General features: G+C 44.9%; 1 protein-coding gene, 1 long non-coding RNA gene and 2 other non-coding genes across 14 annotated transcripts in view; 3 read left to right on the top strand and 1 right to left on the bottom strand.

Annotated features, from left to right (window-relative positions):
- The first annotated feature begins 16,954 nt into the window (after positions 1-16,954).
- Positions 16,955-17,027, top strand: TRNAT-UGU. The gene has a single exon. It is a non-coding gene; the product is annotated as a tRNA-Thr (tRNA).
- A 3,411-nt stretch (positions 17,028-20,438) lies between these two features.
- Positions 20,439-20,511, top strand: TRNAT-UGU. The gene has a single exon. It is a non-coding gene; the product is annotated as a tRNA-Thr (tRNA).
- Positions 20,512-22,546: 2,035 nt separating this feature from the next.
- SLC43A3 (solute carrier family 43 member 3) lies at positions 22,547-64,841 on the bottom strand. 11 transcript variants are annotated; one of them, XM_044298381.1, is made up of 15 exons: positions 64,051-64,244; positions 63,662-63,701; positions 62,851-62,958; positions 61,212-61,379; positions 53,362-53,491; positions 53,158-53,204; positions 51,183-51,259; positions 49,242-49,334; positions 45,866-46,005; positions 30,707-30,828; positions 27,959-28,108; positions 27,269-27,370; positions 24,738-24,921; positions 24,439-24,562; positions 22,547-24,355 (listed from the first exon to the last, which is right to left on the bottom strand). In XM_044298381.1, exons 3-15 carry the CDS (start codon positions 62,852-62,854, stop codon positions 24,236-24,238), a joined length of 1,461 nt encoding a protein of 486 aa, XP_044154316.1. In that variant the 5' UTR covers positions 62,855-62,958; positions 63,662-63,701; positions 64,051-64,244; the 3' UTR covers positions 22,547-24,235. The 11 variants fall into 11 exon arrangements, with proteins under 11 accessions (XP_044154316.1, XP_044154314.1, XP_044154312.1 ...); XM_044298379.1 differs by having other exon boundaries at positions 61,212-61,382; XM_044298377.1 differs by lacking the exons at positions 62,851-62,958; positions 64,051-64,244 and adding an exon at positions 64,753-64,841.
- Positions 64,842-140,057: 75,216 nt separating this feature from the next.
- Positions 140,058-144,179, top strand: part of LOC122941210 — an 11,358-nt gene continuing 7,236 nt past the window's right edge. The window contains exon 1 of the long non-coding RNA XR_006390426.1: positions 140,058-140,528. This is a non-coding gene — a long non-coding RNA (uncharacterized LOC122941210). The remainder of the gene's footprint in view (positions 140,529-144,179) is intronic.

Below are 144,179 nucleotides of genomic sequence, written 5' to 3' on the forward strand. Positions count from 1 at the left end.
ATCAGGAGTGTGCAAACATTTCCAGTTTGCCGCCCTTCCCTTCGGAATCTCGTCTGCCCCCCTGATCTTCACTAAGGTGGTAGTATCGGTAGTGGCAGCATTGAGACTCCAAGGTCTGACCATTGTCCCTTACCTGGACGACTGGCTTCTTCTAGCCCCTTCAGTCCCTCTACTTTCCCACCATCTTCATGTCGCAATTTCTTTTCTGCTCTGCCTAGGCTGGATTGTCAACTGGCAGAAGTCGAACGTGAGCCCTTCGACTTCTATCCATTATCTGGGATTCATAATCGACTCTCTGGAGATGTCCCTCCAGTTGACACCAGAAAGAAGAATGCGGATTCAGGACCTAGCAAGGTTCCTTTACGTACCACGACGAGTCTCCATACGGACCCTCATGAAGATGGTGGGGCTCATGTCAGCGGCTGCGGATGCAATCTCTTGGGCTTTATGGCACCTCCAACCCCTTCAATCGGAGGTCTTAAACAAATGGAACGGCAGCCCCAAGGGGCTAGATTCCCTGTGCTCCCTATCCAACTGTCACGGCCATGGCCATGACCGTGACTCCTGAACCGCATGCGGTTGTCAGCGGTTTAGTTTGGTTTTCAATCACAGGTGAGGGCAGTGGTATTTGCCTCACCTGTGGTTGCCGCTGGCAACGTTATGTATGTGGCAGCTTTCTATGCTGTGCATGCGGTTGCACCTAGCACCTTTCTGTTAGGTGTGTGTGTATGTGTGCACTGTGTTTTATGTATTGTGTGCACTTCCCTTTTATGTGTGTTTCCCTTCTCTGGTGCTGGAAGGGTTAACTCCCTTCCCAGTGTGTGTGTGTTACTGGGTGTGTCCGACTGTGGGGTGTGGCTTCTTGGCCTATATAGCCTCACTGTTAGTTCAGGTCTGAGGGTTGCTTCAGTCATGCTTGGCTGGAGCAGCCTCCTGTCTATTCTACCTGCCAGTGAGAGCCACCCCTGTGGTCATAAAGAGAATGTCACTTTATGTTTTATGTCATGTTGTATGTGATGTCCATGTGATGTACTGTTGGGACCTTTGTTCGTTTGGTTTGTGCAGCTAATGGTTCTGGATTCTGTGTGTGCTCAGGGATCCAGTCAGCAAGGCTGTGGCAGGTTGGTGGAACTCCTTAGTTCACCTGCCATTTCCATTAGTCTGTTTCGGTTCTCCTTTTTCCCAGTAGCTTGGCCATTGAGACTCCTGCTCCTCCGTACCTTGGAGGAGTAGGTCGTCTTACCCAGCTCCTAGCTCAGGGATCTGCGGAGGGTAAGTCAGGGCTCCGAGGTTCCTGCGCATGGGTCCTCCTACCTTAAAGGTCGGCCCATGCAGGTAGGAGTTAGGGTCAGGTTAGGGATGCTTGAGGAGGTGACCTGCTCCCTATCCTGTTCTCCTGGCCGAGCAGCCACAACATCATCGGGCATCGCACGGCTGAGGGTTTTCCCCATCCTCAGCCGTGACACCAACCAAACCCGAAATTCCCTCAGATGGTGGTTCCATCTACCAGAAGGGAAGTCTATGACCCAACCAGCTTGGCTCATATTGACCACGGACGTGTCCCTTGTAGGCTGGGGCGCTCATCTAGACGGGTCCCCAGTTCGGGGATCCTGGTCTCCTCAGGAGCGGCATCTTTCTTCAAACCTCCGCGAGATGCGTGCTATCCGGCTAGCCCTCCTTCACTTCGCCCCTCTGATTCGGGGCAAAGCAGTGAAAGTCCAGTCAGACAACATGACTGCCGTGCTTTATATAAACAAGCAGGGAGGCACAAGATCCTTACCTCTTCTTTCCGAGATCGGGGTAATTCTACGGTGGGCAGAGCTGAACTTATCCCATCTATCCGCCACTCACATCAGAGGCTCCCTCAATGTCATCGCGGACCGCCTAAGTCGCGGCCTACCGACCATGGAATGGTCACTACATCCGGAGATCTTCAAACAATTAGTCCTCAGATGGGGGACGCCAGAGGTAGATCTCATGGCAACCAAGTTCAACGCCAAGGTACAGAGGTTCTGTTCCCTATACAGGGAGGACAACCCCCTGGCGATAGATGCTCTGACAATACCGTGGAGGTTCAGGCTGGCGTACATCTTCCCTCCTTTTTCCATGATTCCGAGGGTATTGATGAAAATCCATCAGGATCAGGCCTCGGTAATAGCCATCATACCATTTTGGCCCAGGAGATCCTGGTTTACCCAGCTCATTCAGATGAGTCGGGGACAATATTGGAGACTCCACCCAGAGCAGACCCTGGTGTCGTGGGACACTCATCTCTGCCCAGATCTGCACAGATTCAACCTGACAGCCTGGAGGTTGACCAGTCCCTTCCCAGAGTGGAAGGGCTCTCTGAGTCGGTCCTGAGAACATTATCGCATTCCAGAGCAGAGTCTACCAGAAAGGATTATGAGGATCTTCACCTCTTGGTGTAGCTCTAACCAGGTGGCGTTTGCAGATCCGCCCCTCGCAGCGATCTTACAGTTCCTTCAGGATGGGATAGACAGAGGTCTCTCCCCTTCTACCCTGAAGGTCCAAGTGTTTGCCATCTCGGCCTGTCTTAACAGACCATATTCTCGGGATTCTCTTCAATGGGATTTGTCAGTTGTTCTTAGGGGGCTAGCATCCCCCCCCTTTGAATCCTTGAAGGAGGCAAGTTTTAAATTCTTAACACTTAAGATGGCCTTTCTTCTGGCCATAACCTCGGCCAAAAGAGTTTCGGAGCTACAAGCTTTCTCCGCGTCATACTCATATACCATGTTCCTACAAGATAGGGTCATTCTAAAATTTCTACCTTTTTTTAGACCTAAGGTTTCTACCTTTCAAAATATTAATCAGGTAGTCTCTCTACCTGTATTACTCTCTGCCTCCTCCTCTGATGTTCCAGTCCGACATCCACTGGATATATCTAGATGCCTTCAGATCTATGTGGATAGATCCAAAGAATTCAGGTTGGATGAAAATCTCTTTATCCTGTTTGCCGGTAAGTCAAAAGGCCGTAAAGCGTCTAAAACGACTATTAGTCGCTGGGTTAAGGAAGCCATTAGGGAAGCCTTTATTTCCCAAGCCTTAGAGCCTCCGGAGTTTGTGAGGGCCCATTCTACAAGGGCCGTAGCTACCTCTGTTGCGGAGAGAAATCTTCTCCCCCTAGAGTTGATCTGTAAGGCAGCTTCCTGGAGCTCTGAATCTACCTTCATCTCCTATTATAGGATCGATGCTAGGATATCAGAGTTCTCGGCCTTTGGGCAGACAGTCCTTACTTCTGCCGAGCATGACGACCCTCCCTAGGGGAGGTAGGACGTAAGGGAATCGTTAATTTCTAACGATAATTTGTTTTCCCTTAGTCCTAACAGCAGCACACAAATTTCCCGCCCTAAAGTATTTTTTTCTTGTGATATACACGGTGGGTTGGGGGATGAACCCCTCCCTTTAAGGGAGCTGGAGTTCTTTTTTTGGTTTAGTCTTTTGGACTCATTAAAAATTCCGCCGGTCCTACCAGTCCACGGGGGCAGTTAACCCCATCTGTGCTGCTGTTAGGACTAAGGGAAAACAAATTATCGTTAGAAATTAACGATTTTATTCAGAATAGAACATAAATCACGGAACAAAAGTTTAAACTGAGAAAATGTACCATTTTAAGGGAAAAATATCTTGAATCAGAATTTCATGGTGTCAACAAATCCCCAAAAAGTTGGGACAAGGCCATTTTCACCACTGTGTGGCATCTCCCCTTCTTCTTACAACACTCAACAGACGTCTGGGGACCGAGGAGACCAGTTTCTCAAGTTTAGAAATAGGAATGCTCTCCCATTCTTGTCTAATACAGGCCTCTAACTGTTCAATCGTCTTGGGCCTTCTTTGTTGCACCTTCCTCTTTATGATGCGCCAAATGTTCTCTATAGGTGAAAGATCTGGACTGCAGACTGGCCATTTCAGTACCCGGATCCTTCTCCTACGCAGCCATGATGTTGTGATTGATGCAGAATGTGGTCTGGCATTATCTTGTTGAAAAATGCAGGGTCTTCCCTGAAAGAGATGACGTCTGGATGGGGCATATATTGTTCTAGAACCTGAATATATTTTTCTGCATTGATGGTGCCTTTCCAGACATGCAAGCTCCCCATGCCACACGCACTCATGCAACCCCATACCATCAGAGATGCAGGCTTCTGAACTGAGCGTTGATAACAACTTGGGTTGTCCTTGTCCTCTTTGGTCCGGATGACATGGCATCCCAGATTTCCAAAAAGAACTTTGAATCGTGACTCGTCTGACCACAGAACAGTCTTCCATTTTGCCACACTCCATTTTAAATGATCCCTGGCCCAGTGAAAATGCCTGAGCTTGTGGATCTTGCTTAGAAATGGCTTCTTCTTTGCACTGTAGAGTTTCAGCTGGCAACGGCGGATGGCACGGTGGATTGTGTTCACTGACAATGGTTTCTGGAAGTATTCCTGAGCCCATTCTGTGATTTCCTTTACAGTAGCATTCCTGTTTGTGGCGCAGTGTCGTTTAAGGGCCCGGAGATCACGGGCATCCAGTATGGTTTTACGGCCTTGACAGAGATTGTTCCAGATTCTCAGAATCTTCGGATGATGTTATGCACAGTTGATGATGATAGATACAAAGTCTTTGCATTTTTTCGCTGGGTAACATCTTTCTGATATTGCTCCACTATCTTTCTGCGCAACATTGTGGGAATTGGTGATCCTCTACCCATCTTGGCTTCTGAGAGACACTGCCACTCTGAGAAGCTCTTTTTATACCCAATCATGTTGCCAATTGACCTAATTAGTGTTAATTGGTCTTCCAGCAATTCGTTAAGCTCAAATTTACTTTTTCCAGCCTCTTATTGCTACTTGTCCCAACTTTTTGGGGATTTGTTGACACCTTGAAAATTTGAATCAACGTATTTTTCCTTTAAAATGATACATTTACTCGGATTAAACATTTGATCTGTCATCTACGTTCTATTACAAATAAAATATTGACATTTGCCATCTCCACATTATTGCATTCAGTTTTTATTCACAATTTGTTTAGTGTCCCAACTTTTTGGGAATCCGGTTTGTATGTGTAATGTTCTCTCTTACAGCAGCAAAGTCTCTGTCAGCTATAAAAGTGCACAATACCTTGCTTACTGAATCCTATGCACAGCCTTGTGGATTCTGGACCTTCTGATTTCCTCCTCTCTGGAGGACTTTTGATGGTAAAACTGCTTCCTTAGCTGTAGAAGTCTCAGAGATGAAGGTTCTCTCCGTTCTGGCCTAGGTTTGAGGAGAATACACATATAGGTCCTCACTTTTCCTCAAACAGAACAAGACTTCCCACTGACTAACCAGTGGGTAGACCCAGGTCCATCTCCTGGCAACCTAAGAGGATGAGTCTCGGTGGTTTAAGGGATTGGACAGTGATTTATATTGATGACCCATCCTCAGGATAGGTCATCAATATCTGATAATAACTTCAATTCACCAATAAAAGAATAAATTAAAGAGGACGGAGCTCAAATTGTTCACATCTGCATTGGAGGCCTTGATTAGGGCCTCCGTCGCATGTTCCACCAAAAAGAGCAGAAACTGAAACTGACTCCTTTATAGTCAATATGGCCTGGTCATCTCCATTCATTTCAGTTATATGATGAGACCAGCACTTCTGTTATTTTGTTGTTCTGCTCCTCGAGTGGAAACTGATGTTGCTGATTCTGTTCCAATCCACATCTTGCCTGAAATGTCATGACCTTCATTTGTAAACTCTTATCACTCCAGGAAATAATTACTGTTGTATGATACTTGCTTGTACGGTTTCCAAAATGACTCCACTTCTCTAACATCACTTGTTGTTCTGACTCAATAACCAGACTGCACGTGTGAAGCTTCTGAGACAGTCACTGTCAGTATGTCTCTGCTGGACCAGTCCCTACATCTTGAAACCTTGTCAGACACTGGAGAGGTAGGTGTGGAGATTCCAGAGGAGAGTTATTCTCAAGCTGAAATTTTGTAGATATGCACAAAACATTAGGTGAAAAGACGATTCTTTGCCAGAACTCAACTTGAGATGTCTGAACACAAGAATGGCTACCAGGAACAGGAAGAAGGGGGGTCCACACATCAGAGCCAGGGACATAAGTGCTTACACGAAGAGGACATCGGGGAACAACAATGCATTTCAGACTCATTGCAAAGGTAAAAGAAGAGCGTTCTGCTCAAAGTGACAACTGTACAATACAAATAAACTTCAATAATAGCAATAAGAAGAAAACAATAAAAACCAGGAGTTGTGGGACATGGCAGTAGTGCTTTGCAACTATTGGCTGAAGCTTTACCACCCAGGCTCGCCACTCTGCCCATCGCTGGATTCACTCTGTACATAATACTGAGATCTGCAATCAAAAGGATTACTCTATACCAGTGATGCTCAACCTGCAGCCCTGCAGTTGTTGCAAAACTACAACTCCCAGCATGCCCTAATAGCTGTAGACTGAACAAGCATGCTGGGAGTTGTAGTGTTGCAACAGCTGAGGGCTGCAGGTTGGGCATTCCTGCTGTATACCATCATACAGGACCCACATTACATGAGCACTCATTTAGTGCTCAATTTATAGTGCAGTTCAGTGCTCAGTTAATACCGCCGTTTTGTGGTTAATGCTGCTTTTTATTGCTCATTTACAGGGTTATTCCAGGATTTAATATTGAAGGCCTATCAAAATAGGCCATCAATACCTGATCGGTGGGTGTCCAACTCCCAGCACCCCCGACGATCAGCCGTACCTCGTAGCTCTGGCGCTGGAAGAACACAGTTCTTTCCATTGTGTAGTGCACAGCGCTGTTCAATTTGTTTCAATTGGAGCAGCACTGCATAACCAGCTTCATCCACGTCATGATGGATGGAGCGATGTAGTTCTGATGCCGACTTCCTTCACCTGAGCTACCTGGTAACAGCTGGCCGTGGGGGTGTGGGATGTCTGACCCCTCAATGATCAGATATTGATGGCCTATTGTAAGGATAGGCTATTAATATTGAAATCCGGGAATACCTCTTTTATATTTCTGCTTAAAGCTCAGTTAATACTGCCACCCATAACTCAATATTGTTTATTTAGTACTGCAGTTCAGTGCTTTTTTTTATAGCATTTATTAATGCTGTTCAGGGCTTAATTCAGACATCAATTCAGAGCTTCACTTCTCTTAAAGGGGTGTTCCAACTAATCAAAAATAATTGGCCGCAAGGTCAGAGGGTTAGTATCTAATCAGCTGTTTGAGAAGGCACCAGCACTCGCAGTAGTGCCACTGTCTTCTCGCAGCTTTGCTTAGGCCATGTGATGTCACGTTCATCAGTAACATGGCCTAGGCACAGCGCTGCCCTGTTAAAGTGAGTGGAGCTGAGCTGCGATACCAAGCACTGCCGCTATCAAATGTACGGCACTGTGCGGTGCTTGCCATGGTGCTGCTGCAAGCATCAGTGCCTTCTCAAACAACTGATTGGCAGGGGTCCCTTTGAATGCATTGCTCTCTATTCAGAATGCATGGGGATAAAACTGGTCAGTTCTTTTTTGGTATAGAGCCCCTGTGACGGAACTCAGAGCCTGAAAAGAAAAACGCAAGTGTGAAAGTACCCTTACTCTGCTCTAATCTAGACACACCCCACTATCTAGACACACCCCATATACCAGGGGTGGCCAACCCGCGTCTCGCGAGCCGCGTGCGACTCCTCGCACCTTCACTTGCCGCTCTCAGAGGAGCGCGCTCTCCTCTACATATGGAGCGGGCCAGAGATGTCGCAGGTTTCGAAATATTAGCAGCACAGGGGAGAAGGAAGAAGAAAGCAGTCCCCCCTTCTCCCGTGCTGCTGCCATCAATGAGAATGCAGAGGGGAAGAGGAGGGGAGGGGCTGTGGCCGCTGCCACCAATGAGAATGCAGAGGGGAAGAGGAGGGGAGGGGCTGTGGCCGCTGCCACCAATGAGAATGCAGATGAGAAGAGGAGGGGAGGGGCTGTGGCCACTGCGCCACCAATGAAGGGACTAGGATGATTTCCACAGAAAATCACAAGAAAAAGAACATAAGTGCTTACATGAAGAGGACATCGGGGAACAACAATGCATTTCAGACTCATTGCAAAGGTAAAAGAAGAGCATTCTGCTCAAAGACTAAAAGAGGACAGCAATTTATCAGCGTATCATACTCAAGAGTGCAGTGCAGGATCATGTACTGAAAGATGAGCCATAAAATGATACCACCTAGTGGTGAACATATATTAAAGGCCAGTGACAGGTGCAGGGCCTTACGCCTCGTTCACGTTTCAATGTTTTTACTGATGTTCGCTGTCCGTTAGGTAACTCCCTCATATATTCAAATACAGGAGGCGGGTGCTGGCTGCAGAATCATATAGCCCGCACCCGACCTCTATGAGAGGTAGCTGAGATCCGCGGCAGCTAACCCCTTAGGTGTCGCATCTGAGGGGTTAACTGCCAGGGATCGCAGCGCCGTCATAGAGGCCAGGTGTCGGCTATGTGATTCTGCAGCCAGCACCCGCCTCCTGTATCTGTTTTAAAGGTTGTCATTGGTGGTGCAGTGCACCCTCCCCCCCCCCCCCCCCCCCGATACGTGCAGGCCTGCGCTCTGACCTGACGCTGTGCACGTCAGGTCACTGTGGAGAGGGCGCCAAAGTCTTCAGAGCAGCTGCAACAGAGGTAGGATAAGCCCGCTCTTACACAGTTTTATTTTATTAAAGTACTGATCATGGGGGTCTTATCTGACATAGGGGTAGTATGAGCTCAGATAAGACCCCCAAATCCTCATCAGACCCACAAAATTAGCCTCCCCAGTGCTCACATAAGACCCCCAAAAACCAGACACCCCATTCTCACATCTCCCCTGTGTCAAATCACCCCTCCCCCCCCCCCCCACACACATGATCTCAAAATGGGGTGGGGGAGTCATCTGAGCATGGGGCGTCTTCTGAGCATGGGGCGGTCATTTGATAATAAAGCGTCATCTGAGCATGGGGCGGTCATCTGAGCAAGGGGCGTCATCTGAGCATGGGGCGGTCATCTGATAATAGGGCGTTATCTGAGCATGGGGCGTCATCTGAGCATGGGGCGGTCATCTGATAATAGGGCGTTATCTGAGCATGGGGCGGTGATCTGAGCATGGGGCGTCATCTGAGCATGGGGCGGTCATCTGATAATAAGGCGTCATCTGAGCATGGGGCGGTGATCTGTGCATAAGGCGGTCATCTGAGCATGGGATGTCATCTGAGCATGGGGCTGTCATCTGAGCATGGGCGGTCATCTGAGCATGGGGTGGTCATCTGAGAAATCTTGAAACACATTGTGAAAAACAAAGATTTCCAGAAGTCTCACTAAAGCTGTCTACATTACAGGTAGGAAAGGTGGTTTAAATGCACTTTTAAACAGGACCTTTCACCTTGAAAAACATTGTGAACGAAGTATGCTGCCATGAAGAACGGCGCCCGGGGATCTCACTGCACTTACTATTATCCCCGGGCGCCGCTCCGTTCTCCCGTTATGCCCTCCGGTATGTTCACTCTCTATGTTATAGTAGGCGGAGACTGCCCTTGTCCTTTGGGCGTCTCCTTCTCCTAGGCTGCAGCGCTGGCCAATTGCAACGCACAGCTCACAGCCTGGGAGGTTTTTTTCTCCCAGACTGAGCTGTGCACTGCGATTGGCCAACGCTACAGCCTAGGAGGAGGAGACGCCCAGCAGAACAAGGGCAGACACTGCCTACTATAACTTACAGAGGGAAGATACCGGAGGGCATAACGGGAGAACGGAGCGGCGCCCGGGGATAATAGTAAGTGCAGTGAGATCCCTGGGCGCCGCTCTCCATGGCAGCATACTTCGTTCACAATGTTTTTCAAGGTGAAAGGTCCTCTTTAAATGTTTGATAACTCAATTGCAGTAATACTGTCATGTGCACGCATATTTGTGTAAATGGATAGCTTGTGGCTCCTGGCAGTCATACGATTTTTTTTTATGGCTCTTTGTGTCTGTAAGGTTGGCTATCCCTGATATATACTATATGGTGCCAGCACCACCTAGGGGCGGATGGATGTAATGACATTGCCAGCCAGAAAATAAAGAATACCATACATTACAATTACAGATGTTTGAAGCGTCCCCTTTACACACATATGTGGGACGCTGCATAAGTAGCACTACTCACCAAATAGGGTTATGCAACAGCAGGTGCAATTCTGAGAAGCACATGAAGAGCAAAGCAGATGGTAACCGCAGCAAGCCCACCAGAGGTTTCAGTAGATAAATCCCCCCAAAAAATAGGCTTCAGGACCCCAGAATGCCAAACAAACATTTTATTGTATAAAAGCGTTTTTGGAAGCGTATCGCCCCCTTCTTCTGATACAGGGAAAGTGTAGCACTAGAAGAAATGTATATATATTTGGGTTATATACACTATAACATATACAATGTAATTATAGTAAATGGGGATCTGGAGGTTCCCGGCATTATCCAGCTATGCCTGTTAGGGTAAACTCCTGTAAGCTGTGTATCGGGTGGTAAGCTGTGTACCCCAGGATACAGTGAAGTCAGGAATGAGTATAGCAACCCCAACACCAGCTTTTGCCAAAACAGAAGTTTACTTAAATGTGGCAATAAACACAACCACAAATGCTGGGAACATACAATAAATTTACATACACCCAGCCCGAAGGCTGAGACCCTTGTGCTGCACAGCACAACGCCCTCCGATAGATGCAGTAGAAAAGTGCAGTAATTTACCTACTGGCGGGCACGACTAAACTGCCACACCTTACCTGTTATTACCCTAAAAAAAAAAAAAAATGAACCACTGTATGGGTGTGTGGTACAGGCTAGCCTGCGGTTTAGCACAACAGCTTACAATCTTACAAAGTTCTACAGCGTTCCCCCTCCCATAACTGGTCCTGTAGCACATGCCTGAGTATTCCTTGTGAGCAAAACGCCAGGCTGGCTTGAGTTTGTGGGAATTTTATCAGCTCTCCAATGTGGAATGTCACTTTAAATTATGTAGAGAATTATATAATGTTATCTGGTGTGCAAGTAATGGACCTCAGCCGCGGTCCCCTTAAGGGAGTAGGTTCGATCTCCTAAGCAAGTTACAAACAGAAAGTGCGGGAACCGCGCTCTACCAAACAGTTAATGTCAGTTCTTGAACCTTGCAACCATAGAGGACCGAACGTCCACTCCAGCTCGCAGAGGCGTTATTCGCAGAAAATTAATGTTCATACGAAAAGGTGTATAAACCGCCTCCTACTGGTCCACAGATCTCATGAAGGTTCACCAACCATGGAATCCAAAACACCGGACACGAATACCTTCAAGAAGGAATAGAACAGATGGTGCAATACCCTCAGGATCTTTCAAGGTAAGAGGTTTATTGTACTTACAATTATCACATTACAAACTTGCACATAGAAATGCCCGACCCGGGTTTCGCTATTCGCTTCTTCAGGGGCTGCGGTGCACTCACCGCTGCAAACACAAGTAAAATGTCTTCTACCCCGGAACTGAAACGGACTTCCGTTCTCAGATTACTTATCACCTACAGGTGTCCGATATCAAAACGTATATCAAATGTGCAATATAAATAAACATATAAAATCACATAAAATAGTCAATACATACAGTGTAAATACATATATATACATAAAATTTTGCATATAAAATTATTATATAAAATATATAAAAAGATGTAATAGTATCAAACAGATCAAGCCATACAGACTGCTTTTATATCCCACTCTATGTTTAATCCCTGTGGGTGCAGAGTGTCCATCTCATATATCCATTGCGCCTCTTTTTTGTTAATTTGCGTGGCGGGATTACCTCCACGCCAATGGCATTTTACTAGTTCAATACCGCAAAATTTTAAACCAATGGGATCTTTCTGGTGGACTCTTTTAAAGGGTTTCTACCACTTGAATATCACATATTTGGTGTTCAGACACTAGCGATTCGCTAGTGTCTGTTCTTGCCTACAAGCTAATTATCACATTAATCCGGGCTGCCGATACCTCAAAAAAAGCACTTATATCTTTATGCAAATGAGCCTCTAGGTGCTATGCAGGCGTTTTTCTAAGCACCTAGAGGCTCCGTCTACCTTGCATTTTGCCGCCCTGCGCCTCGCTCCAGCACGCCCATCTCTCACTGTAATCGATCCTCCCCCTGCTTCAGCCTTCCGAAATCCCGCGCCTGCGCCGTCCGTCGCGGCATTCGGAGGCATTCGGCGCAGGCGCAGTCAATGTCTGACCGCTCCCTGCTCAGACATTTCAACTGCGCCTGCGCCGATGACGTCACAGAGCTCCGTGGGACAGACGAAGCCCAGCAGCAAGCGGTCAGACATTGACTGCGCCTGCGCCGAATGCCTCCGAATGCCGCGACGGACGGCGCAGGCGCGGGATTTCGGAAGGCTGAAGCAGGGGGAGGATCGATTACAGTGAGAGATGGGCGTGCTGGAGCGAGGCGCAGGGCGGCAAAATGCAAGGTAGACGGAGCCTCTAGGTGCTTAGAAAAACGCCTGCATAGCACCTAGAGGCTCATTTGCATAAAGATATAAGTGCTTTTTTTGAGGTATCGGCAGCCCGGATTAATGTGATAATTAGCTTGTAGGCAAGAACAGACACTAGCGAATCGCTAGTGTCTGAACACCAAATATGTGATATTCAAGTGGTAGAAACCCTTTAAAATGGGCTGAAACACTATGCGTTTCCAGCCCCTTTCTGATATTTCTAATGTGTTCTGCCACCCGAACTTTAAGCTTCCTTAGTGTTCTACCTATATATTGGAGCCCACAAGGGCACTCCAACATATAGATAACTCCCATAGTTTCACAGGAGATGTTTCCCTTTATCCTTGAAGTAGTAGTTTTGGAGGTGGATACAATTTCTTTTATTTTAGATTTTTTCTTTTCTTCCCTAGAGCGGTTTTTGCAACAAGGGCAAAAACCACACCAGGTAAAGGCATTGGAGGAATTCGTTGTGGTGGGATCATTTTTCACAAAGCTGTGTACAATGCGATTCCTAACAGTAGGGGCTCTTTTAAAAATAAACGGGGGTATTTTTGGGATAAGGTCTCCAATAATCCGATCATTTTTTAGAACATTCCAGTTCTGATGGATAATTTTTCTAATCTGGGGGCACATAGTGGAATAGGACGTGGAGAAGGCAAATTGGTACTTATCCCTTATCTGGTTTGGATCCATATTTTTATTCCTTATTTTAGGGTTATCTGATTTTACTTCTTCTCTCTGTTTGTATAATGTTTCCTTTTCATATCCCTTTTCTATGAACCGATCTATAATGATGTTACTTTGATTCTCATAATCTTCTATGTTGGTGCAATTCCTTCTGATACGTTGTAGCTGTCCTTTCGGTACATTGCACAACCAGGGCTTATGATGACAGCTACTCCTTTCTATGTATCCATTCCGATCTGTGGGCTTAAAATAAGTTTTGGTTATGATTCTTCCTTGTTCTAACATAAATTATGTAGTCCTTGCAATGAACAGTAGTAACACTTGTGGCCTGACACAAACAGAGACCCTAACTAACTAACTGCAGGCCTGGTCTCAGTCTCTAGGCGCCAACACTGTAATGAGGTGCGTGCACGATCTTACCGACCCGGGTCTGCTCTGCATCCGCTGGTAACTCTAAACAGAACAAATGCCTGTCCAATAAGCATGCAGTACCGCAGTGTATGTAGCTTTGCTCATCAGCGTTCCTGGAAGCAATCCTCGTTCCTTTGGACAGGATCAGGGTCTTGAACATGATCAGCTTCACTTAGCTGCAGCTCTGGTCACTGAGGGATGCGCTCACACCTGGATGTCTCAGCCTCTAAGGGTACTTTCACACTAGCGTTAGAAGAATCCGGAAATCCATATGCAAACAGACAACATTTGCTGCCGGATACGGATCCGTCTCACAAATGCATTGAAATGCATTAGGTTAAAACTGATGCGTTTTTTCCCAGTATTTAGCACCTATGACAGAACTCAATACTGGAGAACTTTAACGCTAGTGTGAAAGTACCCTTAGATGGCTGCTTCCTTTTCTTCTCCAGGCTCTGAAACTCCACCTCTCATGAATATGGAAATATATGCAGCCTGTTAGCTGTGTTTTGGAAACAACAGCATCTTGTGGCCAAACAGCAGAATGTCAGCCCAGATCATTTATTTAATCACACAAACAGTGTTAAAACAATGAGAACTGTTTCCCTATCTAACACTCCGGCAGGCTGCCGTTACAGCCCGTCTGGTTTCTACCTCTGATCTGAACGTACCGTCAACCTTTTCACAAACACAAATAGTGATTTTAAAGGGATGTACAGTACTGATCAGTTTTCTCTGTTGGCCTCTTTTGGTATGTCATATGGCAACCAATGGAGCATGCCATGTGTACTGAGAAATGCAGGATCGGTACAGAGTAAGGTTATGCCTTATATCATTCACAGCTTGAGAATCACCAGCTTAGTGATCCTATCTAGTGTTGGGCGAGCAATAAATGTGCAGGTAAGTACTGCCATTTACTGTAATGCCGTAGCCATGGTAAAAGATCATGTGACGGACCATGTGATGACCGGAGTGATGTCACCACAGGTCCTTTTCCTGCACACAGCAAAAAAAAGACAGAAGTGAAGCCGAGCTGCGCGATCAAGTGGGTTAAGGTGAGTTTAATTATTTGTTTTTTTTTAACCCCTCCAGCGCTATTGTACTACGCATTCTGTATTCGGAATGCTATTATTTTCCCTTATAACCATGTTATTAGGGAAAATAATAATGATCGGGTCTCCTAGCAACCGTGCGTGAAAATCGCAACGCATCTGCACTTGCTTGCGGATGCTTGCGATTTTCACGCAACCCCATTCATTTCTATGGGGCCTGCGTTATGTGAAAAATGCACAAAGAGGAGCATGCTGTGATTTTCACGCAACGCACAAGTGATGCGTGAAAATTACCGCTCGTGTGCACAGCCCCATAGAAATGAATGGGTCAGGATTCAGTGCGGGTGCAATGCATTTAACTCACGCATCGCATCCGCGTGGAACACTCGCTGTGTGAAAGGGGCCTTAGTGTCTCAAGAGGTTGATGAGGATGAGACACAGTTGTCAATAACTGAGGTTGTTAGGTCAACAAGTCAGGAGGATAACCAGAGTCAGAAAGTGGAAGAGGAGGTGGTGGACGATAAAGTCACTGACCCAACTTAGGAAGGTTGCAAGCCGAGCGAGGATGGCAGTACAGAGGGGGAGGGATCAGGGAGCACCACAACAGGCTGGAAGAGGCAGTGGGGTGGCAAAAGGGAGAAGGCAGGCCACACCAAACAGGCCCGGAACTGTTCCCCGAAGCACTCCCTTGCGGCAAATTACTTGCCAAGGGGTAGGTGCTCCGCAGTCTGGCGCTTTTTTAAGTAAAGTGCAGACAATAAAAGAATTGTCATTTGCAACATGTGCCATATCAAAATGAGCAGGGGTGTGAACACTAGCAACCTCACCACCACCAGCATGATCCGCCACATGGCATAAAAGCACCATAATAGGTGGGCCGAACGCCTGGGTCCACAATCGGTGTCTGCGGGTCACACCACTGCCTCCTCTTCCCCTGTGTTACGTGCTGGCCAATCCCCTGTCCAAAACGCAGGCCCAGATGCCTCCCAACATGCACCTGGATCTTCACAAGCACCATCAGCTAGCACATCCACTTTTGTGTCCCAGGGCAGTGTGCAGATGTCTATACACCAGGCCTTTGAACGAAAGCGCAAATACCCAGCCACCCACCCACAGGCCATAGCACTAAATGCGCACCTTTCCAAATTGCTGGCCCTGGAAATGTTGTCATTTAGGCTTGTGGACACTGAAGCTTTCCGCAGCCTGATGGCGGTGGCCGTCCCACATTACTCTGTCCCCAGTCGCCAATATTTTTCACGTTGTGCAGTCCTAGCCTTACACCAGCATGTGTCCAGTAACATCACCGGTGCCCTGACCACCGCAGTTATTGGGAAGGTCCACTTAATGACTGACACATGGACAAGTGCTTTTGGCCAAGGACGCTAAATTTATCTGACGGCACACTGGGTGAACATTGTGGAGGCCAGGAGCGAGTTGTACCCTGTGATGGCACAGGTGCTACCGACGCCAAGGATTGCGGGCTCTACTTCCATCAGGGTTTCCGCCACAACCTCCTCCTCCACTTCCACCTCTGAATTATCATCTTACAGCACCAGTCAGACATCGGTCAGTAGCTGGAAGCAGTGTAGCACTGCAGTGGGGAAGCGGCAACAGGCCAATCTAAGGGTACTTTTACACTAGCGTTTTTCTTTTCCGGTGTTGAGTTCCGTCACAGGACCTTAATACTGGAAAAAAACTGATCAGTTTTATCCTAATGCATTCTGAATGGAGTGCATTCCGTTCAGTATGCATCAGGATGCATCAGTTCAGTCCCTCTTACATTGCCAATAGCAAACATGTACATTGATGAAGGGGCATTCCCACCATCACAAGTAAAGACATCACTGTAGGATTTGTCATCACTTTCTGGTCTCAGGACCTCCATAGCACACCCTAAACAGCAATGTCCCCGTCTACCTGCTATACAGGGAATTGCAGCACTGCTCCATTCACCATGTGTATGGTGTATTGCTATGCTACTGTATAACTATGACACACATGCCACATAATTGGGATGTCCCTTTAATAATTCTCACACACTCATACTGTCCACGTCTTGCTTCTCATCAGCTTTTTTCACTACAAGTCCTGTTTCGCGTCCTGCTCATGACTCATTGTTTGTCCTGGAATCAGGTATATTACAGCACAACTGCTGTCCAATCGGCGCTGCCTTAGAGTAGACACATGAGCAGCTGTCATTTTCACTGTGTAAGTTGGGCGGAGTTGTTCATGCTCTCCGAGCACAGACTACAGTTCATTAGTAAGCAAGTTAGTATGTGGGAGGCTCCATAGCTCAGTGGTTAGAGCACTGGTCTTGTAAACCAGGGGTCGCGAGTTCAATTCTCGCTGGGGCCTTGATTACATTTTGTATTGAAATGGTATTACACTGCTGTATCAATTACTAAAAGTAATCAATTATATAACAGATAAAATTGCAGTAAAAGCCCCTTTACGTGAGCTGGCAATTATTGGAGACAAACTTTTTGTTCCTGATAATTGCCGGCTCATCAGAGGAGATTAGCCCTGCATCGACATTCAACAAGAATCTCTGTAATTGCTACTTCAATCGCTCGTCCCCGTAGAGCAGGGATGCTCAACCTGCGGCCCTCCAGCTGTTGTAAAACTACAACTCCCACCATGCCCTTCTGTAGGCTGATAGCTGTGGGATGTCCAGGAATGATGGGAGTTGTAGTTTTGCAACAGCTGGAGGGCCGCAGGTTGAGCATGCCTGCCGTAGAGAATCATTGCTTTTAGGCAACTGATCGACGCCATCTTTGCACATGGCAGTTATCAGAAACTGCTTGCACCAGGGGCGGACATACCGCATGTGCAGCCGGTTCGGTTGCACAGGGGCCCAGAGCAGGAGGGGGCCCCTTCTTACCGTCTGCAGGGGGAGGTAAGCAACTCCCAGGGCCGTCTTTAAAGCGGGGCAAAGGCAGCTGCCCCGGGCCCAGTTGCTCCTGGGGGGCCCAAGCAGGGGCGTACAGGCCTGGCGGGGGGAGGGGGCCCGCTACACTCCCATGTAATGGGAGCGCTCTGACCGGGCCCAGCATGAAGTACAGTTAGAATGCCAGGCCCAGTCAGAGCGCTTTTCAAACAGGTGACGCAAAGGCAAAGGGGGAGGGGGGCACACTCACCCGCCCGGCAGCTCTTGTCACTGTCGGGCTGTTAGTTTCTATAGTGAAGCAGGGAGACCTCTCTGCTCCCTGCTTCACTGATATTCGGAGCTCAGGCGCTCCCCCTGCTGGCCGCACATTGCGCTGCTGGCTGTGGGAGGAGCGCTGAATGCCCGGGAATCTGCCTCCAGCACAGCCAGCAGCACGATGTGAGTGTGGGAGCCTGTCAGTAGGGAAGAAGGTAAGTATTAAGTCCCCCCCCCCATAAAGCTGCAAAAAGGGGCAACCACTAAAGTGAGGGGGCAAAAAAGAGCCACTGTGAGGGGCACATATCTGGGTAAAACAACTACTGTGAGGGGCCCAGATATATAGGCATAACTACTATGAGGGGCACTTATCTGGCATAACTGTTATAAGGCAGCTCATATCTGGTATAACTATGGGCACATATCTGGCATAACCACTGTGAGGGGCACATATATGGCATAACTGTTATAAGGCAGCTCATATCTGGCATAACTATGGGCACTGGGCACATATCTGGCATGACCACTGTGAGGGGCACATCTGGCAAAACTGCTGTAAGGGGGCTCATATCTGGCATAACTAGGGGCACATATCTGGCATAACTGCTGTGAGGGAGGCACATATCTGGCCATAACGACTGAGGGGGCACATATCTGGGCATAACGACTGAGGAGGCACACATCTGGCTATAACCACTGTGAGGGAGGCACATATCTGGCCAGAACTACTGTGAGGGGCACATATCTGGCATAATGACTGTGAGGGGGCACATATCTGGCATAACTACTGTGAGGGAGGCACATATCTAGCATAACGACTGTGAGGGAGGCACATATCTGGGCATAACGACTGTGAGGGAGGCACATATCTGGGCATAACGACTGTGAGGGAGGCACATATCTGGGCATAACGACTGTGAGGGAGGCACATATCTGGGCATAACTACTGTGAGGGGGCACATATCTGGGTATAACTGTTGTGACAGCTTAATTACTGTGAGGGGCCACAATGTGGGCATTAGTACTGTATGGTAGCACTAGATTACCCCCCCCTGCTGGCGATTTCACAGGGGCAGTCACCATCCCTTCCTTATGTGATTATTCTTTTTCTCTATCACCACAGGGACCTTGTTCTGGATCCAGCGGACATCACGCCGACGCCAGCGACACCCTTGATGAGGTAGGACCAGATTTTATTAGGACTCGGTGAGTGTAGCCATTCATTGGGCTTAGAGCTCTTTCATACGAGCGGATCCTGTGCGGGTAATCCACTGCGTGAAAGAGTGCCAAGCCCCGCATCGGACAGCAGAGACATGGAGCATTAACATGATTGATAATGCTCTTTGCCTCTCTGTGACCTTTTTACTATGTTTTGTATTGCTATAAGTAATCTTAGGACGGAATGGGTTATGTTGAGAACTTAGCTTGGAGGGGAGGGGGCCCAGGCACATTCTTTGCACAGGGGCCCTCTGCTGTCTGTGTCCGCCCCTGGCTTGCACCATGTACAAGCAATCTAATAAAACAAAACTGCAGTCTGCATTTCCTAAAACATTCCCTTCTACCCACAAATATTTCTGCTACTATGCGCCCTATTGTTTTATATACAGTTTATCATGCGCACAGGTCTAGCACTATTTTTGTACTGTCTGTGCGTCTCCATTCTACTATCCTGCACCTAAATACGGCTTCCAATGAGACTCCGTAGTTCAGTGGTCCGCTCGCGGGTCGTGTATACTAAGCAGCTGGCTGTTTGCCTTCACATGCATCAGATTTTGTGGCAGAAAATTCTGCAACTGAAAATCTGTTCCATAATGGGGCTTGTAGAAATCCAGATGAATGGGACTGATTTTCAGTAGCAGAATTTTCTGCCACAAAATCTGACGCGTGTGAAGGGACTCTTACTGGCGCTTTGTTTGTCTTTTAAATTTAATTTGTATTACACAGCATACACATGAGACAAGACTTCCCTCTTTAGGTACATAATTCAGGACCTTCAGATGACTACAGCATATATACCGATCAACTATAATATTACCCCCTTCCTGATATGGCGGTTTTCCGTTCTTGCTTTTTTGCTTCTCACTCCCTGACTTCCCAGAGCCATAACTTTTTACATTTTCTGTTCACATAGCCATATGAGGACTTGATTTTTGTAATGGCACTATTTACTATCGCATACAATGTACTGGGAAGCTGGAAAAAAATTCCAAATTGGGAAAATTGGAAAAAAAAGCAATTCCACCAAAGTTTTCTGGGTAAAACTGATTTGTGCCCTTCATTCTACAGATCAGTACGATTACAACGATACCACATTTATATTGTTTTTCTTGTGTTTTAATACGTTTTATTGATACCATTTTGGAGTGTGTATGACTTTTTGATCAGTTTTTATTCCGTTTTTGGGAGGTAAAAAGGCAAGAAACGGCAAATTAGCCATTTGGTTTTGTTTATTCAGTTATAATGTTCACCGTACAGGATAAATATTTTTATATTACGACACAGCAATGCCTATGATTTTAGATTTTATTGATTGGTGGGGGTCTGACACCCAGCACCCTCACCAATCAGCTGAACAGTAGACATATGAGCAGCTGCCAGTTCATCAGTAAGCATGCTAACATAGAGGCTCCATAGCTCAGTGGTTAGAGCACTGGTCTTGTAAACCAGGGGTCGCGAGTTCAATTCTCGCTGGGGCCTTGACTATATTTTGAATTGTATTATAATGGTATTACACTGCTGTATCAATGACTAAAAATAATCCATGATATAACAGATAAAATCACAGTAGAACCCCCTTTACTAACAAAAAAAAAAAAAAAAAAGAGAAAGACTCCAGTCAGAGAAACATAAGCTGTGAGTGGCCGGATTAAATGTAAATGTTTACTCGGTCACTAACTGTCTGATCAGTGCTGTAGTCGCTTGTATGGTCTACAGCAGGCATCCTCAAACTGCAGCCCTCCGGCTGTTCTAAAACTACAACTCCCACAGTGCCCTGCTGTAGGCTGTTCGGGCATGCTGGGAGTTGCAGTTTTGCAACAGCTGGAGGGCCACAGTTTGAGGATGCCTGGTCTACAGTGTGCTGATGTGTGGTAGCATTCTCTTTTGTGAAACTACAACTCCCAGCATACCTTTAGACCTGTTCAGGCCGTACTGGATTCTGTAGTGTCACACTTCACATACTTATATAGCAAGGACTAACCTGACTATAAAAATGATATATGGATTCAGTTGTTTTAGAGCTGGTGCTATATATATATATAAATATATATATAGTGTTCAAGAAAAATGGCGGCACTGGTCCAGATAAACACACGGTTTGGGTGCACGTCTCAAGGGGAATAGGCTTCTTACCCCAAGTTTTTCCGGATTGATATATATATATATATATGTGTGTGTACCATAATTGGTTCTGGTGCTGTACTTATGTAATCAGCTTGGGTCTGGTACTATATGTATGTATCATGCTTGATTCTGGTGCTGTATTTACGTACTGCGCTTGGTCCTGTTAATATATTTATGCAATGAACTTGGTTCTTTTGCTGTATTTATGTAATGGACTTTATGGTTTTTGGTGCTGTATTCATGTAACATGTTTGGTTCTGGTGCTGTATTTATGTAATCAGCATGGTTCTGGTGCTATATTTATATACCATGCTTGGTTCTGGTGCTATATTTATATACCATGCTTGGTTCTGGTGCTATATTTATATACCATGCTTGGTTCTGGTGCTATATTTATATACCATGCTTGGTTCTGGTGCTATATTTATATACCATGCTTGGTTCTGGTGCTGTATTTATGTACTTTGCTTGGTCCTCCTAATATATGTATGTAATGAACTTGGTTTTGTTGCCGTATTTATGTACCGGGGTTCTGGTCCTCTCAGCTATTTTTGGAAGTCCCATAATGGGGAATAGAGGGTTGGCCACCAGGGATGCACCTTGCCTTTCTGCTGCCTGGGGTGAAAACTGAACCCCCCCCCCCCCCCCCCCATGCCAATTTCTTAACCTAACCCCTTTGCCACAATGAAAGCGCTCATTGCCCATGACCCTTCCACTGCCCCCCACTTGCCCCTACCTGGTGGTGCCTGAGACGATCGCCTCACCTGGCCTTATTGGTGGTGCACCCCTGTCGGCCACGCAAGTGCGGCTTGCTCTCCATTCACTTCGGGGCCTTGTTCTTGAAATACGTGGGAGCAGCTCTTACAGGTGGGACTTGCACCATCAGACATTTATGGAATGTCTTATTGATATGCCATAAATGTGCCAGATGGGATAAACCCTTAACCCCATAAAATAAAGTTACATTTTAAAATGTATGTTACTAATTGTGCTGCTACTACGTGTATTTAATACCCTACAATGGTTGCACAGGGTAACTAAGACAGGAAAAGCTTTTGTTTGTCTTCCACAATCTGAACATCATAACATTTTTACTTCTTTTCTGACATGGAACCACTTATGTTTTTTATGTGACAACCTGTACTTCGTATAGGCACCATTTTGTGGTATGCATATGTTATTATTAAGATTTTGCCATGTTTTTTTATTTATTGTTTAGGTTGTTCACCAATCATTTTGATAGTGCTATAAATGTATTGTCCCAAAGATACCTAGATTATTTGGTGTCTTCACAGCTAGAGCCCCAAAATGGCTACCCCCACAATCAAGCAACATATAGAGTGAAAAAATATACCATCAGGAGACAAAAACAGATTAGAAATAAAGGATATGCTTCACTATAAAGTTTTAATTAGTTAAAAAAAATACAGGTAATACATTCCCTTTAAGGTCCCTATCTGCTTTTCATCACGTGAGGCCTACTAGGCATATGGTCATGTTTTTCTATACACGGCTGCCAAATTCTACATGACTATTCACAAATGACTATGTACTAATAAAACGGCTATCTTTCTTTGTTCATGCTGAATACTTACACTAAAGGCAGGAAAGGAAGCCTTGTTGAAATGTTTAGATTAGAAGAGCTAATAGTCATGTCTCTTGAAGTCAGGGTTGGGATGGAGGGAGGAGATGCAAACTAGGCAACTGCTTCGGACCCCTATCCCACCGCCATTTCTTTCAAGTGAATAACATAAAACTACAAAAACCAGAACAGGACATAAAATCTGTATGAATGGAGCATGAGGAACAGTCTTTGTGAGAGAGGAGGAGCATGGGGGAAAGTCTGTGAATGAGGATGGCATGGGGAGTAATTTATGTGAGAGGGACATGGGGATCAGGAAGTATGTAGAGCAGTCTGTGAGAGAGGAGACCATAGAAGCATAGATAGCAGTATGGGGAACAGTCTTTGTGAGAGGGAGAGTCATGGGGAAGAGTTTGTGTGTGAGGGGCGACCATGGGAAGCAGTGTGTGAGAGAGGGGTGTGGAGAGTAGTCTTTGTGAGAAAGGGGAGCAGTCTAACAGAGGCTGACAGGAGGAGCAATCTATGTGGGGGGTTATGGGGAGCAGTCTGTGCGAAAGAGTGGACATGGAGAGCAATGTATGAGTGATGGGGACAGAGAAAGTAGTCTGTAAAAGAAGGGGCATGGGTAACAGTCTGTGAGAGAGATAGAGGAAAGAAGAGCAGACTGTGTAGCAGACGGGCCATTGGTAGCAGTCTATGTGAAAGGAGGGGGAGTGACAGCCGTCTGTATACCATTAGTTGTAACTTTTACTGGGTGTGGGCACTATTACTGTGAGGTACAAAAGGTGGCACCACTACTTTGTGGAGCATAAAGTGGGTATACTTTTACTGTGTAGTGCACTATTACTGATCGAGACATAACTAATGTCTGTGGCACAATATGGGCACTATCTGTTTGGGACTATTATTTTGGGGGGAACCTACTATCTGGCACTATTGTTTTCATGGGTGTAGTCTGTATGGCACTATTTATTGGGGGGGGGGGGGGGTAACTATAGTTTTGACATTATATCTAATGTACAGTATTGGGGTCAATTATGCCACACAGCAAGTACGGTAATAGGGATATATGGGAAAGTGATTGGCACAGAATTGAAGGTTAGGGAGGGCGCTGGAAGGAGTCTTTGTGGTGACCTGGTCCAGAGGAAAAAGTGAGCATAAGAAAACAACTTCAATCATTGAAGGCATATTATTGGTGTCTGTATAGTGTATATAATATTGGATAAATATATATGAATATAAACATTATTTCTTTGGGGGGGGGGGGGTGACTTGGAGCTTGCAGCAACCCTGTATGTGCTAGAGATGAGTTTTTGAGACCTCTTCATACTGCCTTTTGAATTTACTGTATAACCATGTTCTTGGTATACTATTGCAGCATTTGGGCACTGGGGTTCACACTTTGTCCTTAAGATATTTCAATTTATACTTTCAAAGATTTCTGTTTTCTTGCAATCCAAGTAAAAACCAAAAAGGTGATGGATTCTCTAAAACTGATTAAAGCCATGACTGTGCTTCTGCCTTGTCTTTCAAATGTTTCTTTTGTCTCCAAACCCGAAAAACATTAATTGGGTGTCCAACGGTTAAAAGCATCAGGATCAATAGAGAAATATTAACCTAAAAACATAAAAATACAATCATGAGTGACAAATTACAGATTTGTAGCGAGTTCATCTTCATCTATGAAACTGTTAACATACATAGAAAGCGTCTCCGTGCAGGTACGTCCCAATAATATAAATTGCTGGATATTGTAGGAGAGATACCACTGCAGAAAGAGTCATTACCAGTCCATACAGCTTTCCAAAGTGTGCAGGTGGGAACCTACAAGACAAAAATGTTGGAAAGTTTACCCAATAAAACTGCAGCAAAAATAGACCATTAATCCATGAGCCATATTTAACACTGATGACTTCTCATGTGGCAACCCCATAGGCACCATGGTCTTCCCTTATAGTCTAATAGTACTGTGAATTTTTTTCCCCAAAAGGTTACTTACGCTATAGACAGAAAGGCAGCATTTCCTCCATACAAGAAGGACCGATTAAGTACTTGGAAGATAAAAGTTGGATACAACGCAGGAAGCTCGGAAATTGAGGCGCAGAGTGAAAAGAGGATGCACTGAATTGTGGTCAGTAACAAAGACAGGACTGAAGAGCGGAGGTCATCAAGCGGCTCTGTAACTGAGAATATATAATGCGGAAATTGTTATCAAAGCTGCCGTGAATAAGGATGAGGGGTAGGTAGAGTAGACAATTACCTCTGCCCCCATTGGGAAGAAATGGAGCAATTTGTGGATTAAACAACAACAACACATTGCCTTTACATTTCTTTGTACAACCAAATGGATGATGCATGTAAGCACTTGCTAATGCTGTAGGTGCCAAGGCCTAATGTGTACATCCCTTAAAGGGGTTATCCCACTGTTACATAGCATATTCATTGTGTAGTTTATAGAAAATAAACACTCTTTGCAATTTGCATGCTGTTAAAAAATGAAAAGAAAAAAGAAAATTCAGTGCAGAATTATGACATCTTCTTACATAGTAGCTACATGTGGTGTTCAGAGTGTATAGCAATGTGCACGTCCACCTGAGCCAGGTCCCTTTCCTCAAAGCCAGATCAGATGCAGGACAGAAGCTAATCGATTGTATGATTAAAGGGCTTGTTAACAATTTTGATACTGATGGCCTATCTTCAGGACAGGTAATCAATATCAGATAGGTGGGAGTCTGACTCCCACCACCCCGGCCAATCAGCTGTATGGAGAGGTTGCAGTGCTCAGGGGAGCACTTTGGCCTCGTCCTAGGCCAGTGACAGCACATTTATTGGTCACATGGCCTTGGGCAGCTCAGTCCCGATCTGCGAAACCAAGCACAGTCGCTGTACAATGTGCTTGGTAAGTAAAGGGAAGGATGCAACGCTCACTAAAGTGGCCTCTTCAAATGGCTGATCTGTGGGGTGACCCACCTGAGGATAGGTCATCAATATCTAAAAAAGTTGGGACGCTGTATATAAAGGTAAATAAATGCTAATAAAAAAAGATGCAATGTTTTGCAATTCTCATAGACCCTTTTTTAAATCACAATAGAACACAGAACACCTCAGATGTTGAAAGTGAGATTTTTTACAACTTCATGAAAAAGTTACCATATTTTTTTAACTATAAGACACATTTTCAAAAGCGTGGGGAAAATGGCAGTGCATATTATGGTGCAAATGCTATTGACCATTTGCATTATGGAAGCGGTCATTAGTATGCAGGAGGCTCAGGGAGTGGTGAGTGAATCACTGTGCTGGGTGTACTCACTGCTCCCTGTTCTTCTTCCAGGTGCCGCAATGCACGTGTCCTCACTGGGTACAGCGTCAGTATGTAGTGCAAGTTGGGGCGCACTATAACCTGATGCTGTGCAATGTCAGGCCACAGTGCAGCGCTAGGCCGGCAGAAGACCAGGGAATGTTGAGTGTTGGCGCAGTTCGGAGCAGGAGAGGTAAATTCATTTATTTATTTTTGTCTGATGGCATTTGGGGTCTGATCTGATGCCTGGGGAGAAATGGGAGTATGATCCGTGGTCTAAGGAGGAAAGGGGGTTCTGATCTGAGGTTGAATTTGGGTATTATGGGGTCTGATACAGAGGTTGAGGTTGATCTGAGAAGGGTTGTGGTCTTAGGTCTGAGCAGGAATAGGGAGTCTGGTGGGGGTCTGATCTGAGGTCTGGAATGGGGGTCTGATTACAGAGGTCTCATGGAACTTGGGGGTCAGATCTGAGGTCTGATAGAGCTTGGTCGTCTGACCTACGGTCTAAGAAAAATGGGGTTGTGATTTGAGGTCTAAGAAGGAATGGGGATAAGATCTGAGTAAAAATATTTTTTTTTTCCTCCTCTATATACCAGATGCATCCAGTGCATCTTATGGAGCACAAAAAACTGTAACTCATTCAGAGTTCGACAGCAGCAATGCATTAAAAAAATTGGGACAGGGCCATGTCTACCATTGTGTAGCATTTGATGCTATTATGTACTGTAGATGATGGGATATTTAAAGTCCTTGCAATTTTACACATTTTTTATAATTTTTTTACAATTTTTAGATGCAGTTTCTTGTAGATTGGTGAACCTCTGCCTATCTTTGCTTCTGAGAAACTCTCTAAGCCACTCTTTTTATACCCAGTTATGTGACTTAGTAGCAGTAGTTGCCTCTCCACCTGTTTTTTTTTATTAGCTCCATTTACTTTTCCAGCCCTTTGTAGCCCCTGTTCAAACTTTGTTTGAGATTCATTGCTGCTTTCAGATGCTGAATATTTTTTAATATCTAGCTAGCATCTTGGCTCAGGGCAGAATCTGTATGAGGCTCCCCACCTACCTTGTGCTCTATAATAAGATGTCTTCGTATGTGGCCAAAGCACCTTGGGGCCCGCTCAGGCATCAGGGCCTGGTTGGCATCACAGCCACTTTAGTTAACCCCTGTATCTATCTTTCTAATGGATGTGTTAATAATCAGAATATGAAAACACATTTTAGAGTCATTACCTTTGTGTTTCTTTTTGTGCCTGTCCATAATGAGTCCATTCCAAGGAGCACAGAAAACCCCAAAAAACTGGGATATAGCAAAAACATTTGTATATTTACTCACTGAAAAAAATGTATAAATAAAATGATTATGTCATATTTTGCACGTCACATATCTCTCACATAATATGGTTCATGTCATTTCGAATGTCCATAAATTCCACAAAACTGTCCAGGGGCCTGGACATAACATAAGTGTACATAAAAACTAGGGATGAGCAAATTTAATATTTTGAAATTCGTTTTTCGGTTCGGGTTGTGGTATAATGCGAATTGTGTTATGAATTCCACGCAATTCCATGACGGAATGCATAATGGATTGCCTTTAGAGCCATTCCGTTATTCATTCCGTCATAATAGAAGTTTATGGCCTGTATAACAGATCCGTCCGGTTTCCGTTATGTAGGAAAGGACTCCAGCATAACGGAAACGGGACAGATCCGTTATGCAGGCATAGACTTCTATTATGATGGAATGAATAACGAAATGCCTCTAAATGCAATCCATTATGCATTCCGTCATGGAATTGCGTTATGGTCTGTGGTAACGGAATCCATAACGCAATTCACATCATGCCACAACCCGAACCGAAAACGAGATTCAAAATATGAAATTCGCTCATCCTTAATAATAATAATTTATAATACAAACCTAGGTGGGGGTCTCCTCCACTTAAGCGGGTGATAGTGGGGTTCAGAGTTGCAATGAATAAATAGTGTCTAAGTTGCATAAGAGAAAGCCAAATCAGGTGCCACCCAAAAAGTGATGATAGGACACAATTCCGAAATGAGACCTCAATGTCTGTAGAAAGAAAACATGATGGCTCAGATTACTGTTTCATAAAATATACATTATGTAGCTATTTCAGTTTGTTGTCTATTATATGGATTATTTTCTATTGAGAATCCAAGATTATGCTTTCTGTCACCCATGTGCCACCAAAAAGCGCCCACTAGGATGAGGTCTATTACAAGCTCCCGACTCAGAATTCTTAGAGATTTATACTAACGGGAGTGGCAGGAATTGGTAGAGGTGAATGTCTTATATTGTTTTTTATGCCACTCTGAGCCTTAAAACAATCTAGCAGGGACCAAGTATGCAAAATACAGTATCTCTCCTAAAGAAGACAGTAAAGTGTTCATCTAGTGAAAGCTATAGATCGCTACCATGTAAGTCAATTTCCAACACTACCAAACATCTTCAGAGGTGGACTTGGAATTTAAATTGGCCCTGAAAAAAAGAACCTTAAAGTGGCCCTAATGTTGTATGAGGGTCCAAACTGACAGGAGGCAGGGCCATTACCATTATCTTAGTGCAGCACAAAATACCTCACTAGCAAAACCAAATACTACAGTGCAGCACAAAATACTGCTGCCCATGCTGCAGTATTTAACTGTAACACCGCCCTGAGAATACAGTTGAATTCCGATGGGGACCTGCGGCCGCCAGCCAAGTACACAAGTACCAGATACTCCTAGCATTATTTAATGCTGAGAGCATCAGATTGTTATGTACCCGGCCAGCAGCCATAAGGTGGGCACAGATGGCCCTCCTGGCACTGGCCCACCAGGAAATTTCCCTCTAAGGGTCTATGGCTAGCCCACCCTTGCATGTATCCATTTCTGCAAGAAGGATCACTACTTTTCTGGAGGCAGTATATGGAGCATCCCAAACAGTTCTGAGCACAGAGCCTTCAAACAGTGCTCTCTGGTGTCTCTGGTCTAGCTGATAACCCTAGTTCTGTTTCAAGTCATAGTAGTGACATGTATGTGGAGCTACAGAGACTAGGGGTGATATAATCGACTTCGGATGAAACATCCAAAGTCGATTCGCATAAAACTTTGTTTGAATACTGTACGGAGCAAGCACTCCGTACAGTATTGGAATGTATTGGCTCCGATGAGCCGAAGTTATTACTTTGCCAAGTCTCACAAGACTTTGCATAATAACTTCAGAAATTGATTTATACTGTAAAAAAACATTTCGTGAACTCAGCAAAAAAAGGTCCAGGGCTGTGCTTATCCGATATCACTTGTAATGGAGGCACGGATTGCGCTGGGAACCAGGAGCACAATAGTAGAACTAAAAACGAACGAAGGGTCCAGCTTCCAAAAAGCACATGTACATTAAAAATCCAACATAGCAACTAGGTCTATGCGTTTCAGATCCCCTAGTACTGATCCTTATTCATGAGTCATGAGTAAGGATCAGTATCAGGGGATCTGAAATGCATAGACCTGGTTGCCTATGTTGGATTTTTAATGTACATGTGCTTTTTGGAATAAAGAACGTCACTTTTTGGAAGCTGGACCCTGCGTTCATTTTTATTTCCCGAACTCAGGTTCGGTTCCAAGTGGTACATTGGAACCGAAACCGAGTTCGGAAAATGTATTTTTTTACAGTATAAATCAAAGTTATTATGCGAAGTCTCGCGAAACTTCGGCTCATCAGAGCCAATACAGTCTAATACTGTACGAAGCACTCGCTTTGTACAGTATTGAAATGAAGTTTTAAGCGAATCGATTTCAGATGTTTCATCCGAAGTCGATTCGCTCATCCCTATTGTCTACCTTCTTGAGGAGAGATGTTCCACATGTCATTAGATCAAATGGACTCCACATTTAAACATTCAAATCTGTTAAAAAAATCTTTAGTTTCTTTAGGCTCCCCTCCCCACATTGGAGCTATTTATGCACATTTTGATAGTTGTTCATTCTTTAACTATAGAACTATAGTAATTTTGGGTGTTGTATGGACTTTATTAACTTTTTCTAATTATGCAATAATTTAAAGGAAATGCTGTCACCAAAAATGTTATCTTCCAGTTATAACCAGATAGTAACACATTTCCTTCATTCTAATCTCTTTTAATTTTCTAATTACAGATTTATTCTATTTCCTGAATGTGGTTATGGGGGCGAGCATCTTGCCTGAACTCTTCTTAACAGCAGCCCCATGGGCCATAGACACAGTGGTCTGGAGGGGACCTCATTGACTTCTATGGGAGAGTTTTCTAGACATGCTCTGTGACCTGTGCAGAGGTCATTGTACAAGGAAAGAATAGATACACTTTGACAATTGCCTATTGTGAATGGAGGATCCTGTCTTATGTATACACAGAGGTGATATCATTACAGGCAGGATTAGAATGACATAAGCAGATAACTGCATAAAAGTGATCTGTACAGATCAAGAAGTGGCGCCTATTATTAGGCTTAGTGGCCAGCCCTACCGAATCTGTTAGGAACTGATGCACTTTTATCTTGATCTGTAAAAAGTGATCTATCATAAATCTGTCAGACATGTAAGCATTGATACCACTGCAAATAGAACCTGCAGCACTACTGTGTTATAGCATTTGTATGGTTACTGATTGGTTGGTAGATTGACGACTCTTACCGTGTTTTTCGACACGCTTTATGGAAGTGTTTGTTGTTTTCTGCCCTTTTTCTCCATCAATTGGTCTAGATGAATGATTTGGTGACATGGATATTTTCTGACTGAGCTCTTCACAGCCCAAACTGACAACAATAAACGACACTTCTTCAGAGGACAAGCATTATAAACATTATACCTGTATATTTGCCTGTTATATGTTTCAGCCAAGGTACTACATCTGGCTAATAGCACATACTTATCAACATTTAAATTCCAAAATTCAGGACATTTAAACTACGTCCTAGGAACATGTGGAAAACCGCTATTTGGTGGAATTTGCTTAAAGGGGTTTTCTGGGATTTTAATATGGATGACCTATCATCAATGGGTGATCAATTTCAGATCGGCGGATGTCCGCCGATCAGCTGCTTGAAGAGAAGGCCTCGCTCTGTGTGAGCGCTGCCTTCCTTTCATTGTTTACCTGTTGCAGTGGTGAGCAGGTGTAATTACAAGCCGTCCCATTCACTTTTATGAAACAGCTTTTTCCTATTAGTTTGAATACTAGAGAGCTGTCCCATTGAAATTAATTGGAGGGCTTGTAATTACACCTGCTTACCAACGGGGAGCAGGTAACAATGAAGCTGCCCTTTCTTTAAACAGCTGATTTGTGGGGGTGTCAGACTCGCCTCAATCTGATATTGATGACCTATTCTAAGGATAGGTCATCAATATATATATTTTTATATATATATATATCTTTATTAGAAAAGAGCATATACAACCGTTTTCATTTTCATAAAAAATTGCAATATACAATTATTATTATTTTAAGTTCCCCATATCCACCTATTTCTCAACCCTCCCTTGCGATGCGTCTAAAAAAAAAACTATCCTCCCAACACAGACAGCAAATGGGAAAGAAAAATAAATAAAAGAAAGAACAAAAAAAAAAGAGGTTAATAGAAGTTGTGGAAGTGGAAGCATAAAGTTGGGGACGAGAAGGATTAAAACCTCCAGGCCTCCCACATCTTAGTCCACTTCTCCTGACTATTTATTTGCCTATGTAAGACTTTCTCATAATTTTTAACCCTATTAACCAAATTTATCAAAATATTCAAATTTGGAACATCTTGTGCGAACCAAAGTCAAGTACCAAAAACAATATTCTTTTCAAGAAAATCTTCTTATTTTTAGGGTAGTTTATCTTAGAGAGATAATTTAATATATAACATTCAACCATAAATGGAATCTGGAGTCTCATTTTATGCGTATTCTTTTAATTCTGGACAGGACCAGAGCATATGTAGGTAATCAGCCCCAAAAAGGCCACACCGTTGACACTTAGAACTATCTCTTAGCCCACATTTATTAAGCCATAAGGGCGTAACATATAATCTATGCAAAATATTAAATTCTATCACTATGTGATTAAAGTTGTGAGATATTAAACTCAAATTCGCAAATATATTTCTCTATCCCTTAAATTGAATCCTTGGGCAATCAACTCCCTATACCCTTTATCCCGGTGATTGTGTTTTAATAAATAGTGCCTTAAGTAATAATGTATACAAATGTGCAATCTTAACCCTCTGACCTGAATTCCCTAAGAGAGCATTTAAAAACATAGAAATATATATCTCCAGAAGTGATTTATTCTTTACACTAGAAAATGCTGAACGTAATTGAAAATATCTAAACCAAGACAAACCAACCATAGTCTCCCTTTGTGCTAGCACCGAGAACGGAAGTATCTCTCCATTCTTCACCACTTCTGCAACATATAGAATATAATTTTTTTGCCAATACGGGTCCCCGGCTATTTTATCTAAGGCCTGTAGTTGAAAATTATACAAGAGGGGAGTACACTGAAGAGATCCTTTTATTCTCAGCCATCTTCTGATAATGTCCCATAAGCAGGGGCGTAGCGTGGGGGGCCGTTGCCCCAGGCGCAAAATTGCAGGGGGCGCCAGGCGGCAAACACTTCAATGAGGGTCATGGGAGCCTATGGCTCCTGTCCCCTCCGTTCTTCCTCATAGGTTTCAGGCTAGTGGCCTGAAGCCTATGAGGCAGTAGAGCGAGCGTAGTGTCAAGAATGTAGTTGATCCTGGGAGGTATGATGTTAAGGGAAGAGGCGGAGTCTCGTCATCCAGGGGGCATGGCCTAACTATGTGCGGGAGATTCTACAGAGCAGGAGCAGAGTGTGAAGGTAAGTATGTGGAGGAGAATAGTGACTGTTATTTTTACTTGGGGGGGGGGGGCTTTTTGCAGGGGCTGAAGGGAGAAGGAATCCTCTTTGTATTGGAGACTGTACTGTTAGTGGGGTCTGAAGAGAAGGTGGGGGGGGGGGGTTATTTACATTGGACTGTATGCTGGAGAGGCTGAAGGCAGGGGGGTGATATTATTTTACATGGGACTGCTGGAGGGGCTAAGGCAGGGAAGTGATGTGTCTTACATGGGACTGTATGCTGGAGGGGCTGAAGGCAGAGGGGGGTTGTATCTTACATGGGACTGTATGCTGGAGGGGCTGAAGGCAGGGGGAGTGATGTATTTTACATAGGACTGTATGCTGGAGGGGCTGAAGGCAGGGGGGGTGATGCATTTTAGGCTACTTTGCCCAGACGGATCCACTCATATAATGCAGACGATGGATCCGTTCAGAACGGATCCGTCTGCATTATATTGCATTATATTGTAGAAGAAATTATAAGTGTGAAAGTAGCTTCAGACGGATCCGTCCAGACTTTACATTGTAAGTCAATAGGGGACAGATCCGTTTGAAAATTGAGCCATATAGTGTCAAATTCAAACGGATCCGTCCCCATTGACTTACATTGTAAGTCTGGACGGATCCGTTTGCCTCCGCACGGCCAGGCGGACAGCGTTCGGGTGTCCGCCTGCTGAGCGGAGCGGAGGACAGACGGTGCCAGACTGATGCATTCTGAGCGGATCCGCATCCACTCAGAATGCATTAGGGCTGTACGGATGCGTTCGGGGCCGCTTGTGAGAGCCTTCAAACGGAACTCACAAGCGGAGCCCCGAACGCAAGTGTGAAAGTAGCCTAACATGGGACTGTGCAAGAAGGGCTGGAAGGCAGGGGTGTGATGTGTCTTACATGGGACTGTATGCTGGAGGGGCTGAAGGCAGATGGCAAAGAGAGGGCGTGTGATATTATTTACATAGGACTGTATGTTGGAGGGGCTGAAGGCGGGGAGTGATGTATTTTACATGAGACTGTATGCTGGAGGGGCTGAAGGCAGGAGAGTGATGTGTCTTACATGGGACTGTATGCTGGAGGGGCTGAAGGCAGGGGGAAGGTTGTATCTTACCTGGGACTGTATGCTGAAGGGGGCGCATAATTATTACTATAATACTACAGAGGGGGGCAATTATAATATTAATAATATTAATACAGAGGAGGAAATAATAATAATATAGAGGGGCCAGTATATATTATAATTATACAGAGGGCATTATAGTTATGGGCACTACGGGGGAGGGGAGGTCTATTATCTGAGGATGATAGTAAAGTGAGAAATCCCAAACATTTTCTGTGAAACTCTACATAGACGAGATGCGGCTGAAAGAAGGTGTCATGACGGTCCTATCTCCGAATGAAGATGCTGAGGAAAGTCTACATCACAGGAGAGGTCACTGAATGTAACAGGTATGGTGCGGTCTTCTCCTGTATTTTTCATAGCAATGTATGTTATGTCCATACAAATATCTGTTTGGGGGGATGGATAAAGAATTTGGGCCACACTGCCAACGCCTGGCCCCAGACTTCAGGTCACACTGTGTGTGTTCTGAATTCTGGGGCCTCACACCCATCTACTACATTATCTGTACTCAGAGTTATCCCTGTGTTATCTGTGGTGTTACATAGGACTGCAGATGACATCTACTGCATTATTTGTAAAAAGGGGTGTGGTCACAGGTTGGGGGCGCAATACTTGGCTTTCCACGGGTGCTGGCAACCTACGCTACGCCACTGCCCATGAGTTAAATAATAGCTTTTTCACCTCTCTGTACTCCTGTTGCATATTAATGAATTTCCCCAACTAATAATGTAAATATGTTATTATATAGAGATCTCCTCACCAAAGTGGTACACAATGCACTTTACTTCCATTCACGGTATAGCCATAGTTGCCCAGCTATAAAATAGCCCTTGAAGTAGGGAAGATTCAAACCTCCCTGATCCAACGGCTTGTATAAATATTCCAATTTAAGCCTCACCCACTTTATTCCCCAAAACAAGTCATTAATGATTCTCTCAAGGTGAGTTCCTAAGGATATAGAAAAGCGTGGGCAAAATCACAATCGGCTCTGGATAAAGGAAGTCGGAGCCATACCCAAATTTTTTACCTCAATTTAGTTAATAATAGAATCAAATTAAGCTGTTAATAATCTTCAACCTTAGGGGATATGGTCATGCCCATATATTGAAAAGAGACCTTGCCAAAAGAATTAACTATTTGGATGAGTCTTGGAAGAGTTGTGTTAGTGTGAACTATAAAAAATAAGACATCATCCACGTATAAAGAAATGCAGTTCTCCACCCCTATTGCTCCAAACCCTTCAATCTTAGAATCCTGCCTGACAGCGATGGCTATCAAATAACAATGGGGAGAGGACAGCCTTGGCACGTACTCCTATTCAAAGCAAAGCTCGTTGTCAAACTCCCATTAATGTTCAGTCTTGCCAAAGGGGATCTATACAAAATTTTGATCATATCTATAAATCTATCTCCAAACGCCATCCTACCCAAAACCTTCCAGAGGAATCTCCACTCCACCCTGTCAAAAGCCTTGGAGGCATCCAAGGACAGGATGGAGCGGGAGACCTCCCCGGGAGACTGAATATTCGTAAACAGGTGATGAAGATTATAATGAATACCCTTATTTGGAATAAACCCATTCTAGTCTGGGTGTATGATTGAAGAAATAGCCTTGGAGAGTCTTGTAGTCAGAATCCTTGAAAGAAGCTTTACATTGGTATTCAGCAAGGATATAGGTCTATATGACCCCAAATCCAAAGAGCCCTTAACTTTTTTCAATATTAATACTATTACAGCTTCTGTCATTGATTCCGGTGGAGTCCCATCTTTTAATGAGTCAATGAATACCCTCAGTAGACTAGGTAGAATAGCCTCCCTGTACCTACGATAGAATTTATATGGAAGTCCATCTGACCCAGGGGAGGAATTACCAGAACAAGCTATAATTGCAGCCTCTACTTCTTGTAGGGAAAAGTCTACCTCAAGCGATTCTCTTTGAATATCTGCGAGAACTGGAAAAGAAATGGCGTCCAGAAAGGAATCCATTATTTCATCCGTAATATTGGTATCTGCTCTATTTAGGTCTGAAAAATGGTTCAAAATGATCCCCTTTATAGACTCTTGATCATTAACTATTCTACCATCTATTAGACGGATATTACCTATCTGTTTTTTTTTTATTTTGATTGGATATCACCCTCGACAAGAGTTTTCCTGGGCGACCTGATTCAGTAAAATATTTTTGAACCTTAAAAAATAGTCTCTGCTGGGCCTTGTCAAGCAGAAAGTCAGAATATGCTTGCGTTGCATTCTGCATGGCTTTTCTGTTTTCTTCATTCTTGTTCCTGGAAAACGCATTCATAGCTAATGTCGCTGCTTCTTTTAAAGCCTTCTCCTTAATACTGTACCCTGTCCTTAGATTAGAAATGTTACTAACAAAAATCCCCATCATAAAGACTTTGAATGCATCCCATACTACTTGGGTCTTAACTGAATTATAATTAATCTCCCCAAAACACAAAATTTCCTGTATTAATTCATGATTATCCATTACCGACATCCAGTAAGGATTTAATCTGAATGGGGGTCTACCCATATCTTTATCATCAGCCATGCATAGCTCAAGGGAGAGAGGTACATGGTTCGAGAGAAACTTGGCCTCATATTTCATCCGTTTTACATGAGTCATATATTTTTCATTTAATAAGCCAGATCTATCCTGGACATAGATTTTCCAGATTTGCTTAGGCAAGAATAGACTCTTCTTCCTCGCCCTAAAGATCCCTAAACGTCCCCAAAGCCGGATTACTGACAAAACTGGGCTAAGGGTGACCCCTGGGGAAAGGTATGGCAGTCCCCTCCCATAGAGATCCTATCTACAGTGGGATTAATGACAATTAAAGTCCCCAACAACTAAGGAGAGACATTCAGGCCATTGCTCCATAAAAGTAAGCAGAGAGTTAAGTACGTTTAGGGAGAAAGGAGGCGAAATATAAACAAAGGGCAAAATACATAGTTTTCCAGCAAGTTCACCATATAGAAAAACCAATCACCCTATGAATAAGAACTGTTACTCCTCTTGAATAGCTAGTAAAAGTAGAATAATAGGTCTGGGCAGCCCATCCTCTGATGACACGCCAGGAAGTCTTCTCGGTAAGATGGGTCTCCACCAAACAGACAATGGCTGGAAGATGTCTCTGTAACAAATCAAAAACCTCTTGTCTCTTTAGTTTATCACCCAGACATTCCAAGTTGAGATTCTAACTGACATTAAATCAACCGAAGATTCCCAAACCGTGGGAGCTTTCAGTAGCCCCAACCCCTCTTTCCTTAACCTATGAGATGCATCGCAAGCCCCCCCCTATACTCTCTTTTCCCCCCCCCCACCCTCCTCAAAAAACAAATTTACCCCCCAATCCACTTGATCCACCACATTCTGCAACAGATCTCTCAACTAAGACCGCCCCTCCCCCTCTCACTACCACCTATCCCAACGACTGCTATCAATCAGAAAAGGAAAATATAACCAATCACATATTATTTTGATCAAGCTAGTTCAAAGCAACGTCTGAAGAATCAAAAAAATGGAATACCATCATTAAAAATGATCCGAAGTTTAGCTGGATAAACAAATGAATACTTAATATCCTTTTCCTGTAAACGTTTTTTAACCGCAGTAAAAATACGCCTCTTTTCTTTAGTCTCCTTGGAAAAATCCAGAAAAAAAGCCAATCTGTTCCCATTGTATGGAATAAGAGAGCACTCCCTTGCCCTTCTCAATAACATATCTATGTCTTGCGAGACCAATATCTTCACCAGGAGTGTCCGTTCCTGCCTTCCAGGAACTGGTTTACCTTGTGTGCCCTTTCCACCAAAAACAATCAATGGAGAAAAATGCTCTTTTCCAAACTTCTCCAAGATCAACATTTGTATCATTTGAGCCGGATTTTTTTCCTCAACACCCTCAGGTACCCCCAGAATTCTCACATTGCATCTCCTTGACCTATCCTTCAGATCTACAACTTTTTTTGGAGCAGGTTAAAGTCTTTCTTCAGTGCGGAAATTTCAGTATGTATTCTGTATGGCGCCCACTGACTTTTCTATAATATTAACTCTATCACGAATCTTTGATACATCATCCCTAATCAGGGCTACATCAGACTGGATTGACCGAGCTGCTTTGACATGTCCTGTATTAATTCCCAATTTTTTTAACTGCCAGCAATATTTATTTTATAGATCAAGAAGATTCAACATTGGATAACTCTCCTTCCTCCCCCCTCTGCGTCCCCTCAACTTGGGAGAATTCATTCAATGTTTACAGAATTGTTATTTCTTTTAAGATTAATATCCTTAGACCCTTTTTGTCCTGCTCTGGTATTGATCTTTGGAGAAGTCAAAAACGGATCAATTTTTACTAATTCCAAAGGTCTGTTGGCTAACTTTACCCCCTGAAAATTCCGCTGAGCGCCTATTTTGCTTCGTGCCCATTTTTTTTCCCTTGCTCTTCCTTCCTTCTTTTTTCTGTCTTTTTTATTTTCTTCTTCCCTTACGTCCTCAACAGCAGCACAGATGGGGTTAACTGCCCCTGTGGACTGGTAGGACCGGCGGAATTTTAATGAGCCCAAGAACCAATAAACGATCTTCAGCTCCCTGAAAGGGAGGAGATCACCCCCCAGCCCACCGTGTTTTTTTCTGTCCTCTGGACAGGTGGACTGGCGTGTCGCTCCCTCTCTGGGAGCTGAAGATTGCTTAAGGGTTCCTTTTTCCCTCCTTAAAGCTTAGCTCGCTTTCTATAGATCTCAGTGCCTTTATTTTAGGCCTGATCATGGCGATTTCGGTCTGGGGTACCGTTGGGGAGGGGGGCGTCCCCTCCCCTCTTCTTTCATCATCTGTAGACGGTGCTCCGTTCCTCCGTTACCGCATGTGTGCGGCGCTATGGGCGCCGCCATTTCCCGGAAGTGACGCGCCTTAGGTGCGCTACGTCACTTCCGGTTTTCCGAAGCGATGCGGTGATGTATAAAACTCACCTTTTCTTAAACTGGCTCCCTAGAATGACATCCTGGACTTAGGATTAGTCTGGGGAGACAATTTTTCGTTTAGGTAGAGCCAGTATAGGCTCTGGTTTTTCTGAGTGCTTGCTTTGGCAGCACATATACAAAAAAAAAAAAAAAAAAAGGGAGTGGTACTGATCTCGTTTCAGGAACCCGCCCATTGGGCGGGGTTTCCTCCTTTTAAGCGCCCAGAGCCCATCAGTCAGTGCTCTGGTTGCGTTGCTTTCACAAGTTAGCTCCAGAGCTCTCCTGTGCTTTGTGATATTCCTGCAGTATTGCTTTGCTTGGGTTTTGTACTTCCTCTTCTTTCAGCTCTATTTCTTCTAGTGCTGGTGGGCCCCCTTAAGGTCTGGTTTTCTCCACCTCCTGATGTTGTAGGTGTTATGACCTGTTTTGTTTCTTCCATTACAGACTATGGCTTCCCCTAAGGAGGATCAGCGGAAGGCTGGGGCCAAGAGGAAGCATTTGGCATGTTACGAATGTAACACACCCCTAGTTGACAGCTGTCCTTACTCCAGATGTGAGAGTTGTCGCACGGCATCCACGGAACCCACGATGCAGGAGATGTTCCAATGGACCAAGACATACGTGGATGATTCCATCAAGGGAGTAGTTCAGCTACTTAATGAGAGGCTACCAGGTCCCTCTCAGACTCCCATGGAGGTGGTCGCACCGGTCGAAAGACCTACCCCCTGTTCAGTGGGGTCTTCTTCTTCTGAGGAAGAAGAATCTACTTCTTGCTTTTTTCCTCCAGAAAAGACGCAGAAGTTACTCAAGTCCATCAGGTCGGGGGACCAGGATGTTGACATGGGGGAGTCCTCCGATCCCGCCGGTCGGACACAGCGTGTCTTTAGAGCGGATGAGACCCTCCTCTCTGTGATGCGCACAGAGTGGAAGAAGCCTGAGAAGGGTCCAGTGCTTACCAGAAAATTCAGACTCATGTACCCGATGGCTAAACCCTTGGTGGAATCGTGGGGTTCCGTTCCCAAGGTGGACATGGCTATAGCCAAGTTGTCCCGGCGCACTCTAGTCCCTGCAGACGATGGGTCTAGCCTGCAGGACCCCCTAGACCGGAGGGCAGAGTGCACCCTTAGGAGGGGTTACGCGGCGGCCGCCGCCTCCGCATCTACTTCCATTGCGGCCACTGAGGTAGCCACCTATCTACGCTCTAGGCTTAATCAAATCCAGACGGATGTGGACCAGAGCGTATCAAGAGACGACATCCTGGCAGCCTTCAAGTCAGCCAACCTGGCTATGGACTTTTTAGTTGATTCCTCCCAGATGCAGCTAAAGCTGGCCGCCAAAACTATGGCCCTAGTTTCAGCTGCCCGCAGACCACTCTGGCTGAAACCGTGGATTGCGGATAACGCATCCAAGTTTAACCTTTGTGGGCTCCCCTTCGAACCAGATAGGTTATTCGGGTCCGAATTGGACAAAATAATGGAGGGGCTCTCCGATAAAAAAGGGAAGAGCCTCCCCCAGCAGCCCTTTCGGGGACGCCCCAGACAGGAAAAGAAGGGCGGAGGTCGTTCTGGGCAGCAGTCTAGGCGCAGAGATTGGGGGGGGCCATCTCGTAAATATCCGAGACGCTCCCGCAAACCCACCAGGGAGGCAAAACCCTCCTGACTATGGGCCTCCTCGAGGCTCTTGGATAAGCCCTGCTGCCCCTGCAGTGTCTCCTCTAGATTTTCCCGTACCCCTCCCCCAGATTCCCGTGGGGGGCCGTCTTACCCATTTCAAAGACTCTTGGAGCCGGTTGATTGCAGACCCCTGGGTCCAGGACATAGTTTCCGCCGGGTACCGGGTAGATCTTATCTCTCTCCCCCCAGAGAGATTCATCGCCACACGAAGCTTCGGGTCTGCCAAACAGGTGGTCCTAGAATCTTACATTCAGGACTATATTTCCAAGGGAGCCCTGGAGGAGGTACCGGCAGGGGAGAGGGGCCTAGGGATTTATTCACCAGTGTTCCTGGTTCCCAAGAAGACAGGAGATCTCCGGATGATCATCGATTTGAGATTCCTCAATCGATTTATAAGGAAAACAAGGTTTCGCATGGAAACCATAAGGTCAGTCAGCCATATCCTCAATTCTGGGGACGTCATGGCTACTCTGGACCTCAAGGATGCGTACCTTCACATTCCGATCCATTCCGCTTCCCGGAAACTCCTCAGGGTCGCGGTCCAGATCTCAGGGGTTTGCAGGCACTTTCAGTTCGCCGTGCTTCCCTTCGGAATCTCTTCTGCCCCCCTCATCTTCACCAAGGTGGTGGTTTCGGTGGTGGCAGCTTTGAGACTCCAAGGACTGACTATTATTCCTTATCTGGACGATTGGCTTTTCATAGCCTCTTCAGTTCCGATCCTTACCCACCATCTTCAGGTCGCAGTCTCCTTTCTCTTCCGCCTAGGCTGGATTATCAACTGGCAGAAGTCGAATGTGAGCCCATCGACTTCAATCCATTACTTAGGATTCGTGGTCGACTCTGTGGAGATGTCCCTCCGGTTGACTCCAGAAAGGAGAGCGCGGATTCAGGACCTGGCAAAGGTCCTTTATGTCCCTCGTCGAGTCTCTATCCGGACTCTCATGAAGATGCTGGGGCTCATGTCAGCGGCTGCGGATGCGGTCCCTTGGGCGTTATGGCACCTCCGTCCTCTTCAGTCGGAGGTCTTACACCTATGGAACGGCAGCCCTGCGGGGCTAGATTCCCTGTGCTCCCTGTCCGGTCAAACCCGAAATTCCCTCAGATGGTGGTTTCAGCTACCAGCAGGGAAGTCTATGACCCAACCAGCTTGGGTCATATTGACTACAGACGCGTCCCTTGTAGGCTGGGGCGCTCACCTGGACGGATCCCCAATTCAGGGATCTTGGTCTCCTCTGGAGCGGCATCTTTCCTCCAATCTTCGCGAGATGCGAGCTATCCGGCTAGCCCTCCTTCACTTTGCGCCTCAGATCCGGGGCAAAGCAGTGAAAGTCCAGTCAGACAATATGACTGCTGTCCTCTATATAAACAAACAGGGAGGCACAAGATCATTGCCCCTTCTGTCAGAGATCGGGGTAATTCTTCGGTGGGCAGAGCTGAACCTTTCCCATCTATCTGCCGTTCATATTCAAGGCTCCCTCAATATGATAGCGGACCGCTTAAGTCGAGGATTACCGACCATGGAGTGGTCTCTGCATCCGGAGATCTTCAGGCAGCTAGTTCACCGATGGGGTATGCCAGAAGTGGATCTCATGGCAACCAGGTTCAACGCCAAGGTGATGAGGTTCTGTTCCCTCTACAGGGAAGACAACCCCCTGGCGATAGATGCTCTGTCAATACCGTGGAGGTTCAGGCTGGCTTACATCTTCCCTCCCTTTTCCATGATACCGAGGGTATTGATGAAAATCCGTCAGGATCAGGCCTCGGTAATAGCCATCATACCGTTTTGGCCCAGAAGATCCTGGTTTACCCAGCTCATTCAGATGAGTCGGGGACAATACTGGAGACTCCCCCCGGAGCAGACCCTGGTGTCGTGGGACACTCACCTCTGCCCAGATCTGCACAGGTTCAACCTGACAGCCTGGAGGTTGATCAGTCCCTTCCCAACATAGAAGGGCTTTCCGAGTCGGTCCTGAGAACTTTGTCGCATTCCCGAGCAGAGTCTACAAAGAAGGCCTACTCCAGGATCATGAGAATCTTCGAGGCATGGTGTGATTCCAGACAGGTGGCGTCTGCAGATCCGCCCCTTCCTGCGATACTTCAATTTCTTCAGGATGGATTAGATAGAGGCCTATCTCCAGCTACCTTGAAGGTACAGGTTTATGCCATCTCGGCCTGTCTCAACAGGCCACATTCTCGGGACCCACTCATCAAACGCTTCCTGAAGGGAGCTGAAAGACTAAAGCCTACTATACTGAAACCTATCCCCCAGTGGGATCTTTCAGTAGTGCTCAGGGGGCTAGCATCTCCCCCCTTCGAGCCCTTGGAGGAGGTAAATTTTAAATTTCTGACTTTAAAGATGGTCTTTCTTCTGGCTATAGCTTCAGCCAAAAGAGTTTCTGAATTGCAGGCTTTTTCCGCAAATCACCCGTACATTATTTTTCTACAGGATAGGGTACTCCTGAAGTTTTTACCTTACTTCAGGCCTAAGGTGCCTACTTTCCAGAACATCAATCAGGTAATATCTTTACCAGTTTTGTTTACAGCCTCCTCCTCTGATACTCCAGCTAGAGACCCGCTGGATATTTCAAGATGCCTCCAGATCTATGTGGATAGATCTAGTGAGTTCAGGAAAGATGAGAATCTTCTTATCCTGTTTGCCGGTAAGTCTAAAGGCCGTAAAGCGTCTAAAGCCACCATTAGTCGCTGGATCAAGGAGGCCATTTTGGAAGCTTTCGTCTCCCAATCCTTAGATCCTCCCGAGTTTGTGAGGGCCCATTCTACTAGGGCGGTCTCCACCTCGGTTGCGGAGAGAAGACTCCTCCCCTTAGAGTTGATCTGTAAGGCGGCCTCCTGGAGCTCTGAGTCAACCTTCATCTCCCATTATAGGATAGATGCTAGGATGGCAGAGTTTTCGGCTTTTGGGCAGACTGTTCTTAGTTCTGCCAGGCATGAGGACCCTCCCTAGGGGATTCTTCTTGCTATCTCCCCATCTGTGCTGCTGTTGAGGACGTAAGGGAATCGTTAATTTCTAACGATAATTTGTTTTCCCTTAGTCCTAACAGCAGCACAGATGGGGTTAACTGCCCCTGTGGACTGGTAGGACCGGCGGAATTTTAATGAGCCCAAGAACCAATAAACGATCTTCAGCTCCCTGAAAGGGAGGAGATCACCCCCCAGCCCACCGTGTTTTTAACAAGAATAATGTATTTAGGGTGGGATATTTGTGTGCTGCTGTTAGGACTAAGGGAAAACAAATTATCGTTAGAAATTAACGATTTCTCTTCCCTTTTCAAATTCACTTTCTCTTTTTCCCCCTAAATAAGTTACTCATATGTAGTCTGTTATAGAGGATGTTACTTATACATGAATTTTTTTTTTTAAATCTGTTAAGGGAGATGCCTTTTGCACCCCACAAAAAAACAGGACAGGACAAAAAAACAAAAAAAGAAAGAAAAACCAAGAAAGGACAAGTCCAAGAAGGAAAGATCTTACTGGTCTGGATACAGCAGCTCAGGAGGACGGGGCCAGAGAGCAGGGGAGAGAAGCAAGCAGGTAGCAGAAACCACCATAAGACACGCGGGGTTATAGGAACAAGAGCTGTTGCACAGACCACAATAAAATCTTCATATAAGGGAGGCAGCGGGGAGAGAAGAGACCTGACCACAATCGCAGGCAGCCAAACAGCCATCTGAATCCACTGGGCAAACCGGCAGCCTCCACAGCAATCCGCCACAACCAGACAGGACAGACAGCAGAGGGGGTCTTCAGATCAATCCAGTGCCTGGGAGTAGCTCCAAACGCCGGGCACATGATGGGCGGGAGATGCAGTGGAGCGCGGCAGGAGGAGAGGAGGAGGGCGTGACACACCCTGTCTACGTCATCACATACGCCCGAGGAGCTAGGTCATCAGTATTAAAATCCCAGAAAACCCCTTTAAACTCTGCCCCTCTTTTGGTCCAGTTCCTGATATTGTCCCAGTAAAGATGGTATTGTTGGGATGTATGTTATTGCAGTGTTTGCACAGTACAAATGTCTAACTCTTTCCCAGTCAATTATACAATTTGGAGACATTTGCTTTGTCTTTACATAGAACATTTTTCAAAGACTCCTCTTTAAGACTACAATCCTATATTGTATGTGGAAGGTTTTAGGCCTTGTTGACATTTCTGTGTCCGTTTCACATTTTTTCATAATTCAACGGACACTGCTCCTATCGTGTGGTCAGTAAAAATATGACCAAACATGGATGCCATCCTTGTTTTGTCATTGACCCAACATGGCCTGTATTACGGACCCAAGTAGCACATCTCCCCTGGTGTGAACAAACAGATTAAAATCAATGGGTATATGTGCAGTCAGTGAAAAACAGAAATGTGAAGAGGCCTTATGTAGGAGCGTTAGAAAAACATCCAATTCCAGTTCGGCTCAGCACATATAACACCGCTGTACAGAGTCCCCACAACTTAATAGTATGCGGCAGTAAGCACTTTTTGTGTGACTGTATGGTGCCTCTATATGGACCATAGCGCAGAGATAATTATCCCCTAGTGGCAAATTTTCTAAGGGAAAAAATCTGCGTAATATAACGCCTAGTTGAACATGGCAAGGCCTACAGGAATACAACATGACCCCAAAGACTTCTATGGGAGCCATACGACTTGTATAGAGCTGTAATAGAATAATGAGGGAATAACAAGTGTGAACAAAGGCTAGTATAAACATGTTCTAAAGGGAATCTATCGCCAACAACCTCTCCATCCTGCTGTCTGCATTGACACATAGCTGTGGTTTACTTGATTAAAAAGACGTTTTTCTTTTTGTTGATCTGAGGCTCTGTTCCCAAATTATGATACTTTTTCTTAATATGCAAATTAGGCCTTTGGTGCAATGAAGGAGTCACCATTGCTCTTGTTGCACCCACACTCTGCTCCTCTCTGTGGCAAGCACCTCCCAGGCAATGGCAAAGAAGCAACAGAGAGGCTGGTCATAGAGAGGAGCATAGCTTGGGTGTAACAAGAGCAATAGCGATGCTCTCGTTACACCAAAGGCTGAATTTGCATATTAAGAAAAAGTATCATAACTCGGGAACGGAGCCTACAGCTATTTGTCTAAGCAAACAGTTTTATAGGGAGGTCACTGCTGACAGATTCCCTTTAAACCTCTAAAATATTTATCCAAAAGCCTATAAAAACTATAATGATGTGCATACCCATATCTGTAGCCTTCTGGTACAGGGAAAGGGATATGATTCTTCGGCATCAAGAAAATTGTCCTTAAAACGTGGCAAATACTGCAGCTTGATATGAAGAGAAACACATTCTGGAGTGAAATTCCATTTTCATAGAGGACCTAGGATAAACAGTTTAGATATATACATCAGCCATAGCCATTACCAAATACCCCTTGGCCCGACAATGGACATTTGCCATAATTTACAATATTTTCTATATGTTTATTAGGCCACTCCCCGATAATAGTAGCATCATGTCCGCTTTCGTGTGGGCGCCCAGCCTCCTCAATGTACATTTGGGTGTCTGGTGATACAGTGCCAGATACCATTGAAATTCATGGAGAGCTGCTCTTCAAGAAAAAGTAGCTTTTCAATGTAGATCCTAGGAGATTTGCCACTTCTTCCTGGAGTCCAGAAGGTCTCCCCTTTTTCTGGTAGCCTCCAAGTATGATATGGACATCTTTAGAAACACACAACTGCATACTTCTAATATACATGCTAACAGTTGGCTTCACATACATGCTAATTAGAATTTCTAGTTGTGCACCATTTTCACCACAAAGCATCCAAAAAAAGAAAAAATGAAGCAACCCTACAAATAATTTCTATAACCTACTGTTTAACGTATACAGCTCCTATGCAAATCTATATGTTTCTATATTAACAGACTACATACTAACCTTGTGTATACGGACTATGCAGTCATAGGCCTCCTGCACACAAACGTGTGCGCCCTGTGGTCGCGCTTTGCGGGCCGCAAAATGCGGGCCGCAATGCACGAACACCGCCCGTGGGGCAGCCGCATCATGGATGTGGACCCATTCACTTTAATGGGTCCGCGATCCGGCCATTCCGCAAAAAGATAGGCCATGGTCTATCTTTTTGTGGAACAGAAGTACGGGACGAAACCCCACGGAAGCACTCCTTAGTGCTCCCGTAGGGTTCCGTTCCGTACTTCCGTTCCGCACCACTCCACATCTCCAGATTTGCGGACTCATTAAAGTAAATGGGTCTGCATCAATGATGCGGAATGGCCACGGAACGGTGCCCGTGTATTGCGGATCTGCAAATGCGGTCCGCACTACGGCAATGGGAAGCATGCATTCGTGTGCAGGAGGCCATAGGGAGAGATTTATCAAGACTGGAGTTTTCTATGCCAGACTTTCAGGACCGGGCTAGTTTTTTTTTAGTTTTTTTTTTGTCTCCCAGCCTTCCCAGAACCATAACTTTTTTGATTTTCTATTCACATAACGGTAAGAGTGCTTGTTTTTTGTCCTGCAAGTTGTACTTTTATTGGCACCATTTAATGTTGCATACAATGTAGTGGGAATCAGATTTTTTTTTCAAATGGAGTGGAATTATAGAAAAAAAAAATTCTGCACAGTTTTATGTGTTTTGTTTTTACAGCATTTGCTATGCGGTAACACTGACCTACTCCCTTCATTCTCTGGGTTGGTATAATTACAACGACACCACGTTTATATAGTGTGTCTTGCGTTTTAATACTGAAAAAACAACTTTTAGAAATAACAAATTTTTTCTTTGCACCGCCATATTAAAACATAATTTTTTTCTTTTTATGTGTACAGAGCTGTGTACAGAGGGCTCATTTTTTGCATACCATTTTATGGATACCATTTTGGAGTGTTTGACTTTATGATGATTGGGGGAGGTGGTGACAAAAAAAGTGGCAAATCTTTACGCCATTCACCATATGGGATAAATTTTTTAAATATTTTAATAGAACAGGAATTTTCGCACATGGTGATGCCTATGATGTTTATTTTTTAAAATTGTTTATTTATTTTAATTTTGGGGAAAGGGGAGTGATTGAATTTTTTATATTTTAAACTTTTTAATAGTTTCTCCATAGGAACCTATCTGCGGCAGCCTCAGATCATTCAGGAGGACCGAGGCTGCTGCATACATATCCAGACACCTCCCCTACATCCCATGCTGGGTCCCAAGTTTTTGAGCTCCCAGATGCTGTGGTCATAATTGACCACAGCATCTGAGGGGTTAAATGTGTGCATCTGAGGGGTTTAAAACTTGAAAGACAGCGGGCGCCATATTTATATACTTCCGAAAATGTTTGCGTCGGTCGGTCAGAAAGGAGTTAAGAGGCAGATCTTAAAAAATGAGGTGCATCTCTGGACCCGCTGGTCTAAATTATATTAAATTCATTAGGGAGCAGATGCTCTGTCCCGCCTAAGAATTTACAAATTATGGCGCAAATACGGCATATGTCATGATTATGGCATGTGTCATAATAATTTGCAACATTTTAACAGCATAAGGCCTCATGCACACAACCGTCATTGTGGTCCGCATCCGAGCCGCAGTTTTTGCGGCTAGGGTGTGGACCTATTCACTTTAATGGGGCCGCAAAAGATGCGGACTGCACTCCGTGTCCTGTCCGCATCCGTTGCTCCGTTCCGTGTCCCCGCAAAAAAAATTTTTTGCGGATAAGAATAGGCATTTCTACAATGGGCCGCCCGTTCCACAAATTGCGGAAGGCACACGGGCGGCTTCCGTTTTTTTTGCGGGCCGCAAAAAACGGAACGGTCGTGTGCATGAAGCCTAATATTGCCGTTAGAACATTGATAAATCTCCCCCATATTCCCTTCCACTGAGGAAGCACTGTGTACGGTTATTTTTGTGTGCAAGATATGGGGATACTATGTGTGCAGTATATAGTGATATTATTTGTGTATGCAGTTTATAGCAACCTTATTTGTGTGTACAGTATAGAGGCATTGTTCATTGGTACAGAATGGAAGCACTTATTTCTACACACATAAGCATGTTCTTTATGTGCACCGTATAGTGGGATTATTCATGTCTACAATAAGGCAGCATTATCTATGTACACATCAAGGTAGGGAACTTTGTCTGTCAAGTGTATGTGAATTTATAGTATTTATATGTGCATGCGTACACAATCATCACACGTACTACAACCATAATCAGATACCCCTTATTTTGGCAAAAAAAATGCATCTGCTTGTTTCCCGAGGTTCTGACCACCCTGTATCCCAGCATCGGTGGCTGTGCTTGCACACTATAGGAAAAAGCGCTGGCGTATGCGCTCTCCCTCTGTCCCAGTCACCAGAGAGGCCTTTTCCTATAGTGCAAGCATGGCCACCGCTAATGGATTGCAGGGTGGTCGTAACCATGGAAGCGAGCAGTGTATAATGTGATGGAAAAATGAATGAAGCCAGCAAAGGAGGCAATATGGACAATCACAATACATTAGTAAGTGCCTTGTAGTTATCTACATGATAAATGCCATTTGCTGAAGTGAGAACCCCTTTAAGAAATGCTACAAATAATTTTTGATTGATAGATCTTTTACCTTCACAACTAGAAAGATAACAGAAGAAGAGTCAAAAGCTCCATTGTATAGCGTTATTATGGTAGAACGATGAGGTCCAAACAAATTTCCCACCTTTGCAAAAAAAAGAAAGTTTTATTATTATTTACTGCACTCTTACATGACTAAAGCTACCTTGTACAATGTACAAAATGATCTTCAAATTTGCAGTTGCTGTTGGTTTGTAAATCCATATATAGATCCAGATATAGGCTAATAGTAGCTTGCCTTTTTCTATGACACAGCAAATACAGCCTTCATAACCTGTAGTCTGCTCATGAGCTGCCTGTATTCTGCAGATGGGCTGACAGCAAGTCCCTGGAATTTAATCTTCCTGATTCTGCCTCGCTCAGGTATTTGAATGTGCTTGCCCATGAATGGAGTAAATCTGTTAACAATTGTATACTAAGGAATTGTACTTTAAATTTCCTAATGTTCAAGCGTAGGTTAACAAAAATGTATGTGGAGGATTGCAAACCAGAGAGTTACCCGGGGTCTATATTTCCTGGAAGGCCGCAGAAGATAAGACCAACCAGTATTATTTAAAGAGGACCTTTCACCAGAATTAAACTTCTAAAGTAACTATACAGGCATGTAGAGCGGCGCCCAGGGACCCCCCTGCACTTACTGTTATACCTGGGCGCCGCTCCGTTCTCTGGTAATTGCCTCCGGTATCTTTACAGTTAGGCTCCACCCAGGGGAACCTGCCCTGGGCTCATTCTCCCATGCTGCAGCGCTGGCCAATCACAGTGCTCAGCTCATAGCGCTGCAGCATGGCAGGGGAGAAGGAGGCGCCGGCAGGTTCCCCTGGGTGGAGCCTAACTGTAAAGATACCGGAGGCAATTACCGGAGAACGGAGCGGCGCCCAGGTATAACAGTAAGTGCAGGGGGGTCCCTGGGCGCCGCTCTACATGCCTGTATAGTTAGTTTAGAAGTTTAATTCTGGTGAAAGGTCCTCTTTAATGGTGTATGGTGGTGTTACACTACTTTCACACCTGTGTTAGGTGCGGATCCGTCTGTTATCTGCACAGACGGATCCGCACCTATAATGCAAACGCTTGTATCCGTTCAGAACGGATCTGTTTGCATTACCATGAACAAAAAAAAAAAAGTTTTATTTTTTTGGGTTCATGATAATGCAAACGGATCAGTTTTGACTTACACTGAAAGTCAATGGGAGGCGGATCAGTTTTCAATTGCACCATATTGTGTCAGTGAAAACGGATCTGTCCCCATTGATTTACATTGTAAGTCAGGACGGATCCGTTTGGCTCCGCATCGTCAGGCGGACATCAAAACGCTGCAAGCAGTGTTTTGGTGTCTGCCTCCAGGGCAGAATGGAGGCTGAACGGAGCCAAACTGATGCATTCTGAACGGATCCTCATCTATTCAGAATGCATTGGGGCTGAACTGATCCGTTTGGGGCCGCTTGTGAGAGCCCTGAAACAGATCTCACAGGCGGACCCAGAAACGGCAGTGTGAAAGTAGCCTTATTTGAGAACTCAATTGCAGTATTACGTGAGTATTATTTGGATACTGCATATCATTTGGACATTACAGTGAAACTTATACAAAATACTACCTCGTAGAGAAGACCACCCTCTTATGCAGACCAGATTTTCTATTACATATTTTAAGTTCCTCTATATAATACATATTCTAGCCATCTTCAAAAAGACCACCATCCTCCACTTTTCGATGCAAATTTGGGTGGTCGTCTCAAAGAGGTTTCACTGTGTATGTTGGTTTTTGTGGGCCATACACATAGCAGTATGATTTGAGCTGAAAATACCTGAAAACCTGTCTACCACTGTACTTTACTGCCTGCTCTGGTTCCTACAATCTATCAAAGTGGCCCTAATTGTAAAATAATATTGTACACTTTTTACCAATGATTAATTATCAATATATATTTAAACTGACCTGCATATTAGTCAGAATTAAGAAAATTCCACCACTTGCCAGCAAAGAAAGAGCAGGGAATATGAGCACAGCCGTATCTGGTAAAATAAATACATTAATAGGTTGTATATGGATGAAATCTCAAAAGAATTGCAGCTGAAAATCCCATGTTCAAAATGCGACTTTGCAAGCCTTAAGCTTCATGCAGACGTCCGTGGAACACGGTCTGTGAGATACCAGACTGGTACCCTCCTGAGTGCAGGAGCGCATGGCGTCATTGGTTGCTACGACTCTGTGCTCTTCGTGCCGCCGCCGCTGTACAGTAATACACTCATATGATCTATACGAGTGTATTGCTGTACAGCAGCGGCGGCACAAATCACACGGCGTCATAGCAACCAATGATGCCGTGCGCTCCTGCACTCAGGAGGATACCAGTCCGGTATCTCACAAGACGTCTGCATGAGGCTTCAAAGTAGATATTCGTCCCTGGAGACTTACTCTGCAGACCCCCTCCCCCCGGAATGGCAAGACCCACAGTGAGAATCATACTTACCTGATCCACCCCAGTGGGTTTCTGCTCCATTGCTCCCTTAGGATGCTGCAGGTCTTGGGTTTCCCCCAGGGGTGCACCACTAATGAGGCCAGGTGAGGCCTCAGGCAGTACCAGGTAGGAGCAAGAGGGGGTGCAGCGGAAGGGCCATGGGCAATGAGCGCTTTCATTGTGGCAAAGAGGTTAGGTTAAGAAATTGGCATGGGGGGGGGGGCGCCGTTTCAGTTCTTGCCTCAGGCAGCAGAAAGGCTAGGTGCGCCTCTGGTTTCTCCACATCAACATTCAACTTGACATGACTCATTTGCATTGTCACATTTACATACAGCAGTCACCTGCATCGATCATTCCCGTACACATTTATTGTTTCTAGGTAGCAGATCCCTGTTTACACAATAAGATCTGCTGCTCAGAAGCAATAATTAGCGATGCATTCACCCAAAGAACAAACATTTGCTCGTTCATTGGGTTATTGGTGCAGAACCTTTACACAGGGAAATCATCGGGAAGGAGCGTTCCAAGGAATGCTTCTTCCCAATAATTGCCCTGATCGATGGTCCGTGTAAAGGGGCGGTAGATTACAACTTTTACCTCTCGCTTAACAGCAACATCTCATTTGCTTTTACAGGAATCTGCTGCTTGAAATTAAGTGCTGATGGAGTTGCCCATACAGTATACATTTTTTTTAAAGTGACAGAATGTCTTAAAAAAAAATTAAAGTAGTAATACTTTCCTATCCCATGCTACTCTCTTTCCGATGCTTCCTGGGTGCCTCACTGGTCTCCTTTACCTATGATCACTCACATGTCGAGAGGGACCTGTAAATGGAGACCGGCGGGGCCCTGTGAGAACAGGAGCACTGGGGATCAGTGAGGTGAGTGTCTACTTTTGTAAGACATTCTGAAACATTTTTGAAAAATGTACATTGAGAGTTTAAACATTTATTTACATCAAATTTGATCTCCCATGTTCACGCCTTGACTGCATTCAACTTTTGCAATAACTGGTTCAGGCACAACAACAACAGCCAGGTTTACTGTTCCTTTAATGGACTGTGTGACTAGATCTTGTTTTTCATTGTGGTAAAGAGATCATATTTATCACACTTTCAATTTTAGCAAATGGGGAAATGAGAGCAAATTTGTCTACTTTGGGAGAGAGCACAATAACACATCATAAGCACATGACAATGAATAAACCATCAGACCTAGCTATGGGGGTGAGAAATATCAGTGGCATCCAGGCCCTTAAGCTTGAGAGGTTTCAGAGGCACTACTACTACTACTATCACATAAGAAGACTCCAATATATAAATGGCACATCATTGTTGGCGCTGTCACAGATTTTACCCATGAGCTTTAAATTACACCTTTGACAACAGAGCTGTGCTTCAGTCTTCCAACACGGTAAACATGTTCTACCTGTAAGGACTTTACCATGACCTACCTGCTGTAGAGAGTGCAATAAGGAGGGTTGCTGTTGTAAATAGACAACTAGAGAAGAAAAAAAAAGACCACACATTAAAGAAATTTTATAATGAAATAGATTGGCATGTATGGGGGACCATCTCTTCCCAAAAGGAGGACCCACTGGTGCTCAGCTGCTCACATCCTCTGCAGTGGCCACTATAACTGTAGAATTTTCACTTACATAGCAATAAACCTTGTCACTGCCGTTCCGAAGCGATCAAAAATATAACCACCAGGAAAGGTCATGGCACTGTTCATGAAAGCTGCCACTGTAAATATTAGCGAAAAATGCTCATCCTGAGACGGGCACCCTATAAAAAAAATAATTGGTCTTTAGTTTTTATATATGACTGTGACACCATCAATACATATGTATAAAATACTGCTGCTTTTAGGTTTGCACTAGATAATACCTCTGTAATTCTAGCAAACCTTGTTTGTTATTGGGGTGCAATTGCTGTGTTGCAGGGTGCATTTATAGGAAATATGCGTACGTCATATTAACCGTTCTGCAGTGCATTTAAATAGTTCTACAGTTTCTTTTGGGGTGATTAAGTGTAAAAAAAAAAAAAGGATGTCTTATTTGCTGTTCTGCAGTGCAGTTACTTTGTACCACAGCCATTTTTGGGGTGTATAAGTGTAAAAAAAAGTACATCTTATTTGCCGTTCTTCGGTGCAGTTACTTTGTACTACAACCTTTTTGGGGGTGTATAACTGTAAAATAAAGTATGTCTTATTTGCTGTTCTGTGGTCAAGTTACATTGTTCTTCAGCTTTTTTGGGGTGTATTAATTTCCTTTTAATTTAATTATTTTATCTAACAGTATGTCAAACAGACAAGTGACAGGCCCTTCAAAGGGAACGGGCAGTGGCCAAAATGTTTTTGTAGCGGGCAGCAGAAGAAGGGGAGGTGGCAGTAGGAATCGCAGCAAGGGGCCTGAGCTCCTAGTGTCATCTAGCAGTCGTGTCTTGACCAGCAACCCAGCGGTGCTTGGATGGTTGACTCGGTCTTCTACTTTGTCGCAATTGACATCAAACACCCCCAGCCAAAAGTCGGTGGGTTCTTCAGACACAGCACTTAGTTGGCATGGCTCGTGATAAGGCACTGTGCCCTCACCTGTCTTCATCCTGCCTTTGTCCTTTTCTGTTCCCTCTGCTAGAGAAGTATTATATGCCGTAGGCTCCACTCCACTTTTTAGCGAGGATGAGCTACTAGAGGACAGTCAGCAGCTACTGCCCAGCCAAGATGTGGAGGAGAGATCCGCCGCTTCTTCCGGTAGGAGGGCAAGTAGTGATGATGAGAGTCGCATGGGAGCTGACGTTGCTAGCTGTCAGGCTCCTGGCCCTGAAACCATTAAGGGGAACATCAATGATGTGCAGACAGTAGCGGATGATGAAGAAACTGATCGCACTTGGGACCCAGGTGAAGATAGGGCTTCATCATCATCAGGAGAAGAGTGTGGCAGCATGCGCGAGAGGCAACGGCTAAGCCAGCAAGGTGGTAGTGTGGCGAGGAGTCAGCAGGGTGGCAGCAGTGGGAGGTCGGGAGCCAAACTTGACCAGTGTAGACAGCCCACTTTGCAGGAGACTACCTCGCCGGGAAGTAGCGGTGCAGGGGTTCACGAAGGCAGCGGTAGCAGGCAGTCAGTGAAGAGTATTGGGGGGCCAATGCCGTACTCAACAGTGTGGCAATTTTTTGTTAGGCCCGCCGGAGGAGGTGAACATGGCCATTTGCCGAATTTGTGGGGAGAAGGTGAAGAGTGGGCAGGGTGCCAATATGGGCACCACCTCCCTGCATCAATACATGCAGCATCACCATAAAGTGGCCTGGGAGAACCGTGGCTCCGATGTGTGCACTCATCCAATGGTGCAGAAGCTGAACGTGCTCCTGGCCAAGTTGCTGGTGCTGCAGTCCCTCCCTTTACAAATTGGGGCACTTTTCAGAGAACTGATGGATTGTGCCGAGCCAAGGTAGAGAGTCACAAGCCGTCATTTTTTTGCAAAAAAGGTAGTACCAGCCCTGCACACATATGTAGAACAGAAGGTGGGACAGTTCTTGAGCCTGTCAGTATCTGCCAAAGTGCACAGCAGTGCCGACATGGGGAGCTGTAACTACGGTCAAGGACAATATATGTCCTTTTCGGCCCACTGGGCAAATGTGGTTTCTGCCCAGCCACACCAGCAACTTGGCCAGGTAACGCTGCTTCCGCCTCCACTTTCTCACTCCGTTGGTTCTGCGACAATGTCCACCTCTGCCTCATCCTCCTCCACCATGTCCTCAGCGTCTACTACAGGGACAATTCACATTGCTCCACTAGCATACCACATGAGTAGGGGACTCATCTGCACCTCATTTGCCTGGGTGAAAGGAGTCACACAGGAGAGGAACTGCTCCTCGTTCTTCATCAAGAAATCAAATCCTGGCTTTCTCTTCGACAACTGTGGTGACCGACAACGGGAAGAACATGGTGTCGTGCTGCGTCAAGAAGGGCTGAACCATGCGCCCTGCATGGTGTACGTGTTCAATCTGGTTGTAAGGCATTTCCTGAAGTCTTCCGCTCATCTGAAAGACATTCTGAAAATGGCCAGGAAGCTTTGCATGCACTTCAGCTACTTGTACATCGCAAAGCACACCCTTCTTGAGCTGCAGCTGCAGAATGGCATCCCCCAACATAGGCTAATATGCTGCGTTTCCATCCGCTGGAATTCCACCCTTCATATGTTGGACCGATTTTCCACCCTCCATATGTTGGGCCAATTATATTAACACTGAAAGGCCATAAACGATTTCTTGATGATACAGGTAGACAGGTAACTTCGATGTTAGCCAGTGGCAGCTCTTGCGTGACATCTGCCGTTTGCTCGGGCCCTTTGAGGAGGACACTTTATTTGTCAGTCGCCAGGACTAAGGGATGAACAACGTCATTCTACTGATTCATGTCCTGGAACAGAAACTGCTAGATCAGATTAACTAGGATGTAGTCAGAAGAGAGCAAATCTGAGGTAGTCAGATCAAGTTAGTGGGAGGAAAGATAGAGTGAAGACTTCGCAACTCAGATTAGTGAGTGTAGCCAACTTCGCTAGAAGGTGTTTACTCAGATGTTAGGCGCAGAACAGCGTTTTCCTTCTGTAGCTGTACTATAGACTTGAATCCCTGACCAGTAGGAGAAGAGTTTGCCTCCCTGGAAAAGAAACAAGCATTCCCAGAAATTCATCGGTGATAAGAGCCATTATTGAGGGCCACAGACACCTTTGCATGGTGGAGGTTTATAGCTTCAGGCAGCCACACCACCCTTTTGAGGGACAGTTGAGTTTTCCTGTCTATACAAATTTTGCTTGTAGGGAAAGTCAAGTAATAGGATCCAAGGCATCTAAAGGAACCAGGTATACCTAACCCACTGCTCCGAAACCAACCCAGCACCTGACAAGCCTTAAACAGTGGATTTGCAGTATCGTCTCTGTAACATCTAAAGACTGCATAATTGTACCACAGCAACTGAAAAGTTACCAAAGTAAAAGTTGTGAGTTGCATCTTACCACTGTCTACCTCATTATTACTACCTATGGTTGTACCACCATTAATGGTACTGGCATCACAACAAAAATCATCAAAGGACTCAGCCGCAACAAGCACCCTAAGCACCCTTAACATCAAGGGAACCTCAACCACCATGTTGGCTGATGCTTCCTATCACAGAGCGTGCCCCGGAGGATTTCGTGTTGACCACCTTAATACTGTGCTGCCAGCCCAGAGAGGCTATCTGCTAACCGTGAGTAAACTGATGACCTGTGTGTTATACCATTTGACCCCTCATCGGTCTACCGTGAACCTAACGTGTACCCCCTGCAACTGGCTGGCTGCACCTGCGACCCCACATCAAAGATCCCCTGGACTACTAGGCAGCCAAACTTTATTTGTGGCCGCAACTGGCTGAGTTTGCCAAGGACAAGCTTTCCTACCCGGCCAGCAGTGTGGCATCAGAGCAGGTGTTTAGTGTAGTGGTGGGCATAGTTACCCCAAGGAGAACTTGCCTGTCCACGAGCCTGGCCAAAATGTGGAGAAACTGACCTTTGAGAAGATGAATCAGACGTGGATCAGCCAGGATTTTCAAACCCCAGTGCCTGATGCATCAGACTAAATCATCCATGATGCCACACCTACACTTTGACAAAAGAGGCCTGTTTCTTCTGGCTACCTTCTTCAGCTACTTTTCTGATGCTGCCACCCGCCTGATGCCACACCTGATTCCAGGTGCCCCTACTGCCAGCTACTATCCTCAGCTGGTACTGGCATTGGCCCCCACCTCCCCACTCTGTCACTGTGTCACTCTGTGGTCTCCTCATGCTGCTGCCACATCAACACTATGTCTCTGGGCCACTCTGTGGTATCCTCATGCTGCTGCCACCTCAACACTATGTCACCGGGCCACTTTGTGGTCTCCTTATGCTGCTGCCACCTCAACACTATGTCACTGGGCCACTCTGCGGTCTCCTCATGCTGCTGCCACCTCCCCACTCTGTCACTGGGCCACTCTGTGGTCTCCTCATGCTGCTGCCACATCACTACTCTGTGGTCTCCTCATGCTGCTGCCACATCACTACGCTGTGGTTTCCTCATGCTGCTGCCACTTCACCACTCTGTGGTCTTCTCATGCTGCTGCCACATCACTACTCTGTGGTCTCCTCATGCTGCTGCTACCTCAACACTATGTCACTGGGCCACTCTGTGGTCTCCTCATGCTGCTGCTACCTCAACACTATGTCACTGGGCCACTCTGTGGTCTCCTCATGCTACTGCCACTTCACCACTCTGTGGTCTCCTCATGCTGCTGCCACATCATTACTCTGTGGTCTCCTCATGCTGCTGCCACCTCAACAATATGTCATTGGGCCACTCTGTGGTTTCCTCATGCTGCTGCCACCTCAACACAATGGATCCTGTCTATGTAGCAGGCGTGTATGACATGGTCCTTATTTTGCATCAGAATTGGCTTATGATTTGGTAGCCAAAAGCAGGAGTGGGTATAAAACACAGAAGACATGCAAATATTCCATTCACGTGTCATCTTTATTTTGGATCTATTATTTTGGCTTTAGCAATACTGATGGATTACTGACCAAATGCTGACCAAGTGAAGGCGGATGCTCAAAAGACAGGATCCGTTTTTTGGGGGGTTATTGTTCTGAGAGATCAAAGGAAGGGCAAAATTATCAGTGAGGTCAACACAAACTTACTGCTGACACCCTCTCCACTCTGTCAGGGGGGCTCTACTTGTATAAGCGTGTAATAGAACAGGTTCTGTAGACATCTATGTGGAATCAGCTGACTACGGTGTAAAAAGAGTGCGCTTCTTTTGGACGCTAACATCAACCTGTAAGGCTGAGTTCACACTTGAGGTATTTGGTCAGTGTTGGCCCTGTAACTGCCCAAATAAGTGAAGTGCGCACTGATTCTAAGAGAGACGCCTGTCATCTGCATGTCATACTGACTCACAGTATTGTTTAACTACCACAGCAGACTCCCTATGAGTGTTACTGCAAGGCACAGTGTTCTACACCACTATACAGGCTTTTTGCAGCCAGGAAATAGCTGTTTTTAATGTGATTCGCCACAAATATATTAGGATCAAATTGAGAAAATGCTTAGAGAAGGCTCACCTCCTAGGCAAAAATGGAGTGGGTGCACCTGCAGGAAGATTACACCCAATCTTCAAGGGAATTTAGTGAATAGAAAGTGTAGCAGGGCACACCTACACTTGAGGTCACACAGGAGAGTATAGTAGATAGTTATATATTTTATTTTGTTTATGTCAAATCTAATACAAGAAAATATACCTATAAAATTATTAAACAATATGCTATATAGACTTAAATTCCTCTAAAAAATGGGTATCGCTAAAAAATGTAACAACACATGTGTGATCCTATGGGAAGGATATCCTGATGGTCAAGTTCCTTACTACTGATAGTGTCCAATACACTTGGTATATTCAGGTTTGTATTATCGAGAGTCATAGATTGAATGCCGTATAGTCAGAGTGCCAATCACTCCAGTTTCTTTTACCGTTAGTTGACAATGCAACAGATCGCTCTGCCTGTGTATACACTCGTTCGGCACTTTTGTTACTTACAGTTCTGTAGGTTTGTGCCGACTGTGCTGGAATTTCACGTGGCGTCCCACGTGTGATGCGTTATTCAGGCTGCGGTATATCCTCCAGGAGATAAAATCAGGGATCCACGGTAATCCACGGTGATCAGTTGTGGAAGTGCAGTCTCAGTAATTTTGTAGACTTCAGTTCCTGCACGGGTACTCAATCACGCAGGCAGGTCAGATGTTGCTGCGGCTGATGAGTTTTAAAAATTTTTCAATTTTTTCTACCAAGTTGTGATTACCAATCCCGTTACTCCTGGTCGACTTGAAGCGCTTCAGTACGTCCTTAGTCTCATGGAATTGTCCTACCAGACGCGTTTCGGAGTTAGCTTGACTCCTTCCTCAGTGGTTACATTTTTTAGCGATACCCATTTTTAGAGGAATTTAAGTCTATATAGCATATTGTTTAATAATTTTATAGGTATATTTTCTTGTATTAGATTTGACATAAACAAAATAAAATATATAACTATCTACTATACTCTCCTGTGTGACCTCTATATTAGGATCAAATCTAATCTTTTGGGAAAATTTGGTGAACCAACCGAATTTAATTTTTGAGAAATTCGCTCATCTCTAATTATAGTCTATATATAAATCCTGAAGCAATACTGATGACAATACTAATGGTATATGATCAGGAAACTGTGCGTAATCCAGCGCTATCACAGGAGAAATGAAGCATGGGAAAAAGCACCAGCTTATGCACACTCCTGCAGTCCTGCCCACCAGAGAGGCCAGAGCTTTTTCCTATAGTGTGCAAGCACGACCATAACCCCTTAATACGAGCATTGTATAATGCAATAGAAAAATGAATCAAGCCAGCAAAGGAGACAATATGGACAACCCAATACATTGATAAGTGGCTTGTATTAACTTTGTCTACATGAAAAATGCAATTTGCTGATGTGAGACAACCACTTTAATGGAGTATTTGAAAATGGGTTGTTTAAATAAGAAAATCCCTTAAAAGGGGTTATCGGGGATTTTGATATTGATGGCCTATACTCAGAATAGGTCATCAATATCAAATTGGTGGGTGTCCTTCTCCCAAGACCCAGCCAATCAGCTGTTTGAAGATGCCCTGAATGGACTACATTTCTTTAAATGATCACTATCTTTTAACACAACTTTGCATGAATAAAACGTAGAGATGAATACAGGAAATTATGTAATATATCTTATCAGAAACAATTTCTTTTACTCCCACCCCCTTCACTCTTAAACTAATATGCTACATAGAGAGATAGATGTATGAACTCACTAAAGGATCACATAGGATGCCCATAAGAAGTCTATGGAGAGGGGAGGGGGAGGAGGAATTAAAGTGGGGAAGAGGAGTGAGCTTAAAGTTCATCTTAACACAGAGAATGTTAAGCTGGCTATACACATGAGATAAAGGTCAAACACTTGTTTGGTTAATAGCTATCTCTCCCGAATATCTGATACATATGTCTGCCTAGCTCGGCCAAGAATGTATATGTTGTGAATGGGAAGAGGGGAGTAAGCCACTGTCAGATACCTCTGGCAAAGGCTTACCTTCCTGAATACAAAAGGATCAAGCAGTTGAAATTCAACATGCCTGATCCTTATCTTCCCAGGCATCACCCGGAGAAAAGGCGGGGGGGAAGGTTGTCAAGTCTGAAGGATGCCATACAAATTAGATGATTTTTGGCTAAATCCGCCAAAATGGGTGGGTTTTTTAGAGATATATTTTTAATGTGTAGCCAACTTTAATTTAGGAGGCACAGTGTATAGGAGTGATAAAAGTTTCTTAAATTCAACTGATTTCTGCAAAGTTTCGTGAAAAGATTGTGACCATGTAATACAATTCTAAATCACATTTTGTCAGACAAAATGTTGACATTATGATATACTTACCACCTGTAGCATTGGTAGACTGGTTTTTTGTGTCTGGACACAGGTCATTAAAGTAATTCTCCTTCTTTAGCACAAACACAAGGGATGCCCACCCAAAGGTGACCCCCGCAAAGCAAATGCATTCTATGAGTCCTGTGATTAGAGTCAGCACATACTGGAAACGCATCTCTGCTGGAAGAAAGAAAAATTGTCAAACATGAAGAAAACTAATGTACAGCAAATACTTATCAAATCACTAAAACTGTAAATATATTTAATCTGAATGTCTAGCACTAAATATATGTGAAATGCTGTGCTAATTAATTTCCCAATATACAGTATTTTATTGGTGCAGTTTTTCTCATACAGAGCTCTAAATGCCAGAATTGATATATTTAACAGATAAAATTCTGCCTACAGCCACCACTAGAGGGAGCACACAGTCTTATTCTTTACTGTCAATCCCTTGAACACAATAATGAAATAGTGTACTGTTAGTTCCTAAACTCCATCTAGTGGTGGCAACAGTTAGCAATCATTTTATCTTTAAATACTTGATGTTTGCAGAACTCTGTATGTTATAAAGATATATCGTGAAATTAATCAATGCAAAATTCTGGATCTAAAAATTACATGCTGATCAAAGGTGGAGATTCACTTTAAGGTCTTCTCTAAGAACAACATAGCAATCTAAAATATCAGATCATGCGTCGTACCCACACATTCTAACATAGAGTAGATCAACATATGGTCCTTAATTGTTATTTTGAAGATAGTGCTTGCAGGGTAAGGCTAATTTCACACTTGCGGTAGCCTTTTACTGCCGGATCCATGCTACCACTAGTCCACTGTGCCACCGAAAGTCCTGTCCCGCCCCATTCAGTCTAATGGGAGCGGGCTGGAGGTCCAGACACAGCACGGCAAACATGCCAAGAGCTGGCCGGACAAAAACTACAACATTCTGTGGTTTTTGTCTGGCCACCTCTCGGCTTGTTTGCCGTACTGCAGCTGGACCTTAAGCTCGCCCCCTTCATAGTAAATGGAGCCGGAGCAGACTTCCGGCAGTATGGTAGGCTAGCGGTAGTGTGGATCCCCTGCCGGAACAGCCTGCCGGAAAAGGCTACCGCAAGTGTGGAAGTAGCCTAAGTTGTATATCTCATCCATAAGGCTGGGATGGAAAATGTGAGTTAGGCACACGACTGTATTCGTTTTGCAGTGTGCAAATTGTGGATCCGCAAAATATGCTTGCAGTGCGTCTATTTTTTTTTTGCAGACCCATTGACTTGGGTCCGTGGTCCACATTTTGCGTTATATTCTATCTTCTTGCAGAACAAACATACGGATTTGGAAAGCGGATAATCCAGGTGCTTTCTGCATCCATATGTCCGTTCTGCCTATAAAAGATATAACAACAAAATGCGGACTACAGACCCATTGAAGTCAATGGGTCCACAAAAAACACAGATGCAATATGCGGACTTCAAAATACATACGGTTTTGTGCATGACGCCTTACTTTGTGTACTATAAAGCCATGCACATATCCCACAGAGGAGTTCAGATAAGAAGCCACCCTACACCATAATACAGGCTATATACCGTACATAACCGAATGCAAAGACAACCAGATGGCAGCAACGTTTTACTACAATGTCACTTACCCATGTGCTCAAGGGATAGTTGCTACAGCCTATGGGTCTTAGCAGAACCAGATAAGCTACGTCAGGTTGTATTCCTCTGTGTAACAGGGGCTCATAATTCTATTATGTCTTATAAGCAGTCCAATATGTAAAAACATAAAAAAGAAAAGTAAAGGGAAAAAAAAAAGGAAGAACACCTACGCCACCAACAGTACAAATGAAAATACACTGATCCTGAACTGCAGATGTGTAAAAATTGGGAGTGCAGAGGTTACAGTCACACCTGGGCTCTGGATACTAATAAGTGAAGCACAAAAAGTCCTACTGCCAGTGCTATAAATACACCCTTCAGGCAATGGAGATTCACGTTACTCCCCTGCTGAACTGGTTTACTTGAAATACAGGTTAAACTGGAAAAATTAGAATATTGTGCAAAGATCATTTATTTCAGTAATGCAACGAACATAGGAGAGAGACTCATTACATGCAAAGCGAGATATTTCAAGCCTTTATTTGTTATAATTTGGATGATTATGGCTTACAGCTTATGAAAACCCCAAAGTCACAATCTCAGGTTCCCTTTTCTCAGGGGATATGGATTAATTAGCTGGCTAGAGTGTGACACTTTGAGCCTAGAATACTGAACCTTTTCACAATATTCTAATTTTAAGTTGCTTTACGGAAATAGATGAACTTTTGCACAATATTAAAAATTTTTGAGTTTCATCTGTACAATAACCACTACAAAGTGTGCATACAAGAGGCTTATTTACAGTGACAGAAAGAGAATGATATAATAGCGATATAAAAGCTGTATAGAAAATTCTTAAACCTGTTTCGAAGTCAGTCGTCTTTTCTTCCTGCTGTCCTAACTGGCCATAAAGGAGGAAACAAAGTCATTTTGGCCAGCATTTCTCATTTGTACAACCAAAGCAGATTACAAAAAGTTAAATATTCACTATACAGTACTACAAGGGTTTTCTAGATTAGACGAAAGGTTTTGCCTTTTCCAGAAACAATGCCACCATTGAGCATGAGCTGGTTCTTCAGCATTAATTTATATTTTAAACGGGGATGAGTTGCAGTACCAGACACAGCCCCATGAACAAGAGTGGCGTTGTTTCTAGAAAGAAAGAAAAAAACAGACCCTTTGTTGTAATCCTGGAAACCATCTTAACTGAAACAATTCTCAGAGCATTTGAATATGTCTTGCAGCCTTACCGATGAGCTATGAAGGGACCCAAACCAAAATCAACATGCTACTCATGTCTAGGAGAACAATAACGCTAAGGCATCTCAATTCTAGTCCAAGTCACTTCATATCCTGTGTCTTAGAGTGATTCAGAAAGTTTCCGCATATTCTACGCACTTCTGCTTACATCACAGCTGTATATGTAATATGTGTCCTGCCTCCCCTCCTGCCGCTATGCTTATTACCTCCTCTCCCCGTACTTGGGTCTCCTCTTTTTTTATGCTTTTCTCAGGTTTTTATGAGCTACATTTTGCTGATGTTTGTGTTTTTTTATATTTTTACTTTCACGGGACAAGTATGAGTGTGACATGGTATTAAATAACCACATCTATCACCCAACTCTGCTTCCTTCCTGTTTTCAGCAGCTGCAGCTAGCATGCAGTACATTTCTTACTTACACATGAAAAAAAAGGGCATACCAGGTCATTTGTTTTCTAGAAATTCTTTCAGTCTAAACAGAATATAAAGATATAGATTATAGAATCCAACAACAACAAAAAGTCCTTCTGTAGAAAAATAAGTGCACTCTTGCCCCTAATAATACCTGGTATTGACCCTATTGGCAGAAACAACCTAAATTGGGTTGAGTTTGGTTTAGTTTTTATAACTGCATACCAGTATCTAATATCTAAAAATGTCCTTCTCCTCCATGGAGAGTCTTATTTTTTTACCTGTATGGTGGTGGTTTCTTGCAAATCTCTCCACAGCATATTGATGGCATTTAAATCCAGGTTTTGATTTCAATGTAATTTCTTAATTTTGCAGGTGAGCTCTCTCTGGTACAATAAAACCAGAGAATGGTGATCAAGGCTAATCTAACCTCACCACTCTTCACTTCCTGGTCCTCTTCTGGTTGAAGCACCACCGCTCTGGTGCACACAAAGTCCTCACACTGGCAGGCATCAGGATCTAGTGGCGAGTGTACAGGCGTTGCAGTCTGATAAACCTAAGGGGTCTTAAAATTTAGGAGTATTGTCTGGAGTCAGAATAAATTTTGTAGTATTGGGTCTGATTAATATTTGGGTATGATCTGGATTGCAGGAGTTGTCTGGGCTTTTAATATTAATAACCTATTCTCGGGATAGGTCATCAATATCAGATCAGTGGGGGGCCGACACCCTGCACCCCCGATGATCAGCTGTATGAGGAGACGGCATGGGCAGTGCGCATGTGCCGTCTCCTGTCTCTCTTCCTGCTCACTGCAGCTTTGCCATAAACAGCAGCGGTAAGCAGGAAGAGAGACGGGAGATGGCATGTGCGCTCTGCACATGCTGTCTCCTCATACAGCTGATCGGCGGGGGTGCCAAATGTCGGACCCCCACCAATCTAATATTGATGACCTATCCTGAGGGTAGGTCATCAACATTAAAATCCTCGACGACCCCTTTAATTCAGAGGGTTTGGTTTGTGGTCTGAATTAATTTAGGGGAAATCCTGAGGAAATGATGCCACTTGTAGTGTAGGGGTGTAGTGATGGTTTTGACCCCACAGGTGTTTCATGGAATTTAATAACACTGGACAGAGAAACTATAAGATGACATTTTTTACAGTAGTACATTATTTTAGACCGAAATTTGTCATTTTTAAAAGTAAAAGCATTCCATTAACTGTTATGCAAATTATCCCGAGTATGAAAATACCCCAAATGTCGTCATAAATTGCTGTTTGGGGACAGAGCAGGGCACAGAAGGGAAGGAGTGGCATTTAGATTTTGAGATGTGGATTTTACTAAAATAATTATTAAGTCATAACAAGCTGTAGTTTTTATTCATAGTATTTTGGGGTACATATCGTTTTTTCATCACTTTTTATTTCATTGTTTGGTAGATGAACAAAAAGCTGCTATTCAGTAAGGCTCAGAATAGTGTAAAATGCAGTGGGCTAGCGCCCACTGCATAACAGGGGTTAAATATGTGTGAAAATACTGTGTTATATGTTTGTCTCTCCTAAAAGCTGTGTGTATGGGGATAGAGAGGTTTAAAGAGGATCTTTCACTGGTCCTAAGATTCCAATATCATTACTTGGCAGTGTAGGGCTGTGCGCCCTCTTCACTTATGCCAGCCTGTATGCTAACTAGCAGCATCGGTACAGGGAGGAGGAGACAGCCAGGTTTCTCAAGGAAAATAAAGATCACCTTTTTGAAACTGGCTGACCTGTTGCATGTGCGCTTGGCAGCTGAAGGCATCTGGGTTGGTCCTATGTTCATATCTGCCTGCATTGGTGAGAAAAATTAACTTTGGATATATGCAAATGAGCCTCTAGGAGCAATGGGGACATTGCCATTACACCTAGAGGCTCTGCTCTCTCTGCGACTGCCACGCCCACTGCACTTTAATTGGCTAGGCCAGGCAGTGTAAATGTGATCACGTCTGGCCCGGTCTATCAAAGTGGAGAGAGGGCATATGACATAAAAAAGGCTAGGCTAGTTTTAAACTAACGTTAAAATCTTCTGCTGTTCCAGCAGTTTTTTGGATCTTTGGGGCCCACTATGGTATCACAGCTTTGGCCCATCATAGGATCCTCTAGTACATTGTTGGGCCAGTCTGACACTGTATCCAAACCAGGACTTAATTCAAAAACACCTTATAGCCTGATCATATGCAAAAAAAAGAAAAGAAAAGCATGCAACCAGACTGTAACCATGATGATAAACATTTTATAGGAGATGGCCTAAAAGTATGAAATGTGGGTCCTGACTCCTGTCCTTTTATGCATCCGAATATGAGAGTACAGACTCTACTCTGGTTTTCCTTCTTTGTGTGGCAAGGTTCTGCCAACCTTTAATGACTGCAAGGGACACAGGATCAAGATTCTCCAAATAGGGACAAACTAGACATGTTTAGTAGTTTCAAGGGATTTGTCATATGATCGGAATACCTCTTTAGCATCCATATATTATATTGGACATCTTAAATATATTTTACACCATTTTTGTGTTCCAATAGGACTACTTTTGCCAGTTTATAATTCTATGTTTGCTTTACTTCCCTTTCTCCTCTCACGCCAAGGCTTTTGTCACATGCTCAGTTCTCGCAAAAATAATCACATCACATGAAGAGATCTTTTACTGCCTTTTAAAAAACAGCATTTACTTATCTGCCTCTGACTGTTCTTGTTGTATGTTTTTATATTCCAATAAAATAATATATGTATTTGCAGAGCTCATCTAAGAAAAGAAACAGCACTCCAACATGAGTAAAAAAATATGGTGACCACTTTATTCACCTATACCAATGTTTCAGCCTCAACTTAATGAGGCCTTTCTCAAGCTGTTACAAGTGAAAATGGTAGGTGATGTGACATAACTCATTGTGAAGGTAATTAATACAATACTTCATCCATGTATAATGAAGTGCAAAGTAGTACATAAACAAAGTAGAATAATTAATAATGTATATCTCTTTACAGTACAGTGTATGTCATAAAATTCAAAGAAACCAGACTCACCATATTAGACTCCATATTATGACATTCAATGTGCCCCATCAAGTGCCTTAATTACTCTGAATTGTTCACCGTTGGATAACTTCACAGTGGAGATGGATTTAGATGCAATTTATGAAAATACACTAGAAGATCATACTCCATGTCTGTTTGCTGCATCAAAGCTCAATGCCATGAATTTGTCTTTTGGTGTCCCAATGTCATAAAATTGGGTTACAGATAGGAATATTTAAATAGACCACCAGTATTAGTCAAAAGTAAGGAAGAAAGTGATCCGTGATTGTTAAATAGTAAAACTTAACTTTTAATGTGAACCTACTGAAAGAAATTGCCCCTCAAAATGATAATACAAAATACAAATCTTTGAACAATCCGCAATATATGGAGCTTATATAGAAGTAAGTCACCAACTTATAATAAGATACTGGGAGACATAACTCACTTCATCAAGTAGGATTATAGGTGCACAACGGCACTATAGATGTAAACCATTTGTCCTACCGCTATGTCGAATGATTCCTGTTATGCAGCAATTACCTCTCGGACCTTCAAAGCAACGAGTCTTCGATGTTTTGAAAAAATATGCTGCACACTGGTAGGGATCTGGACTAGATCAACCTATAGATGCCCTATAAGGGGGTCCTATGCTAGCCCTACAGGCCTAACCACAGCGCACCCACTAAAACAAGGGTGACCCCGTCCGGAACTTAACCCCGGAATTGGAAGACCCTAGTTAGCCCTCTCCTAGAGGATCCCTACATGCATGTTTCGCTTTCGGATGAAGACAAAGCTCATCAGGGGAAACAACAGGGAGCTGGGCAGGTGAATACCTTAAAGTGCACACACAGGAATATTAATTGTGCACCCTAGATATCGAGATTGTAAGCCCTGAGACCTGATATGGCTCAAGCTGGCAAATATTTCATCAAAGGAGGAGGATTAAAGGGTAATAGATGAATACCCCCTTCCTCCTTACAGAGAAATTGTGGTCTTCCATGGGCTCGATATAGCCTAAGGTGGCCTCGGAGCCCGCTGGAATTTAAATGTGGCACAGACTCCAGAACGAAGCTTTGTTTGGAGACACGCCTCCCCAGTGTGGTGCTGTATACATCAGCGCATGCGTGGCAGCGCATACACCATCAAAGGTTTTAGACCAGGGGATAACATACCCACTGAGAAATCGACCCAAAACACGGGATCAACAGGCCCTAAAGTAATCCATTTATCTCTTACTTAATTACTTAATACTTTTGAAATGGCCGTTCTTAGCAAGGGTCTTTCCTTTGTTCCAAAACACGCCGCTTTGATGCCTTCTCTTGGATTAAGGACTTACAATTGTTCATTCGTAAATTCAGATGGCATAAATGCTTTAAAAACAAAGATAAGCGACAGTGTCTGGAACTTGGGAGTTCCTTAGACATGCTATCCGATGTCAGATTGTTAGACAGTTTGGGAGAAGGGGACGATCGTCTGGAGGGTGAGGGGCCATTTACTTCACTTATAAATAAAAGTACGAAAATGCCCCCTCCCCGGTGATATTTCATGTCTAGATGTCTTCTCCCAACTTGTAACAGCAGATTTTTCTAAATTGTCCTCATCTATTCCAGCTTCAAATTGTACTAAGGAAGAGTGGGAAGCAATTACTTCCCTGAGAAACGACCCTTTGATTATCGTGAAACCCTCTGACAAAGGGGGCAACACGGTAATCATGAACTCTGACGAGTATAAAAGTATGTGCGAGCAGATATTAAGAGATAGAAATGGTTATGAGATACTTTCATCTAATCCTACCGAGTTATATCTGCTTGAACTTAAAAATATCCTTCAGGACGCCAGAGCCAAAAAATTGATTTCCCAGGAGGAATATGATTTTCTCTATCCGAAATCCCTGGTAATTGCAACTTTTTACAGTCTACCTAAGATCCACAAAGGCACTAGCCCATTGAAAGGGATGCCGGTTGTTTCCGGAATCGGCAGTATCAGCCAGAACATTGGGTTATACATCGATAAATTCCCTTCCATCTTAAATTAGGGATACAATGGATCTTCTTAAGAGACTGGATGGCATTACCACTGATAGGGGGTCCATCTTGGGGTGTATAGATGTGGAGGCCCTCTACTCATCTATTCCCCATGAGGCTGGACTCAGAGCAGTGCGATACTATCTAAGTATGAGAGGATGCCAATAAACTGCACATAATTTCATCTTGAGACTCCTTGAGTACTTACTTACTCACAATTTCTTCCTTTTTTGTAACAAGATTTACCACCAGCTCAGGGGCACAGCGATGGGTTGTTCATGTGCACCAACCTACGCAAATTTGCTCCTGGGCTGGTGGGAATCAACTGTGGTTTTTGATGATAGTATGTTGCCGGATATCGTGCCCATATCACTGTGGGCTAGGTATGTCGACGACATCTTTGTCATCTGGAACGACACGAAATCCACCTTCTCGGACTTTGTAACAACAACATTGGACTTAGATTCACACATGAGGAAGGGATCTGATAAACTATCGACCACAATTTTCAGGAAACCCACTACTACTAAATCTGTTCTGCATTAGGGCAGTAGTCATCATGCCCCTCTCAAGAGGGGGATGCCATGCGGCCAATATTTGCACCTTTGGCGTAACTGCTCAAATGGAACAGAGTTTAGGAAACAAGCGGATGTTCTTAGGGTGAGATTTCTAGAAAGAGGGTACTCGGATGAAGTTCTAAGGAAAGCTTATCGTAGGGCCATTACAACAGCCCGCACAGAACTCCTGTTGCCTAAAAACAAAACAGAAGGTGATCAAAAAATGTGTTTGATTGACCGTACAAGGGGGATCCTTGAGAAACATTGGCCCATTCTTCTTATGGACCCTGATATCAGTGAAGTCATACACAAGTATCCACAGATTACATTCAGAAAGGGTAACAGTCTTAAGGGTCTCCTTGTTCACAGTCATTACATGCCGGTTCCCCAACAAGGAACGTGGCTAGATTGTAGACCAAATGGCAGTTTTAGGTGTAGCAGCTGTATAGCCTGCAATATCATACAAACCGGAAAGTCCTTTTTCAGTACCAACTTGCAACGTACATTCCCGATCAAAGATTTTATTAATTGTCGTAGCCAGGGTGTAGTCTATAAGATTACCTGTGAGTGCAGCAAGGAATATATTTGGAAGACCAGACGGGAATTACGCAGGCGCTTGGGGGAACACCTTGGTGACTTTGAGAACAAAAGGGACATGGCTGTGTCCAGGCAGGTAACCAGGGGTAACCCAAGGTGCATAAGGTCCATGGGCATAGAGCAAGTGAGACCCCCCACTCGTGGTGGCGACTGGGACCGAACTTTGTTACAACGGGAAGCCTGTTGGACATTCACACTGCGTACGGTTTCACCCACAGGCTTAAATGAGCAGCTCAATTTCAGTTGCTTCATTTTGATATATTATCTGTATTGACACGCACACTCTGGTCCAAATATCGATTTTTTTTGTTATTTATCATATTATCATTTTTGGTACTGTCCCCTTCACCTCCTGTGTGTGCACTTTGAGGTATTCACCTGCCCAGCTCCCTGTTGTTTCCCCTAATGAGCTTTGTCCTCATCTGAAAGCGAAACATGCATGTAGAGATCCTCTATGAGAGGGCTAACTAGGGTCTTTCAATTCCAGGGTTAGGTTCCGGACAGGGTAACCCTTGTTTTAGTTGGTGCGCCGTGGTTAGGCCTGTAGGGCTAGCATAGGACCCCCTTATAAGGCATCTATAGGTAGATCTAGTTCAGATCCCTACCCGTGTGCAGCATATTTTTTCAAACCATCGAAGACTCATTGCATCGAAGGTCTGAGAGGTAATTGCTGCATAACAGGAACCATTCAACGGAGCAGTAAGGCAAATGGTTTATATCTATTGTTCCGCCGTGCACCTATAATCCTACTTGATGAAGTGAGTTATGTCTCCCAGTATCTTATTATAAGTTGGTGACTTACTTCTATATAAGCTTCATATATTGCAGATTGTTCAAAGATTTGAATTTTGTATTATCATTTTGAAGGGCAATTTTAGGTTCACCTTAAAAGTAAAGTTTTACTATTTAACAATTGCAGGTCACTTTCTTCCTTACTGGTTTCCCAATGTGACATCTTCTCCTTCCTAGCCAGTGCATGCAGGAATTTTTGACTCTGTTCATGCTGCTGTTTCCATGAGTGTTTCCAACTGGGTTGTTTTTGATACTTCATCATTAGTCCATATGTAAGATATGTCATAAAAAATGAAGATATTGTCATATAAGATGTCTTCTAGGTTGAGTTATAATTTAATGAATTTGTAGAGTCATTGATGTAGCAGATGAAAAGGTTTTCGAATTAATAGTCTTTGGGTCAATTGTTGTAGAGAAGCCTTCTGTTAATCAGGATGTCTACAGTAGTGTTTCTACTTTCACACTAGTGTTTTAGTTTTCCGGTATTGAGATCTGTCATAGGGGCTCAATATCGGAAAAAAACGCTTCAGTTTTGTCCTCATTCATTGTCAATGGGGAACAAACTGAACAGAACGGAATGCTCCAAAATGCATACCGTTCCGTTTAGTTGCGGTCCCATACCGGAGAGCAAACTGCAACATGTTGTAGTTTGCTTTCTGTCCTGGGATGCGGAGCAAGACAGATCCGGCATGACCCCCAAAGCAAGTCAATGGGGATGGATCCGTTTTATCTGCCACAATAGAAAACGGATCTGTCCTCCATTGACTTTAAGTGGAGTTCATGACAGATCCGTCTTGGCAATGTTAAATATAATACAACCGGATCCGTTCATAACAGATGCAGATGGTTGTATTATTTGCTGAACTCTGCCGGGTCCAGTAAAAAACGCTAGTGTGAAAGTTGCCTTAGGCATCCTGAGGACAGATGGACTCTCCTATTCAAATACGAATACTAGATTGTATCACAAATGGTCGTTATGTCTCTAGTCAGTGTGATCTCATGACAGGAGATTAAAATTGTCATAATATGAAATTTGTGGGAAAATGTGACAACTTTTATTCTCCTGGTGCATATTGGGAAGGAACACACAGAGATCAAAACCGGCCTTTGAAGTAGGAAATAACCTACCTAATTCTGGTAGCTATAACTCAATGATTCTACATTACTGAATGGTTATTATGTCTTGTTTTTAGGTCATGTAATATTGTTTTCTTAACTGGTTTTGCTTTTGTGATTTACGTCTAGGATTCTTCAGGCCAGGAATCTGTGAAATAGTGTTGTAATTTAATGGTGTTTCTGTCCTACATATAGGTGTGTTATGGTCTGTGAAATATCTGTTTTATTGCTTAAAGTGGTTTGGTTTATTTGGTTTTATTATCTTATCAATATTAATACTGCACAATCGATTCTTTCAATATACACTTTTGTTGGTGTGCTTTCTTTGCTGACTGTCCCCTAGAACTTACGTAGGAATATTTTTATTGGTCAATATTATCATCTTATTTAATATTAATATTGTCAATAATCATATTTCTTACACATGGGGCACATCAGAATTAAAAATGCATCGTAATAGATCATGACAAAACAAAATGGTCCAGATTTGTCTGCGTCTAGAAATTGTCCAACAAGTGTAGCTAATTGGTACAGTCTGGCTCAACTAGGATTACCGTACTACCCTCTTTTCCCAACTTGCTCAAAAAGGAGATGAGGTTTAGTGGGAAGCGGTGGAGCTTCACTAGAAAAAAGAGGCAAGGCCTAAGAGGTCACAAGACCACCCCACAATTCTGGCATAAAATTCTGTCTCAAGTTAAACCAACCAATAGTTGGTATAGAGTCAGAGAAATGTGCCTTTTTCTGCATCAAATTCATCATCCAGCCTGGGCCCCTGTGATAAATCTGGTGCAGGTCTAGACAGCATGACTAAGTTTACATTATCTGTAGGATTAGTAAATCTGGGCCAATGAATCTGTCATGGATCCTGTAATAAATAGAAGCCATTATGTTAGTGGATAAAGCCTTGGTCATTTTCCATGAGAAGACAATATACTTGGATCAACATGTTTTCCATGAGAAGAACATGTTGATCCAGGGATCTGTCTGATTGCAAATAGGAGATCTAGAAGAAGTTTCCCATTCTACAGAGCCCTTTACAGGGGCCGAGAATCCCAAAGATAATTGCTAAAGAGCGTTCATAGGAACGTTTGTTAGTGATTATCTGGCAGTGTAAATGTACCGCCGATTACCTGATGAACGAGCGAAACGCTTGTTCATGGTGTGATTCGATTGTTTGTTCACACACAAAATTTGGGCAGCAGATTTTGCTGTGCAAACACAATCTACTGCCGGCAAACAACGAGTCCTTATGGGGACGAGCGATGGCATTAGGGATTGCTTCTCCCCATACTGTGGAGGAGATCGCTGCATATTAATGCAATGCTCTCCTCTGCTGATGAGCTGACGATTGTCAGGAAGGAACCGTTCCCTCCCAACAATTTGCTGCTCTGACTTCCCGTGTAAAGGAACCTTTAGTTACTGCAGTCTGTGTTGTATACTTGAGTGACAATAGAAATTTAAAGCCCTTCATATCATCAGTTATATAACCCCCAATAATATTTTTTGAACTCCAAAATACTCACATTTCAAGTGGTGATATATATTATCAATGTCTGATCTGATCATTGGGGTCCAATTACTAGGACACCTAGTGATATCTAGAATGAAGAAGCCACCTATACTTTGCTCAATTCAGCTTTCCCTCAACTCTGACCAGTCTCCCTGTCCCAGCCACTGAAAAACACCCCAATAGCATGTTGCTGCCACCACCATGCTTCACTGTAGGGATGGTATTGGGCAGTGCCTGGTTTCCTCCAAACATGACGCTCAGGATTTTTTGGTACCCTTCTACAGATCTGTGCCTCCACACAATCTTGTCTCTGAGCTCTACAGGCCGTTCTTTCCTTATAGCTTGCTTTTCTCTCTCATATGCATTGTCAGCTGTGAGCCCTTAAATAGACAGGGGTATATATTTTCCAAATGATGTCCAATCAACTGAATTTACCACATGAGAACTCCAATCAAGCTGCAGAAACATCTCAAAGATGATCGAGAGAAATGGGAGGTCCCCAGAGCTAAATGTAAAGTGTCAAACCAAAGGGTCTGAATACTTATGTCCATGCAAAATTGTAGTTTTTTCTTCTTAATAAATTTGTAAACATTTCTAAAATTCTCTTTTTACTTTCTCATTATGGAGTATTTATGGAGATTGATGGAGAAAAACGTTTTATTTTTTTATTTTAGCACAAGGCTGCAACATAACTAAGTGAAAAAGTCCATAGGAGTGAATTGGGTGATACTGTATATCTAGTTCCTACACATCCCCAGGCCGCACATGGGCGTACTGTGTTTTGCGGTCCATAAATCGTGGATCTGCAAAACACGGATACTCTCCGTATGCGTTCCACATTTTGCAGAATGGAAGGTCTGGGCCACAATAGACTAGTCCTATCCTTGTCCGTGATACGGACAAGAATAGTACATGTATATTTTTTTTTAAAGTGAATGGGTCCGCACACGAGCTGGAAAAAATGCGGCTTAGATGCGGACCCAAACAATGTTCATGTGCATGAGGCCTTGATCAGGGAAAGGCCAAAGTGCCTACTATACTTTACTTAGCTATGCCGGCCCTGAATTCCATCTATTGGTCAAGGTTCCACCAGTCTCCATCAAATTAGTCACTCAGTATCACTTTCACTATATAACTTTGATAGCTTTCTTGCTCCAAGGGGCGGACTGGCCATAGACCCTACAGGGAAATTTCCTGGTGGGCCGATGCCCAGAGGGTCATCCAAGGCCTTCTCACGGCCGCCTGTTGGGTACATAGAGATCTGATGTTCTCACCATTAATTAATGCTAGAAGCATCTGGTACTTATGCACCTGGCTGGCAGAAGGAAATGCCCTCCTGCATTCAACTCTATTGCTGTCCTCAGGATGGTGATAGAGTTGAATGCTGTGGCAGGGGAGGCAGTATTTTGTGCACTGTGTATTTGGTTCTGCTGCAGCAGTATTTTGTGCTGCACTACAGTATTGCCAGGCCTACAGAGATATATTGGCCATGCCTTCTGTCAATTTGGACCCGTCTACAAGATAGGGCCACTTTTATTTTATTTTTTCCAGGGCAAAGATTCAGATTAGTTGTTTGATTATTAATGAGCAGTTATCTCTAAACCTTAAGTGAGCCATTGTGTTATGTTCCTGACAATGGATGCAAACCTGTTACATTCAAAGTGAAATATATATTTAAAATAATTCATTTAATTCTTCCTATAGTCTTGCCCCTCCTCCACCATCAACACCGAACAGACAGACTTATCAGCAGGTGGGCAGGATGCCCAGCCAAGTAGGCGAATGTTGCTGCAATCTGCCTCCAAGTGAGGTAAGGCTGCCAAAATTCCCAATGCCCTATAAACACCATGTATCTTGTATATTAAAACCCCTACTTCACCTTAGACCTCTGGAGACATTTGGCATAAACTGGTAAACCACTAGGACCACCCGGAATATAACAGGAAGACTATCATAAAACCACCCCATGTCATATTTACCCAATGGCATAAAAAGTTGCAAGACCACATTTTTTGACTTTTTAAACACTTGTGCAACAAAACTTGGAGTGGTGAGGGAGTTGCGGGGGGGGGTTAGGCCAGAGAAAACAGGTGTAAAATAACGACTGAAAACGACTAGTTTTCAAACTAGTCACACAGACTGCAGGAGGATGCGTCTAGTTTGTGACTAGGTGTGCGCCTCAACATAAATTAAGCACATCCTCCGGCAGCGCAGGGGCTATCAAAGACCAGTGTAAAACGCCAGTTTTTAATAAATCTTTCAGCCACTATGTGATTCTCTAACTCTCTGTTTGTTTCTAATGGTACAGGAAGTCATTTGTCACTGGCATCCTTATACTCATAAATATAATCACATGAAGGAACACGTCAGACTCAGAAGGTTCCATAAGACAAGAACAACTCCTACGTCTGTGGCTATCTTGGCACCACGCCATATCTTGTGTATGAGAAGAATTGATGCAAAATGTTGCTTTTGGATGCATATATATATATATATATATATAAACATAAACATAGAAATTAATTTAGCATTAACAGAGGAGATAAACATATATAAATGAACAACATCGCTGTACATCCTGCAGCCATGGAGTCAAGTAGTCAAGAGGCTTAATGAAAAATTATATTACAAAGAATATAAATATATATATATAATCTGGGGCAAATTGTGACAGCCATAATTTTGATATTTCCATTGATATAGCTGTATGAGGACTTGGTTTTTGTACTCCATCAATTGTGTGGTATAAATAACATGTTAACTGTATAAGTCAATATAATGACGCCAAATTTACATGTTTTAGTTTTCATGGGAAACATGTTTTTTTTTTTTTGTGTTTTTGTTTTCTTTCCTTAAAGGGCACCTGTCAGCAGTTTTGCACCTACAAAACTGTCTGAGCTGTTGTATGTGCACTTGGCAGCTGAAGGCATCTGTGTTGTTCTCATGTTCATATGTGTCCGCATTACTGAGAAAAATTGAGTTTTAATATATGCAAATGAGTCTTACCTAGAGGTTCTGCTCTCTCTGCAACTTCCGTGCCCTCTGCATTTTGATTGACAGGGCCAGGCAGGCATGATCACATTTACACTTCCTGGCCCTGTCAATCAAAGTGTAGAGGGCATGGCCGTTGCAAAGAGAGAAGAGCCTCTAGGACTATCAGCAATGTCCCCATTGCTCCTAGAGTCTCATTTGCATTTATTAAAGCTTCATTTTTCTCAGCAATATAATATTAGCACAAGTTTCTAGACAATATGAGGCAAATCTAGCTTTATATCTATTTGTAGATTTATCTTGGACAGCCTGAATTTTATTAGGTGTGGCAACTCACAAAATAGGGATGGGTATTTAAGCTTCCATTGATATCCATGGTTACTGTATAAATTCTTACACAGTGTGCTGCCCCTAGTGGTGGCTGCCAGTTATATAATTTTTATATACATTTTATAATATACTAATACTATATGAAGGGAAGCAGGAGATTTATCAGTGTATTCAAGCCAGTTGTCTGGGGTAAATACATTGAGAAATATGAAAGATCTTAGAAATTGTAGACAATCAGGGTGACGCTGATGATGTAGGACGTACACTGTCGGCTGCTTCCCACCCCCCTCTTGTTTTTCGGCTCCCAGTTCTGTTGCCGCAGCAAAGCCTCAATGTAGGAATCCATTCAGTGTTCAGCGTGCCATGTGTGTCCATCTGGTCTGTGTATTAACTGGGATAAATCAGTGATGGGCCACGGGTCTCCCAGTTTGTATAGCCCACCACTTCACATATCTCAGGATAGAAATTATCTATCGGGTTCCTGTTACGCATATCAGTTGGCGTGTTCAAGCGCGAGCACGCTAGTACCCCACATCCCCTGACGAAGCCACTTCTGTGGCGAAACATGTCGGGAGGGGTGCAATAGTGCTGCGCTTCAATTTTAGGCAGTTCAAGTCGGCATCCTAGTGAGCGATAGGGAATACTGAGGGCTAATTAGTCAGATGTTTGTGTGACCACTAAGGTCTGTTACTGTGAGGCTGGGGTAGAGAACAGATAGGGTCAGCATCCTAACAGCGATCAGCAACAGTGTCTCCTACTGAGCTCATATGCTCAGAGCATATTGCTACATCTTGAGGGCAATCGATGCTGTGATATAAACAGGCAAAATTAACTGCAAACGAAAGTGAAATTATTAACAATGTATGCCTTCTGGCGTCCCTAGATAATGAGAAAGCTTTTGATTCAGTAGAATGGGAATTTATGTGGGCTGTACTGACTCGAATGGGCTTTCCGGAGAAATTTTTGAGCTGGCTGCAAATGCTTAATAGATCCCCGTCGGCGAGAGTCAGGGTTAATGGGTACACGTCAGACTCCTTCCCTTTGGGTAGAGGTACTAGGCAGGGTTGCCCGCTCTCTCCCCTACTATTCGCATTAATTATGGAACCTTTATCGATACTCATATCCTCTAATTCAGGTATAGAAGGTTGGGAAATAGCTGGAATATCAGAAAAGATTTCATTATATGCTGATGACATGCTGGTATACCTGGCGGATACAGGGAAGTCCCTAGATACCCTTTTAAGCGTAGTTGATCAATTTGGTGGCTTCTCAGGTCTCCGTGTAAACTGGGCTAAGTCTAGTCTCTGTTTGGTTGATGATGTTGACCCAGCTCGCATTTCGGTGAACAATAAGCTTCAGATCGTGGAGCAATTTACATATTTGGGGATTATTGTTCATAGAGAGGTGGCAAAATTTTATGATTTGAATATTGTTCCTACAATGCAATCCATTACTCGAAAGCTGGAGGCTTGGGAAAATCTCCCCTTAACTCTGATCGGGCGTATCAATGTGGTAAAAATGATTCTTCTCCCAAAATTGTTGTACTTATATAGGGCGGCTCCAGTGTTAATTCCCAAGAGACATTTTGCTACCCTAGATAGAGTAATTGCTCCCTTTCTATGGAACAAGTCTTCTCCCAGAATAGCGAGATCCACCCTCCAGGCATCTTACCTGCGGGGGGGTCTTGCCTTGCCAAACCTATATATGTACTATGTAGCGGTGCAGCTAAGTTATGTGGCGTGGTGGGTGCGGGCTGACTCGGGGAACCCGGCGGTAGTGTTGGAGGCAGCTCTGTTGGGGTCCTATGAGGCGCTTACGAATTTGGCATATAGGAGGGGGGCTAGGTCTGTAGTGCATTACACCCAATCGATGGCAGCGGCAGTGCAGGTATGGGTAAAATGGGGCCAGAGGGGTAACCCTGAAGAGAGTGATATTACTTGGTCGCCATATTTACCGTTGTGGAGAAACAGAGTGCTTCCAGAGCTGTTCTCACTACTGGAGTTTGAATTATGGCCCCAGAAGGGGATACGTTATCTTACTCAACTGTATGACAGTTGTATGATCTCTTTAGATCCTTTAATAGTCTGCAGCAAGAATTTAATTTGCCCAGGCATTGTTTATACAGATATTTTCAACTTAGGCATGCCTGTCAGGCTCAATTTGGGAGAGAACCTTTAAAGTTGGAGTGTACTCCGGTGGAAGCAGCGATTAGGAGGGTTCCCTTGGTCAAACCAGTGTCGACTCTTTATGCGTCGCTGATGGCGCTGCAGGCCTCCCCTCTGGATAAGGCTTTTGTCAGATGGAAAAGTGACATCGAAGGTTTGGAGGATGCACATGTTAAAGAATCTAGTTGTACATGGAGATCTACGGTGGTGAGTGCTAGGGATCAGTTGATTCAAGCTAAGTGGCTCCATAGGATTTATTATACTCCTGTGAGGTTATTTAATATGGGTAAATTGCCAAACCCTCATTGCACAAGATGTGGACATGAAAATGGTTCCCTTATACACATGGTGTGGCAGTGTCCGACTATTCATGGCTTCTGAGAGGAGATTCATGCGTATATTAATGATAAACTGGGCTTTCCTAATGTTTGTACTGAGCTTACTAGCTTGTTGGGAGTAGTCAATGAGGTTGTTCCCACCAAATTTGGTAGAAAACTTTACAGAATACTCTTATACTATGCTAGGAAAACTATCCTTCTCAATTGGAAACCTCCTAAAAATCCTACTATGCAACAATGGGTACATTTAATTAATGCGGATCTTGGTTTATATAAGTTTGTATATGAGAAAAGAGGGACCCCTGATCGCTTCATGAAGATATGGGACCCTTGGATTGAAGCCCAGACTCTGGTGTCATAGATGACGGAGTAACTGTTCCGACCAGTGAGGGTGGTGTGAATGTGTGTGTGTATGGGCGGTACTTCTAATTATCCTCAGGTAGAGCTGGATGGGTAATATTTATACTGAACTTGATATCGCTTCTGACCTGCACTTGGGTCATGAGGAGAAGTTATGATTAATCCCATGTATTTGATTTGTACTGGACTCAAAGGATGATTGTCTGTATTGTAATGTTTGTTACGCTTTGTACGAATTGAATAAAATAAAATAAAAAGATACTATTAAAAAAACAATGTATGCCTGATATCAAGACATGTTATATGTACAAGCTGTTTGCCAATGGATTAAGCATTGATTAACCATTGCAACTGTCTGCCTGACCCTATTGTCAATAAAGCTCCACATTGTTGCCATCACAGCCCTTAATAAATTAGGGATACAGCACACCCTTATTAAAGTTAACAACAACTCTATAACACCAATCCTCTGACCTGTCCCTAAATATAGTGCATAGCGCACTTGGCTGTGTGAGTCGGTAGAGGTGACATTTACCCCCCAGTTACTGCTAGTAACCACTAGCAGCCACTAGGTTAACAAGCATCAAACCCTACTTTGGACTGATAGTTTTAATAAAATTCCCCTTTTCTTCCCTGACATTAAGCATTTTAAATGAAGAAATAAAGATATAATTTTGTATCCTATACTTATTTAGTAGAGACCCCTAAAGGGATATTTTTTGGTCCAGTCACCGTTGAGTGTTTGTATTTACATCCCGAGGGTCTCTATTAGGGCTTTTGTGTAGATTGAGGATAGAAATTACACACACCCCGCTAGAGTTCTTCCACCTTAATATGGATCCCCTCTTGGAATGGATCACGCTAAAAACTAGACCGTGGAAATCCTTGTCTCTGTCGTTAGTAGGTAGAGAAAACCTTATCAAGATTATGGTGCTGCCTAAACTTTTGTTTTACACCTTACAGCATGTCTACTACTCCCATCCCTAAATCATGGTTACCCCATTCCTTTCTGTACTATCTAGCTGCTCAGGTTAGGTATCTAAGATCATGGGTATTAAGTGTAGCTGAATTGGGAGAGGAGGAGCTATTGGGAGATGGAGGTGACCGATTTAATAGCTGATGTGCCTTGAGGGGGGCCCTCTGCATTTGGAATACTTTGGAATATTCCAGCACTCCATATATTGGCACATAAGGTGTGGTCCCATATACGGACCCTATTTAATCTAGAGGGTTCTCTTCGTTGTTGGTCCTTGTGGCACAAACTATTGCTGCCTGAACATACCATACAACATATGCTCAATGGTGAAGTGTGGAGTGTAACTTTGAAACTCTTATAAACCACTATGATATCCCACACCAGGCCTTCTATAGATTTCTGCAACTGAGACATGCTTTGCAAGCCCATTTTCCCTCCTACCCAGGGCAGGATGTGTAAAAGAAATTAGTCCAATAAGGCCTCATGCACACGACCGTTCCGTGTCCATTGTTCCGTTTTTCGTGATTTTCTGCGGACCCATTGACTTTCAATGGGTCCGTTGAAAACTCGGCTAATGCACAGTTTGTCATCCGTGTCCGTGATCTGTGGTTCCAGTCCGTCAAAAAAATATGACCTGTCCTATTATTTTCACGGAAAACGGTTCCCGGACCCATTCAAGTCATTGGGTCCGTGAAAAAACACGGAGGCACACACGATTGTCCTCCGCGTCGCGCATCCGCGTCAGTTTTTTTCCTATCATTTGCATAGCAAACTTGACTTAGACTTTTTTTTACTTTCTACCATGTCTGGTGATCCTCCAAAAATAAAGGAAGACACACGGAAACAAAAACGGATAACGGAACCCCATTTTGCGGAACGGAACACAACAATGGTCGTGTGCATGAGGCCTAAGGGTGATTCTCCATTTAAGATTCCTGGTAAGGTAATTGATCAAGTCAAGTTAGAGCCCAAAACGCACTAAAAAAATACAAATACAATTTGGTTCAATCGGTTAAAACCATTGAATGTTCTATAAAGGACTTAACTAGAAATGATTTAGAGTGATTTAGAGGACAGATCCCATAGATGTAATCTAAGGAAAATTGGAGTACCAGAGGTCACAGACTGTGTCCAGTTTGTTGTTAAGTGGATTACAGAGATCTTTGGTCTAGATTCCTTATGTAAATTCATTCATGTGGAGAGGGCTCATAGAGTTCTTTTAAGAGTTCAAGTACCTGGATCTATCCATATCCAATTCTATCTAACTTGCTGAGTTCTAAGGATCAGGACTGCTTGTTGAGATTAGCAAGAGAAATGCAGGCCATTAGAATTTGAAGGACGTAAAATTATGCTCTTTTGCTGATTATTCGGATAAAACTAGAAAAGAAAGAATGTCCTTCAGTGAGGTGAAGAAAAGACTGCGCCTAGCGGGCAGTAAATATTACATGATTTTTCCCTCTAAATTAAGAATTATATATGATGGAAAATCTGAATTTTTTTGAATCCACAAGATGTTAATGACTGGATAAATTCTAAGGTATTTAGATGATGGGACTAGCTGGGGACATCAGGATGGCAGGGGGAGGTATGGGGGATAGAGGTCTAGGGCAGAGGAGGTCAGATAAGAAATTCGTTGGTGTAATTTTATGCATTATGGGTTACATGAGGGGTTCAAATAGCAGAGACCCACAGCAAATGTATGCAATCAGCCATAAGGCTGATCTCATACATTTAACCCCTCAGATACCGTAGTCAAATGTGAGCGGTCAGGATGCGGAACGCCGCACTCCTACACCTGCAAAAGCGTTCCCCAGCTCAGATTGGGGAACCTGATACATTAGTGCAATAGCCTGAAGCCTCAAGCTGGCTCTGACAGTTATTAGTAAAATATACCAATACAGGCCACCAGGTGGCAGCACTGTATTGGTATATTGTAAATGAAGTGTTTAATGATAGCTATATAGCCATCACAGAACAGATCTAATGATTGACAGTTATAGTTACAAAAAAGTTTTAAAAAAAGTAATACATTTTAAATAGAATAAATTGTGAATAAAGGCACATTTTTTTCACTACATACAGAGGAGTGCCGTGGATTTTTTCAGTGCATTGATACACCCGTGATCAAGGGTTGACCACTGGCACCCGGACTGCATTGCTTGAGGAATGCTGCCCCATTTTACATTTTTATATATATATATATATATATGATGATAGCAGAAGAAAAAAGCACCGCGGCACTCACCACTGGTCACAAAGTTGCTGTTTGCAGTTTTATTTTTCAAATACACATCGTGGACGCAGACAGGACACAGGTGGATGAACAGGCTACAGCTGTTTCGCTCTGTGTTGCGCTTTGTCGCGCTGTGTTGCGCTTTGCCGGTTGCGTTCTTTTCTCTCATTCCCCATGATATATATATATATATATATATATATATAGTACAGACCAAAAGTTTGGACACACCTTCTCATTCAAAGAGTTTTCTTTATTTTCATGACTATGAAAATTGTAGATTCACACTGAAGGCATCAAAACTATGAATTAACACATGTGGAATTATATACATAACAAAAAAGTGTGAAACAACTGAAAATATTTAATATTCTAGGTTCTTCAAAGTAGCCACCTTTTGCTTTGATTACTGCTTTGCACACTCTTGGCATTCTCTTGATGAGCTTCAAGAGGTAGTCACCTGAAATGGTTTTCACGTCACAGGTGTGCCCTGTCAGGTTTAATAAGTGGGATTTCTTGCCTTATAAATGGGGTTGGGACCATCAGTTGCGTTGTGGAGAAGTCAGGTGGATACACAGCTGATAGTCCTACTGAATAGACTGTTAGAATTTGTATTATGGCAAGAAAAAAGCAGCTAAGTAAAGAAAAACGAGTGGCCATCATTACTTTAAGAAATGAAGGTCAGTCAGTCCTGAAAAATTGGGAAAACTTTGAAAGTGTCCCCAAGTGCAGTCACAAAAACCATCAAGCGCTACAAAGAAACTGGCTCACATGCGGACCGCCCCAGGAAAGGAAGACCAAGAGTCACCTCTGCTGCGGAGGATAAGTTCATCCGAGTCACCAGCCTCAGAAATCGCAGGTTAACAGCAGCTCAGATTAGAGACCAGGTCAATGCCACACAGAGTTCTAGCAGCAGACACATCTCTAGAACAACTGTTAAGAGGAGACTGTGTGAATCAGGCCTTCATGATAGAATATCTGCTAGGAAACCACTGCTAAGGACAGGCAACAAGCAGAAGAGACTTGTTTGGGCTAAAGAACACAAGGAATTGACATTAGACCAGAGGAAATCTGTGCTTTGGTCTGATGAGTCCAAATTTGAGATCTTTGGTTCCAACCACCGTGTCTTTGTGCGATGCAGAAAAGGTGAACGGATGGACTCTACATGCGTGGTTCCCACCGTGAAGCATGGAGGAGGAGGTGTGATGGTGTGGGGGTGCTTTGCTGGTGACACTGTTTGGGATTTATTCAAAATTGAAGGCATACTGAACCAGCATGGCTACCACAGCATCTTGCAGCGGCATGCTATTCCATCCGGTTTGCGTTTAGTTGGACCACCATTTGTTTTTCAACAGGACAATGACCCCAAACACAATTCCAGGCTGTGTAAGGGCTATTTGACCATGAAGGAGAGTGATGGGGTGCTGCGCCAGATGACCTGGCCTCCACAGTCACCGGACCTGAACCCAATCGAGATGGTTTGGGGTGAGCTGGACCGCAGAGTGAAGGCAAAAGGGCCAACAAGTGCTAAGCATCTCTGGGAACTCCTTCAAGACTGTTGGAAGATCATTTCAGGTGACTACCTCTTGAAGCTCATCAAGAGAATGCCAAGAGTGTGCAAAGTAGTAATCAAAGCAAAAGGTGGCTACTTTGAAGAACCTAGAATATGACATATTTTCAGTTGTTTCACACTTTTTTGTTATGTATATAATTCCACATGTGTTAATTCATAGTTTTGATGCCTTCAGTGTGAATCTACAATTTTCATAGTCATGAAAGTAAAGAAAACTCTTTGAATGAGAAGATGTGTCCAAACTTTTGGTCTGTACTGTATATATATATATATATATATATATATATATATGTTTAAATCACCCTTTCCCCAAAATCAAAATAAAAGTACATAGCCAATGCAAAAAATACACATTATGGGCATCGCCACATGTGAAAACGTCTGCACTAATAAAATATAACAATAATAATCCCATAAAATGAATGGCATAACAAAACAAAAAATGGCCAATTCGCAATTTTGGGCACTTCAACTCCCCAAAAATGGAGATGGAAAAAAAGTTTCTTTTTTCAAGTTTTTTCCCCCCAATATTAAAATGCAAGAAATACTATACAAGTGTGGTATCATTGTAATCATACTGACCTGGAGAGTGAAGGTAACAGGTCAATTTTACTGCATAGTGAACACGGTAAAAAAAAAAACGCAGAGTCCTCCCCTACATAACGAAAACGGGATGGATCCGTTTTGCAGCCCATAGACTTCTATTATGATGGAATGAATAACAGAATGCCTCTAAAGGCCGTTGTCATATTGCGTACCGCATTTGCGGATCCGCAATACATGGGCACCGTAACATGGCCATTCCGCATCACGGATGCGGACCCATTAATTTCAATGGGTCCACAAATCCGGAGATGCAGAACGGTGCGAAATGGAAGAATGGAACAAAACACTACGGAAGCACTGCGGAGTGTTTTCAGGGGTCCGTTCCATGCTTCTGCACCGCAAAAACATAGAACTTGCTGTATATTTTTGCGGAACGGAAGGATCGCGGACCCATTCAAGTGAATGGGTCTGAGATCCCCATGCGCCTGCTCCACGGACAGTGCCCGTGCATTGCGGACCGCAATTTGCGGTCCACACCACGTGTAGCTGGCCAGCTAAGATCTGTTCTAGGTTGCTAGTATAGCTTATATGTTTATACAGCTAGACCTGCTAATAACCTTAATACAGTTCCTATGTTTAAGTGTTAAAGACAAAAGCAGAGTTATTTACTGTGACATCATTTTTTGGATGTCATATAACTGTTATATTTTGTGTCCACAGAAGCAGAAAAAGCTAATATGCCTTTAAGATTCATTTTGTAATGTAAGGAAAGCTCAGTGACACAGCAGAAACAACAGAAAGCATAGTGTTAATCTGTTGTTGCTGGGCAGAAGTCTAGACCAATCACAGCAAGTGTTTTCACCAATCACAGCCAACCTCACATACAGTCTGTGTGGGGAATTCCCCTGCTGGAATCATTACTCACCAGAGAGAGGAGCTGAACAGACACACAGTTCCAGTCAGAGTCCAGTTTTATGGGAACAAGAGGCCAAAATAGGTATTTAGAACAGTTACATGATGTTCCTAATGTTAGTATAGTGATTAGAACTGTATACTGAACCAGTTATATTTGTTTACAGTTCCACCAAATACAAATTTCAAGCATACAATTGCAAATTGCATACAATTGCAATCTACAAAGTTCACAATCCAAATTCAAATGCCATATTGCAATCCAAATTGCATACAACCATACTAGATCATACTCAACCAATCTGAAAATAGTTACTGCTAACTGCATACTGCAAATTGCGCCCAAATTGAGCAAGTGAACTATTAGACCTCAGATATACCTCTCAGAGAGATCATAAAGTGCTTAAATAACTTAAAGTGAGAGTACCAGATACTCAAGAGAGAAATATATCCACCATTTTATGTTGAATGACAAGATTGAACAGTTGAACCACCATCTTAAGCATACCGCCATTTTGTGATATCTTTTCAACACGTGTTTTGTACATGGACTATCTGCTGCAGAGGCGGCAGTGTTATATATAATGAATAATTGAAGTTAATAAATAAGTTATTTCAAGCATTTGGTGTGCTCTTTAAACCTACTGTTTCCATAGAACGGTGCTAGAGGAATTACAGAGTAACAGACAGTCTGGTTAGACTAAAATTCAGAGATATCAAAATTCTTCTAATGCAACAGAGCAAAAGACACTTCTGATGCTGCGCCTGCCACAGCACGGGCTTCACACGTTTGTGTGAATAAGCCCTTAAGCAGCACATTTCATTTTCCCTTTACTATAATGGTACAGTCACATTGTCAGGTTTCTGCATAGAGTTTTGGAAGCCAAAATTAGGAGTGGATCATAAAACGAACGACAGATACTACTTCTCCTCTTTTTTTTAACTCACTCCTGGTTTTGGCTTCCAAAAATGCATGTAGAAACCTGACCATGTAGCTGTGTCACAACCAGACATCTGAGAAGCTATGGCAGATGCCTTTCAGAACCTCCTCCTTGAGCTTTCTTTGTTTTGGTTTTCAGTTCCTCATCTCGTTAGCCTCTCTCAGCTGTCTTGTAGTTGGACTGATTGCATCCCTTTAAATTCCTCCCCATAATGCATTAGTGTGCGGTTTATACAACTTCCTGGAGTGTGTGTGCATGCTGATCCTATTTCCCAGTCTTCTACAAGATAAGTGTTGTACATTCATTTGTGATTTTATGTTTGCTGGATCCCAGGTGACCCTGACTCCCTCCGTGTCTAGTGTAGGGAGCCGGTGGTCGTGTCCCCTCACTATTGTAGGGTGTTCAGGTGTTATATAGTCGAGGTACGAGGATATGCGATCATCCACCATTGGGGTGTTCGCATAGGCTGAGCAGTTCAGGAAGAGTGCCAGGTCTTATGCAGGGGTCTCCCTTTTGTTCCTTAGTTTTGGATCCAGTGAGTCATATATTCATTTTGCATTGTCTTGTTTCCTGTACACCTTCCGTAACATTATAAACTGCCAAAACTGTCTCAAGCATGGATCCGGTTTCACTTTTGACTGAACGCTTCCAGGGTCTTTCATTGGAGGTAGCTGATCTCCGTAAGACTCTTTCTCAGTTTCTAGTGACCGGTTCAGCTTGCGTTCATGGAGTTTGTTCTGAGCCTAAGATCTCGCTCCCGGATACGTTCTCCGGGGGTAGTGAGAATTTTGTGCGTTTCAGAGAGGCTTGCAAACTCCATTTTCGCCTTCTTCCCCATTCCTCTGGTGATGAGGAACGGAGGGTGGGGATCATTATATCGCTGCTCAGGGTTAACGCTCAGACGTGGGCCTTTCCGCTGCCGGTGGGGGCACGGCCCCTCCGTTCAGTGGATGAATTCTTTTTAGCCCTGGGTCAGATATATGATGATCCGGATCGTGTTGCTTTGGCTGAGTCTAGACTACGTCTGTTATGCCAGGGTAAACAATCCGCAGAGATATACTGCTCAGAATTTCGGAGATGGGCAGCTGATACTGGTTGGAATGATGCTGCACTCCGAAGTCAATTTTGCCATGGTCTTTCAGAGGGATTGAAAGATGCATTTGCCTTTCATGAGAGGCCTATCTCCTTGGACGCTGCTATGTCTCAGGCCGTTCGTATTGACAGGCGTCTTAGAGAGAGAGGAGAGATCTCTACTTCCTGTCATACTCAGTCCCAGGACAGTGCAGCGATCACATTCTGTGCGCAGGGGTCTCAGTCGCTGTCAGCCCCTTCTGAGCAGGAGCCCATGCAGCTGGGGTTGATTGCCTCCCAGCCCGCATGGGAAGGTTTGTTTTTGTTGTGGAGGTATAAATCATTTGGAAAATGTTTTGGAAAATGTTTGTCCCTCTAGGAGATTCAGGCAGTTTTCTGGGAGTAATAAAGAAACAAAAAGGAAAAAATCTTTAAAAAATGTTCCATCTGTTACTATTGGCAGGGTTGAGGCGGAAATTGAAGGTTCTCCGTTTGCTTGTAGTTCCCGTTTTGTCCTGCCTGCCAGGGTGGCGCTAGAGTGCAAGAACATTTTTTGTGAGATTTTTGTAGATAGTGGAGCAGCTGTCAATCTCATTGATAATCATTTTGCGATAACTTATGGTTTCCAGGTATGCACTTTGGGAAAGGATATTCCTGTTTTTGCTATTGATTCCGCTCCACTTTCTCAAAAATCATTAAAGGGCATAGTTCACAATATTTGTTTAATTGTGAGTGATGCTCATGTTGAGGATGTGTCATGTTTCGTCCTTAGCGGATTACCTACTCCTCTTGTGTTGGGGCTACCCTGGCTCACTAAACATAACCCCACCATTGATTGGCAAGCGAGGCAAATAAATGGTTGGAGTGAATTTTGCAGAGAGAATTGCCTCACGACATCTGTTTCTGAGGTTTCTACTAAGACTGTACCACCTTTTCTCTCTGAATTTTCGGATGTCTTCTCTGAGAGTGGAGTTCAGGATTTGCCCCCGCACAGGGAGTACGATTGCCCTATTAATCTCATCCCAGGCCCCAAGCTGCCTAAATCTCGTTTATACAATCTTTCCCAACCTGAAAGGGTCGCTATGCGTGCTTATATCTCTGAGAGTCTGAGAAAAGGACACATACGACCCTCGAAGTCACCTGTTGCCGCTGTTTTTTTCTTTGTTAAGAAAAAAGATGGTTCTTTAAGATCTTGTCTGGATTTCAGGGAGCTGAACAGTATCACTATTCGTGACCCTTATCCGCTTCCTCTGATCCCGGACCTGTTTAACCAGATTGTTGGGGCTGAAGTATTTTCCAAATTACATCTAAGAGGGGCATACAACCTGGTCAGGGTCAGAGAAGGAGATGAATGGAAGACGGCCTTCAATACCCCTGAGGGCCACTTTGAGAATTTGGTTATGCCTTTTGGTTTGATGAATGCCCCAGCCGTTTTTCAGCATTTCGTGAACAGCATTTTTTATCATTTAATGGGAAAATTTGTATTAGTGTATTTGGATGACATTTTGATTTTTTCTCCTGATTTTAAAACTCATAAGGAACACTTACGTCAGGTCTTGCTCATCCTGCGGGAGAATAAATTATACGCAAAACTGGAAAAATGTGTGTTTGCGGTTCCAGAAATTCAATTTCTGGGGTTTCTTCTCTCCGCTTCTGGTTTTCACATGGACCCCGAGAAGGTCCGCGCTGTGCTTGAGTGGGAGCTTCCTGAGAATCAGAAGGCGCTGATGCGTTTTTTGGGCTTTGCCAATTATTACAGGAAGTTTATTTTGAATTATTCCTCTATTGTTAAACCACTCACTGATATGACCAGAAAGGGGGTAGATTTTTCTTCCTGGTCGGTAGAGGCGCGTAAGGCCTTTTCTAATATCAAGGAGAGTTTTGCTTCCGCTCCCATCTTGGTACAACCTGATATTTCTCTACCCTTCATAGTTTTAGGTTGATGCTTCTGAGGTAGGTGTGGGTGCGGTCTTGTCTCAGGGTTCCTCTCCTGCCAAATGGCAACTGTGTGCCTTTTTCTCGAAGAAACTCTCCTCCGCAGAGAGAAATTACGATGTGGGAGATAGGGAATTGTTGGCCATCAAGTTGGCTTTTGAGGAATGGCGCCATTGGCTAGAGGGAGCCAGACACCCTATTACCGTGTTTACTGACCATAAAAATCTGGCCTACTTGGAGTCAGCCAAGCGTCTGAACCCGAGACAGGCCAGATGGTCTTTGTTCTTTTCAAGGTTTAATTTTGTTGTCACGTTCCGCCCTGGGGTTAAGAATGTGAAGCAGATGCCCTGTCCTGTTGTTTTCCTGGAGGTGGGAATTTTGAAGACCCGGGTCCCATTTTGGCTGAAGGTGTGGTAGTCTCTGCTCTTTTTCCTGAATTGGAGGCAGAGGTGCAGGCAGCCCAGTCAGAGGCTCCTGATCTTTGTCCTCCTGGGAGGTTGTTTATGCCTCTCGCTTTAAGACACAAGATTTTTAAGGAACACCACGATACGGTCCTTGCTGGGCACCCGGGGGCAAGAGCCACAGTGGATCTCATCACTCGGAGATTCTGGTGGCCTGCGCTTCGTAAGTCGGTTGAGGGTTTTGTGGCAGCCTGCGAGACTTGTGCTCGTGCCAAAGTCCCTCATTCACGGCCATCAGGTCCTCTCCTTCTCTTACCTATTCCTTCCCGTCCTTGGACACATCTGTCCATGGACTTCATTACGGACCTGCCTCGTTCCTCGGGGAAGACTGTGATTCTGGTGGTGGTGGACCGTTTTAGCAAAATGGTGCATTTCATCCCTTTTCCTGGTTTGCCCAATGCTAAGACGCTGGCGCAGGCATTTATTGACACATTGTCAATTTGCATGGTATTCCTTCAGACATAGTCTCTGATAGGGGCACGCAGTTTGTTTCCAGATTCTGGAAGGCTTTCTGTTCTCCCTTGGGGGTTCGGTTGTCATTCTCTTCTGCTTTCCACCCGCAGTCGAATGGCCAGACACAACGCGTCAATCAGAATCTGGAGACATATCTGCGCTGCTTTGTGGCGGAGAATCAGGAGGATTGGTGTTCTTTTTTGTCCCTTGCCGAGTTTGCTTTAAAAAACCGTCGTCAGGAGTCCTCTGATAAGTCACCATTTTTTGGTGCATATGGGTTTCATCCGCAGTTTGGGACATTCTCGGGAGAGGGGTCTTCTGGTTTACCTGATGAGGACAGATTCTCCTCATCTTTGTCATCGATTTGGCAAAAGATTCAGGATAATCTAAAGAGCATGAGTGAGAGATATAAGCGTGTGGCAGATAAGAGACGTGTGCCTGGTCCGGACCTGAATGTTGGTGATCTGGTGTGGTTGTCTACCAAGAATATCAAATTGAAGGTTCCCTCCTAGAAGTTGGGTCCTAAGTTTATTGGGCCTTACAAAATCCTGTCTGTCATCAATCCTGTTGCCTACCATCTTGATCTTCCTCAGACTTGGAAGATCCATAATGTTTTTCATAAGTCTTTATTAAAACCTTATGTTCAAACCATTGTACCCTCGCCTTTGCCTCCTCCTCCGATTTTGGTTGATGGGAATCTTGAATTTCAGGTCTCTAGGATTGTGGATTCTCGTGTTGTCCGCGGTTCTCTCCAGTACCTCGTTCATTGGGAGGGTTATGGTCCTGAGGAGAGGATGTGGGTCCCAGTGACGGACATTAAGGCCACTCGTCTCATCAGGGCTTTCCATAGGTCCCATCCTGAGAAGGTGGGCTCTGAGTGTCCGGAGTCCACTCGTAGAGGGAGGGGTACTGTCACAACCAAACATCTGAGAAGCTCTGACAGATGCCTTTCAGAACCTCCTCCTTGAGCTTTCTTTGTTTTGGTTTTCAGTTCCTCATCGTTAGCCTCTCTCAACTGTCTTGTAGTTGGACTGATTGCATCCCTTTAAATTCCTCCCCATAATGCATTAGTGTGCGGTTTATACAACTTCCTGGAGTGTGTGTGCATGCTGATCCTATTTCCCAGTCTTCTACAAGATAAGTGTTGTACATTCATTTGTGATTTTATGTTTGCTGGATCCCAGGTGACCCTGACTCCCTCCGTGTCCAGTGCAGGGAGCCGGTGGTCGTGTCCCCTCACTATTGTAGGGTGTTCAGGTGTTATATAGTCGAGGTACGAGGATATGCGATCATCCACCATTGGGGTGTTCGCATAGGCTGAGCAGTTCAGGGAGAGTGCCAGGTCTTATGCAGGGGTCTGACTTTTGTTCCTTAGTTTTGGATCCAGTGAGTCATATATTCATTTTGCATTGTCTTGTTTCCTGTACACCTTCCGTGACAGGCTGTGCCCAAAAAGAAACAAACTAAAATCCATTCTCCCTAACATGGGAGTAAATCTATACCGGGGAAGGAAAGAAAGAAAAAAAATCACGGCAAATGGGATAATGTATCACAGCTCTCAGACTGTGCTGTGATTCACTTCTCCCCCACTGGATGGATACCTTTTGACCCAGGTGACTTGTTTGCTCTATGAACTCAACTCTGTTAGGGCTCAGGGCACACAATCGTATGTATTTTGCGGTCCGCGAAACGCAGATCCGCAAAGAATACAGATGACATCCATGTGCATTCTGTATTTTGCGGAACGGAACAGCTGGCCCCTAATAGAACAGTCCTACCCTTGTCAGTAATAGGACATGTATTTTTTTAAGCAATGGACATTCGGAAATGGAATGCACAAGGAGTAATTTCCGTTTTTTGCGGACCTATTGAACTGAATGGTTACACATATGATCTTAAAAAAAAAAAGTTACGGACACAGAAACAAAATATGTTCGTGTGCATGAGCCATTATTTTGATTACAGTCTAACCCTGCTATGTGTCTATATTTTCCTTCTGAACTTTTCAACTTGCTACACCTCTAAGACATGGTTAAATTCTTCCCTGGTCCTGAGTTCTGCTTTAATGCTCTTTCTAATGTGTAAATCAAGATCTGATACAGTGCCTTAAAAAAGTATTGTGGGGATTTGCTCTGGTAGACAGACTTGCGGACGCAGTATAGAGGCAATGACAACGTCTTTAACTTAAACAGTTCAGTGTTTATTCATACATAAGGATAAGCAAACAAAAAGTCAGTTTCAAGGAAAACAGTCACCTTGAGTCTGGTGATTGTTCACACCATGCAGCAATGCAGAAGTCCTTGGACATAGCAGAAACCGCCTGCTCTATCACCAACAAGGTAGCAGGCCTTTACCCAGGTCCAAACTCCCAGGTCCCAACACAGAAACTGCCAGAGCTTCACTGTCAGAGAGGAGTAAATTATCACCACCTGACAGTGCTACCTGTTTTTACCGGCTCTTACCTCACCAAGGCCAGAAATCTCAGTGACACATACCTTCCGTCAATGACGGACCCTTGCGCCTTCCTACATACCTCCCCCCTTTGTTCAACCCTGAGTGGGTAAACACTTGCCAGACAGTGTACCCGGGACAGGGCATCCACGTATCCCTGTAACCTGCCTGCCCTGTGTCCCACTGAGAACTTGAAGTTCTGTAACGACAAGAACCATCTGGTCACCCAAGCATTCCTCTCTTTGGCTTGGCTCATCCACTTGAGAGGGGAGTGATCGGTCACCAGACGGAACTTTCTCCCCAACAGATAATAGCGGAGAGGCTTGAGTGCCCATTTGATGGCCAGGCACTCTCTTTCCACTATAGTGTACCTAGTCTCGGCTGGGGTAAGCTTTGGGCTCAGGAAAACAACAGGATGTTCCTCCCAATTGATGTCCTGACAGAGTACAGCTCCAAGGCCTACTTCAGAGACATCGGTCTGTACCACAAATTCCCTCTTGAAGTCAGGTGTCACTAATACCGGGGACCCACACAGGGATGACTTCAAAGCGGAGAAAGCCTTTTCCGCCTGTTCATTCCACTGAACCGTAACTGACTTGTGTCCCTTCAAAAGGCCTGTCAATGGTGTGGCGACTGTAGCAAAATTGGGGACAAACCTCATATAGTACCCCACCATACCCAGGAACGACTTCACTTGAGTAGTGACAGGTCGGGGCCAATTCCTAATTGCCTCAAATTTGTTCACCTGAGGTTTGATCATTCCGCGTCCAATTACATACCCCAGGTACTTGGTCTCTTCTAACCCTATCGCGCACTTTTTTGGGTTAGCGGTTAAGCCAGCCTTCCTAAGGGAGTCCACTACAGCCTGTATTTTAGGTAGGTGACTTTCCCAGTCGGCGCTATGGATAACAATATCGTCCAGGTACGCCGAAGCGTACCAACGATGTGGGCGTAGTACAATGTCCATTAGCCTATGAAACGTGGCGGGAGCACCATTTAGACCAAAGGGTAGTACTTTGTACTTATACAGCCCCTCTGGTGTGATGAAACTCGGTATTTCCTTGGCAGCCTCCGTCAAGGGTACCTGCCAGTACCCATTGGTGCGCTCCAACACAGAAAAATACTGGGCTTGTCCTAACTTATCAATAAGCTCAGGGCATTGATATGCGTCAAACTTGGACACCTCATTCAGTTTGCGGAAGTTGTTACAGAACTGCAATGTCCCGTCCGGCTTGGGTATTATGACTGTCGGACTGGCCCATTCACTTTTTGACTCCTCGATGACACCTAGCTGGAGCATTAGCTGCACTTTGTCCGCGATGGCTTGTTGCCGAGCCTCAGGTTCCCGGTACTGTTTTATGCAGACTTTTGCCTGAGGCTTAGTGATAACGTCATGCCGGATTATGGACGTGCATCCAGGGAGGTCCGAGAACACATCCGTGTTCCGACTAATGAACTCCCTGGCTTCCTGAGCCTGTTTAAAGAAGCAGCTGTCAGCAATTTTCATTGTGGCAGCCTCTTCTCTGGTTACAGACTGGATGAAACCGCTTCCCCTAAGAACCCTGGTCGTGGGCTGTCTTCCATACAGGTTTCCCTATCTTTCCATGGTTTGAGCACATTCATAGGGAACTCCTGCTCCAGCTTTCGCCTCCCTGGCTGGTGTACCTTGTAATCTACCGCTCCAATTTTTTCAAGTACCTCGTAGGGCCCCTGCCACCTAGCTAGGAACTTACTGTCTATAGTCAGTACAAGAACCAACACCCAATTACCTGGGTTAAAGTTCCGGACGCAAGCCTGCCGATTGTAGACCCTACTCTGGGCTCACTGTGCTGCCTCCATATGCTCCCTAACCAGAGGTAACACTGTTTCCATCCGTCCTTGCATCTGGGTGACGTACTCAACAACACTTTTGTGCTGTGTGGGTTGGTGTTCCCATGCCTATTTGGCAACGCCTAACAGACCGCGAGGATGTCTGCCGTATAGCAGTTCAAAGGGCGATAACCCAGTAGAGGCCTGGGGCACTTCTCGACCTGCGAACATGAGATAGGGTAGAAGAAGGTCCCAGTCCCCTCCCATCCTTAGACACCGCTCTTTTTAACATATTTTTTTATGTTTGATTAAACCTCTCTACCAGGCCATCCGTTTGCGGATGATACACAGACGTCCGTAACTGTTTTATGTGGCGCAACTTACAGAGTTCCCTCATGACCTTGGACATAAACAGGGTCCCTTGGCCAGTCAGACCCTCCTTAGGCAGACAAAAACATCTCCATTAACTCCTTAGCTATAAGTTTGGCTGACGTATGACGCAGTAGCACCGCCTCCGGGTACTGAGTGGCGTAGTTGAGGATGAACAAGATGTGTTGGTGCCCTCTAGCGGACTTCGGTAATGGGCCTATGAGATCCATAGAGATCCGCTCGAATAGAACCTCAATAATCGTGAGACGGACCAGAGACCTACGGAAATCTGGCTGGGAGCTGGTTATCTGGCAGGTTGGGCAAGACTTGCAATACTCTTCCACCTCTCTGAACACACTGGGCCAGTAGAATCGCTGTAGAATCCGGTCCTGTGTTTTCTGCTGGCCCAGGTGTCCCCCAAGAACATGTCGGTGGGTTAACTCCAACAAGAGCTTGCGATATGCCTTGAGCACCACAAGCTGTTCAACATGCTCACCCCGTAGTTGATTTACCTGGTACAGCATCTCCTGTTGAACCACAAAACGGGGGAACATAGACTTGGCCCCTGGCTGTTGTGGCTCACCCTCAACTACTACCACATTCTCCGAGGCTCGGGATAGTCGGGTCTTGGTGCTGTGCTGTACCAAAATTATCTCCGGAGACGTTGAGGTCTGCCAACTCTGGATAGGGCAGCAAGTCCTCACGTCTCCCACCATCACACTTAGCGGGGTTGTCTCCTCCTCTTCCACCGAAGTGGCAGTCACCCCTACCACTGGCCCTTCAGACTCAGGTTCCCAGGGTTCTGGTTTCCCCCCTGAGGCGGGCCACTCTGCTATGGTTAAGTCTGTCTCCAGAGTATCGGTAACTTTCATATCCGGCCATAGTCTCTCCCAATTATGAGTTCATACTGTAATTTTGTGGCAACTGCCACCTCATGAGTCCACCTGCCAGCCACCATTGATAAAAGACCAAGGCGGTGAGATAGTCCTTTAAGTCCCTATGAATACACACTTCGCCGACCTTTCGGCCAGTATACTCGGCGAGTCGTACCAGGGCAGCTCTTACCAGGGACACCAGGCTCCCTGAATCCAGCAGAGTCACTGCCAGTGGCAAAAGTGGCTATTGTCTATAGTCTCGGAGGTTCCTTTGGCACACAACTTCCTGGCATATAATGAGTGGTGGTGGCCATAGTTGGTGTCAATGGGTTCACCCTGAAGTGGAATGTCAGCCCTTATGTGTCCAGGCTCCTGACATCGCCAGCAGACCACCGGGGCTGGGTCTGCAAAGGGTACGTCCCGGGTGGGTTTGGCTGGCACTGGACGCCTGGTCTGGGGTTGGGTTGTGGGGATTTGCTCTGGTAGACAGGCTTGCGGACGCAGTATAGAGGCAACGACAACGTCTTTAACTTAAACAGTTCAGTGTTTATTCACACATAAGGATAAGCAAAACAAAAAGTCAGTTTCAAGGAAAACAGTCAACTTGAGTCTGGTGATTGTTCACACCATGCAGCAATGCAGAAGTCCTTGGACATAGCAGAAACCGCCTGCTCTCACGCCAACAAGGTAGCAGGCCTTTACCCAGGCCTAAACTCTCAGGTCCCAACACAGAGACTGCCAGAGCTTCACTGTCAGAGAGGAGTAAATTATCACCACCTGACAGGGCTGCCTGTTTTTTTTAGCCCAAACCAAGACTCGGCCTGGAACGTGGGGAGAAGCCACCCACCCTGCACTTTGGCTGCTCCCAGTAAGAGCCGCCTGTGTTTTTTAGCCGCCCACAGCCATACTAAATAGCAAAACCATGTCAGCCAGCACTAGTGGCTGCTGACACATAAACTTACCGGCTCTTACCTCACCGAGGTCAATGACGGACCCTTGCGCCTTCTTACAGAATTCATACCCCTTGAACTTTTCCACATTTTTTTACTGTACACTTACAAACTTAAAGGGAGTCTATCACCAACCTGACTGGTTTTAAACTAATTGCATCGTTCAGCGGGACACAAAGACATGACACAGATGTTACCTGTGTTTAATTTTTCAGATCCTCTAAATTGCCAAAAAAGTAGTTTTATGATATGCTTATGAGCCATCACAAGTGCCCAGGGGCAGAGTGTTTGCCTCAAGTGCCCAGGCCCCCCTGCCTTACTCACACCTAACTCCTCCCATCAGTGTTTCCGGCTGGCCTTTTCTCTATGTGACACCATTTTCCCTGTAGCCCCAATGTGGGCAGAGGCACAGAGATATGCAGTGTGCATGCGCTGGTTACTGCTGTCTGTTCATGCTGCACCATTTTGTGACGATGATTTCATACCAGTAACCGGCGCATGTGCCTTGCATGTCTCTATGCCGAATTTTATTGGGATTTTTTGTGATAGGCCAACACAAAGTAGCAAGTATGTTTGAAGTAAAAAGAAAATGATATTTTATGTGTTTTGCAACATTTTTAATAAATAAAAATCTGAAAAGTATTGCTTGCATTTGTATTCAGCCCCCTGTACTGATACCCAATTGTGTGTATCTATTCTCAGTATAACTGCAGCTGTTCTGTAAAGGCCTCAGTTTGTTAGAGAACATTAGTGACCAAACAGCATCATGAAAACCAATGAACACAGCAGACATATCAGGGATAAATTTGTGGAAAAGTATAAAGCGGGGTTAGGTTACAAAAAATATCCCAAGCTCTGAACATCTCATGGAGCACTGTTCAATCCATAATCCAAAAATTGAAGGAGTATCGCACAACTGTAAACTTACCAAGACATGGCCGTCCACCTAAACTGACAGCCCAGGCAAGGAGAGCACTAATTAGAGAAGCCCATAGTCACTCTAGAGGATCTGCTTAGGTCCACAACTCAGGTGGGAGAATCTGTCCACAGGTCAACTATTAGCTATCATGTGGAAGAAGGTGCTCTGGTCAGATGAGAGTTTTTGGAATAATGCAAAATGCGATGTGTGGCAGAAAACAAACGCTACACATCACCCTGACCACACCATCCCCACCGTCAGGTTCACCTTCCAGCAGGATAACGACTCTAAACATACAGTCAGAGCTACAATGGAATGGTTTAGATCAAAGCATATTCATGTGTTAGAATGGGGGCCTAGTCTTAAATTCCATTGAAAACCTGTGGCAAGACTTGAAGATTGTTGTTCACAGACATTCTCCATCCAATCTATCTGAGCTTGAGCTATTTTGCAAAGAATGGGCAAAAATGTCAGCCTCTAATGTGCAAAGCTGGTAGAGACATATTCCAAAAGACTTGGACAGCTGTAATTGCAGTGAAAGGTAGTCAGGTGGGGAAGGATTCTCAGGGCCACACCGCCAATTAGGCGAGGTGAGGCGATCGCCTCAGGTGGCCGGCCCTGCTGACAAGTGGGGGGCGGCGGCAGGGCACAGGGAGATGAGCGCTTCCATTGTGGAAGCGCTCATCTCCATAGTCATCTGTATCGCTGTCCTCAGGACAGCGATACAGATGGATGATACGGGGCAGGGGAGAGGCGTCTCCCTTCCCCGTTCCTCTGATAGGCTGAGCCGTACAGCGCGGGACAAAGGCTGGAAAAGGCCTGCATGGCTTTGCTGACAGCCTGATAGAGGTAAGGAGCGCTATGGGGGCCCTGTGGGGGCGCTCGGGTTCAGTTTCAAGGTACCACTTCAAACCGAACCCGAGTTCAGGAAATGTTTTTATACAGTAGAAATTGATTTATGAAATTATGCAAAGTTTTGCGAGACTTCGCAAAGTAATAACTTCGGCTCATAGGAGCCAATACAGTCTAATACTTGTGGCAAACCTAGCCACTTCTGGACTATAATGTAAGAAGGTTGTCCGTACGTTTGAATGCAATATTTGGGAATGTGGTATTTTATATTGCTACTACTGCCCCTTTTAGACTGGGTAGCAGATTGCATTCAGGCTGTCTTAAAGATTATGTATGTTATTATGTGTTTGGTTACATTGTATCTGTGTATGCCAGGGTTCAAGTTAGTCCATTACGTTTGGTAATTGTATTTTTTGGATTACGTCTCAGACAATGCTTATTGTGTTGGTTCATTACGTCTCAGACAATGCTCATTTGGTTTTGTTTATTGTGTTACAGACAGAGGGGAGGGGAGTTTGTGTACAATGGCATGGGGAACTGTATAAATATACAAGCTTGTGAATAAAGCGGGTTGTTGACTCCCAGACTGTGTTTCGTCCGGTTATTGGGAGGATTGGGACTATTGCCGTACTGTTCAGCGCTGACTGTGGATTTACCTGTTATACCAGCGGAGATCGTGGATTCTAATATTGCACTCCGCTACAATACTGTACGGAGTGCTCGTTCCGTACAGTATTCAAACAAAGTATTATAAGAATCGACTTTGGATGTTTCATCCGAAGTTGATTCGCTCATGCCTAGCCTGTATGTTCTGTAGTGATATACGTAATGTTAGGAGGGAAGGGGTTAGGTTGAGGATTTGGTATGGGGGGCACTTTTTCAATTTTCGCCTCAGACAGCAGAAAGGCTAGGTGCATCCCTGGGGGTTCTGAATACAAATGCACGCCACACTTTCCAGATTTTAATTCATAAAAATTTTTGAAAACCATTTATCGTTTTCATATTACTGCACACGTACTTGCTACTCTCAGTTTGTGGGTTTAATGTAAAAATGTGGAAAAGTTCAAAAGGTGTAAATACTTTTAGCTAAGCAGGTAAGCCACTTCCTTTTGCAGGTTTGGTAGAATGGGCTGGCGGGGGCAGTTGCCAAAAAACTATGCTTATGGTTATTATGTTCGGTGCCTGATCTGCTCTCCTGGTAATGATCTTATCCCAGTTCTAGATCAGGGATCAGCAACCTCTGGCACTCCAGGTGTTCTGAAACTACAACTCCCTGAGTGCTCCATTCACTACTATGGGAGTTAGAAGAATAGCTGAGCATGTTTGCATGCAGGGCCGGCCTTTGGGGTGTGCGAGCTGTGCGGCCGTACAGGGCGCCATGGCAACAGGGGCGCCGGCAGCCGACACAGCTCGCAGTCGGTCTCTTACAGCAGGCCAGCCCGAGATTGTGTGAGGCGAGCCTGGCGCTGCAGCTGCCAGGTCAGGTTCTGGAGAGTGGAGGAGGAGCTTAGGGGCGCAGACGCAGCGTCCAAGTGCTGCGCCTTCACAGAGAGCCGCAGAGGGATCCGCTCAATGTGTGAGGGCGGCGGCCGGTGCTCTGCAGACAGGGAGGGAGCAGAAGACTTCAAATAGTGAGCACCTGTTCTTATTGGGGTTTATTTTTTTTTACCAAATATCTTTCATTAAATGGGGGCAGGGTCTAATTAAAGGGGCAGGGGACTGGCTATGGGTGACACTGAGTATGATTAAGGCCCTTAATCATACGCAGTGTCACCCATAGCCAGTCTCCTGCGCCCCTTAATCATACCCTGTCACCTTTGGCCAGTCCGCTGCCCCCCTTAATTATACCCTGCTGTAGGTTGATAGCTGTCCGAGAATGCTGGGAGTTGTAGTTTTGCAACAGCTGGAGGGCCGCAGGTTGAGCATGCCTGATCTAAAGCATACCGCATCATCTGTAAAACATGGCGGAGTCAGTGTGATGGCTTTGGCTGGGTCCCTAGTGTTTATTGATAATGTGACACAGGACAGAAGCAGCCGGTTGAATTCTGGGGTTTTCAGAGACATACTGTGTGCTCAAATCCAGCCAAATGCAGCCAAACTGATTGGTCAGCCTTTCATAAAACAGATGGACAATGACCCAAACCCCCCCCCCACTGTGGCGCGTAGAAAACATCTCAGGTGGGATCTTCTTGTCATGCCAGTAACGTTGGAAACCATCAGGACCATCAAGGTAAAAATAAAATAAAACTTTCTTACACCTTTGAATGTCCCATGTTTGGTGCTCTCTTGCAAAGTCCAAACGAGCAGTTCTGTGGCGTTCAAGGAGATGAGGTCTTTGAAGACGTTTTTTGTTTTTGAAGCCCTTCAGTCTCAGATGCCGTCTGATGGTTATGGGGGCTGCAGTCAGCACCAGTAAGGGCCTTAATTTGGGTCGAGAATCGTCCAGTGTCTTGACGGACAGCCAATTGGATCCTCCGGCTCAGTGCTGTTGACATTTTTTGGGGTCTTCCACTTGACTTTTTTGTCCCATAACCCTCAGGATCATTTAAGAAATTCCAAATGACTGTCTTACTGCGTCCCACCTCAGCAGCGATGGGGTGCTGTGAGAGACCCTACTTATGCAGTTCAACAACCTGACCACGTTCAAAAAGGGGAGAGTTTTTTTGCTTTTGCCATCACAACGTGTAACTACCTGACAGAAAATGACAATGAACCCATTTCTTTGCACAGATTTGGCCTTTTAAAGGCACGTGGTCCTAAAATTTGGATCAGCTGAAAAACAGCCTGTTTCAGTTTAATCGTTATTTTCAATTAATTGAATGCTCAAAAAATGTTTTGTCTCACTCTCATTTCTTCTTGTTGCATGTTGAAGCTCTACTTGAAACCTTGTTAAGAGCCAACAATGTAAAATATGATTTTTTTGCCATTGTTCTATTTTCATTTTGATCAGGACTGTATATGAAAAGTTGAAGTTAATAAAGAAGGTATTCCAAGCATTTGGTGTGCTCTTTAAACCTAATGTTTCCATAGAATGGCGTTAGAGGAATTACAGAGTAACAGACAGTCTGGTTAGACTAAAAAGTCAGAGATATCAAAATTCCTCTAATGCCACAGTGCAAAAGGCCCTTCATAGTGCTGCGCCTGCCACAGTGCTCATGATGTGTATTTTATATTGGTCGGGTGACAGACGGGAAACCGGTTAAATTGTTTGACATGCCTCTATTCCTCTCAAGTTTGTGAGTATAATAAAAGCAGATTTTAGAAAAAGATCTCTTGCGGTGCTTCACTATCTTTGCCAGTTTGACCAATACAGGAAAAGCTAACAGATGTGTGGCATGAAAACAGTGATTGGCGTATTGATGAATATCAACACACACCAAAGTGGTCTGATTGGAGTTGTTGAAGAGCAGTGCGGTTTTTAAGATTGTAAAGAATGAACTAGGTGTAAACAGGACCCACCACACCTGTAACCTGCCGCGCTCAAAGTAGGATTGACAATTTGGAATTGACTATTTGTGTTTATTTTACAGTGCTGCCACCTGCGGGCATGTATGAGTATATTCTACTAATTGCTAGAGTAGCATGCTTGAGGTTTTGGGGCTATTACTGCAACATAACAGGTTCCCTGAGCGGGCGCCATCTTTAAGGTGGTAACTTCCGCCATACATGTACAGCAGAGGTCGCCAAGGTGTTAAATGTGTATACATCTCTTTATTAGAAAGTAAGGTCACCTTAAATTGATTAGAGGGGGATCACAATTTGCCTACTCTGTCAAGAACAATGAGACACCTTATCCTACTCCTGCTGAGTGGGACTGGGCTTCAATTCATTTTCTGGTCTGAGTAAGGGGTCTGTATTAGGCCTCTTGCGCACGACCGATGTGGGTCTGTTCAATGCATTGCGGCCCCCAATACACGGGCAACATCCGTGCAGCGGCTTCTGGGACGGATCGAGTCCCATTCAACTTGAATAGGTCCGTGATCCATCCGCACCGCAAAAAAATAGAACAAGTTCTATTTTTGAGGTGCAGAGGCACGGACAGAAACATTACAGAAGCACTCCGTAGTGCTTCCGTGGGGCTCCGATCCGTGCTTCCATTCCGCATCGCCGTGATTGCGGACCTATTCAAGTGAATGGGTCCGCATCCATGATACGGAGTGCACACGGGCCGGTGCCCATGTATTGCGGACCCGCCATATGCGGTCCGCAATACGACCACGGGGCCACAACGGCCATGTGCAAGAGGCCTTAAAAGGATTGTTCAGGAGAAAAAAAATACTTGCCTATTAAATTCAGACCAGTTTTGCAACAATGATGCCAATAAGTCATAGATTATCACTGCAGCATTGTAAGCCAACAATTGTTTCCAGAATGGTGGCGATGTGACCAGGGGTGGGATTTAAATTTTTAACAACAGGTTCCCTGCTCATTGTGGAATGGCAGACATGCAACGTCATGACACATCCACTAAAGTCACCATAGATAAATACACATACATCCTGTATATGCTATATACACACATAAATAACCATTAAAAATAAGAGGAATCCACGGCACTCACCAGTAACAGGGCCGTCTTTAATATTGATTGGACCCTGGGCAAAAATTTACTTGGGCCCCCTGGATCCCGCCTTCCCACACCTTAGCAGGCAATCACGCCCTCCACCACAACACACACACACAAAAAATCCACACATCTGGTAGAGTACAGTGAATGACTATAAATACTTCCAGTTCTGAAGACTCCAGCGGCTCAGGATCAGTGCTCTGGGCTGGAAGTGGGCACCGCTCTGCAGGAAAGAGACCAGGGCTCGGCTCACCCTAGTGTTACAGTGCACCCCAGCACCCCACAGTATGCAATATAGCACCCTATAGTATACAGCACCACACAGTATGCAGTTTAGCACCCCACACTATAAAGTACCCCACAGTATATAGTAGAGCAGTATAGCAGCCCACAGTATACAGCACCTCACAGTATACAACACCTCACTGTATACAGCACCCCAAACTATACACGATACAGCCCCCCACACTATACAGTACAGCAGTATAGCACTCCACACTATACTGCACCCACAGTATACAGTATACAGCCCCCCACAGTATGCAGTACAGCAGTATAGCCCCCCCACACTATACAGGCCCCCCACAGTATACAGACCACCACACAGTATACAGCCCACCACACAGTATACAGCCCCCCCCCACAGTATACAGCCTCCCCCCCCCCCACAGTATACAGCCCACCACACAATATACAGCCCATTACACAATATACAGCCCACCACACAATATACAGCCCACCACACAATATACAGCCCACCACACAGTATACAGTCCACCACACAGTATACAGCACCCCACTATACAGTAGTTTACAGTATATTAACCTGCTCACGACCGCTGTACACAGGATTGCGTCTTCGCGGCGGTCGTGCTGTTCTGGGTGGACGCGCCGGTGCGTCCTCTCGCGAGACGCGAGATTTCGGGGATCAGCAGCCAGATACCACATCATATATCATATTAGTAAATATGATGTGGTTATATGGCTGCTGTGCTCCTCTGCTCCTTCTTTTGGTCGGTTGGTTCCAGCAGAGAAGCAGAGGAGCACACATCACTGTGAGTACCCACCAACACCACACTTAGCCCCCAGATCACCTCCCAGCACCCCAATTAACCCTTTGATCACCCCTTCTTGCCCCTGTCAATCACTAGTGAAAAGGAAAAAAGTGATCAGTGCAAACTGTCACTTTTTTTTTTTCACTGGTATTGACCGTTAGGTTTTAGGTATAGTTTAGGCCCCTTGGTTAGGTAGTTTAGCGATCAGTTAGCGCCCAGCCCACCGCACCGCAGTCCCTTATTCACTGATTAGCGTATCGCTAATCAGCATTTGTACTTTTATAGTATCTGGAAGTGATCAAAACTGATCACGGTCAGATCTATAATAGTATTAGTGTCACTTTAGTTCGCCCTCCACCCAAAACGCAGTGTTTGCCCGATCAGGCCTGATCGGTCGCCCACACGTGCGTTCACCCACGCCCGCCCCACCGCAGTGACAAAAAAAATATATTTTTTTGATCACTGCACATTCACTTTATTCAGTTTTGATATTTTTTATCAACCGCAGCGGCCTCCGGTACTTCGCTAGCCTCCCCTTTGTAAGACAGGCTTGCTTTTTTTTCTTGGGTAGTCTCAGGGAATACCCCCAAATTTAGTTGCCCAAATGTCAAACAGGGGGTATTCTTCTGAAGAGGCCTACAGGCTTCTGACCCTAGTCGGATGAGGAGTGGGAACCCTCATCTGATGAATCCAGCGGGTCAGAATACGAACCTGTAGAAAGCAGTGGCTCTCTGACCCAAAGTTCAGACGAGGAGGCTGAGGTCCCTGATAGCACTAGGCGTACCCGGCCCCGTGTCGCTAGACCGCAGGTTGCGCAGGATCCGCTTCAAGAGCAGCAGAGTGGGGCTGGTGCTGTCGGATTACGTGGTGAGGCATACACCAGCAGCCCAGCCCTTCCTGGACCTAGTACCAGCACTGCCGTACAACCTGGTGAAGTGGCGAGCACCAGAAGGGCAGTTGAAGCTGGTACGGTGGCACGAGCAGTAGTGACCCCGTCGCAGCCACCGCAAAGACGTGCCCGTAGAGCCCCTAGAATCCCTGAGGTGCTGGCAAACCCTGATTGGCAGTCCCCAACTTCAGCCGCACCTGTAGTTTTCCCTTTCACTGCCCAGTCTGGAGTTCGGGTTGAGACAGCTCAGATCGGTTCGGCCCTGGGATTTTTGGAGCTGTTCTTGACTGCGGAGCTCTTGGACTTAGTCGTGGCCGAAACAAATCGGTATGCCACACAATTTATATCCGCCAACCCGGGAAGCTCTTATGCCCAGTCTTTCTGGTGGAAACCAGTCCAAGTTTCCGAAATTAAAACTTTTCTGGGCCTCCTCCTCAACATGGGTCTAACTAAAAAGCATGAATTGCGGTCATATTGGTCCACAAACCCAATTCATCACATGCCCATGTTCTCTGCTGCTATGTCCAGGACACGATTTGAGACCATCCTGCGTTTCCTGCACTTTAGTGATAACAGCACCTCCCGTCCCAGAGGCCACCCTGCTTTTGACCGGCTCCACAAAATTCGGCCCCTCATAGACCATTTCAACCTGAAATTTGCAGATTTGTATACCCCTGAGCAAAACATCTGCGTAGACGAGTCCCTGATACATTTTACCGGGCGCCTTGGCTTCAAACAATACATCCCAAGCAAGCGCGCCCGGTATGGGGTCAAATTGTATAAGCTCTGTGAAAGGGCCACAGGCTATACCCACAAATTTCGGATCTATGAGGGAAAAGATCAGACTCTGGAGCCGGTCGGTTGCCCTGACTACCTGGGGAGCAGTGGAAAGACAGTCTGGGACTTGGTGTCACCCTTATTCGGCAAGGGGTACTATCTTTATGTGGACAATTTTTACACAAGTGTGGCCCTCTTTAGGCATTTGTTTCTAGAACGGATTGGCGCCTGTGGCACCGCGCGAACTAGTCGCGCGGGCTTCCCCCAACGGCTCGTTACCACCCGTCTTGCAAGGGGGCAGAGGGCCACACTGTGTAACGAAGAACTGCTCGCGGTGAAATGGAGAGACAAGCGTGACGTTTACATGCTCTCCTCCATTCACGCAGACACGACAATCCAAATTGAGCGAGCAACCCGTGTCATTGAAAAGCCCCTCTCAGTCCACGACTATAATTTGCTCATGGGAGGGGTGGACTTCAAAAAAAAAAAAACACCAGTAAGCAAAAAGGTTAATGTTTAGTTCAAAAAGTTAAAGTTTATGTGTTCTGTTCCAAAGTTAATAAAATTATTGCGTTGTGGCCTGTTTTTTTTTTTTTTTTTTTACCTTCCAGGTGGACCAACCGATCTACTAGCTGCAGCACTGATGTGCATTCTGACAGAAGCATTGCGCTGCTGTCAGATTACACGCAAGTCGGTGTATGCGGCGCTGCAAGATGAGATTTCTCCTCTGCAGTAACAGATACGTTTGCCAAGGCATACGAGCTGAGGAGGAGGCGGCGTTCCTATGCTTTGGCAAACACTTTGTATATAAAAAAAATTAAAAAAAATCCCGGCAATGATTTATTCATCCACATCGATTGATGTGAATGGAGAAATCTGGTTTGCCAGGGCATACGAGCTAAGTGGGTATGGATGTTGGGCGGATTTCCTATGTCCTGGCAGACGCCTTTCCCCTCCTTTTTTTTTTTTTGGCAGAGATTTTTTCATCCACATTGATCGATGCGAATGAAGAAATCTGTGCCGTTCATTTTTTTCTTTCAGCCCAGAGGCTGAACGGAAAAAAAAATCTCATTACCTGTATGCTCAATAGAAGGAGAATAGCAGAAACTCCTAATGCTGGCCATACATGTAATGATTGCGGAGACCCTCAAATGCCAGGGCAGTACAAACACCCCACAACTGACCCCATTTTGGAAAGAAGACACCCCAAGGTATTCGCTGAGGGGCATATTGAGTCCATGAAAGATTTAAATTTTTGTCCTAAGTTAGCAGAAAGTGAGACTTTGTGAGAAAAAAACTAAAAAAAAATCAATTTCCGCTAACTTATGCCAAAAAAATACATTTCTATGAACTCGCCATGCCCCTCATTGAATACCTTGGGGTGTCTTCTTTCCAAAGTGGGGTCACATGTGGGGTATTTATACTGCCCTGGCTTTTTAGGGGCCCTAAAGCGTGAGAAGAAGCCTGGGATCCAAATGTCTAAAAATGCCCTCCTAAAAGGAATTTGGGCACTTTTGCAGCCTAGATGCGCAAAAGTGTCACACATCTGGTATTGCCGTACTCAGGAGAAGCTGGGGAATGTGTTTTGGGTGTCATTTTACATATACCCATGCTGGATGAGATAAATATCTTGGTCAAATGCCAACTTTGTATAAAAAAAATGGAAAAGTTGTCTTTTGCCAAGATATTTCTCTCACCCAGCATAGTTATATGTAAAATGACACCCCAAAACACATTGCCCAACTTCTCCTGAGTACGGCAAAGGGGCACATATTCCAAAGTGCACCTTTCGGATTTCGCTGGTCATTTTTTACACATTTTGATTGCAAAGTACTTCTCACACATTTGGGCCCCTAAATTGCCAGGGCAGTATAACTACACCACAAGTGACCCCATTTTGGAAAGAAGACACCCCAAGGTATTCCGTGAGGGGCATGGCGAGTTCCTAGAATTTTTTATTTTTTGTCGCAAGTTAGTGGAATATGAGACTTTGTAAGGAAATTTTTTTTTTTAAAAATCATCATTTTCCGCTAACTTGTGACAAAAAATAAAAAATTCTAGGAACTCGCCATGCCCCCCACGGAATACCTTGGGGTGTCTTCTTTCCAAAATGGGGTCACTTGTGGCGTAGGTATACTGCCCTGGCAATTTAGGGGCCCAAATGTGTGAGAAGTACTTTGCAATCAAAATGTGTAAAAAATGGCCTGCAAAATCCGAAAGGTGCACTTTGGAATATATGCCCCTTTGCCCACCTTGGCTGCAAAAAAGTGTCGCACATCTGTTATCGCCGTACTCAGGAGAAGTTGGGGAATATGTTTTGGGGTGTCATTTTACATATACCCATGCTGGGTGACAAAAATATCTTGGTCAAATGCCAACTTTGTATAAAAAAATGGGAAAAGTTTTATTTTGCCAAGATATTTCTCTCACCCAGCATGGTTATATGTAAAATGACACCCCAAAACACATTCTCCAACTTCTCCTGAGTACGGCAATACCAGATGTGTGACAATTTTTTGCAGCCTAGGTGGGCAAAGGGACCCACATTCCAAAGTGCACCTTTCGGATTTCACCGGTCATTTTTTACAGATTTTGATTGCAAACTACTTCTCACACATATGGGCCCCTAAATTGCCAGGGCAGTATAACTACGCCACAAGTGACCCCATTTTGGAAAGAAGACACCCCAAGGTATTCCATGAGGGGCATGGCGAGTTCCTAGAATTTTTAATTTTTTGTCGCAAGTTAGTGGAATATGAGACTTTGTAAGGAAAAAAAGAAATATAAAAAAATCATCATTTTCCGCTAACTTGTGACAAAAAATAAAAAGTTCTATGAACTCACTATGCCCATCAGCGAATACCTTAGGGTGTCTACTTTCCGAAATGGGGTCATTTGTGGGGTTTTTCTACTGTTTGGGCATTGTAGAACCTCAGGAATCATGACAGGTGCTCAGAAAGTCAGAGCTGTTTCAAAAAGCGGAAATTCACATTTTTGTACCATAGTGTGTAAACGCTATAACTTTTACCCAAACCATTTTTTTTTTTTGCCCAAACATTTTTTTTTATCAAAAACATGTATAACAATAAATTTGGCGAAAAATTAATATATGGATGTCGTTTTTTTTGCAAAATTTTACAGCTGAAAGTGAAAAATTTCATTTTTTTGCAAGAAAATCGTTACATTTTGATTAATAACAAAAAAAGTAAAAATGTCAGCAGCAATAAAATACCACCAAATGAAAGCTCTATTAGTGAGAAGAAAAGGAGGCAAAATTCATTTGGGTGGTAAGTTGCATGACCGAGCGATAAACAGTGAAAGTAGTGTAGTGCAGAAGTGTAAAAAGTGGCCTGGTCATTAAGGGGGTTTTAGCTAGCGGGGTTGAAGTGGTTAACATAACAGCCCCTGTCACCTTTTTCTGATGTAATCTTTACACAAAAAAAGCTCCACAGTTAACTTCTGCAACACTCAGTAGGACCTGTGATGACCTCATAGCCCTGTGACCAGTAATTGCTAGGTTACTGGTCACATGGTAATGATGTCATTAAGGTCCTAGATCACAACTCATTAAGGTCCTAGAATTCCTAGATCATTAACACAGTACGATCATGATGCCTGTGTAGCCGACAGCCTGACACCCGGGGCAGTAGCTAGCAGGGCTCAAGAGGCAGCTGCCTTGGGCCCCCCAGGAGCAACTGAGCCCAGGGCAGCTGCCCCTTTTGCCCCTTGGTAAAGACGGCCCTGTATAGTGGAGAGAGAGTGCCTGACCATCAAGTGGGCACTCGAGTCTCTCCGCTATTATCTGTTGGGGAGAAAGTTCCGTCTGGTAACCGACCACTCCCCTCTCAAGTGGATGAGCCAAGCCAAAGAGAGGAATGCTCGGGTCACCAGGTGGTTTTTGTCTCTACAGAACTTTACGTTTTCCATGGGTCATAGGGCAGGCAGGTTACAGGGAAATGCCCTTTCCGGAGTACACTGTCTGGCAGGTGTTCACACCCTCAGGGTTAAACAAAGGGGGAGGTATGTAGGAAAGCGCGAGGGGCTGTCATTAACGGAAGATATGTGTCACTGAGGTTTCTGGCCTCGGTGAAGTAAGAGCCAGTAATTTCAAGTGTCAGCGGCAGCTAGTTCTGACTGACACTATTGGTCATTTAGTGTGGCTGTAAAGCCGATCCGGGCTGGCTCTTACTGGGAGCAGCCAAAGTGCAGGGTGGGTGGCTGTTCCCCCATGTTCCAGGCCAGGTTTTGGTTAGGGATATAAAACCCAGCAGTCTCAGCTGGTGTAGATTATCCTCCATCTGACAGTGGAGCTTTGCCAGTCTCTGTTTTGGGGCCTGAGATTTTGGACTGGGATTAAGGCCTGCTATCCTGCTTGGATGAAAGCATGTGGACTTGTGTTACATCCAAGGACTTATGTGTTGCTGCCTGTTGTGAACAAACACCAGACTCAAGGTGACAGTTTTTTCCTTGAAACTGACTTTTTGTTGTCACTTTTCTTATGTGTGAATAAAACACTGAACTGTTAGAGTTAAAGACGTTGTTGTTTCCTCTATACTGCGTCCACAAGCCTGTCTACCAGAGCAAATCACCACAATATGTAAATACACAGACAACATATATAGGCTACACACCATATGTACATTGCACACACATACTGTGCATATACAGTGGAATGCGAAAGTTTGGGCAACCTTGGTAATCGTCATGATTAACAAGGTTGCCCAAACTTTCGCATCCCACTGTATACATTACACAAACACAGTATTTATATACACCGTTTATGTTACGCTACTCAAACATATCGTAAATACATAATATATATTACACAGACAAACTGCATATACACTACATACATACTCTTATTGTGCCAAATAATAATAGTACTATTACTACTACTATTACATAGAATTCCCAGTAGTAATAATACCCCTATAGTAGAAATGATATCCCTTATAGTGCTCCCAGTAGTAATAATGCCCCTCCTTATGCCCAAGTAGTAAAAATACTGCTTATAATGCCCCCAGTCGTAATAAAGTGCTTCATAGCGCCCTCAGTAGTAATAAATCCCCTGATCATGCCCACAGTGGTCATTAAGCCCTTCCATAGTGCCCAGTAGTGGAAAAAGGTCTCTCATAGTCCCCCAGTAGTAATAAAACCCCCATAGTACCTCCAGTAGTAATACATCTCCTCATAGTGCTTGCAGTAGTAATAATTTACTCAGAAGTAATAAGCCCCCACTACAGAGACTGAGTAATAAGGCACCTCTATAGAGCCCCCAGTAGTAATAAGGCTTCCCATAGTTCCCCCAATATTTAGAATGCCCCCTGTAGTACCCCTGATAGTTATAATGCCCTTCTTTGGTGCCCCAGTATATATAATACCCCCTGTAATGCCCCCAGTAGTAGTAAACCTCCCCTATAATGTCCCCTGTAGCTATAATACACCTCTATAGTGTCCCAGTATTTATAATGCCCCCTATAGATCTCCCATTAGTTATAATGCTCCCATGTACTGCCCCAGTAGTTATAATACCCCCGTAGTACCCACAGTAGTTAGTGCCTCCAGTAGTTATAATGGCTCCTATAGTGCCCCAGTAGTTTGGCCCGCCAAAGTCTCTGGAAGGCTGCAGCATGTCCCAATTGGTGGAGCAATAAGCCATCAGTATCCTGCTCCACCGTTCTCTCACCTATGCTTTCCCCTGCAGGCAGGCGTGATGCAGTGACATCATTGTGCCTGCTGAGTGTTACTTTTAAAAAAAATAAAACTACATGTGCAGTGGCCAGTTAAGGGTGGATAATATTCTGTATTTCTCGTGATGCCAATTGCAGCATGTGCAGGGTACTATCCCAGGGCCCTTCCAAGGTATTATAACGCATGTCCCAGATTAGGAATGTCAGAGTGGTGTATTGGCCTATAATGTCTCTGTAGGATAGTGATAATTCTGTCACGGTGTCTCCTACCTGGATACGGCCAGACTCCTAGCTTACTTGCAATACATTTGAATGTAGTGATAGTAGGAGTAATAGAGGAATTTTGCAGAAGAAATTATGTCCAGATCTTTAGATGAAGTTCAAACTTTGCTTTACTTGAAAAGAAGACATAATGTAAATTATATCTTATGACAGTATAAAGGCTCTTAGGAGATAGTAGCAGGGTAGAGGCGTGTAGTAACGCAACTCTGGGGTGTTACACATGTGTTTCCCTATTGTGAGGGGCAACACTATTGTAAGGAGGTAATAAGGGGCAGCACTATTGTGAGAGGTGTACTTAGGGGGCATAACTAATGTGAGTGGGCACTGAGGGAACATAACTACTGTGTGGGGGCACTAAGGGGGCATTTTACTGTGAGGGGTCACTAAGGGGGCATTGTTAATGAATGGGGGCACTAACAAGTCATTCTTACTCTGAGTCAACACTAAGGCTAACTATTACGACTGTGGTGGTGCACTAAAGAAGCATAACTACAGTGAAGAGGGCACTAAGAGAGCATTATACTGTGCAGGGGGAACTAAAAGTGATTATTATCTGATCAGCTGGTTTCCAACACTCCACATCCCTGCCGATTAGCTGTTGAGCAACAGTTCTGTCTAATAGGAGCAGTGCTGCAGTGACAAGCTTAGTCCACTACAACAGCTGATCGGCGTGGTGCATGGTGTTGGACCCCCACTAATCAGCTAGTGATGGTCTATCCTGAGGATAGGCCATCTCTTAATAACATTTTTCAAGCTACCCCTGAGCCTACGAGGTAGTAAATCTGTGCAGGGGGTCGCAAAGCAATGATATCACCTGCACTGGGATGCAGGCGTCTCAGAAGATGGCTACAGTTGCATCACAGGCAGCAGCCGGGAATGGGGGTATTATTATTAGAATAGGGGACGTTATTATTGCTAGAGGCAATACAAAGACCATTATTAATACTGGGGCATAATAGGGGTATTACTATTAATGAGAGTGCAATAAGGGGCATTATTATTACCGGGGGCACTAAGGGGTCATTTTTAATACTGGGGCAACATAAGGACATTATGAATACTGGGGGCATTATTACTGGAGTAATTATAGGGGGGTCAATAGGAGAACTATTACTGGGGGATTATAGGGGGTACTATGGGGCATTATTATTAGTGAGGAATTATTGAGGGCACTCTAGGAGGCATTATTATTACTGGGAACAATATTCTCATCCACTTTGCTGGTACTGTACAATACTGCAGATTTGCCCCACGAAAATCTGAAGCATAAATTAGCATGCTGTAGATTTAAAATCTGTGCCACAGGTCAATATCCACTGTGTTTTGGATAAGACTTGCTGTAAATGCATCTGCAGCATTTTAGTTAGGGCTCATGGACACGGCTGCGCCATATTTTTTGCGGTCTGCAAAACACGGATGCGGACCCAAACAACGGTTGTGCGCACGAGCCCTTAGGCTGAATTCACACGTCCGTGGAACACGGTCCGTGAGATACCAGACTGGCATCCTCCTGAGTGCAGTAGCGCACGGCGGCATTAGTTGCTATGACTCTGTGCTCTTTGTACCACAGCTGCTATACAATAATACACTCGTATAGATCAAGTATATTACTGTGGTCAACCAATATTAACCGGACAGAATAAATATCGAATAAATCGAAAAAACTGACCCCCAAGGAGTCATAATAATCACCAAAAAATGAAACTGACTTTCGTATATATGAAAATCCAAAAGACTTTATTATAAATATATTATAAAGAAATTGTTCATATATATTTATAATAAAGTCTTTTGGATTTTCACATATACGAAAGTCAGTTTCATTTTTTGGGTGGCAGCACGAAGCGCACAGCGTCATAGCAACCAATGACGCTGTGCACTCCTGCACTAAGCAGGATGCCAATCCAGTATCTCACGGACCGTGTTCCATGGACGTGTGAATTCAGCCTTACATGCAAGGCCGTCTTTAATACTGATTGGATCGTGGGCAAGAATTTACTTGGGCCCCCTGGATCCCGCCTTCCCACACCCTAGCATGCAATCACACCCTCCACCACAACACACACACACAAAAAAAATCCACACACCTCGTAGAGTAGTAAACTTTAATAATGATGAGTGGCAACTAGAGGTGTTCCTTGGCAGTAATGTAAATACTGCCTTTTTTCAGAAAGCCAGTGTTTACATTAAAAATCTTGCAGAGATATGCTATAGACACCAGAACTACTACGTTTAGCTGTTGTGGTTCTGGTGACTATAATGTTCCTTAATATAGAGGGGGGGGGAAAGAATCAGCACAAAAGCATCAAATAAAATGGCTGTATCATTATTCTAAAAATTAAAAAAGCACAACTTCTAACACAAATATATAGTATTTTGCAGATTACTTTTTTTTTTTTACAATGTGCAGATGGTACTGTACTACTAACCCCTTTATCCACCCCTACATACAGGGTAATACAGCACCACATACCTCTTACATCCAGTGACGTCTCTTTGATGTAGATGTTTCTTTCCTCATCTTCTCCTTTCAGACCTTCAGACCAGACCATAATTTTTCAGCCATTTCTCGTCTCTGCAGTTTGACAAACAAAATCTTAGTTTACTACTTTTCCATCATCATCCCATCCTCTGGACAAATCATCCTACCACCCCCAATACTGCGCCACTGTGCTCCCCAATACTATACTGCAGAAACAGGTAAACCCCCTGATAATAGTAGTACCATGCAGATAGTGCCCTTCAATAAGTTTTGGCACACAGTGCCCTAAAATAACTCCGCCCAGCAAATAGTGCCCCCAGTAAATGCCCCATAGTGCTCCTCTCCCCCCTTCTTCATAGTGCCCCCCTATAATGTACCATCATAAAATGCCCCATATATAGTGTCCCAGTAGATGCCCTCAGTGTCCCTCATAATTTGCAAAATACCCCTTTTTAGTGCCCCCCACAGATGAGCCCATAGTACTCCTCTCTCCCCTTCCCCATAGTACCCACCATAACGCGCCCCAGTATAAAATACCCCTATACAGAGTCCCCCCATATAAAATACCCCTTCTTTATGGCATCAGTAGATGCCCCCATAATGCCCCAATAATGTGCCAGTAAGAAGCCCATAGATGCCCCCATAGTGCCACCCAATAATGTGCCAGAAAAAAGTGCCACCAATAATGTGCCAATAAGAAGTGCCCTCATAGATGCCCCCAGTGCCCCCCAATAATGTGCCAGTAAGATATGCCCCCACAGTGCCCCCAATAATGTGCTAGAAAGATGTGCCCATATAGATGCCCCCCAATAATGTGCCAGTAAGATGTGCCCCTGTAGATGCCCCCAATCATGTGCCAGTAACAAGTGCCCCATAGATGCCCCAATCATGTGCCAGTAACAAGTAGCCCCATAAATGCCCACCAATCATGTGCCAGTAACAAGTACCCCCATAGATGCCCCCAATCATGTGCCAGTAACAAGTGCCCCCATAGATGCCCCCCAATCATGTGTCAATAACAAGTGTCCCCATAGATGCAAACTGAAAAAATTGCATTGTGTTAAACAGGCAGGAAGGGCTCAAATCCATATGCAGTTGTGCATGCATATACAGGGGAGCAAATCCTGCACTTGTGGCCCCCAGCAAAAATGCATACAGTGGAGGATGCCCGCAGCGGACCACAAGTACCACAATAAACATCCTACACAAGATAGCAATTATGTGGATGTGATAACCAATATAACAATATAATAATATTAGCAAAAACAGGTGCACTCTGCGGTCTTACTAAACCCTCAAACTGATGTTAAAATTGAGAGATTAGCCAACATGTCCTACTATGGAGGACATGTCTGAGCCCGAGCACCGCACCAAGGTTTCTCAAGTAGCTCGGGTCCTAGATGCCCCCCAATTATGTGCTAGTAGTAGTACCATATAAAAAATTAACACTTATACTTACCTCCATCAGGCTGGCAGTGATGCGATGCAGGCCTCTTCCGGCCTGTGTCCTGCGCTGTATGGTATGTGACGTATTTGCCTAGAATGCATTGTACATTGCAAAGTCCACATTTATATATGCTCTTTTTAGAGGTGATTGTATATAGTGCATGTTTTGGTGTCTTTCAGGTGACCAGATTCCTGTCCTGGATGTGTTGGGGCGACAAATGTTATACAAGAGGGGTATGCAGTGTCCCATTACGTGGTCGTGGGCACCGCAAACTTGTTTTACTTGTAAGATCCTTTACGCAGGCCTAGTTAGAGTGCACTACACTAGTTTCTCCACTAGATGGGACAGTGTTACAGTGTATATATAGCTTAGCTCAGACCCAGTTAGGCAGTCCTTCCCTGAAGTTTAGTCAGTGAGCAGCCATGATGTAGCTGCCTGCTGGAGGGAGGCCTCCTGCCTCTCTGCTCTCTCCCTGTTGGCTCCACAGTCCAGGGTTAAAGCCCACAAGATTCGGCCCAGAGGTAAGAAGTCCACATCTACAGCTCACTTCTCCGGGGTGACCAGTGACAAGCTGCAACTGCAAGTATTTAAGGGGATTATTATATGTATTTCAAGTCAAAGGCTAGCAAACTAGCTAGCCATACTTAAAGGCTTCCTAGGCACCTTTGCAAGCAGGTGTAGGACACAGCTTCTGGCATCCACACCTTCCAGTTTAAACCCTGAGAACAGTTAGGCTAACTGCCAGAAAAGCACTGGGAAATAGAGGCTCAAGGATTCTGAAAACCACCTTCAAGTCAGGTTAGAATCAGGCGAGAGTTATTACCAGCCTAAGACTTTTTATACTAAGAGCCTGTTTCTTCTGAGGACTTTCATTACCCTACCCCTGTATGCATGAGACCGTATTTCATACATGAATGTACCAAAGACTGTTTATTCCTTGGATGTAATGTTACCAAGAGCAACGTTCAGTAAAAGTTCTAAGTTAGATTGCACCATCCTTGTCTCAGTCTCCAATTACTTAGTTAACACTACAGTAAATGGTTGTACCACCATAAAAGATACGACTACAAGGGACCTTGCCATAGGCACATTAATACAGACCATCAAGGGCACCTTGAACCACCATCTGGCCTGCGTCCCTTACACCAGAGTGTGCCCCAGAGAATTCTTGTGCCGTTCTCCTCATCACTTATGCGAGCCTGCCCAGGAACGACATAACCGTGAGTAACCAAAACTATACTTACCTTGGCACACCTATTGCTCACAATCTGACCTCACGTATAATTCCCCTGTTGGTCTGGCATACTGCACCTGCCTGAAGCCTATCAGAGGAACGGGAAAGAGAGACGCCTCTCCCTCCCGTGCACCAACGCAGCACTTCCATCTGTATCGCTGTCCTGAGGACGGCGATACAGATGACTATGGAGATGAGCGCTTCCACAATGGAAGTGCTCATCTCCCTGTGCCCTGCCACCACCCCCAGTGGTCACCAGTGGCCAGCGGGGCTCAAGAGCAGGGGCGTAACTAGAAGTGCCTGTGCCCCACAGCTAATTTTTGTATGGCCTCCCGCCCAAATTTTGATATACTATTTTTACCCCCACCTGTCCTTTTTACTGCAAATTACCTTCCTAACGTGCCCAAAGGGCTGTCCCTCCGGCCATTTGTGCCCAGCTGCGTCCATTATCGCCAAGCCCAGCGCCGTCCCGCTATTAATTATTCACTTTCTAAGGTTGCCGTAGTCTCGCGCATGAGCCGATGTTACTCACGTACGGGCCCGCACGGTGTCCTGGCAGCAGCCTCAAGTAATGTAATCGCGCATGCACCAGAAAGCTGGCGCTTGCGTGATTACACTACTTGAGGCTGCTGCCAGGACACCGCCTAGGCCCGGACGTGAGTAACATCAGCACATGCGCGAGACTACGGCGCACTTAGAAAAAAAAAAGACGCGGACAGCAGTGAATAATTAACAGCTGGGCGGTGGTGGGCTTGGCGATAATGGGCGCGGCTGGGCACAAACGGCCGGGGGGACAACCTCTTGGGCACGTTAGGAAGGTAATTTGCATATAAATAAAAAAGATTAAACTTGACTGACACCCTGTCGGGCGCCGGGCCCCTTGTCAGCCCGGGCACTGAAGCAGCCGCTTCCCCGGTAGTTACGCCACTACTCAAGAGGCAGCTGCCTTGGGCCCCACAGGAGCAACTGGGCCCGGGGCAGCTGCCCCTTTTGCCCCGCATTAAAGACGGCCCTCCTTACATGGGGAAGTCCCCTTAGGCATCTTTCACACGAACGATACAGATGTGATTGTGTGCAGATTTTAGCATTGTGAACTTAGCCTCAAACTGCCACAGGTTCATCAGCAAAAAACTGCGTTTTCTGCTGCTAAATCCACATTAAAAACAGTTTGGTGATTGGCTTTAATGTAACAAATTCGACCATGTGCACGGAGTTAAAAAGGTAGCGATTTTTTTAGTAGCTGATTTGAAAAATGTTATTTCCATCAGTAATGCCTCACTCAGACAGTAAGTGATTTTGAACCAAAACCAGATGCGGCTCTAAACACAGAACAGGTGCAGATCTTTCACTTAAACCTTATGTCAGAGGAGGCTCCAACCCTGCTTTTGGCTCACAATCACTGATGTAAATCACTGACCAAACACTGACGTGTGGATGAGGGCTCATTGTGAGCCAAAACCGGGTGCAGGTCAAGAACACAGAACAGGTGCAGGTTTTTTCAGTATACCTTATCTCTGAGTAGGCTTTAGTACAGGTTTTGGCTTACAATCACTGATGGAAATAACTGACCGAATATCAAGTATGAACTTGGCCTCAGGCCTCATGCCCACGAAAGTATTTTTTTCCGTGTCCGTTCTGTTTTATTTGCAGACCATATACAGAACCATTTATTTAAATGGGTCCGCAAAAAGGGAAGTTACTCTCTCACAAGCGGTCCAAAACTGATCAGTTTTGCCCTAATGCATTCTGAATGGAAAAGGATCCGCTCAGAATGCATCAGTTGCCTCCGATCAGTCTCCATTCCGCTCTGGAGGCTGCCTGCAGCGTTTTGCTGTCTGCTTGATGAAACTGAGCCAAACGTCCTGGCACACAATGTAAGTCAATGGGGACGGATCCGTTTTCTCTGACACAATCTGGCACAATTGAAAACGGATCCGTCTCCCATTGACTTTCATTGGAGTTCATGACCGATCCGTCTTGGCTATGTTACAGATACAAACGGATCCGTTCATGACGGATGCATGCGGTTGTATTATTGTAACAGATCTGTATTTGCAGATCCATGACAGATCTCCCCAAAACGTGAGTGTGAAAGTAGCCTAAGAAATTCATACCAGAATCACCACTAGAGGGCACAAGGATGCAATATAATGGTAAACAGTTCCAGAAACAACACATAGGAGACTGTTCTCATTTGGCTGGATTGGAATTATGATCTTTCTCATCCAGTCTGCTGCATAGCGTGTTTCTTTAGGAAAAGACTGCAGCACATACATTTTGCAGTGGTTTTATTTTTTCCAGTACTGTAGTTTCCGTGAGATTCCAAGAAACAATTGTAAGCCCATGTCCTTCTAATTTATATAATGCATACCTAAGGCATTTGAATCATTAGCAGTGCATCTGACACCCAAATCTTTACACCCCAAACATGGCTCTAAAATAAGGCAGACCAAGCGGCTGCTTGAGGGCGCAGAGGGGGGGGGGGGGGGGGGGGCGGCACTAGGCCGGAAATTATTTATATTTTTTTTAATACATAACTTGCGGACATGCCCCACCGGGCCCAGCTGCCCGCCTCAGCCTGCAAGTGTGCCGTGCGGCCCCGGCCCTCACCTCCTCACAGAGCGGCACGCAGGCTCAGCAGCAGCACGGCATCGGCAACACAGACATTCACGGGGTCAGGGGGGTGTGACTGCCGAGTCGCGCTGTGGCATGGGGCGAGGGGGTGTAATGGACATGATGGAGGGGGGAGAAATGCAACAACATGGATGAAGGGGGATAAATGTGAGAACATGGATGGAGGGGGAGAGAAATGTGACAACATGACTGGAGGGGGAGAGAAATGTGACAACATGACTGGAGGGGGAGAGAAATGTGACAAGATGACTGGAGGGGGAGAGAAATGTGACAACATGGATGGAGGGGGAGAAATGTGACCTCATGGATAGAGGGGGAGAGAAATGTGACAACATGGCTGGAGGGGGAGAGAAATGTGACAACATGGATGGAGGGGGAGAGAAATGTGACAAGATGACTGGAGGGGGAGAGAAATGTGACAACATGGATGGAGGGGGAGAAATGTGACCACATGGATAGAGGGGGAGAGAAATGTGACAACATGGCTGGAGGGGGAGAGAAATGTGACAACATGGATGGAGGGGGAGAGAAATGTGACAACATGGATGGAGGGGGAGAGAAATGTGACAACATGGATGGAGGGGGAGAGAAATGTGACAACATGGATGGAGGGGGAGAAATGTGACCTCATGGATAGAGGGGGAGAGAAATGTGAAAACATGGCTGGAGGGGGAGAGAAATGTGACAACATGGCTGGAGGGGGAGAGAAATGTGACAACATGACTGGAGGGGGAGAGAAATGTGACAACATGGCTGGAGGGGGAGAGAAATGTGACAACATGGATAGAGGGGGAGAGAAATGTAAGAACATGGATGGAGGGGGAGAAATGTGACAACATGGATAGAGGGGGAGAGAAATGTGACAACATGGATGGAGGGGGAGAGAAATGTGACAACATGGATGGAGGGGGAGAGAAATGTGAGAACATGGATGGAGGGGGAGAAATGTGACAACATGGATGGAGGGGGAGAGAAATGTGACAACATGGATGGAGGGGGAGAGAAATGTGACAACATGGATGGAGGGGGAGAGAAATGTGAGAACATGGATGGAGGGGGAGAAATGTGACAACATGGCTGGAGGGGGAGAGAAATGTGACAACATGGATGGAGGGGGAGAGAAATGTGACAACATAGATGGAGGGGGAGAGAAATGTGAGAACATGGATGGAGGGGGAGAAATGTGACAACATGGATGGAGGGGGAGAGAAATGTGAGGGCTGATGTGACATAGGTGATTTGACATGGAGGGGGAGAAATGTGACATGGAGGGCTGATGCAACATAGGTGATTTGACATGAAGGGGGAGAAATATGACATGGAGGGGTGAGAAATATGACATTGAGGGGGAGAAATGTGACATGGTGGGCTGATGGATGACATGGGGGAATGATGGCTGACATGGGGGTGATGGTGGCTGACATGGGGGGCTGATGGCTGACATGGGGTCTGATCTGAGGCATCGGGGGTCTGATCTAAGGCCTGTTTAACATTGGAGGTCTGATTGCTGGTCTGACCTGAGGTGTAATTGAAAATATTTTTTTCTTATTATCATCCTCTAAAACCTAGGTGCGTCTTATGGGCTGGTACGTCTTATAGGGCAAAAAATACGGTCCTCAAACCAGCGATTGTCTGAAGCAGAGCGAAGATACCAGGACCACACAGAGGAGAAGCCAGCTCATGCAGACTGGACCAGGGCCAGGTGAACTGCGGGAGGGGGTGCCAAAATATAGCTTTGCTTGTGTTGGCAAAAATCCTTGCATCGGCCCTGACCCCAAAATGAATACAGACCCCACCTAAACATTTGAAACACAGACCACACAATAACAGGCCCAAGGCCAGACTGACTCAACATTTACCAGACCAGATCCCAAATGAATACAGATCTGTCCCCAGACCAACCTCTGAAGATACTCACCTGCCTTCATTCCTGCAAGTGAGGTGCGAATGTATTTAGGAAACAGACACTCTTAGGCCAGAAACACACAAGTAAGTTGAATGTGAGGAACTTGCTCAGTGTGTCAGTGAGCGGTCCCGTTCTGGCCTTCGTTCCTCTGACAGGATCGCACAGCATTACTGATTTATAATGCTGTGTGAGTGCTCATGCACACGACCACTGGGTGTTTGCGAATCCTCAAAATATGGACACCGGCCGCGTGCATTCTGCCCCTAATAGAACAGTCCTATCCTTGTCCGTAATAAGGACAATAATAAGACATGTTCTATTTTTGTTGTTGTGCGGAGGCATGGAAAGAAACCCCATGGCACCGCACCTTCCGGATTGTGGACCCATTCAAGTGAAAGAGTCCACATCAGTTGCAACACGCCAGACCTGCAGGGTATAGACGAAGTGAGGTCACGGTTATGGGCAATCGAGGGTACTCACTGTATTGGAGAACCCTGGGCAGGCGCGTGGCAGTGAAGGAGAGGTAGACACGGTTCCTCTGGGGCACACTCTGTATATAGGGACCAGGCCTGATGGTGGATGAGGTGCCCTGGATGTTACAGGTATTTTGAGTGCCTGGGGCAAGGTCCCTGTTGTATTCGTGACGCCAGTGCCTTTGGACGGTGGCACGCCGGTTGGTAGTTGGAATGATGGAGGTACACAAGTAGAATAGTGAACCAAACGTAACTTTACTGAACAATCCAACTTTGTACAGCAGGTAGTAGTACAGTCTTTCAATCACAGTTCCACAAGTAGGCTTATTCACACAATGGCAGGCAATATTTATGCAAGATACGCAGAGGGTAAACTTCACAAGCACTCAGCAGCAGGTTGTACCTTTCCTCAGAATCAATGTACACTGTCCTTTCTAGAACTCCTGCTCTGGCTTTATCTCCCAAGGCCCGGATGCCTAAAGGGTGGCTTAAATCCTTGGTTACTATCTTCCTCAGGTATTAGATTCTTGCTGCACTTTCTAGTTTCATCTGCCCATCAGGGTTACTTAGCTTACCCTGGATCGCCCTCTCTTGTAAAGTGGATAACTGTGGGTTTCTCCCAGGAGGTTGGGTCCTGCAACTGGGGTGTCTTCAGAGCTAACTAAGGCTCTCTTGTTCTCAGGCAGGCTGGAGCTTCTCACTAGCCTCCTGGACATCACTAGCAGCCAGGGCTATCCAGCTGCATGTCAGGAGCAGGCTTTTTAACCTCTGTCTTCTCAGACTCCTGACTCTGCACTAACTCTCCCTGTCTGGGCCTGGACATTTATACTAGGGGCTCCCTATCTCCCTCTAGTGTCTGGGATGTCTAACTACACCCAACTAGGCCTGCTGTTGCATCATACAGGGGTACATTGCATATAACAACACATTAAAACATACATTAAATGCACAATTAAACATGACATTTCTGTTCCTTGTGAGTAGGAGTAACGCGCACACCAATTGACCCTTGTGTAGTGCCCACCCCTACCTAGTGGGACACTACATACCCCCACGCTATAACGTTGCCCGTCCTCGGCGCAACATGGAGGGTCCCTGCACAGCTGGATACTGCACCTGTAATAGGGAAGATAAAGCAAAGCAGGAAAACACATCTACATTTGCAAGAATACATTATATGTATACATCAGGCAGTTCCACTGGATTAGGAGCAAGTAATGGTGACAAGGGGCGTCGTTCTCTTCTCTCAGGATAACACAATGGGAACAGGGGCGCTGACCTGGCACAGCGTAACAATAAATACCAGGATAGTCCATAATAATACTTTTAAGTGCAAATTGTCCATGATAGAACAGTCGTAGTCCATGGAAAATGTAAAAACATTAAATAACAATTCTTGGAGGCTCAAAGCATATAAAATGAGTCCGTACCCAGGTTCTTTTCTTTTTGTTCAATCCACAGCCAAGTAAGGATATCGCAGATGCAAATAGAGAGGAAGATAGAATCACAGAGGCTCGCACGAGGTAGAGTCCATCTCTGGGCACATTTCTTTAAAATAGTAGCAAAATCTCAGAGGCTCATGTGCATTTGAGTCTATCTCTGGGCCCAATTCTTGAAATTTAAGTTGCATAATAAAACAGCAGCACATAAAATAGTCCACATCATTTAAATGGCATACACATCAAAGTAGTGCTGTAATACCCTTAATCAACCTGAAAAGGGGGTTAAAGGGTTAAAGGTGCAACTTATGAAAACAGGCACAACTGGGTTTTCACTCTGAGAAAGCAGGCAGGAGGTCCTGTAAACAAGATGGCCTTGCTGCACGTGGTATTTCAGTGGCTTGCCGCCTCCACTGAGCCGTGGGTAACTGGCAGCAGCAACAGAGGGCCAAAACAACGAAGGACTCCTGTCCTGAAAGGGTTAAGTTTTCTTTAGGATCCCTTGGTAAATAAAGCAAACATCAAGGGCCTAGCAGGCCAATTCACAGGGGCAAGTCATATTCACTTTGCATTTCAGTGGTGCTCCCTGGCTCCATTTGTATATCGAGCCTGTACTGAGGTTCAATAGACGGATGTGCCCACAACACTGTATTGGGGGGCAACTGCAACATAAACGGACCCCTAATAGGTATAGGCCCCATAGGCCTAGGGGTGATCAAAGTCGCTGACCGCACCGGAGCAGGCATAACTATCGTGGGCTGCTGCACTGGCCTGGGTACCGCTGCTGCAAGCGGTCCGGTGGGTTCTGGAACGACTGTCTCTGTGCGCCGGTGCACAGCGTATGAGGATCCCACCGCAGGTGCCGGTACTAAGGAGGGACGACTGGCAGGGACAGGTACTCTCACCTTAGACCCGGAGACGTCCAAGTCCTTACGTCCACTTTCTTGTAGGTCAGGTGGAGTCCGGATCCTGGCGGAGGCAATCTGGCATAGCTCCCGTAGCTTTAACTCCAGCCGCACAATCTGGTCGTCCAGGCTTTCGGAGTCGGGATCGCTGGTCTCCGCTGTCGCCGTCGGCACTTGGAAGGTGGGTGGTTCGTCCTGCGCAGCCGCTGCAGGCTCAGATGAGGCGTCCGCTTTCCTCCCTCTGCGGATATTTTCCAGGGTAGCTCGGAATCTCTCGGCATCCTGAAGCTCACGGACAGTTTTCTCCCTGCGAGGCAACTCAGGTGAGGGCCATGGGCTAACCCTCTTCTCCACCACTGTCGGCTGCCAAAATACATTCGGGCCAATGAAGGAGCCCCTCTCTTGAAAGGCATGATGGGCCGGTTCTGGAGAGCACACAGGTTCTTGCTCGCAGCCAGGGTGGTCCTCATCAAGGTCCCAGTCCTCCGATTTCTTTTTAGGACCGGACACGGCAGTGGCGTAGGGGCCTCGCAGGCCCTCTTCAGGGGTGAATTCAACCTCCTCTCCCTCGCGGAGGTTATGTAAATGTTCTGGGAGGTAGCTCCGCTTGACGGACCTCCGATTGACATACAAGTCTCTTCCAGTCAGGTAGTCTTTTATGAAACCGAAGCCTCGGTCCTTGTCAAAGGCCACAACCAACCCCATTCTCCTTTCCAGGCGGGGTTGTGTGTCAGTGTGGCACTCGTGAACGGTCTTTGCCAGTTCTTCATAGTATATTTTGGTTTTAGTAGTCTTCTTTATTGCGGCCTCCCGAATCTCTGCCATCAACGCTGACCACTTGAACGAGGGCTGGAAGAAGTCTCTCCAGGAGCCATAGTAGGTCTCCGGTTGCGTCCTCGGTGGCGGGCAGGCGGGTCTCTCCGGTCCCGGAGAGTAGGCCGGTGGAGTGTCCTCTTGCTCTACACCAGTCACATTCATGGTTAACAAATCAGGCGCGGACATCTCAGCAGAACAGTCCTCACTCCTCAACATGCTCGATCCTTCTCTGGAGAGCGACAGGGTGGCGCCAACAATTGCAGACAACTCCTCCCATTGCACTGGGAGGCTGCCCCCCAGGTACTCCAGTATGGTGGAGGCGGAGTCCATTACAGCAGACATGCAAATGTCCAGACAGGGCGGTGGCGCCAGCATACAGCCTTCCCGCACTTTTAGCAGAAGGCGCCAATTTTTACCGCCAATTCAGGATGAAGATGACGCAGCAAACAATTTCCATCGAGCTAAGCGGCCATCTTTGAGCAAAATAGCTGTCTATTCATTGACAGCAAGCGGTGGCTTAAATAAGTAGAAAACAGTCCACACAATGCTATTTTCACACCGCAATTATTACAGTTCACTTTGGCCCAGCAATTTTCAATAAAACAATTGGGGCATGTCACTTTAAGACGATTTTCAGCACACAGTTTTTAAATCCGCTATGGCGCAGGAATATTCGGATCCTGTTCGTGACGCCAATTTATGCAACACGCCAGACCTGCAGGGTATAGACGAAGTGAGGTCACGGTTATGGGCAATCGAGGGTACTCACTGTATTGGAGAACCCTGAAAAGGCGCGTGGCAGTGAAGGAGAGGTAGACACGGTTCCTCTGGGGCACACTCTGTATATAGGGACCAGGCCTGATGGTGGATGAGGTGCCCTGGATGTTACAGGTATTTTGAGTGCCTGGGGCAAGGTCCCTGTTGTATTCGTGACGCCAGTGTCTTTGGACGGTGGCACGCCGGTTGGTAGTTGGAATGATGGAGGTACACAAGTAGAATAGTGAACCAAACGTAACTTTACTGAACAATCCAACTTTGTACAGCAGGTAGTAGTACAGTCTTTCAATCACAGTTCCACAAGTAGGCTTATTCACACAATGGCAGGCAATATTTATGCAAGATACACAGAGGGTAAACTTCACAAGCACTCAGCAGCAGGTTGTACCTCAGAATCAATGTACACTGTCCTTTCTAGAACTCCTGCTCTGGCTTTATCTCCCAAGGCCCAGGTGCCTAAAGGGTGGCTTAAATCCTTGGTTACTATCTTCCTCAGGTATTAGATTCTTGCTGCACTTTCTAGTTTCATCTGCCCATCAGGGTTACTTAGCTTACCCTGGATCGCCCTCTCTTGTAAAGTGGATAACTGTGGGTTTCTCCCAGGAGGTTGGGTCCTGCAACTGGGGTGTCTTCAGAGCTAACTAAGGCTCTCTTGTTCTCAGGCAGGCTGGAGCTTCTCACTAGCCTCCTGGACATCACTAGCAGCCAGGGCTATCCAGCTGCATGTCAGGAGCAGGCTTTTTAACCTCTGTCTTCTCAGACTCCTGACTCTGCACTAACTCTCCCTGTCTGGGCCTGGACATTTATACTAGGGGCTCCCTATCTCCCTCTAGTGTCTGGGATGTCTAACTACACCCAACTAGGCCTGCTGTTGCATCATACAGGGGTACATTGCATATAACAACACATTAAAACATACATTAAATGCACAATTAAACATGACATTTCTGTTCCTTGTGAGTAGGAGTAACGCGCACACCAATTGACCCTTGTGTAGTGCCCACCCCTACCTAGTGGGACACTACACAGTGATGCGGTGCACAAATTGCTGGGGCCCGTATATTGCGGACCTGTTGTTTGCAGGCTACAATACGGGCCCAGCCGGCATGAGTCCTGGACCACATAGACACTTAGCAGCATGCGCCACAATAATAAATTTAGGTGCGAATATCTTGCGCCACAATTGCTAGCAGGCGTAAAGCACCTGCGCGGCAGATAAAATACAGCTAATGTAAGAGCCTAAATGCCTGATGGGACGTGGCCTAGCTTGCATGGCGTGAGGAAGCAAGTGTGGAAGCAAGCCGGAATCCTTGGTGAAATCCTACCATCACCCAGCAACTTTTCAATTTTTGTGGCCCAATTCCAAATCCCAAAGCGCCTGGACCCCCGGTTGTAGGATAACACAGTGGAAACCAGCGCTGCCTCATGGGGACCGGAGCCCTGACAGGGAGAGAGTCGCCCTGGAGTGAGGAGCAGTGCTATTTGGGGGAAACAAGCACGTGCAATATGGGGTAACGCTGACGCCACTTATGCAGTGTGCCAGGATACGGGTGGATAATAGTCTGTATTTGTTCGTGACGCCAATTGCAGCGTGCGCAGGGTACTACCCCAGGGCCCTTCCAAGGTGTTATAACGCACATCCCAGATTAGGAATGCCAGAGTGGTGTATTGGCTTATTATGTCTCTATAGAGTGCTGGTAATTGTGTCAACGGTGGCTACCTGGGTACAGCTGGAGTCCTGGCTCACTTCCAATAAATTTGAGTGTAGTGATAGTAGGAGCAATAGAGGAATTTTGCAGCAGAAATGATGTCCAGACCTTTAGATGAAGTTCAAACTTTTCTTTACTGAAGATAACTTGTATCCAAGCAGTATACTGCTTTGGTCTCTCGTCCCAGCAGGTTTTATCAATTGTTGACAGGAATAAATACTTCTACACTTTAAATCTGTAGCTTGCAGGATAATTCATCTGCTTGGTAGCTCTGTAATTGTGGCAGGAACTAATCTTCTGCGCTTTTCTATATCTTCTGCTGTATGGGGACAGTCTAGCTGAGGAGGAATGGTTTCTCCTAGGTCTCAGGACTTAACTCACAGATTCTCAGGGAATGCTTTATTCCTGGAACTGGAGATTGTCTGCTTTATTTTCATCCAGCTGAGCTGCAGGGCTCAGACTGGGAATAAGATCAATGTCTCAGCCGAGACAAGATCCTGGCTTTCTTCTCTATGCAGGGGATCTCCTGAAGCCTATCACACAGCCTTCCCCTAGCAGGGGGAGGCTACACTGACTCTCACTTCCTTCTCCTCCCATGCTGCAGGTTGTGGGAACAGTCCACACCTTCACAGTGGGGGAACTAAGCTGGAATGATGCACAATCCTGGACCACCTGTGAGACCTATTCTTTTCCTGGATGGAACCCTAGACCTAAAGGACTGTTACAGCTAAAACTACTGTTGTATCTCCCTATCAGTCCATCTCCTTTTTTATTACCTACTACAGTCAGACTGTCCGTTCTCTATTGATAACACTCTGGAGACTGTCTCATAAAGGTTAATTGCTGTGCTACAAGTGCTGCCTCTACTTATACTCCATTGGGTCAGCAGCTGCATGTTTTTATATGGGCTGCAAAACTGCCACACTTGTTGCTCTCCCCCCCCCCCCCCGCTGCAAAAATCTACATGGATGCCATGAGTCAAACAGAGCAGGGAGATGGAGAGGCTCATCCTCTGGAAGCCTCAGCAGAGGCCTCCCAAATCATGAAGCCAATTGCCACGTGCCAAGCAGCTCTCAAAGCAAAAATTGGCCATCTTCAATCTGACCTAAGCTGTCTGTGGCATGATTTTGACAAAATACGTGAACCAACCACCAAGGTGGAGCACAGATTAAGTGATGTAAAAGATATGACCCGAGCAGGTGAGACTAGTGATGCTAGACAACTGCAGCAGCAAGTTAAGATATTACAAGTCAGAGCTAAAGACGCTGAGAACCGTATAAATAAATAATGGTCGCATTTTGGTTCTGCCATAGCGAGCTGAGGGGTCCACCTAGGAAATCTTTGCAGAACAACTGATCGGGGACATTCTACAACCTATTGTCCTGTCAAATTGTTTTGTTGTTGAGAGAAACATAGGGCTCCTTCCAAGCCTCTGCCTGCGTGACAGACCGTTTATTATGAAGGCCCTGAATTACAGTAACAGAGATGCTCTCCTTCTGGCTGCCCGACAGAAAGGCGATATCACTTATGAGAATGTTCAGCTATCTTTTTATCCGGATTTCACATCTGAGGTCCAAAAGAGAAGGCAGCAGTTTAATGATGTCCGGGCACGGCTCCAGGAACGGAATATAAAGTATGCAATGATATACCTCTCTGCTCCGAGTGCAAGATGGTGAGACTGTCCGCTTCTTTGAAACCCCAGAGGCAGCAGTGGACTGGATTGATAGGCGTTGGGACGTTAGACCTAGCTGCTGATCCACCACGGATATTTGAGTAGATATTGAGTAGATATTGAACTCTTATTTTCCTTGAGTGCATTTCTTATTTTATACTCCAGTTTACTAACTGGGCCAAAGTACACATATGCTCAGGGCCGTCTTTAATATTGATTGGACCCTGGGCAAAAATTTACTTGGGCCCCCTGGATCCCGCCTTCCCACACCTTAGCAGGCAATCACGCCCTCCACCACAACACACACACAAAAAATCCACACACCTGGTAGAGTACAGTGAATGACTGTAAATACTTCCAGTTCTGAAGACTCCAGCGGCTCAGGATCAGTGCCCTGGGCAGCTGGGCTCAGGCTGGAAGTGGGCACCGCTCTGCAGGAAGGCTCACCCTAGTGTTACAGTGCACCCCAGCACCCCACAGTATGCAGTATAGCACCCCACACTATACAGCTATACCCCACAGCATATAGTAGAGCAGTATAGCAGCCCACAGTATACAGCACCCCACAGTATACAACACCCTACAGTATACAACACCTCACAGCATACAGTAGAGCAGTATAGCACCTCACCGTATACAGCACCCCAAACTATACACGATACAGCACCCCACACTATACAGCCCCCCACACTATACAGTACAGCAGTATAGCACTCCACACTATACATCACCCACAGTATACAGCCCCCCCACAGTATACAGTACAGCAGTATAGCACTCCACAATATACAGCCCCCCACACTATACAGGCCCCCCACACTATACAGCCCCCCTCCCCAGTATACAGGCCCCCCCACACAGTATACAGGCCCCCACACAGTATACAGCCCCCCACACAGTATACAGGCCCCCATACAGTATACAGGCCCCCACACAGTATATAGCCCCCCACACAGTATACAGCCCCACACACAGTATACAGCCCCCCACAGTATACAGGCCCCCTTACAGGCCCCCCACAGTATACAGGCCCCCCACAGTATACAGCACCCCCCCACAGTATACAGATCCCCCACAGTATACAGGCCCCCCACAGTATACAGGCCCCCCACAGTATACAGCCCCCCACAGTATACAGGCCCCCACAGTATATAGGCCCCACACAGTATACAGCCCCCCACTATACAGTAGTTTACAGTATATTAGCATAACAGCCCCTGTCACCTTTTTCTGATGTAATCTTCACAAAAAAAAACTCCAAACTTCTCCTGCAACACTCCTGTTAGGACCTGTGATGACCTCCTAGCCATGTGACCAGTAATATTACTATGTTACTGGTCACATGGTGATGATGTCATCTAAGGTCCTAGATCACATTCACAGCTCTAACAGTACGATGCCTGGACTCAGTGCCCGCAGGCATGGCAGCACCCCCTGTGTAGCTGACAGCCTGACACCCGGGGCAGTGGCTAGCAGGGCTCAAGAGGCAGCTGCCTTGGGCCCCCCAGGAGCAACTGGGCCCGGGGCAGCTGCCCCTTTTGCCCCTTGGTAAAAGACGGCCCTGCATATACTGTAGGTTGCTGGGTGACAGTATTTTGAGATAGGCGCAGAGAAGTTGAATTTTTTTTTTTCTGTTTTACTGTCTTTTTAGCTACTGTGTCTGTATGGTGTGAATACGCGCCTAGTTTGTTTGTTTGGGGGGGGGGGGAAACCCAATTGATTTCAGTTACGGGTTCAGGTTCAACCATGTTGGGACAGATTGGGCAGGGTGGGTGGCTATCAGCTTTTTGTTTGTTTGTGTCGGTGTGTGTGGGTATGAATGTTTGCTTCTCCACGGGACCTAAGGACTCAGCTATAATCTTTTGGTGGCTGTATGGCATCAGTTAAATTAAAGGGATTCTGTCATGAGATTTTACCCCTATAACCTAAACATATGCTCATGTCCGTACTAATAAGGGTACTTTCACACTTGCGGCAGGATGAATCAGACAGGCTGTTCACCCTGTCGGATCAGCACGGCAGTGCACGGCGAAAGGCCGCCGGGCTAAAAGTCCTGCATGTCCGACTTTTTAGTCCGGCGGCCTCTCACCGCGAACTGCCGTACTGCGCTGGAGCTCCGCCCCATCCCCATTATAGTCAATGGGGATGGCGCGGCGGTCCGGCGGCACTGCGAAATAGTGGAAGGACGGATCCGACAGGGTGAACAGCCTGTCGGATCCGTCCTGCCGCAAGTGTGTACCCTTAGAAGAATCCTAAGCTGGCCTTATTAAACCTCCCTGTGGCTCTATTAGCCTCTATTTATAACCTGTCAATCACTTACTTAAGGTGCCCAAGGGGACGTCCATTAATACAGGGTGCCCGGTCGCACCCCTCGCCATCCGGTGCCCAGCGCCGCCCTCCATGTCTTCAGCGCCGCCTTCTTCAGCTCAGAGCCGCCTCTGCAATCCTCCCGTCCCTCTGCCAGATCCCGCGCCTGTGACTGGACTCCTGGCAGCAGCTTTGTTGAGCGAAGTGCGCATGCGCCGGCCTGATGCGTACTTCGCTCAACCCTGCTATGACCTGCAGATTGGCGCCAACCTCTCAGAGCCCGGGAAAAGCTGTCAGGAGCAGAATCACGCCCACAGACAGCTGGAGATAGAGGCTTCCTTTTGATCCCATTTCACTCAATAAGGTATACGCAGCAAGAAATAAGATTTATCAATAATAATAACACAGTGTATATATATATATACCATCAGGGGGACAATACTGCAAAAACAACAAATATACAGATACTCAACACCATGGGGACACTATTTTTATATATATATATATATTGTGGTGTCTCACAGGGTGAAGTAATTGAGGGTATATACGTGTCTCCCAGGTTCTTAGCATATGCTGAAGAAAGTTGTTTAGGAAAGGGTTAAGAAAAACCTAAGCCTGGGTCCTGATGAGCTGCACCTGGGGAGTTGCTAGAAAACTGGGCTGTCAACACACTTGCTCAGAACTCCCTGGGAGTGAGAGAAGCCACATCTCACTGAGGGACCCTGAAGGTCCAGAGCCTGCAAACTGCAAGTATCACAGGTTGCTGTACAGACAGCGTGCTTATTTTGCGTGGACTGAGGTTAGCTCATCCACGTCCTAGAGAGGGACCTATTGTTTAGTTAGAGCCTGGATAAGGCTAGGTGTTCCGTTTGTGTTTTAAATGCAACCTGTGAAATAAAGCTGGCAGGACGCCAGTGGAAATGCACTTCTGTCTCCTGAGGTCTCCTTCAGTGAAATAATCTGACTAATCCCCCTACCTTTTCACCGCTGCAAGGGCGAGCTAAATAACTGACTGCCACAATATATATATATATATATATATATATATATATATAAATTATATTCATTCCAGCATGGGCATAATAATTATAAGGAAGGCTATATATATATATATATATATATATATATATATATATATATATATATATATATTTAGTGAGACCGTGACAGGTCTCATGCAGGGTAGAGGCAAAGAAGGGGTGAATAGTTCGGTCCACACCCCTATTCCACCACAGGTGAGACCAGCTGGAAGTAATCAGGCTGGCACAAAGCACCTCCCAGGGTGTCAGCAAGGGGGGAGTGTGTTGCCTGTGGACAGAGGCCTGGAGGCTCTGTGTGGTCCAAGCCAGGAGGGCTGAGAGACCACGATTCCCAATGAGACACTGGACTGTAGACAGTGGGCGTACTGTGCTCTATACCAGTGTTTCCCAACCAGTGTGCCTCCAGCTGTTGCAAAACTACAACTCCCAGCATGCCTGGACAGCCTTTGGTTGTGTGGGCATGCTGGGAGTTGTAGTTTTGCAACAGCTGGAGGCACACTGGTTGGGAAACACTGCTCTATACAGCCAGGAGGCTCTGGGACATTGGCTCAGAAAGCCGCATGGGTTAACAGGGTTTGAACAGGGACTTGGGTGAGTCAGGGATCTGTTTGTTTAGTTAGAGCCCAGCCGGGCAAGTGTTTATTATTTTGTATTATTGTTTATGTTTATGCGGATGTGCCGCAATAAAGAACCGTGTTTGGATCCTAAACTTGGTGTCCTGAAGATATCTGTCAGAATGAGCTGATCCCCCTAATATATATATATACCACTATTGGGACACTATAGATAAGGCTATAGATCACCATGTGGACATGCATCCCCGCGTTATTGTAAAAGCCACATGGACTCTGTGGTCATGCGGACATGCATGACATGCATTCCCGCGTTTTGTTAAGTCACATGAACTCTTGGTTCACGCGGACATGCATCCCTGCATTTAGGACATGTCACAGGGCACCAAAGGCGCACTCTATCTCCCATCAGCCGCAGACCTGCTGCTTAGCTTCGGGAGCGAGGATCTGTGTTTGGCGTCGTTCCCAGGGTGACTTTGCTAGCTGGGAGGCTCCCTGCTCCTAGGTCTGCCTTGAGTGCCGAGCTGATCACTCGGTGCTCGACTTGTCTGTCTTTCGGTCATGTGATGCTGGCCACGTAACATGACCCTCAGACCCCACTATAAATACAGGCAGCCTGCTGGCCACAGGTTGCCTGTTAATTCTAGGTTCCTGGCTATTTGTTGGACTACTGAATACTCACCTGATCCTGTTCCCTGACGATCCTTTGCCTGCTCCTTCTGTACTGCGCATTCCACCTCGTATTGTGACCTCGGCTCCCACCTGACTACTCTTTGCGGACTCCTCTGGTACTTCTCTACTCTCCTGGTATTTGACCCTGGCTTCTCCTGACCATTCTTTGCTTAACCCTTTGTACCACGTAGCTCTCTTGGTTCTGACCCGGTCTGTTCACATTCCGTATTTTGTCTTGTCTGTCTTCCCTGCACATATCCTAAGGGACTGTCGTCCAGTTGTCCCCTGTCATCAGGACTCGTGAGGCAAGTAGGCAGGGCTAGGGGTGAGGGTGGAGCGCAGTGGTCACTATTCTTCCCCCTGTGTGTGTGTGGACGTGACCGTTACAGATTAACAGGCCCAATAACCACTATATAATGAATCCTCTGGTGACCCTGACTGACCATGTCTCTAACCTGACACAGATTGTGCAGGAGCTAGGAGAGAAACTCTGTTCTTTTGAGTTAGGGCAAGGTTCTTCCACTCCTCAGCTCTCCGGTCCACATTTTGAGCCCAAGATCAAGCTCCCAGAACCTTTTTTCTGGAGACAGGAAGAGGTTTCTCTACTTTAAGGAGAGTTGCAAACTCTACTCCCGTTTGCACCCCATGTCCTCCGGTCCTGAGAGCCAACGCGTGGGTATTATCATTTCTCTACTACAGGGTGATCCCCAGGACTGGGCATTCTCGTTACCTCCTGGGGCCAGTTGGAGGTTTTTTTTCAGGCCCTGGGTACCCTCTATGACGAACCAGACAGGGCCCTGGTAGCCGAGACGGCTCTTAGGGCACTGGTTCAGGGCCATATCACTGCGGAGGAGTATTGCACCCAATTCAGACGGTGGTGTGTCCCCTCAGGATGAAATGAACCAGCCCTGAAGAGTCAGTTTAGGTCTGGTCTGTCTGATCATTTAAAAGATCTTAGTCAGTTATCAAATTCCAGAGACCTTAGAGGAGATGATGACCCTAGTTGTCCGACTTGACCGACGAGTTAGAGAGAGAGACGACAAGAACGACAGTTCTGTTCTCAGATGGTGGTCCAGCCAGAGGCCTTTTCCAGGGACAACACTGAGGTCTCCACCGAGGAAACCATGCAGGTTGGCATGACCCGGGGTAATCTTTGTTGCTGATGCGGAGAGTGCTTCTACTGTGGAGATCCTGGCCATTGGATCAACAAGTGTCCTAAGAGTGTCCTCTCTGACAAGTCTCCTAAGGCAAGACAACCTAAAGACCAGGTACATCCTGATTTTTCTAAATGTAAGCTTTTGGTACCCATAACAATTTCTCTGGGGGTTAATAAGTGGCCGGGTAAGGCCTTTATTGATTCCGGTTCAGCGGCCAGCTTTATTGACTTTGAATACACTAGTAAATTGGGTATTCCAATGTTTGCTTTTCCTACACCTATCCATGTCATGGCTATTGATGCTACTCCCCTGATTGGTGGTACGGTGAGGTCATGTACCTCTGAAATTTCTCTAACCATGGGTGTGTGCCACTCTGAGAGATGTTCTGTTTAAGTCCTGGAGAACTTACCGGTTGAGGTGGTACTAGGGTTGCCCTGGCTCCGTTTACATGACCCCACAATAGATCGGTCCAAAGGAGAGTTGGTGAAATGGGGACCTAAGTGTGACTCATGCTTGTCCATGGTCCAGGCTGGGGTTTCAGTAAGGTCTAATTCATTACCCTCAGTTATTATGGAATATTCTGATGTATTCTCATCCCCTACTCCAGAGGTTCTACCCCCTATAGACCTTATGATTGCGCCATAGAGCTAATAGAGGGTGCCAAATTTCCTAAAGGGCGAATTTATAATCTTTCTAAGACCGAATGCAAGGCTATGGAAGATTATATTAAGGAGAGCCTTGCTAAAGGGCATATTAGACCTTCAGTCTCTCCTATGGGAGCAGGGTTTTTCTTTGTTAAGAAGAAGGATGGTGGTCTTAGGCCTTGTATTGATTACCGGAGATTAAATAAAATCACTGTCCAAAATAGATACTCTCTCCCATTGATTCCGGATTTATTTAACCAGGTTCTGGGGACAACCTGGTTTTCCAAGATTGACTTGAAAGGGGCATACAATCTAATCCTAACGGCAACTATAGGTGTGGGAACTGTTCACTGTGCACTAATAATTCCCAGAAAAAGAGTATTGAATTTGCTGGTATCAAACATACAGTCAATACCTTTATTAACTGTCGGAGTACTTATTTAGTATACTTATTATTATGCACATGTGGACGTTTCTACATTGGAAAAACTATTAGATGCCTTTTTGAACGTGTGAGGGAACACTTTAATTCCATCAAGACAGGAAAAGATTGTCCTAGGTTCATAGAACACATTAGAAGTGTACATGATGGCGATACAGGTTGCATTTCCTTCTCTGGCTTGGAAACCGTATCCACCCCTCTGCAGGGGGGAGACAGGCTTCGCCTCCTCCTGCAGAGAGGCTAGGTGGATATTGCGTACACAAGCCTTAGGAGAACTTGGACTTAATGACAGGAACGATCTTAGCCCTTTTCTGTAATGCCATATCACACTAAACTTCATTGCTCTGTGTATGTATACTACGGCTATTACACGTACTTTGTTTTTATGTGTCCTACTTTAGTCACCTCCTTCATGCGGTCGCAATCCGATTCGTCAATTTCTATGACGACGACTTGCCTCAGCATTTAAAAGGAGTGATGCGCAGGCACGCATTGACGCACAGCCAGAAGAAGCGCATGTAGCGCGAAACGGCCGCCGCTGATCAATGCGTGCCTCTGAATGTCCGCCCCCTGCCTGATGTAATTTGGGATTAATAAAGCTGCTGAATTCTTTGAATACACACGGGTGAGTGCCGCTGTCTTCACTTTGCTCTTTACCACTTTCATACCGCATCTTACCTGCACAGCTGAGCACCACCGACCGTGTGTGTCCTCTCCAGCCGTAAACAGCATATGATTCATGTGTGTTCGGCCGGAGTAGTGGTGCCGCCCCCCACCTCATTTGTTACATATGGAAGACAGCGTTCAATACTCCGATATGACACTTTGAATATCAGGTGATGCCTTTTGGACTCAGCAATGCCCCAGCTGTGTTCCAAAACGTAATGAACGATATTCTTAGGGAGTTCTTAGGTAAATTTATTATTGTCTATCTTGATGACATTTTGATATTCTCTCCTGACTTTGAATCTCATGTGTCTCATGTCAAACAAGTATTAGAGGTGTTGAGAGAGAACCAGCTATCCGCTAAGCAAGAGAAATGTGTCTTTGGTGTACAGGAGATTCTGTTTCTAGGGCATGTTCTGACTCCTCACGCCTTTAAGATGGATCCTGGTAAGGTTTTGGCAATTAAGGAATGGGTAAGGCCTTTATCCTTAAAGGCTTTACAACGGTTTTTGGGTTTCGCTAATTACTATCGCAAATTTATCATGAATTTTTCTGTAATTGGTAAACCATTGACCCACCTTACTAAGAAAGGGGCAGATTTGGAGAATTTGGTGGATGCGTCCGAGGACGGCGCAGGAGCAGTCCTTTAACAAGGCCCTGCTAGCCTCACTAACCTAAGACCGTGTGCCTTCTTCTCCAGGAGATTCTCTCCCACAGAGAGTAACTGCGACATAGGAAATAGGGAGCTGCTGGCTATTAAATGGGCATTTGAGGAGTGGAGGCATTTTTGGGAGGGGGCAAGGCATCGGGTATCTGTCACTGACCATAAAAACCTAATGTTTCTCGAGTGTGCTAAGAGGTTTAATCCCCGGTAAGCCCGATGGGCTCTGTTTTTTACCCGTTTTGATTTCTCCATTACGTTCAGGCCGGGAAGTAAAAATGTGAAGGCAGACGCATTATCTCAGAGCTTCCATGCTCTTCAACCCACTGAGGCACCGCCTGAATCCATCATACCAGCAAACATCTTCTTAGCGGCTCTAACCCAGGATGTCTCGGCTCGCATTAAGGCTGAACAACATCTGGCACCGGCATTCACCCCAACAGATAAGTTGTTTGTTCCCGTACAATTTTGTCTCCAGCTGTTGGGAGAGTGTCACGAAGAATTTACTGTACGGGTGCCACAAGACATTGGTAGGGGGGGGTTACAAATTGTTGTCCCATACAGTATCACGTCTCCTTGTGGCTGCCCCAATACAGTTATACGTCTCCTTGTGGCTGCCACCATACCCTATAACTGCTCCTTGTGGCTGCCCCCATACAGTGTAATGGCTCCTTGTGGCTGCCCCCATAGAAGATAATGTCTCCGTCTGGCCACCTTCCCAATATAGAATAAGTTCAGGACAAGTTGATTGTCAAGAGGGACAAATAGCCTGAGACCCCGCTTTAGTCCTTTGAATGTTTTTTGTTGTTGTTAAATATCTCAACCCACTAGAAATAAAAATAAATAAAAAATTCTTGATTTAAAATTTGTATATTCAATTTAAAAATTATATTTTAATTACAGGTTGCTTCTGAAATTAATTTTAGAGATGGGGATTTCGAATTTATAATTAGCACCGACAATTCTTCAATTCAGGTGTAATGACCGGCAACACGCACAGGGAGGAAAAAGGGAAAGTCCTGCCCAAGGGAGAGGGAAAGGTGGTGACCCCTAACTCTCCTCGCGGCTGGCACCTGACTGCCCTGACGTCCCTAGACGGGTTCCTCCCCGTGCGGCGATCACGTGCCTAAACCCTGGCTTTCCCTGAAATGAACCCTAGATAATGAACGGGCTGGTGGGATCGCTAGTCCTCACCACTGCACTAAGAGGGAAACACCAGGGAGAGGACAGACAAACACAGACAAACACAAACACCCAGGTGGACGACAACAACTGTCCACAAAGGTCCAACAGGGATCCGGAGGGTAGCGTTCTAAAGCAACAATCAGAGAACGCAGCAACACAGCTCCAGTGGGTCAGAATAGATGTCCAGGCAGGAAGCTCTATATCTGGCAACCAGAGAAGTGTGAGAGGGGAATATAAGGAGGATTGGGAGTGCTGGACAAGGAACAGCTGAGAGAAGGAGCTACGGATCCCTGAGTGAGCCAAAAGGGTTTGCAAAGCAAACCCAGAAAGCTACAATAAGGAAACATCCCTATCTTACATAGAGCGTGCAGCCAACCGCTGCGACTTCCTGACCCCGGGTACAACGGAGTCAGGCGTGGCTCTAGACACCCTCGTGACATCAGGTTGATACTAACTACGAACTTTTGGCTTGCTATGTCCACGATGACAGCTTAAACTTGGCGGTAAAGCAAATTTCTAGTAGAATGTTAGCATGCTTTGACATGTTCACAGTAAATATTTTCTTGAATTTTTACTACCCCTATATAGGAATATTAGATTATGTCATTTTTAGTTGTCTGTACCTTTACTATTGTGTGGATTGTTTACACATATGTCTAAAGATAAATAATTGCATTCTTTACTAGGTTATATTTCAAAATAAGGACAATGAAGACGATACTGCTATAGACCATCCATTGGCTTTGCAAAACCTTGAAAATCCGTTGGTTAGTGATGACAATGCGGAATCAGAGAATGAGGTATTGCTGATTCAATAAATTAATCAAGTTTAAATCCTATTCCGCATTAGTTTTCAGTATGAACATGTATTTCATGTACGAAATGCAAAGAGTGCGATGTTCTTAATCATAAGATCTTCATTTACATTTGGGAACGCGCTGTTAGAAATAACAGGAGGAAAAAAGAACTAATAATAAGTGCAGTTTAACAACCTCTTGGAAAGATAGAGGGACAATTGGACTTCTTCAAGACCGTTACATGCTGGTATAGCTGTAGTTTAGGGTATCATTTAAATGCAAAAAGTACTGAGGCCCAGTGAAATTTAGTCAGGAAAAAAACATTTTAATTTTCCTAACAAAAATGGCCACTGCATCAACAAATTCACTTAATGTACATAAAGTCGGGACCGCGCGTGTCATAAATAAAAGGTATAAAACAGAATTTTTTCTTTTTCTTCCTCCCTTCAAAAAGTAACCGAGGTCTGCAGATCTCCTATTAATGGATATCCTGCAACTTACAAAGAAAAACAATAGGGTAGATCCGTATGGTTGTTCTGCCCTGTGGTACACAGGTTGTACTTACACGGCACTCCTTCAATATCGCGCGTATCACAGGTTTCCTCTGCAGTTTAGTTGGTTCTCCGCAGGGAAGGTGCACGTTCACACACTGCTACACAGGGTTCAACCACGGTCTTGATTACAGCATACGCCTGGTGAATCTACTGGGATTCCCAACTTCTTTGAATTCACAATTTTCTGTGGATACAAGTTGCTCCCACCATAGTGAAGCTCCGATAGCTATTTTAAAAAGGTTTATTAGTACATACTTACAAACATGCACTTAAAATCGCATAAAAATCCCAGCATCTTTACTCCTTGCCCGACCCAGGTTTTGCTCCTTGAGCTTCGTCAGGGGCACACATCATCTATCCCTCCCCCTTCTCTTTTATTTGGTAGGTAAGCATTAAACGAGCACCTGATGTGTTGCTCTAAACGCCTCCTCTATTTTCTCTACCATTTAACCCTGTGCTTGTATCCATTAGTTCTCAATGGGGAAATACCGCAGTGCTCTTAATCCTAATTCACATGGGGATGGTTGTATCATAAACTTCTATCGTTTTTTTAAATTATTTTAAAACAGCTTGGAGATCAAAATCTACATTCAAGCCCCCCGGTTGCAATGTACTTAGTTCATATATCCACCTACTTTCTTTTTTATTGATTTTTATCTAAAAAGCTACCTCCTCTCCAATGGTTTTGTACCAGTTCTACCCCCATAAATTTTAATCCCTCGATTTTTTTGATGGTATTTTTTATAGTGCGCCGAGACGTAATGGCTTTCGAGCCCCTTCTTGATGTTCCTTATGTGCTCCTGTATTTCGGACCTTGAGGGGTCTGATAGTACGTACTGGAGGCCATGATCTATGTAAAGAAATCAGGACCACCTGGGAAGTCTTATCCCTGGAGAGATTTCTAGCAGAGGGTAAGATCCCAGAGGGTCTGCGATGGCAGCTTCCCCTAAATACGGAGGACAGTAGTGATATGGATGAATGGGAAAAATTAATGAACCATTGTGGGTTGAAAGCTATGGAGTTTATTATAAAAATACGCAGAAATAAACTAAAGAACATAAGTCAGAACATAGAAAAATTACAAGAAAAACGAAAACCTTTTAAAAAAGAGTATATTAAGTGAAGTGAAAAATGCCAAACCAATATCATAGGGATAGATAAAGAAATAAAAGAGAAAAAACGGAATAAATATCGAAAAACGTGTGAAGAATATGAGATGAAAATAATCTACAAGTGGAGATTTAGGCCTGAAATAAATAGGAATGCAAATAAAACAGAACAGGGAGATCATAAAGAGACCGAGGAAAAGAACATTAGTGTGAATGTTAGACCATACAGCTATTCCAGACATCGGTGGGAAGAATGGGACCAAATTCGAAAAAATGAAAATAGCGGGGACTTTTTGACCAACACATGGGGTTCGCAGCGTTATAACAACAATTACAATGGGGATGGAAGGGGTAATAATTATTACCAGTGGTCGAGTGCCAGGAGACCATACCAGCAATATGGGCGTCCATATAGAAATGAAAACCCATATAGATTTGTAAGAGAAGATATAACAAAGAAACAAGAAACTATAGTGTGACAGACAAATAATAGGAACCACATGATAAAACGCAGGAAGGAGAAATGCTAGACAAACAGAATTTTCCGCACCAGGCAATCAAAGGCATACAGAGGGAAGAGCAGGCAAAACCACAGAGTCCAGGAAAGGTACGACAAAACCACGCAAAATACCAACACACCTCAAAAAAGATTTGTAGAGGAAAAAGAGGGGGGGGGGAAACACAGGATAAAACACAAACTGCGAACAAAAAAAGCAAGGTGTGAATGATGGGATATTTAATCTCAGCAAACACACCTTGTCAGAAACTGAAAAGGCTGTGTTGAGAAAAGTACTAAAATTTGCGCCATCGAAGAACCTTAATAAGTTTGATACCTTTGTTGATATACACAAATATATTAAAAAACTAAACATAGCCAAATTTTTTCTAGGGAAAGAGCAAGCTACTAACCTCAATAATGCGGAGCAGAAGAAAGAATATATACATACAGACCTAAAAGAAAAATCTAAATTTTATCCAAAAAATAACAAATGCCTAGACGCTTTCAAGAGAAGCATCCTGAACGATCTAGAAAAAATAAAACCAAAAAATAAAGGAGGTAATCTGACCAAAAAAGAAAGAGATGCACTTAAGATGTTACAAGATAATCAAAATATAATAATAAAGCCCGCAGATAAAGGGGGGGGGGGGGGGCTAGTGGTGATGAATGTTGAGGACTATGAAGCAGAGGTATTGAGACAGTTGAAAGATACAAAAATGTATGCTATGTTGAAAAAAGACCCTCTTCCAGAATACAGGACCAAATTACAAGAATTAATCAAATATGGAAGTGACAAAGGTATACTTAAATAAGTATACTTATAATAAAAAGGAAACAGAATATCTGAATATAAAAGAACCGATGACCCCAATTGTCTATGTGCTACCGAAGATCCACAAAAGTCTGACCAACCCCCCAGGCAGACCTACAGTATCAGGGATTAATTCCCTGACTAGTAGGATCACGGAGTACATAGACAATTTTTTACAGAAATATGTACCCCTGGCCCCGTCATTTCTAAAGGATAGTGGTTGTGTGGTGAAAATGATTAAAGACCTACAGGTGGTCAAGGAGAATACGTGGATGGCTACCATCGACGTATCCTCCTTGTATACTATCATACCTAAAAATAAAGGACTACAAGCTATAAAAGACACCCTGTATGATGACCCTGATATGACAAAAATGCAAGCAGATTTTGTTGTACGTTGTGTAGAATTCTGCTTAGACCATAACTATTTTTGGTTTAAGGGCCATTTCTACCTTCAGAAGGTCGGAACGGAAATTCGCCCCCAGTTTCGCGAATATTTTTATGACCAAGTGGGAAAAATATTATATTGACCCTAGGGTGAATAAATGCGGTAAAAGTGGGACACTAAAAATCTGGAAAAGGTATATCGATGATTGCCTGGTTATATGGGAAGGAGAAAAAAATCAATTAGAAACTTTTATTGGGGGCCTAGAAAATCAAGAATGAAACCTCAGTTTCACT

Source organism: Bufo gargarizans, chromosome 6, assembly GCF_014858855.1.
Source record: "Bufo gargarizans isolate SCDJY-AF-19 chromosome 6, ASM1485885v1, whole genome shotgun sequence".
Taxonomy (NCBI): Eukaryota; Metazoa; Chordata; class Amphibia; order Anura; family Bufonidae; genus Bufo; species Bufo gargarizans.

What these genes read in the sequence shown, in the direction of transcription:
- SLC43A3 (XM_044298376.1), bottom strand. Translation starts at nt 64,791, where the DNA reads ATGCTGTGGAGAGATTTGCAAGAAACCACCACCATACAG. An exon ending in AAAGCGTGTCGAAAAACACG is followed by an intron (nt 28,109 to 30,706) that starts GTAAGAGTCGTC and finishes TTCTTTCTACAG; the next exon opens with ACATTGAGGTCTCATTTCGG. An exon ending in GCTGCCTTTCTGTCTATAGC is followed by an intron (nt 24,563 to 24,737) that starts GTAAGTAACCTT and finishes TTTGTCTTGTAG; the next exon opens with GTTCCCACCTGCACACTTTG.